The sequence below is a fragment of the Scomber scombrus genome, chromosome 3, assembly GCF_963691925.1.
Source record: "Scomber scombrus chromosome 3, fScoSco1.1, whole genome shotgun sequence".
In the NCBI taxonomy this organism is placed as follows: Eukaryota; Metazoa; Chordata; class Actinopteri; order Scombriformes; family Scombridae; genus Scomber; species Scomber scombrus.
This window is the reverse complement of record NC_084972.1, coordinates 20,450,710-20,555,862: the sequence shown is the minus strand read 5'-3', so window position 1 is coordinate 20,555,862 and position 105,153 is coordinate 20,450,710. Positions and strand designations below refer to the sequence as shown.

General features: G+C 39.3%; 2 protein-coding genes across 2 annotated transcripts; both read left to right on the top strand.

Moving 5' to 3' along the window:
• Positions 1–6,995: 6,995 nt before the first annotated feature.
• On the top strand, positions 6,996–94,917 carry kaznb (kazrin, periplakin interacting protein b). Its single transcript, XM_062416062.1, is given in 19 exon segments — positions 6,996–7,275; positions 7,369–7,526; positions 34,174–34,311; positions 72,343–72,371; positions 78,660–78,682; positions 79,932–79,982; positions 83,927–84,118; positions 85,968–86,104; positions 86,512–86,682; positions 88,171–88,351; positions 88,506–88,690; positions 89,006–89,129; positions 91,720–91,910; positions 92,025–92,143; positions 92,235–92,466; positions 92,732–92,833; positions 93,296–93,462; positions 93,601–93,697; positions 94,579–94,917. Coding segments are annotated over 19 exon segments (2,583 nt in total). The 5' UTR covers positions 6,996–7,151; the 3' UTR covers positions 94,741–94,917.
• A 7,624-nt stretch (positions 94,918–102,541) lies between these two features.
• On the top strand, positions 102,542–103,941 carry tmem51b (transmembrane protein 51b). The gene is made up of 2 exons (XM_062416518.1): positions 102,542–102,963; positions 103,479–103,941. The coding sequence occupies exons 1-2, from the start codon at positions 102,548–102,550 to the stop codon at positions 103,939–103,941; spliced, it is 879 nt and encodes a 292-aa protein (XP_062272502.1). The 5' UTR covers positions 102,542–102,547.
• Positions 103,942–105,153: the final 1,212 nt, after the last annotated feature.

Genomic DNA, 105,153 nt, shown 5'->3' with positions numbered 1-105,153 from the left:
CAAGTTCTCAGAAGTAAGGTTTTGTTTCTTTGTATGATTAAAAAAGTGGATTCTGTGTTTCTGAGTAAATTTGAGGTGCAGATAATCTGTAGGGAGAGCTGACAACTTTTCCTGCCCTACGGTCGTCTTCATTGTGAAGATATTTTCCTCCAGGCTGCCCCTCCAGTTCTTGATTGTCTTACCGTTTACAGCTTTCACTTGTTGAATAAACTGAAGAGCAGAAAAGAAAAGTAAGAAACTGTTGGAGGAGAAACTAGGTCATTTACCCCAAATACCCCAGTATTAACTCTGAAACTTGAAACCTCTAAAACAGGGGTATTCAATTAAAATTTACTGAGGTCCAATTGGTGAAAATGTCCTCAAGTGAAGGTCTGGAACATCATAATGTCTGTGTTATTTTTCAGTATACCTCAAAGTAGCATTGTAGTTACATCAGCATCTCTATCTAGTGGGTAGATTGTAAACTGTCAAATAAATACAGTAGAAATAATGTACTAGTATTTACACTGAACTTGTGGGATTCAAATAAATAATAAAATAAAATAAAAAAGAATAAGATAAATACATTTTCTTTTCTTATATCAAATAAAGATGGCATTTTAAAATAAAGTGCATTACATAAATAAACTTAAATTCACATGTAATAACTTTATAACAAAACATCTCAACATATACTAACTCTCTCCGTGTGCATCTTACTGACAGTTGAGTCTCTCCGCGTGTCCAAATGCACAGATTTGATTGGCTGATTAGTGTCATGTGAGACGATTCACTACTGACTAAGCACCGCTTCTTTGCTTTTCCACCGCCAAAGCTCCAGCCCCGAGCCTCAGAACGGGAGCCAGAGCGAGCACAAACTCTTTGCTGGTCTAAAGCAAGAACCGATTACGTCAGCGGGCTGGGGGCGTGGTTATGTGAGCAGGACTTTACCTGCGCAAACACATCGCGGCCGCAATTTCCTCCATCTTCGTCGTCTTCTCCTCCTTCTTTGTTGTCTTCTTCTCCTTCTTTGTTGTCTTTTTCTCCTTCTTTGTTGTTTTCTTCTCCTTCTTTGTTTTCTTCTCCTTCTTCTTCTTCGTTTCCGGCAGGCTAGATGCCTTGCGGCATGTTGCTGCCTCTCACTGGTGAATCATGGAAGTGCCTCAAAGGCGCGCCCTGGCTACGTTATACAGTGACGTAATCGCGTGGCTCCTTGCCGGCTCCTTGTCGGTGGAAAAACAACAAGTTCGTAAGAGGTGCTCGGGTTAGCACCAACTGAGCACTGGCTGTAGCACCAGCTCCGAGCCAGCTCCGGCTCCAGCTCGGTTGAAAAGGGGTATTTGTACAGTGGTCTGTGAGTTCCCGAGGGCCGCTCCACTTTTACCGTAATAGCTGGAGAAGTGGCGGAAAATGTTTAAGGTAATGAGTAATAATTTAAAATAAATAGTTCTTATTTTGGATTTAATTTGGATTACTATTTCAGGGTAACCAGAGACAAAGATTACACATAATGCTATGTATATACTATATGTGATATTGTAACATCATAATTTAGTTAGAGGTGCTTCCTAACATCTGAGCAGTGACCTATTAGACTAACTCTGGCTCATTAATAGTTTTTTTTCCAATCCATGCTCAATGTCCTAACTTTACGTGCCAGATGGTTTACACAGCCATCTGAGAAGTCCTCCATGGAAACTGTTTGGTAAAAGGGCAGGCACACTGTCAAAAAATACTTGGCAGGACACTGAACCATCTATCATCGTCGTACCTTGCAAGAAAGCTGGTTTTGCGACGGCGATTGGTCCAAACCACTGATAGTTTGGACACAAGCGCATAACTTGAAGCCTGACAAGATGGATTCTCACGTGTTCTCATCATGTTGTGATCTCACAAATCCAGCTGCCTCACAAGGTAATCAAAGTCTCGGACAATAATGAAATAAAGAATAAACGTGTCCAGAAAACTAAGTGAATACAATATGATATGAATATGTACATGCAGTGTAAAATGTGTTATAAAAATGCCATGTATTAGATAAATGGAATTTTTTGAAAGCATTCATTTTTGCATTTACAATAGAGTGTTTGCATGCAGATATTCCATTTACGTATTCGTTCATAGCTAAAGCATGGAAAGAGGTAACTTATATAGAGATAATAAATCATGTATCATGTCAACTCATGCAGAGAAATGTACAACTTGAAAGTTTTCTGAAAAAATGAGTTTAATGTTAAGTAAAACATCAACTGAGATTCCATGTTTATTATTTTATTATTATATTCCAGTTTTATGATTTACAAAAAAAATTAATTTAACAGTTGACTCTGCCAATGACGTGACTCTCTTGATATGGCTTACCTATTAGTTGCACAAAAGTTAAAATCCTACAGTAAGTAAATCAGTGTTTCACACATGCGTAACTGTTCATTGGCAGCGGTTTGAAGGTGCTTATTAACATGCAGTGAAGCAGCATTTCAAGTATGCACAATAAATATGTGCGGCGTTCATGTCTGGCACTGACCGAATCAACTTAAGTGTAAGGATGCTGATGTGATGTGATGCAGTTTAGTATCTCAACAAGACAGAACATGCTGTCATGGGAACTGAGTAAATGAGAGTGTGATGTGGACTCAAGGGATTCTCTTGCTCGCCGTGGACAGAGAAGAGACGAGAAGATGCCTGGCAGTCTGCCGCGGCTCCTGTCTGCCTGATTGTTTTGGGCAGATTTTTGGTGAACGTGACCACACGATAAAAAGCCATGCAAGGCCCATGCCGTTTGTTTTCCACAGAGGTCAATCTCCTGAATCCACTGTCACAATTATGCACTCCATGTTCACATATTCCCAGCTTTGCAGACAAAGCTCTGCGCACACAAAAGCCTCCATCTGCTCTGCATCAGAAATTAGTGGACACTAGCCAGAGGGAAAGGATCAAATGCTTTTTGAGGGTGTGTGTGTGGGAGCGTGACATTGGAGTGCAATATCAAGTATTTGCCATTTATAGAGTGTGTGTGTGGTAGCATTCTCCAGAAATAAAGATAAAAAGATTCACGGAACATGCTGTAACATGCTCGCAATGCAGAATGTGCTTCCTTTAAAAGCGTTGGAAACACTGTATCCTGATAACCGGAAATGTTTTGGGAGTATTCTTTTGGAGAACAAGTATCCAATTTCTCTCGGGAATTGCAATGCGCACACAATCAGCGGGAACTGAATTGGACCCTCCTGCAGATAGTGATGCAGAACAATGAGGCAAACAACAAAATTATAGGCTTGTGTTGATGCTGTCAGATTCAGAGAGGATTTGGTTATTTCTATGCAAAGCAAAGTTTGGTAAGCTATAATTGATCTGCCCAAATTCCTGTGTTAGAACAAACAGTTTGGAAACCATGCTACTGCAGTCAGCTTGACAGTGGCATGTTTTCTAAAGCCTCAAAATGAGCATTCACTAGCTTCTAACCTGAGAGTGGGAGAGTGGTGTTATACCCTTGGCTTGGGTTCAGTGCAAGCTTTTGTCCCTCAACAAGATTGTGTTGTGTATTTATCTGGCATTGTTGTAATTGAAATGTAGCTCTCTCTCTTTCTCATGGGATTGCCTCAGATTCTCCCATCCTTTTATCCAACTCAGGGCCTTCGGGCTCAGAGTGTGAAGTTCTTGGAGCTTCCTCACATTGCCTTGGCAGAGCTGACCGACCATTGCGATTCTATGACTGTAACCGGCGGTCCCCAAAGCCCCAAAGAGTCTTTTTTTATAATACTTTTCTCATCACACCTACTGTTGGGAAAACACATTTGAATATATTTGAGTGTATTGCAAACATCTGCATTAAAAAAAAACTCCTGTGATCATATTTTGCAAGATTTCACAAATTAACAACAATCATATAAAGAAACTGGAACGGATATTTTTCCCGGAGGAGAGATTGCATTTTATGAGTGAGCTCTTTTTTTTCCTTCTTTTTTCTTCTGCACATTATATTCTGCTTTCACAAGGACTGCACAGGCTTGACAAAACACCAACATGCCTCATTAGAGATCATTGTTGATGTTGTTTTGCTCCTGTGGGTGGCTACAACGATTCTAATGAGCTGTCCACATCTCACAGTCACCAGCAGCACTGGGCCACCTGCATGTGGGAGTGTTCGTCACAAAAAATACAATATCCCTCTGATTCCAATGATTGTACATATTATATTATATTTCAAAAATACAGATGTGAAGGAATATGAATCTGATAAGGGGAATCTTGTATGTGCACTTAGAAAATACTCCAGAATCGAGGATATAACCATACAAAGTTCTATTAAAAGACTCTGTGATAGAGACATTTTATGCAATTATTCATTAAGGAAATTGCTATTATTCAATAATCTTTATTTTTTTCTCATCAAAGCTCGTCTTCTGATATTTAATCTAATGTTGCTTGTATTATTAAAGCACAGTCAGCTTCACCAGGCCGTTTGGATGGCTTACACTCTTTATTGTATAAACAGTGATGCAAAAACAGGGTTTGGCATTTCTTCACATATATACTGTATTTGCAGCAGAGGATGCTAGTGTGCGATCATCCCAATGCTTCTGCTGCCTCATCTGGCTTGCTCCAAAAGCATATGAATATTAAACGTACAGACATACAGATGTACACCTCCAGACTGTGAACTGCTGTCAAATGTTAGAGTTTCAGAATTGACTGTTATTCCATGAATGAGAAGCAATCATTTATAACTGCTTCAACAAATTCAAATGTCAGCATCATGTGTTGTTTCTGTCATCTGATGCTTCATCCAGGAGCTGTGGCAAGTGGTATCTGATATGGTATGTTGACATATTCATGGTAGTCAAAGAAGAATTGCTTTTATAGAAAGCCACCTGTCCGCTCCATCATGCACCACAGTGTGTGACAGGATGCATTGAATAAAAAAGTGAAAGTGGGGCAGAGAGAGGAAGAGAGGGTGTGTCTCTTCTCAGAGTTTGACAGCATGTCATTTTCGACAGCAGCATTTCATTACCTGAGGTGTTTGCCCATCTTTGGGGCAGAGAAGTACACCTTGTAAATGTTGAATGTGAAATTAGAATCCAATCGTCAACCTCCGTTGTAAACATTTTATCCTCTCCACCTCCTCCCCTCCACCATGCGCTGATTTGATGTATGCTGCGCTGCCTGTGTGATCGTAAACATGCCTCTTTTTTCCCTGCTCCTGCAGTTCAACAGAGGGCTGCAAGGTGTGGCAATAAATCTTTAATCATTCTGCTGAAGAGCTGACCTTGGCTGTTGTCAGTGAGTCACACGTTGCCTTAGTCCCTCTGTCACTCTCGCCCAAATTGACCTCAGTCTGCTAGTTGATGTGTGAGTGTGAGAGGAAATAATGCCTGACCTCCTTCACATACACTATCTCCATGGTGACTAATGTTGACATGATGTGTCAATAAAATTGTGATGATTGTTAACTAATTATTTAAGTCAGTTGTCAGTTAAAATACAAACATCTACTGATTCATCCCTCTCAAAAAGTAAAAAAAAAAGTTAATTCATATTTTGGGGTTTGGGTAAGTTTTTCATAAAAACAAACATTTTAAGATTGTCACCTTTTGCTCTGGGAAATTGTGATGGCTACTTTTCAAGTTTTAGATTTACTTCAATAATTAAGCACTTAACATAGAGTTTTCCTCTTTTTACTTCTCTAGTTAAGATGGGAAAAAATAATGTTGTTTCATAGTGTCATGTTTATATTCTGTCCTCCGGTTGAAGCTAAATGATGGCTACACTGAGAGAAATATTTTAACCCAAGATTTGTGTATCATTTTATACACTTCTACAAATTTCAACCTGCAATTTTTGGTATCTTTAGAAACTTTGCACACTAATACGTTTCTCACAGTTTGCCTCAATCATAGAAATAGAAACTTATATCACCAGTTGAATGTGAAAGATTTTGTTCTAATTATTTATCTCCTATTACTACTATTGGTGGCAATGTTATATCTTATCATCTATTTACAGATTTATATATATATATAGGAAAAAGGGCACTTGTTGTTTCTCCTGCATGAATAAAAGTTTCAATCAATCCCTCACAAACTTTGGGATCTGGACATGAATTCAGAACTTCTGTCAGTTTGGACAGCATGAGTTGATTTGAGTAATTATTGGCTCACTGGCAGGCTGCCTCTAGTTTTAATTAACTAAATGAAAAACAGAAGACAAAGAATAATTGGTTATGAAAATAATGGTAAGCTGCAGCATGAGCTCTGACACTCATACTGTATCTTACTATATGGGTCAATGACGTATAAGGATTTAGAACAACTCAATTGTAGAATAATAAAAACAAGCATATCTAATGCAGTAGTTCAAACATTCAGAATGTTGTGTACCTGAAGCTCCATATTATACATTTGAAATTAAGTGATTTTAGTGGGTTTTTCAAGATTAATTGGCACTGGCCTTTAAAAAGAGTCATGTGGTGTGACCACGATTCATCTTGAAATAAATTAATTTACTTAACACGCTTCACATCTTTTTTTTACAAGTTTTCAGTAATATAAAGTGTTTGGAAACAAAGTATTTGCATTTTTAAAAAAATCTTTGTAAATGATGGTCTTTTATTTATATAAGACATTTCGAGATGAATCATGGTCGCACCAAATGACTTTTTTTTCAGGCCAGTGCCAATTAATCTTGAAAAACCCACTAAAATCACTTTCAAATTGTAATATGAATTGTCAGGTACACAACATTCTGAATGTTTGAACTACTGCATTAGATATGCTTGTTTTTATTATTTAAAATTGAGTTGTTGAAAATCCTTATACGTCATTGACCCATATATGTTTCACTATCTGGTGGGCTGCTTGGACAAAATTATCTTCTATCACTATGCTGACTTTGTGTGGAACTTAAGTGAAATTTGTCAGTATTGAGCAAACATTTCTACATTACCACCCACACGCTTTGACCAAAGACCATAATGGAGATCTGTGTGCAATGTCCGAGTCAGCTCTAAGAGACAAAAACGTGTATCTAAAGTATATTGTGTTGAAATAGCCACTAAGTAAAAAGAAAAAAGAAAAAAAACATAATAGCATTATTACTGAGACTGACTCCATGAAAAATGGATTATATGATGGAGTGAATGTGAGTTTCTGTGTCTTGGTAATGGATTTAGCCTAATGATGCCCCTTTTGTCCAAAAGAGGGATTATTTTGAAGAGGAAAGCAGTGGAAACAGGCCAGCTGTGGACGGCAGTAGAAGTCAGCTCTCTGAATGATTGTCTGAACCAGAAAATTCCCAGTAGTAAGAGTTGTTGTGCTTGTCTTTCTTTGAATGAGTGTGTTGTCACATGGTTTGAGGCCTCTCTGCTCTAAATCTATTTTGCCTGTTTTGCAGCGGTCCAGTCTCTCAACAGCCTGAATGATCAGATCGCTCAGTTTATGGTGACCAGACCATGTAATCTGCCTGTTGAGGATGAGACTTTCATGCCAGGTGAGAGGGACACCTTGAGGAAGTCCATGACGCTGATGAGACACCTGCTCATGGATGCTCAGGTACAGCCTCTCAACACTATGTACATGCCTGTCCTTCAGGACAAATTTGTTGATTTTAGAGAGAGAAATTACTGATAATGTTCATCCCCAAAGAAAGTTATCACTGTAATGCAAATGTAATGCAATTCTGGGATAGATAAAAACATAATAAAGTTGCTAATTACTGTTATACAATAGTGAGTTCCAGGTGCACACAGTAGGACAGGTCACTTAATATCAGAAAACAGGATTTTTCCCTAATTATCTCCACCTCAGACATACAGGATATTTCTGTTCTACTGATGTGTTTTTAAAGCACAGCTTAGATTTACAGAAGTAAAAACTGTCTCACACAGACAGTCAACAATTTTTGCTGTGCTCACTATCACCTGATCAGTCTCAATACCAGTTTGACCAGTTTAACGGTGTCATCAGATCTGCTTGTAACCAGCTGACAGACTGTATGCTGAAACATGACATGAACTCTTCCTGCACATGAGTAGAAAAATGTGCTCGAGGAAAAATGTTTTTTATGTTAGCTATACAAACTTAACAGTGAAACATCATATTTACATAAACTAATCACCTAAACTGGTTTTCAAATTAATCTGATTCAAGAAATAAGCCATACTGTTATCAAAAAATGCATTGGGTTCAAGCAGGTTGTTGGTTTCTATTGTTATTGTTTTTATTGATTCTTGCACATTAAACACACACATTTTGTGCAAAGGTAATTCCTGTGTGTTGAGTTCTCTGCAATGTCTGACCCTGTGTCTCGTTAATGACATGAATGTACAAGATTAGTGGTTTTTAGAAATTAGATCTTTACTGTACATTGACCACTTATTCCACTAACTACTCTTCTCTAAAACAGGCATGCTTCAGCAGAGATGCCAGTATAAGAGAAAAACAGTGATACAGAATGTGTCTGCTTTTCTCACAGAATGTCAGAGTGACTTGCTACACAGGGTTGAATCCAGTTAGTGTTGACTTAGAGCTGAAATGAAACCTTCACCCTTGCACACACAACTAGTCCAGCACTGTGAAAACTTTGGCAACCTCTGCGATGTTGTGAACAACTGACAGTTGAACTGTGAAATATTTTTTCTGTTAATCCTCAGGATCCACAGAGTTTGACAGCACTTGTTTCTGTCCAGTGAGCTTAGCTGCGTTTTCTTTGGAATTAATTCCAGAGTTTTATGAACTTTTTTTTCCATTGTAAAGACAAAAATGGGTGTTTTTAGTGTTTTTTTAAAATATTGCAAAGTAAATCTGTTCCTCTCTCTCCTCTGCTTCAGATACATGTTGTCCGCCAGTTGTCCTTTTTTACCTACCAGTTGTCCTCTTATTTATATTCCCTCTACGTTGTGATGGGTGTTGACACAGTGATGCATTTGGGGCATCCATTAGCACCCTCGCAGACTTGCATGATGGATTCTGAGTCCCCTGCTATTCTCCTCGAGATATTTTCTCTGATGCAGTGTCATTGATTAAAGAGAAGGTAATTCAGCAAAAGGCCAGTGCTTTCACCTCAGCTCAGTGGTATGCAAGCCACTGGAGTGAAACATTGTTAGCCCGCAGTCACTCTTTCTGTTACTCAGGAATATAGCATTGGGTGGTCAAAGATGAATGGGAACTTCAGCCACAGATAGAGATCCGATTATCACACCAAGAATTAGTTCTTGAAAAAAAGTTTGCCCGTAGTTACATGTTAAGTGAAGCTCTCAGACGCCAGTCAGCATGACATATTTCTTTGCCTGTTGGCCTTGTTTGTGTCAGACAGAACACGCACAACCTTTACATGTTCCTCAGTTTTTTTTTTCAGCATGTCAGTTGGAGACCTCTGTCAGCCTGGGGTTTGTTGCTCTGAACTGTCAGTGGACAACACATATCACAATGGGATACTGACATGTGAATGACAGTTGCTATGGTGATATGTTTATTTACTCCAAAGCTATAACAAATTCCAAAAGAGAGATTTCTCTGTCCCTGACTGGGTCCTTGTCCCAAATTCATACATATTCTAAGCAGGTTTTGAGTAAGTATTCTGTTCACATGGGAAATGTGACACTATTAAATATGGTAGATTTTTAAATGTGCTGTTGATGGACACTTTTATCCCACATTACAATGCACAAAGGAAATAGAGGAGCTGCTCACGGTTGATAAAAGTTAATTCTAGACAGCTCTAGAAGAATCCTTGAAACTAAAATAGTAGGAATCAAATCTTAAGAAAAAAAAATCTTATTTCATATCTTTTATATTTCATTCTGACCTTGCATGTATTGTGTCATCTTCTGTTACTATTAAATGGTCAAATTTCATATATTTGTATCTAACTGCTAAAATAGTATACTATGATAAGTATATTGTTTATACAGTAAAAAGATCAGTAGTAAAAAGATTTGATGTCACGTTTCTGATATTGTTTAGAGCAATCACAAACAGTGTGAACAATTTGAGTGCGATGCTACAGTTTCTAGTCTGATAATATCATTATGTACTAAATAATGTGATCGAACATGCTAGACTGTTGACTTATTTCCAAACACAGTGTTTTGATTGGTCAACTGTGCAAATCTGCTCAGTTAAAGCCGAACAATGTTGAACTCTGAACTGCGAGTTTGCTGGAGATCGCACCAAAACAGGAAATGCTCACTTGAAGTCATCCACTATGCGGGTGTCCACAGAGGTGAATGGGACATGAAGCGAATATTCATGGGATGGAAATGTAATGTGACTGCACATTAGGTTAAACGTTTGACTTTTGTCTGGTTTGGTAGTCATTCTAAAATAGTTTATGAGGGAAAAACACATTATTCTGTAATACTCTACAACCATAAGTGGACTGCTTGTTTTTGTAGTTCAACTAGACCAATACAGCAGCAACTCTCCTTCAGAGAAATTATCTTGAGAGTCTCACTGTATTCTAAGCCAATCAGTAGTTGCTTGTAATAAATAAATATAAAACCACATATGTTTAATCCAAATTTTGTATCTTATCTATTTGTCTTATTCATCTCATTTTCAGGCTATAGTTGTCGTAAGAATGATCTAGGCTGCCACCAAACACTTTTTCCTGCCTCTCACACGACAAAAGCTGAATGGAGGTCTTTGAGTCTTAGTTACTTATAACTTTTATCTGGATTCAGAATTGATAAAATGCCACAAATATTTTTGTCTTTGTACTTAATCACCATGTTTGTACCAGTCACTGGAGTGAGATTTCAGACTCTCTATCATCAGTCATGCTACAATAGACGGACAAAATAATTGTAGTCATATTATGCATCAGATTTTTTTCTCAGAGGTCAAAGTCAAGTGTGATTTCATCCCACACAGAGGAGCTGTTCTCATCCACAGGATTTTGCATTCATGGAGAGTAGCATTGCCGCTATCAGATGGAATATGAAATGAATCTAGTCTTCCTCCTTTTCCAGTCTTTTAGCTCAGGTCTGGGTGCCTGTTTTAAAGAATTTCCCGTTCAATGTGCAGTTTAGGTAGGTAGGTGAGGTAGCTAACCAAGATGCTCTGATGTCCAGTATTTGACGCTGCCAGTAATGTATCAAAACTTTTCTTGCTAGACTGGAAGAATGAATTATTATAATAATAATTAGTATATTATGCATATCTCTTGAAAACATTTTTTAACACCCGATAGTTTAGTTTGTCTGTGAAACTCAGGGTAAAAACATCATCTGATGAATTCAGCATTAACATTTCAAGTCCATGGCCACTAAAAGGTGGAAAATTAATTTAGAGGGGATTTGAATAGTTTCTCTTTGAATGCTGTCCCAGAATTGATTGCCTCATTTGTCATTTGCACAGATGAATTATTTATGTCCCTGTTGCTGTGGTGGGTTGACTAATCAAATGCATTTCAGTGGATGTGGAAGCTGTGAATTGATGTAGTGGAACGTTGCATTGCATTAGCTCATTTGGTTGAGAAGTCAGCAGGGCTACAATAGCGGCCTGATGATGGCATGACAGTGGAGACATTGCTCATCATAATTCTCTAAAAATGCACAATACTAACTGTCTATTAATTTAAAGTCAGAGTCTTCTTCTCACTCTGGGACAGCGGATCAGTTTTTTGCAGGTCAGTAGACTAACCTCAAACAGAACAGCGCCTCAGTAGAGTCAGTCTGTTTGAGTCTGTATCAACTGAAGTAGGCTACTTTACCTGAGGGCCCATCAGAGATTTCCAGGGCTTTAATAGCGAATAACTGATTGACCTATTATCGGCAACATGTTACTTTAGATCAGAGAACCAGAAGTGATTAATGTAAAAAGAAAAATATGTTTGATCCCTTGGTAGGATGTAGCATACAAATCTAATTCCAAGTACTCAAATAAATGGTTTCAGTGTGCTAACATATTCACAATGACAATGCTAACATGCTGATGCTAAGCAGGTATAATGTTTAACATGTTTAGTATAGCATATTAGCATGCTAACATCGCCACACTGGCACTGTGAATGTTGGTCAGACAGTCCACTGCTTTGGTACAGACTGAAATATGTCAACAACTATTGGATGAGTTGCCATTAAATTCATTCGTTACATTCATGGAGCCTTTTGACTTTGGTGAGTGCCTCACTTTTCCTGTAGCACTTTTATTTCTTAGTGAAATGTCTCTACAGTTGGATGGATGCTATGAAATTTGGTACAGATTTCCACAACATCCATCCAGAGTATAAATCATAATAACTTTGGTGATCTCCTGACTTTCCTCAGCTTTGACCTTTGTGTTTTGTAATAGTTGGCAAATGTGTGACTGTGGTAAACATTACCTGCTAAACAGTAGTTAGCCTTATTCTTTTTTCTACTTGATAACCCACACTTCATACTCACCATTCTAATGTGCATTTCTACTGACAGTCCCCCCCTCCCTTTTTTTAGCAGGCCCACAGTTTCAAAAATAATAATCTTTTTAAAATTCTAATCATAATTATAATTTTTTGTCAATGTGTTTTCGTTTATTGATTTTTTTGCGCATAGACAGTGTACAGTCACAGACGAGATGACACAAACGTAATGAAAGGAAAACAAACTAAATAAAATGATCAAACAAGCAACAACAACAAAACTAAACAGCAAAAAGAAAAAAAAAAGACATCATCAGTTCACAGAATAGTTTGCATGTACAAGGCAATACCCATTTTCAAGAGGTAAGAGGCTTTGTTAAACATTCCACATAGGAAATAAAAGACTGCCACACTACATCAAATCTCACAGTGAATCCCTGCAGTGTATGTCTTATCTTTTCTATTTTGAGAAAACGCAAGACCTCGCAAATCCACCTGCCAAAGATGGAGAGAGAGGCGGGGGTGGTCACTCTTCCAATTCAAAAGAATGAGACACCTTGCCAGAAGGGCTGAGTAGGCCATGCTGTTCAGCTGTCAGCATAAGATCCTTTAATGGTACACCAAAAATTACAAGTAAAGGGCACGATTCTTGAATGCTCTTAGGTTGGGACATGACCAAAATGTGTGATAAAAGCTGGCAAGAGCTTGCTTGCATGGGTCACAGGTAGGATGAACTCCAGGGAAAAGTTTTGAAAGTTTGACTTTTGACATACAAAGCTGGTGTACAATCTTAAATTAAACACACAAATAAAAGAGTATTATAGACCACTGGTTTTCTGATATGTTGGTTTACGAATCGTTTTTTCTGTTTTCATTTATCATTGATAGTGATGAGTCATCCATATCAAATATAGCTGTATAAAGCCTGGATATTATTCACTTAACTTCTGGTTTGGTTTCTAGGTATAGTCAGTCATTCTGGAGAAGGAGTGTTGATATTTGAACTAAACACCCAAATGAATTTACCCTTCCCATTGTGCTCCTTAAGAAGGTCTACATCCCCCAATTCAGTGTGGATTAATACATTTGATAAAATGGAAGCGAATCTGTACTGTGAGAAAAGACTTTCTATGTGAATTGCCCACGACCTCTCTCTCTCCAGTTCGCCTGCCCTCCCCCATCATTCAACAGGTGCTGGAGACACAGACAGCTAATCTGATCCTGTGCATGAGCATGAATGCCCCCTGCTGATTGACTGGAATAGTGTTTCTCACTGCAAGCCACTGTGTTAACATGACCATTTACAGAGCCAGTGCTGTGCATGAACACCAGATTTTTCAGTGCACACCCAGAATGAATAGCTAGTGGACCATAAGGAGATATTTGGAGAATTTAACAAAAAGTGTATTGGATTAGAATATCTGATTTAACCTTTAAATCAACAGGTGTTTGTGGTGGCAGGGAAGGAAACTGAGTAAAACTGACATCCTATAAAGTGTCTCATTTGTGAACAATGGAACAAATTATGTGCTAGTAGAGCAAGCTAATTTTCAATTTGATCAAATGACAAAATGTCTTCCTAGTCCAAGAACCTAATGTTTTTGAACCACTCATAAAAAGCATTGTCCATGAGGGAGACTGGTGGTTGGCCACATTTTGGGAATAAATAAACATAAAGACTAATCTGTAGTGTTTTCTAAATTGATACCAATTTTTTGAGTTGGGTTGTGCAGTCGTGCAGGGGGATTGATGAACACAAAAGAGCAGAAAGTTAAATACAAGTGCAAGAACTTGATTCAATTTGTAACCATGCATTTAAGGTAATAGGTATATCTAGGGATTCTGTAGTCTCCATTCATTGTGGGAATTTCTAGATTTTCAAAACAATGTATACATTAAAGGTGCTATGTGTAAGAATGGCCCCTCATCATGATACAAGTTGATGACCTGCTGGGCATTGCTGCCTGACCCACCTCCCCTGCTCCTAAGAACACCTCTGAGGGCCTAAGCGGGTCATCAGCTGGGAACCACCTGTCATGGATGTTTCGCTCCTTTAATCCCAGTACATCTTCTGGTGGCAGAGCAATGGCAGGGATCTCTCCCTGCCACCCCCTGCTGTTTGTCTCCTGTCTGCACGACTCTGCCACCTCTGCCAGTTTCCTCAGCACAAGATCATGTCGCCACCTGTATCGGCCTTGGGACAACGCTGTCTTGCAGCCCGACAGAATGTGCTGGAGGCTAGCATTGATCTTGTTGCACAGGGGACAGGTCTCTTTGGCACCGAACCATTGATGGAGGTTTCGGGGACAAGGTAGGGTGTTGTATGTGGATCTGATCAGGAAACTGAGCCTCGCTTGGGGGATCTTCCACAGGTCAGACCAAGACATGGGCCTGAATTTTCAATAAGAATAAATTGGATTTGACACAGTTTATCAGATATCAGACACATATTAGGGCATCGTCTTACTAGTTGGAGAGTTTAAATTAGGCTATTGCCTTGGCTTGAATTATCATTATTTGAACATTGTCACAGTGGTGGCATAATGTTCTCCTATATGTAGGACATGAACAGTTTAGGATCTTAAAAGGATTTTTCCTCCATCTGAAGCATCAGATGCAGTTTAGCCAGAAAGCGGACACCAAATTTAGACATCTAGAATATCTTTCAGAAGCAGCTTCACATCTTTACAGGCAGCTCGCTTCTTGGATACCTCTGGTGTGAAATCGGGGAAGAAATACAAATTTTCCTGTGTAGGATGGCAGCTTCTAACTCAAAATGCAAGGGATGTGATCTTTGACAACTCCATGATACACTTGGATTATGAGTGGTCTGGGCTTGATTCCTTGGGGATTTGGTGCCAGTGTGCGATGTCCACGGACTAAATGTGGAATGTCCTCAAGGTCCAGTATCTCCTTCAGCACAGTCACACAGAACTGTTGTGGGATACTCCCTTCTTTGCTTTCCTCAATTCCAACGAGGCAGAGGCCCTCCAAGTTCAAGCATTATTCCTTCAAACTATACACATCTGACTGTAGGCGTTCTTCATGGCCATGACTGATGAGCTCCATTCCCAAGCAGAATGGTCTAAGTCATCAATATGACTGGTATTTTGCAAGCTAGCAGACTGTAAAGAGCCAATGGTCGTGTGCAGCCCTTTGTGGGTAGGTGGGAGCAGATAGAATCTATCTTTATGCTCAATGTTTCAATTTTTGTCATAATCTTCTCCATAGAACTTGGGGAAAGTGCATCAACTTTGCAAGATGCCACTTTGCCAACAGTAGTCATAGTGCTAGCTTGGCCAAGTCTCTCAAGCATTTCAGGCTTTTTGGCTCATCATGATTAGCCTTTGTTAGATGATGGGTTACCATAGATAAACTTTCAGAATGCTATATGAGTACACAAATAAGTATAAGACATGCTAAAATAACTAAATATGAAAGTTCTCAGGATATTGTTAAAATGTATGTTAAAAGCTTTGCTCCGTCCCCACGAAGAATTAGATGAGGGATATGAGCCTGAGCTCAAAGTAAAATAGATTGGGAGGCTAAATTAATGATAGTGTGATTTGGGTTGTCCTGCAGCTGTTGGTGAAACAATAGATCAGTTCAGATCTGGTACATAATGAGCTAATAAACTACTGAGAGAGAGAAAGAGAGAGAGAAAGAGATGTCGTCAGGGAAAAGATGACAGAGATGGTCCAGGGATTGCTGAAATCAATCCATGATTTCTGTTATTTTTATTTAGCCATTTTGCGTCTTGTTGCCTGCACGATAGGTAGGTTATCATTTATGATATCCTCTTTATGTGAGGCTGTCTTTCTATAAGTTTCTTTGGGTGTTTGAACAAAAATAAACTGTTATTACCTGAATCTGTTGGAAGCTTTCATCTCATGCCTCATTTTGACATTTTTGCTTTTTTTGTTCTTCTGACTCTATTGTAAGCAAATCTTTTACATCCATTTCAATGTTGCATTCTTTATGTTACAGTGTGAGCTGGAGAGGACCGGACTACAAAGAGCTGTGGTTGCTCTTTTTTAAGAATTGCAGTTTCAGCTGGTAGCTGTCTCTCACCATTCTCCACATTTCTACCCACTCAGAAACGCTAGGGACACAAAAAAATAAATGAGTAAAATGATTGTATTGGAACTGACTGCGGGGAAGATTTTAAAACACGTCTGTCACAGCTGATGATTAGACAAACCTAAGTGCAGGCATAAAATGACGGTGTAGATTTATATATTCTGATATGACATGATGGATGAGGTAGTCTTTCCAAATGCCATGAGGCAGACACATTCATTTTTATGTTATTCCCAGACCTTCACACATTACACATCATCTCTCATCCAATCACACAAATGTTATTTTCATGCCTAAAGAAGGTATTGTTCAGTAAATCAAGCTTTCAATGTGGATATTTTGAGATGACAATATGGCCTCCATCACATGAAATGATGCATGCCAGAATGTGAGACTTCATCATCCTTCAGCCTTTCAAGAAGCCATCTGTTGATGCAGTTCAGGATGTTTAAGTCTGGCATGTTTGGGGCGCGCATGTTTCTATGGAAACCAACACACCAGATCACAAAGTTTGGGTGATATGAAAACTTCCCCCTCTCTGTCAGTCTCCCTTTTGAGTGACAGACAGTGTTTGTACTCTTTGAATCCCTTCTGTTGTGGGGTTGTTTGTGTCTGGCTGATGTGTATAAGTGTCTACAATTGGCTTGCTTACGCATAAGTCTGAGAGTCAGCACAGAGGTGGCTACACATCCTCCAGTGACTCTCTGCCAACCACAGACAACGTGCAGTTCCTGGAGAGATTTTTCATGTCAGATATGCGATCCCACCATCTAGTTTATTCTGTTTTTGACGCATTCAGAGAGAAGAAAGCACAAAGTTATCCACTAGTCCATTATTTATCAGTCAGCCTTAGGTAAGTTTCCTTGTGGTGCTGCTGCTGGAGTCCCCTCCACAGGACTGAATAATTCATGAGAAAACATCAGCCACTGTGTATACAACAGACACGAGTGTCGACATTAATGTGACCTGAAGGGACATTGGTATGCCTTTTGTTTCCCTTATCTCAACTTCTTCCAAATGACATCTCAGCCGCCAAAACACAGTTATTCGCCATCATCCAACTCGTCTTGTTTACTATAAACCCTCTTGCACAACCTCTCATCAAAGGCAGAATTTCTGCAGAGACGAGTGAGGAATCAAAGCTAGGATACTTGTTATCAAAGCCATTGAGTTCCCTGTTGACCTTAGACAAGATTTAAATGCTCCCTGCCTCCACAGCTTGTGGGGTGGTGCAGGAAATATAAATGGCTCTCCCTTCTATCTGATTCCCTGCCAGAAGCAATCGCTCTGAAGAGTTGGGCCAGGCGGGCATCTGGCCCAGAGCTGCTCCACACACACAAACACCTTTTTTTTCTTCTTTTTTTTTCAAGCAACACACACATTTCCAGGTTTTTGACCAATGTACCTTTTTGACCACAGATGACTTGGAGTGCTTTTAGCTCATATGTTTCTTTGAAAATCTACTCTGTTATCGGCGTGAAATTCAGCTTGATATGATGCACCTTGAGTGTTTAAAATTGTAATTAAGTTATTTCAGTGTTTAAGACTTTTTGGTAAAACTAACTCATATTTTTGAACAAACAAAACACAATAACGTACATAAGGGTTAGGGTTAAAGAGTTTATTTAATCTTTATTTTCTCACTCTGGGACTTTTATTGTATGTTGTAGCTACAGATTGTCACCAAGATCATAAAACAATACATTTACACCAATAATATACTAATTCAACACATAACACACCACAACACCCAGACCCAGAAACAATTTATCTCATGATATGAAATATAAAGCTTGTTCCCTCTGATGATAATTGTGCCAGCCAGACAGCATTCGTGGTTTGGTGGCACACAGTCTTGTAATCTGGTCATGTAATCTGGAGTAATGATATTAAACTGAGAGGCGATCTGGCTCTAATCCCACCATGTAAATCAGGCTCAGGAAGTGCAGGGTGTTATAGACCACCAGTACTGCGTACTGACGCTCAGGATTAGCCCTTTACCCGGCATTACACCTGCCTCATGGGTCTAGACACAGTGATTCACCATTCAGCTCTCCTGTGAAGAGTACGCCACCAGGTGATCATGATACAAACACACCAGATCAGATTAGGACAAATGGCTAAAATCCATCAGATTAGACCACACTTGATTGTGTTGTTTCTCTGATTATTTAATGTATTTCCCTGGTCAGGATTCCCTTATGGAGTCATTCAAAATTTCTTAATGACTTTTAAAGTGGCTATAATCATTTAAAAAAAATCATAACAACGTATCAAAATAACAGTGTGTAATGTCCGAAGTTCGTTCTTGACCCAACATAGAATTAATAAACCCTGCCTCCCTTTGGCTTTACAGAACTTTATAGCAAACTCGTTTAGTTTGTCTGGCCTGCAACTTTACTATTTTGGTTCACTCTCACCACTATCATGTCATTTTCAGCCACTGGAGGCAGCTGCTTTCAGAGAAAAAAAACTTAAAATCTGGACACTACCTGCTCAGCACCAAGCAGACAAAATTTGCGAGAGGCTGGCATTAACAGCCAAAGAGACAGACTTCCTACAGGAGTTGGTAGAGAGCAAAAACAAAGCTAAATAAAGGGGAATATTGGACTTACATTCGTGTGATGGACAGAAACAGGACTACAAACAAACAAACAAACAAACAAACAAACATCGTAATTAGATATTTAGAAGTTTTATGGTAATGAGAGTAGTGGAACAAGACAGAGTACTGTAAGGTAGGCGGCTGCTGTAGCAAGCTGCATTAAGTTTACAATTACAATTGATCCTTGAAAATTCTTTCAACTTTTAACTCTGATTTGTGTTGAAAATGTGCGGCTTGATGGCTGTTTTTCTCTTGATTCAAGTAAATGAGACCTCAGGGCACAATAACAGACTGAATGACTGGTTCAAATGTAGCTGGCCTTCCTACCACTAATCCAAGACAAGAAAATCTTACCTTTATCCACCAAACTGTATTCTCTCTGCAGCTCTTTTCTGATTGAGTTATTTTGGTGCAGAATGAATGTAGTACTACAGCAGGTAAAGTCTATATAATCTTCTTTCACCCCCTTCACTGAAGTAACCTACAGTTACACCTTGAAGTATAATACAGATTTAAATCCTTAAAACTGTGGAGACTCCTCTCATATTTAGCTCATTTAGATTTGTTTATTTAGTGATATGGATGCATTATACTGTAGTATATCGTGCCGAGAGCAATAAAAGGAAATATTAACTGAAGAAGCAAGGGCAACGTGTAAAATGCAGGAAATAGGATCAGAAATGTCAAACACAAACACTCATAATGAAAACCCAATTTCAGTATGTTATTATAAGCCTATTATTAAAGCGGAAGCAGTTGGATTTGACTGTCCCTCGTGTGGCTTCGTGTGTAATGAATCATGTTCTTAATATGCTGTTCTGTTATTTTTTGGCCTTGTTACTATTCATGAGTATGATTACGATTACTCTCCTTGACTCCTACTCTGAATCCTCTTACGTTCTCCAAGTTCTACATTTGTTGTTGAATTTGTTCATGTACTGTGCACTCTGCTCCGCCTGGATGCTCCACTTATTGCAGTTTGACTGCTTCAGTGAGAACGTGTTTTCAGCCGAAAGCCTATCAGCATGCATAATCATGCATCTTCTAATACCGCTGTTGCCAGATTACTGAATCTTGAACATTTTTTACAACTCCCTGGAGAGCTATTCTGCTCTGTCATGAAGCTTTGTGATTTTTTTGGGGGGAGCAGATGGTATTTTAATGAACTCCACTGTATTAATGTGATACTTGTCCTCTTGCAATCCAGACATAAACTGCCAGGCAGGTGCTTTTGAAATGCTATAATTGTTATTCTTTGGATGCAAGGTGGGCCTCTAAACATTGTAACTTACCCAGGTAGTCAAGAATGAGGTCTAAATTTGATAATTTAAAGATGAATGAAAATGTCACAAATAACGTAAGGATCAATATTGCAAGATAAATGTCCTTGTCTGTGTGCTAGTGAAAAATGACTTATGGATATAATTCCTTAATTTTGGATCATTTTGGATTGTGATGTTATTTTTCCCCATCAAAAGTTCAATCTTTGGTGTTTAATTCAGTCTTGTATCCTTTTTCAGTATACTAGTTTGCATCCTTTTTCAGTCCTCTAATTTGTTCATAACTTGAAACAAGTTCAATTCTGCTTGTTTACCATGCAAGATAGCATGCTAAAGCCATGTTTGATTTGGAGGCTAAATGTTTGGAAAATGATCCCCCAGTGGACCAGTTCCCTCTACCCCACTGCTCTCTTTGGTTTTCTTAAAGTCCTGGAATGATAATAGGGAAATAAGTTCATGTGAGAAGACTTATAAGTTTCAGTTGGAAATGGATGATTTACTGTAGCATGAGATTGGCTTTTGTTTAATTTGTCATGGAGTGTCATGTATTTACAATATATTCCAGATGTAGGTTGTATAAATAGATGCAGCCCCTTCTCCATAAACATGTTTATATAGTTGAATGAACAACGAGCAAAGTTTAATGTTTTGTCACCATAATGAGGAAATGTTTTTATTGAATGTATCTGCAAAATGAATTTTTGACAATTTTCATTTGTTTTCTCTACAATGTACAGTATGCTTGTGGCAACTTCAACATGTTTATTGGTTTTAGGTTATGTTTAGGCACTCAAAGCACTTTGTTAAGGTTGGTCCTGGTAAAATGCTGGAAAAAGTTGACACTGACTAATTGAACACATTCATTTTTCAATATTTAACTAAAAACATTTCCTAACATTAACCAGACCATTATATTTTGCTAACATAACCTCAAAGTGTTTTAATAGCCTAACTGCACAATGAACTCAAGACGTTCACTCCCGTCTCCAGTGATATTTGTACACAAGAATGTAACACTTTGAGTATTGCCTGTTTAGAACAGGCCAATTACTGATTATTTATCGAGAACAGCGTATGTATGTATCAACTGAGAAATGTATCATTTACAAAAATAAGGAATTAATCAAATACATGGTTTTAATCCAGACAGAAACTTCACCAATGAGACTAAACTGAGGTTGAACTGTAGAAACATCCACATACATTTATATCAGTGGGTTGCAGGGGGGTTTCATGTTTCCACACATTGACAGGCAGAAGAAGACGCAAAGGCAATGCTGTTTACAAGGTATTTTTTGTATATTTAATAAGAGTTTACATGTGTCAGCAGGGTCAGGGTGGAGGAATTTTTATATATGTATCCAGTTTGATGCAGTTGCTGACAAGGAGTGTACCAGCTGTGTATTTAATTGTAAGAGCTCTCGACTGTATTCCCCAGTGTATGTACCTCATCTGTGGTTTATGTTTAGTCATGTGATGCCTCTTCAGGGACCAGCAGAGTGACCATTAAGCTTTCAAAGGCTTGTGTAATGAAAGGTGTTTTTTAGGTTAATTTAGGAATTGCAGTCTGTCCTCTTCCAAAATGATTATCCTTGGTAAACAAACTGCCTCTGATTGTGGCTTTAAGCTATGGTGATAAACAAATACTTTTTTTGACCTCCTCCTTCCTGCTTCACTCCATCGTTACTTTAGCAGACACATACAAACAGCAAGACAACAGGCATATTTATTCAAATTCATGCGAACATACAAAGCACTCTAACAGTCTTGTGAGGTACACTAGCAAATTACGATTAAACACTCAAAGGGGACATATTATGCACAATTCCAGGTCTATACTTTGAATTGGGGCGCTACTTAAATATTTTTAGGATTTGCACTTCATAATGACCTTAATGCAGCCTCTCAGTTCACCGTTTGTCTGAAACAGACTGTTTTAGCCCCTGTCTCTTTAAGGAACCCCCTCCTGATGAGCCCACTCTGTTCTGATGGGCCAACTCTCAGAAGCTGTCCATTGGCAAACATCTGTCACCAAACCATGTAACAAACTATAATAGTAGGATTTCACTACTTTTTCTAATTTCTAATTCTAATTTCTAATTTTTTTTACTTAAAATGTCCTAGTCTCAAATAAATCCCTACATGTTTTACATATAATATAAAAGTGGAAAATCTTAACAACATACAGTACCTCATGTTTTGGAACTTTGACCATGTTTAACATAGCTGTCCAACATCACAACAGTATATAAATAACAGAAAAGCAGAAAAAGCACGATAGGTCCCCTTTAAATCGTCAAGGACATTAAATGCACAGGGACATGCCTGCAAGGAAACTGCTTGGGTAAATACTCTGGAGTATTTTCATTTTTTTCAGCATGACTGTAAAATGATACTATGATAATTAGTTTGCCCACATGCAACATTTCTAGAAAGAGAAAGGAACATTACATTATTTTGCTTTCCATGGATCTTAGTATTAATACCCAGTTATAATCCCTTACAAGAGCTCAACTCCCTGAGCCAGACAACTTTTGGATTCAGACAAACTAATTTAGCATGCAGATTAATGCAATTCCCAGCTCCTGCAGGAGCCAGCTTATTAAACACATTTAAATCACATACATTTACAATAAGAATAAGTTGGAGCTATTAAATAAAAACATAATACAAAAGTAGTTGATCAGCACAGTTTGTCTCTCCAAACACATTTGCATAACCACTTTGCCATTTGCACTAAAGCATAATGTAAAGTACCTTCTAGCTGCAGTTGTAGTCTGAAGCAGGTTTTCAGTAAGAACCTTGTTTCCTTCAGTTATACTCGTGGATGAGTCAGCCACATTGCTCTAATTAAAAAAATCAAAGTCCTGCTCTCAGGTTGGCACTTCTTCTCCACTGTTGTGGCTTGTGTTTAATTGCCTTTGCATTTTAATGTTTGAGCTATCTCTGTGTGTGCGTATGTATGTGTGTGCATATGTATGTGTGTGTGTGTGTGTGTGTGTGTGTGTGTGTGTGTGTGTGTGTGTGTGTGTGTGTGTGTGTGTGTGTGTGTGTGTGTGTGTGTGTGTGTGTGAGAGTGAGAGTGAGAGTGAGAGTGATGCATGTATGTGCATGAATAGGCTTTCCATGCAGAACAGTATGCTAAGCCAGGAATACTGAGAGACTTTCTGCCGGGTTAGGTCATCAGTGTTCCTTTTACTGACTCTCTACTGCACGCTTGAATGTCTTTCAATTTAGTCCCTCTGATAACTCGGCTCTCTCGCAGAGATAAATGTTGAAATATAATAAATGACTTTGCAACTTCACATGTTTTTGCTCCAACCTCCTCTCGCTCACACTGTCTCCGTGCCCCTCCATTTGTCTGCCTTATTTATTTTTCTCTCCGCTTCCCTTGTTGCTCATTTTTCAACATGTTCCAACAAGTTTCATATCTTGTAGTAGTAGCCTTAGCAAATAAAGATAGTAATTCCCAGTATATGGCAACCTGTGCTTCATGGGTATATTTTAGACTTCTCCTGGTACCACTGTTATTGTTGTAAAATTCAGTTCAGTATATTATCACTTTTAAAAGTATTCTTATTCTTATTGTTTTTTCCTACAGATATTTAGACATTACAGCGAGACACACAGTCATTGGACAACAGTACATTTCTTAAGCTTGCAGTATGCATTTTTCATAAGAAGTGGACCAAGAATGTCATTTAGACGTGAAGAAACTGGAGAAAGCATAGAACATATTGGCATGCATACAAAGTAGCTGCATGAGGACAGCGATAAAGCGGTGATGGAGTGATCATTGTCTCTAGTGTTGCTATTCATCGGAACTCTCCTCCAGAGTGGGAACACATGATAGTGAGATGAGTCTTCTAATCAATAGGCTCTGCAGATGTGCCTTTACACACACCGACAAGGGGATAAGCTCCTTATCAATAAACTGTGCGAAAACAGCTCTGCATCAGATATGGACTAATCTGTCCTCAGTACTGCACAGCACTGTTTTTTCCCTAAATGCGTCTCTCAGTTATTTGCCTACTTTGCTATCATAAACCTGGCTGTTGTCTTCTCCAGTCTCAGCCACAATGCAGTGTTTTCACTGCACACTGCAGTGTAGTTGGCTTGCATGGCATCTGTTACTGTATGCTGTTCACTAGCTTTGGTTACTTAAAGGAATAGTTCATTATTAAGTAAATATTAGGGCTACAACTAACAATTATTTTGATAGTCGACTAGTCATTGATTATCGAAGCGATTCGGATAATGAATTACTACAGCACCACAGTGTTAAATCAGGGTTTTCCCTGGAGCTTTTTGAGACAAAGGTGGCAAAGGTTGGGGAACGTGTGGTGTGCAGCGTACAGTTTGAGTGTACAGTCTTGTTTCTAGCAGTGGAGAGCAGCCTCTCTGCCTCACCATTAGCTCCATGAAAGTCATTACTGTCCACCCCTAGTAAATATGCTTATTTGCTTTCTGGCAGAGAATTATATGAGAAGAGTCATAACACTTATATATCTGTATGAAAAATATGACGCTACAGCCAGCTAGTATTTTTACCTTAGCACAAAGACTAGAAACAGGGGTAAACAGCAAGCCTGGTTCTAAAGGTCTAAAGGTAACAAAATCCACTTGCCAACACATCTAAAGCTCACAAATTAACACATTGTATCTCATTTGTTTAATCTGTACAGAACCCAAAGTGTAACAACAACAATTAGCTACTTCTATACCGGACTATTCATTACATTTATTACAGAGCAGTTACCAGGCACCTATTAACCTACCAGAGATAGTCCGGCATGTAGCCGGAGATGCACACTTTGATTTTTCACTCATATTCAGTGTAAATTAGTGAGCTTTAGAGGTACTCGTGGGTAGATTTTGTTATTTTTGGACAGAGCAAGCATAGTTGTTTACCCCAATTTCCATTCTTTATATTGAACAATATGGCTGGTGAGCTTCTATCTTTTTCTCATTGTCAGCAAATCTCATTTGCAGAGCAATACCAACAATGACCTCACCTACTTACAAGTATTGCATCTCCATCAACCACCTGAATATATATCATTCACCTGTTCTGTGGCCCTCCATTGTTGTCTTAAAACGCCTACTAATAAGCATAATAAGACTTATAACAACAATCACGATTTCAGTCTCTGGAGAATAGCTCTGTGTAAGGCAGATGCCACTGTGCATGTGTGTGAATGTGGTTCTGTTAACAGAGCTTCACAAGCTTGTTGTGTTACATATCACAACCTCTCAATTTTGTGCTGAAGTCTTCAGTTTCAGCTACTTCAGTAGAACTCAATACTTCATTACAAAGGAATAAGATATTTCAGCCTTTGGATACACACACAATACTTGAAAATAGCACTTGAGATTTGTTGACATAAAGAAAAATATGAAATTGACAGCCATATCCTTTAAGCTAAGTTAATCGATTGCTCACTGTAGGCTTGCATTTAACAAAAATATATAAAAATGGTATCAGTCCTCTCATCTAACTCTCCACGAGATAGCAAATACAGGTGAGCATACTTCCCAAAATGTCAAACTATTACTTTCAGTGAGTTTCCTTTATTTCATTAACGTGAGATCAAGTCTGTGGCTTTAACAATATTCACAGTAAAAGCCGGGTAGCAGCACTGCCCCTTCATCTCTCTATCCAAGGCTGGCCCTCTGGAGGTGTACTCTAACGTGCTCTCAGCAGCCTGCCATGATTAGCCAATAAATAACTAAACGTACGTCATAAATCAACAGGGAGAACTTTGTCAGGGTGATTTCCACTGCAGTTGCTGTCTGAAAATCACTCTGCTGCTGAGGAAAGAAAAGAAAGAGAGATGGATGTAGGAAGGGATGCTTTGAAGGAGTTTGTCTGCGTGTTGTAGAAAATGTTTTATGTTGAGAGATATCCTCTCATAGCATTACCCAGAGACAGCTCCTTTGCACAATTGAACAGCTGGTCAATTGTTATAACCTGTGTTTTTTTTCTTTCTTGGATTAAGACTGTGATAAAGCTGCCTCCAGCTACTCCCAATGATTCCATCTCACTTGGATTCATTTAAATGACACTTTAATTATGTTGATGATTATAACACTGTCAGCTATCTTTCCCATCTCCCCCGCGAGCTAAAGGCTCATTTCTTGGTCTCTCAACATCACTGTGTAATTGAACCTCCTGCAGAAGAGAGAGGAGAACAATGACAGGGGTGGGGAGCTCAATTAGACAGCGGCATAGTAGCTAAGCTTGTAACGCTACATGCAGAACATGCACCTTTTGTACTAACGCTGTGATCTTGCCATGATCTGCATGTTATTAGAGACAACTGCGATGTTCCTCTCTGCACGTCTACGTGTTTCAGTCTGAGGGCAAAAGTATGGCGGGTGGGGATGTGCAGACATAATGGACTGAGGCCTAGTAGTGGATTCTAGTGACCACTGGGAGAGGAAGCGATGACAAGAAGCAGCCAACAAGGGCAGAAGTGAGATCGAGGGGAAATGAGGCAAGAAGTAAAATGGGTCTCAGAGGAGGGGAGGAATGTAATTTTTTTTCGCAGTTTGATTCTACCTCAACATCTATTTCACATCCTGTAGCCTTAAAAGGTCATGAAAGCACACCCCCTCCTTCACCCCTGCATCCCTCTCTCCTTTCGAATGCTCCAGACAGACCTTTATCTTGATACTCATCAAGGCCTCTGGCACCGCATTTCATCTGCGACTCTGTCGACTGTTATCTCCAAGTGGAGAGGCTGTCGAACTGTTTATTATAACCAGAATATCAGAGATGGTAGAAGGACATGGCTGCAAGGCGTTGGAGTGGAACTTGGTGAGGACTTTGGGTGACAGATGTGCTGAAATTGACATCAGATAATAGGTGCTTCTCTCCAGGTCTGATCGTAGCCTCCAAACGCTAGCTTCAGGGATCCAAGTTTTCTCTCTGTCCAATTTTAAGTCACAGATGAGGACTATTCAGCAACCTGTTGATAGTAAACTGCTGAAGCTCTGAATGAGTATTTGATGATAAAAGATCACAGTGCTCATGATGACATCAGAAGCTGACTGGATAGTAGACAAATAGCTTGGTTTGAAGGGCTGCTATGGTGGGAAACAAGAAAAATGAGCTTTGGGATCGATCGGGGTCAAATCAAATATGATAGGAAGCTTTAGCATGAGCCCACCCCTGACATAACTTCTGTAGTCTGGGTTTGCATTTCAGCCGGATGACGAGCAAACCAGGACAAAGTGAGCTGCTGCTTGTTGTTTAGCAGCAAGAAGTCTTCACAGCCTTCCAGAGGATTGATATTTACGTCAGGAATGGCTGAAATTCATTTTTGGAGACAGTCTTTCCTCTGCTATCGGCAAGTGATTGTGTGTGTGTTCAGCAGAGACTCAGTACGCTGCAGAATTTGCAACTTTTTCAATCTTTTGATGGTTTAAAACATTGTTACTTAGCTAAAGGAAGATAATGTAGTAATATAATGTATTTGGCATCCTTGACTGCAGCAAGAATGAATATAATACAAAGAACAAAGCTTTTATAAGTAACAAACACTACACTGTAAAAACAAAAACTCGAAATTGCTGGCCTTACTATGATTTTTAAATAAACTGAACACAAATATTTAGTGGCATTGTAAACTATATCATATTATTTGCCTCAACTACCTGTATTAAGTTTCTTGTGTAAAGTTGGCCTCAATAGAAAATATGTTGGCAAAAGCCTGAATACTCTTTATGGCGGCTGTGGCTCAAGTGGTAGAGCGGTTGTTCAACAATCGGAAGATTGGAAGTTTGATTCCCAGCTCCTAAAGTCCACATGTTGATGTGTCTTTGGGCAAAATACTTAACCCCAAATTGCTCCTGATGGCTGTGCCAACGGTGAATGAATGTGTGTAAATGTTCGTCTCCATCTTATGAGCAGGTTGGCACCCTGCATAGTAACCCCTATCATCAGTGTATGAATGTGACATGTAGTGTACAAGAGCTTTGAGCGGTCACAATTTTTTTTGAAAAGTGTTATAGAAGTACAGTCCATTTATATTTACCATTTACAAAAGACAATTAGTTGTCATGGCTTTTATTGTTTGGAATTCTTTTTTTTTTTAAACATATGAAAGATAAATTATCTGAACAAAACATAATTAGTTGGCACAACTATAGGTGATTTTCTCCAGAACTTAGGAGATTGAGTTGGCCTTAAAAATTCAAACATTTAGTACAGTCAGTTGTCCTGAGAGTTTTAGTTTACAGTGTAGAGACTCACCAAACTGTCCAAGAAGTTGATCCGGTAAAATCTAATTAGAATACTCAATGCATAGCTTCCTTTGCCTCGTTTACCAACTTCATTTTGCACCCAGCCCCTCAATTATCATTAATGATTTATTTCAGTAACTGCATCTATGTCTTTTAATGTCATGTTTTTTGTTGGCGTTTTGCTTTTTATGCCTGTCCTTAATTGTCTTTTGTGTTGTATTTTATTCCATGTGGTCAAACCAAAGATGATTTCCACATCGTCAGATTTTTAACATCGTGGCCAGTAAAGTTCCCAGCTAACTAGAAAGTCAGTGAAGGGACAGAGAGGGAGGAGGAGAGAGAGAGTTGAGTTTCCGCTCCCTGCCATTCACTGTTTACTCCATCAATGCCCCTCTGTCCCTATGTGTCACCACTTGGGGCAAAAGGCCTTGTCTCAGACTGTCACAGACATAAATATCCATTTTTTCCTCCTCCAACTGTGACATTTGCATTTGTTAAATCTGTATTCTGTGTGTGCAAAACCAAAGCTGTATCGAGCAGAAACTCAGCTTTCAGAGTTCCTATCTTTCTTTCTTTATTCTTTTCAGTCACTGTTCAGTAATGCATGCTTGTAATGATGGTTTGATGATCAGATTCAAAATTAACTCACTTTACACCATGCACAAGTGGTATTTAGCTACACCTATTCTTTCCTTGCAAGAGTCAACCACCTTGTTAGCACATTTATCAATGCTACCTTTCTGCACTGGAAAACTGGTGTTAAATTTGATCCAACTAACAAAAGCAAATTTTGTCTCAAGTGTCTTGTTTGTCACAAGTGGTGGAAAAAAAAGCAAAAGGTAGCCGTGCAGAAAAGACTTGTTTGAATTTGTAACTTTGATAAGGACACTCACTCAGACTCTCCCTCATTATCCTTTTCATGCAACACTTTTCTGTTTCTCTTTGATTTTGCTTCACACAAACACATACTAAACTGACAATGAATGGGCGAAAGTTAAATCCAAATGTCAATTAACCTGCCTCAAAAATAAAGAATCAGAACTCGTGTACTCTTTGATGTTTGTAGACAGTGTACTCTGTAAAGAAACAACCTTTATTTCCAGGATAAAATATCCTGAAACCTGCTGTTTTCTTTCTGTTTACAGTATACTGAACACAGAAATTCAGAAATTCATAGCTGCTGTCTATGAAGGTTTAGACTGGAATATACTATATAAACAACCTTAATGTTTGCAGCCTGCTGTACAAAGAGCCTCTAGAGATGAGTCTTGTTTGTTGAAGGGGCCTCATTCCTGGAGGAGAAATGTTTGTCATTCGCTGTGCAAATTAAGGAAAGAGGCCTATAATTACTTGACCATGGAATAAACCTCAAATATTTCAGTTTCAGATCTGCTCTAATCATAAATGATGATGTTTAATTTTTAAAATCTATTAAAATGAATCAAATTAAAGTATTTACTTTACATGAGAAAATACCATTTAATTGTATCTATTTAATCTACTCTGATACAGTATACTACATGCAAAATCTTCTATCATGGTGTATCAAGTTTTACATTGTGCTTTTGAAAAATGTGATACAGTACATTGTTTTAAAAGTCAAAACAAGATGACAGTGTCTGTTGTGGCTAATTCTGTAACTATAAAACCTACAAAAATGTTAATCTAATGGTGCCATAGTGCAATCCTGCCCACATATTTGCAACATTGCTAGCAATGACCTAATGCAAAAAGAGATATGTAAAGTTGCCATAATCCATATTTTTATTTAAACATTTAATCAAATGACAATGTGTGTTGTAAACGAGGTCTCTCGCTGTTATGTCTCGTCAAATTTGTTAATGTCTTGTCTTGTGTCATGTGTTGGTCCTTTACGTTTTCATTTAGTCAAGTCACTCAGGTCCTGTCCTGTCATGCACTTCCTGTTTTATTTTGTACTCACCTTTTCCCTCTTGTTTCAGATCCTGACTTCCTCCCTTTGTGTGCCTTCCCTCCGCTGTGATTGTCAACCCCGCCCCTGATTGGTTCCACCTGTGTCCCCTTACCTCATGTTCAAATAGTCCTTGTCTCCCTTGTCTTGTGTCAGTTCGTTTTGTCCTGTCAGCGTCACCGTCATGCAGCCGGAGAAGCCTTGTTTCATTCTTTCCTCCAAGTGAGCGTTTTTTGTTCCCCTTTATCATCCTCCTTGAGAGCGTTTTTTGTTTAATAAATTCCCTTTGAGTTAAGCGTTTGAGTCCTCCTTCCTGTCTGAGGTCGTTACACTCGCCACAGAAAATGATCACTTGACTGCCGTTCTCTTCAGTTTTACTGAGCTTTTTAGTGACTTTCAACTCAAAGTTTTGGTTTTCCAGCCTACAACTTTATTGTTTCTCTTTTGTGTCATTTTCAGCCATAGCAGGCAGTTGTTTTCAGCAAATTAAGGTTTAAAAACAAACTGTTCACTACCTGCCCAGCACTAAATTGAGGTTATATTACGTTAGGAACTAGCAGGTGATCATAGTGGAACATTGAGCACTTAAAGAGGACATATTAGATGTACATTTATCTGTTGGGACACAGCTCAAAATTAATGTCTCGTGTTATCTTGTAACATTATGCTACATCATTGGACATTAAATGAAAAAAATGAAGCTGTGGAATCAGTATGAAAATGACATACAAATTGAAAATGCAATGGCACCATTTTCTGGCTCCTTGAAGCCATTGTTTTTCTTTCTCTTAGAGTAAAGTCATGATTTTGTAGCATCATTAGCACACTGCCAAGTCCAAAGTATTTCTGTAACTCACAAATCTCAGCTTTAGTCCTAAGAGACAGCCTTGAGATGAGATCTTCCTGCAGACCCCATGTGCACACTTGGTTGCACCACGTCTTGGATTTTACTGTAAAACCAGTCTACTCTCTTCTTGAAATGCAAAGAATCTCCTCTCCACGCTTTGTGCCACAAAGCAGCTATGTGGGAAGAGTCCTTGACCGACACATTTCTGAGGTCCCAGAGTCAAGTGTCTCCTCACACCCTGATGGATTTTCCTGTTCACACATCATCACCCAGTTGGAAATGACTCCATGAAACATGGTTGCTGATCTCTTATCGGCTCAGTGGTGCATACAACCCAGGATGGAGTAGTAAACATGTCATTTGGGTGACATAACACACCTTTTGAAAAACATTTTCCTTATAATCTTCAATTTTACACCTCACACACCCTGACAGGCATTACATATTCCTTTTTCTCATGGTATATGATGGACATTAGTAAGTCTAGTAGAGTTGAGGAGAGTGGATATTTTCCCGAGGCCCCTGATAAGACCTGTATAAATAGTCAAGCAGGGCGTTATATCACTTTGCTATTGGGAAAAAAATGGAAAACATTCCAGTGTGGAGGATTAGTCGATATTCAATTAACTCAGGCAGACAGTCATGGTGACTGTTTATCAATACTTGTTTTTAACTGCACAACCTCGGCACACTTAATTAAACTTCCCATTAATAACATCAAACAAGTAAGCAAACTAACAACACAAACACTCGGCCAAGTTTAAAAAGAGAGCCACAAAAGCAGTGGTGGGTGAACTGGTTATTCAAGAGAGTTAACCAAGTCCCTACGCTGGTCTATGGTCTCTGCCATGGCCATACATGCTTTCATTCCAATTGTAGAGACAATGGAGGACTTTGTGTTTGGGACATGCCACAATTATGTATCCTCAAACTATTTGTGTGGTTATTGATGTGTATCTAGGACACGTCCCGACCCCTCGACCCTTAAAATCATTGATTTCCTTGCATTCCACAGTTAAGCGTATGAATGCGCTGCCTCATATAGTTCAAAGCAGACTGCAGTTGTAGTCTATTAAGGAAGCCTCATCTGTCATGCTGAAGAAAACCAGTTGATTTGGAATAACAGGATTCTTCTGTGCAAAACAAAAACTGAAGACGACCCTCGTCTCTGTTGTGTGGTACAGGCGATGCTACATTTGTGCTTTGCTAATCATCTACAACTCAGGGCCAGTGCACTAATCAGGGACAGTGATGTGACCGTCTAGACAGTGATAATGATCTGCTAACATGTGATGTGATCAAACATGTTAGTGGTGGTGTACATCTTCCCTAACAACTGTAATAATTGTCCTGTTTGTACAGTATGTCATTGGTAGCAGCAGAAACAGGAGGAGCAGGAGAAAATAACAGTGATATGCGTTTGTCTCCCTCTGCCATTGTGTGAATACCAATGAGCATTGAGCCGTTATCACCCGAGCTTCGGATGACAGCGTCTAAGTGATGTATCACTCATCTGCCTCAGTTTCTTGCCAGAGTCAGGATGTGTTTTCTTACTTGGGAAATGAAATGCCAAATGCAGATTCAAAGTTGTGATGGCTCAGCAATATCTGAGTTCGTTTTGAGCTAAGATGAACAGTCTAACCCGGTCTCTAAGATTTTGTGTGTGTGATAGAATTTTACAGCTGTACAGATAGGAATTGATGGTGGTGGTGTTTGTTTTGTCAAGCCCACGGATGAGCTGAAATATAATCCTTCTAACTGTTTTTGATCAAAGAAATAAAGCTCCACTATGTTCGTGGTACAGCTCGATTGTAATTCTGCCGGCCTCTCCTCTTTGTGTTTAGCCCATTAAAGGGCTATGCCTCTGTCCTCTGCTAAGTTTGCTCTCAGAGTTGAAATGTTTTCCCCTTGGGCGCCTTGAGCCAGCCCCCTTCCCCTTCAACCGATGTGGGGGTGAGCTTTCCCAGGACAAAGAGATGAATATATAATGGAATGAAAACAGAGGGGGTGGGAGAGACAAAAAGACAGCGGGTGTTTGAGTGAGAGGGAGGAAGGGAGAGTGGGAGCTGGAGTGAAAAGATATAGAGGGCTTGACAAGTGCTTGTCAAAGGGTGCAATACTGCTTCCAAGTTCTGAGCGTGGAGAAACGGAGAGAGGAAGAAATAGAGAGAAACAATCTGTACTTTTCCCCTATTACAGACCCGATTGCTAACTCATTACAGACTCCATAGAGAGTGGGACACACAACACACTCTCGTTAAAGAGTTTCTGGAGAGCAGTTCAGTCCAACTGCATCCCCCCTCTTTCCCCTGGTCCTCCAGCACATGGTACAGTCCATTTAAAAGGCTGCATGTCATCTCAGTGTGTGCTGGGTCCTCTCTGAGAGCAGCTGCTCACAGCACATTCTCCTCGGCGGGAGCACTCACTTTCCCCTCTGCCTGCTGGGCTGCATCTCTTTTTCTCCTCTTCTCTTTTTTCACTCTCTGCCCTCTTTACGTTCTCTCTTCCTCTGTTTCTCCCGCGCTCACTCTCTCTTTCTCCTTTGCCCCCCACCCCCTCAGCACCCACCCCCCTCACTTGCTCTCTCTGACTGTGTAGTGCTTGGCCACACGGACGCTATTCTTTATGCAGTAACAGGTAGACATCATCTCTGTGCTGCTCAGTGGAGAGGAGAAGAGGGACCAGCGTTTTTTTTTAATTGTTTTTTTTATGTTCAAAGTAAACTGTGAGAGAAAAAGCACAGGTGGAGGAGAAGAAGAAGAAGGAGAGGGGGCTAAGAGGAGGAGAGGAGGAGGAAAGGGTCTCAGCTTCACCCCTACCTCAATGCACCACTTGACACCATGCTGCTCTGTGTGGATTTGGTCCTCAGGGGAAAATCCTTAAAATGATGGAAGACAACAAACAGCTGGCACAGAGGATTGATGGGGCCATCCAGTCTGCCAGTCAGGAAGTAACCAACCTCCGCTCCGAGCTCTCTGCCACCAGCCGCAGACTGGCAGAGCTGGGCGCCAGCAGCCCCCCTGCCTTGGAGAACCACCACCAGCACAACCACCATGATGACAGCCTCCACTACCGGGGTGAGTGTCACAGCATGTGAATGTACATGTGTGTGTGTGTGTGTGTGTGTGTGTTTGTGCCTTGCCTCTCTATATGTGAGGGTGAGAACATGAACATGTGTGACTGTTTTGAAAAGAGCAGTGGGAAGAATCCCAGGAATGTGACTAATATCATTCCACTGACTTATTTTTCCCCAAACTCAGCACCAGAATGACAGCCGAAAAGGGAACAAGAGACAGACATGAAGTGTTGTTATTACGAGGGAGGGGTTGAGGTTAGAGAGCGTGGGCCAGAGTCGGTCCAGTTTTTGGTTTCCCAGGCTGCAGCTGGGCTCCTTCCAGCTCTGGCTCCTTCTCTCTGCGCTCTCCCCGAGTCTGGCAAGGAGTCTCAAACTACGCTTAAGGTCCAGGAAGTTTATGCCAACATGTCTGACGGGGGCTGGCGACACCATGGCACCATCATTTAACTGCGAAAGAGATGTTATGAATGAGGAATAAGCTTTAAACTTAAGTTTTCATGGGACTTCTCATTGTGGCTTCATTTGGTCAAAAATAATTAGCTTAAATCTCAAGTTCTGGCTTACTGTCATATCATGTGCTTTTTAAAACCGCTGGTGCGCTGCAAGACCATGAGTTATATTTTTATTTGTTGCATGTTTATATCCTATTCTGCTTGTACAAAACTATGGCCTGGGTCTAATTAAACTGTATTAAAATAGATTCTGGTAAGCTACTTCTATGTTGCTTACATCTTGGATTGATTAATGATGAGCTTTATTTTATAATGACTGGAACAACATTGCTGGGGGAAGTCCCTGTGATCTTGTTTGCCTGTTGCCCTGTTTTGTGAACTGAACAGTAATCAAATCAATTTATTGAGACACTAATTAGTCATGACTAACTTCAAGCTGTCAATAGTCTGTAGGATGACAAAACAGATTCATCTCTTCATCACCTGTTTATACAGAAGGTTTGGTATGCTGAAATAGTGAAGAAAGTTATGTTTCAGGTTTTTTGGCCTCGGGGCGTCTGTGTTCTGCATTTGACTTGGATAGTTTAAAATCCTGGGGGTTATTGAGGTGATACCAAGCAGCTTGCATTCAGTGTCCATTAAATGGCTCCCTGTGTTGGGCATGTGGAGTTATTGCAGCAGGTGAATCCTCCTATTCTCCGATCTGTGTGAAATGTGGCCTTAGAGCACTGACATACTTGTTTTAAATGTTCACATATGCTGCATAAGTTCCTGACCATGACCAGATATATATCTTATGAGAAAACAAGCCTGATGATGTCACAATGATGTCAGCAGGATTATCTCTGTTCGGGCTTGGAGACTACAGATTTGTAACAGAAAGCTTGCATTACATTGTCGGAATGTGAAGTTTGACAAATGTGTGCGTATACTAGGCAGAGGGAGTTTAACGTAAAGATGCCATCAAGTTGCATCATGTTTCAATGAGATACAATGAATTCATACTCTGGACTAAAACTAAGGATATCTCTGTTTCTGTTGCTTCAGTTTTGACAATTAAAAAAAATGTTTGCAAGTTCCTCAACTTTATAGAAGTAGAATACCAAATTTCTCGAGTTCCCCATTGAGCACATGAATGGGAGCAGTATATCAATACGTGAGGTGATCAGCAGCTGACACTGAGCAAGCTACAAAACAAATATGGTGGAAAGTAAGAGAAATGAATAGGGCTCAGTGATACTGACACTTGTTTTTGGTCATGAGCTCATTGACATTATGTCCTCGAGTGCTGCCCTGTTAAGTTAAGCTCACATTGTGCAAAATGGTGATACTTTTTAACCCTCAAGGTACACACAATATGTGAACAATGCGTCTCACATCTTTTCCATGTGTATGTGCTGTTACAAGCAAGTACAGTATGTCACGTGCCTTAAAGGATATGGTGGGCAACTTTATATATTGTTCTAATTGTTAACAAATCTCATATTCAGAGCCAAACCAACTATGAATTTACCTACTTTACGAGTATTGTGCGTGTATCCAAAGTCTGATATATCGTATTCCTCTGTGTCATAGAGTTCTATTGTTGTCCAAAATCTATTAAAAACATGTTATCGAGCCTCACCATTGCAGTGTGCCACATGTTCCTTTGGCATGAAGACTATGGGCACATTAATCTGTTTAGAAACGTGTTACATATCAGTTGGTTAGTGTTTCCTTGTCTGTGTGACTGGTGTACTAACCCTAGTATCTGAACAGGTACAGCATCTCAAATCTGTCAGATTCTCCACTATGAGAGAGCGTTCAGAACAAAAACAGCCCTGTTTTTAAAAAAATGTAGTGGTTGATGGGGGCGTGATGTTTTAGGTACCCGTGAGACATGATATAATTCAGTGGTTTATAGTGTTATGAGGAGGTTATTACAATGGCAATCATGTTATCTTTTATCACAAGACTCGTGAGGTAAACAGTACAAATACGGCATTTTCTTTATGAGCAATTTACAAGGACTGTGTGGTTGTATGTATTTGATTGGACTCATTTGTTTGATGGAGGTCTAAAGTCAGTCTCAGTGCTGGCTTGGTGTTTGGTTTTTGGGATGGAAGAACTCAGCTGCAGTGAGTTATCTGTTGTATACGTCCTTCTCGCTCTCTGCCTCTTTTTCACTGCAGCAGTGTTAACAGGCATCCTGACATTCCCACATTCCTGAATGTCAGGGCAGTGATGTCATACTTCCTGTTCCCAGAGGCCAGGCCAGCAGTCAGGTGACTGAGAGGCTGATCAAACCACACAGAGCCACAGAAAGTCCTCCACCCTCCCTCATTTCCTTCAGAGCCTAAACTGACAAACTAACACAGAGAGAGATGAGCCTGTGAACCGCTTAGCTTTTTAAAAAAGATTTTAAGTTCGAGATGATTCTGAGAGATCTCTCAGGTTAGACAGTTTAGAGTGTGATGAGCCAGCGTCAGCGACCAGTGGCTTAGGGAGATTAAATGTTCTTTAGGTGTGTATCCCTCTCCAGGCCAGGCTGTTTGTTAGTCCATTTGTTGGCGCTGCTGTGTGCTGGATCAAAGCAGCTGCACAGACAAGGTTATTTAATATGCATGACCTGACTTCCTGTAAATATATTATTCTGTGCCAAAATGTCCGAATTTTTTGCTGTGTTTCACCTCCCTGTGGAGCTTCAATAACATCTCTGACAGATGTCCAATAAGGCTATAAACACAACACTTCAGCCTGCTGTTCGTGTTGGCCTTGGAGTGTGTCCTTACTGAACCAATCGTGAGGAACAAGAGATGAAATCACTTCCCAAAACTTTAAGTCTCTACATCCTGCATCAGAATTAATTTCAGTACAATTTTTCTTTTTTCTTTTGCACGTTATGTTTACAAGAAATTGTTTTTGTGTGTCTAGTCTTCACATGTAGAATACAGTGGAGTCAATGGAAAAGTATTTGGCTGATTGCTGTAAGCAACCTGCATCCTTATATTTAAGTCACTGACAGTAATGTATTCATTGTTGGGGTGATGACACCCTTTTATTATTGGCCCTTATTCTTAATCCATCACATTGATGTCAAGGCCTTGTTAAACATTCCTAAACAACACTGATGCTTCGGCACCAATCGACTGCATTGCTGCCACATCTAATGTCCATCTGACTGAAAAAAATACGTTTTACTCAATTTGTCTCATGCAACAGAAGCTGAATGAAAATACTACTAAATCAATGTGAGGTAATTCTATACGATACTACATTATTTATACTGACCAGGAACCTGCAGTCGGTTGGTGAAAAAGTGCTCATCACGGACTCATGGGAATCTGCCAATACCAATCCACAAACCTCTCTAAAACATAACCATCACTCAGCTGTTAGTGACTCATGAGGAGTATGGGTGACCACTGAATGCTGTTGACAGAACAATGTACTCAACATAAAGAGAGAAAGGAGTGATGTATGTATACATTTTCACTTGTCTCAGAGCACTGTTTCTTCAGGCATTACTTTCTTTATAGATGATGTTAGATCTTGCAGTTCGGAGGATTAGATGGACAAGAAACTCACCCAATTGCGTCATCAAAAAAATATAAAAGATGAGAAACTGTGGTTGAAAATATCTGGTTCACTGAAAGTTAAAAGTACCAGACATGAAACCCACTAGTAAGAGGAGAATTCTTGTGAGAAACATCTATTTCTAGAGCTTACAATTCTGTTGCATGCATTGCCCACAGCAAGTTGAAGCTAAAGATTCCACTTTGTTGTAAACCTGATGAAACATTCAGCAGTTTAAATCAGTTCACTTTCAGATTCAGGGTCAGTTTTGGATGAATTCGGAGTGTTTGGTTCCCTGTTTGCTACAGTTGTAATTCTTGCCTGTAAGCAACTTCCTCTTCATAGTGACAGTGGCAGAGGCTCATTGTTATCTTAGTATTTACAACCATCCACCACAGAGAAAAAAATGGTTTCTGAGAAACAAGTTTAGATAATTAAAACTGATGGCCATACTCTGGTATTTTTAAATTATCAAGGAAAGTCAAGTGTTTCTACGGGTTTTTAAGCGTTGGTGACACCCTTGAAATATTAAAGGCATTTTATTACACTCACGACTCAAATTCACTTAATTTTTTTTGGTTGCTACAGTATGTTGAGAAACATTGAAAAATGTCATTAAAAATGAACGTTCAAATGGGAATTTAGACCAGAAATATTTCCATAACCAGCAGCTCCTTGAACTTTGCGACCCTATCATAGCCGATGTTGAGACGTGACAGTATTCAGGGATAGAGGAAGATTACAAAGTTGAAACCTTAAAAAAAAAAGCTTTCTGTAAAACAGTGTTAAGTATTCTCTTAAAAGACCATGGTAATCTTTTCACCATAGTGGAGACGCTGAACTGGCTCTAATGCTCTCTGCTGCTCTCTGAGTAATTTTGGATAAGAATCCTCTTCCCATCTGGCCTGAGTTTGTCAGAGGCCCCGGGTCTCTCATTACTTCATTGTGCACATGAGCAGGGCTGGGAACGAAGCGCCAAACTACAGGGGCAAAATCCCACTCACTCCAACTCTTTCTTTCGTTAACGTTCTCCGGGGACCACCCGCCTTCCTGTTCACTGTCCACATGCAGAGAAAGTATGCAATGCACTCGAACCTTCCCTCTGTATCCACCACCACCACCACCCAAATACCTCACTCCCCTGCGCCCCCCTCCTCATATTCCCTGCCTGGCCTCCCACAGCCACGCCCTGTCTGTGGTCAATGCAGCGTGAGAGGAACTGTGTCCAAACAATAGACAGGGAGAGGCAGCCCCTCACTCCCCTAACATTTCTCCCACTCTCTTCCTCACTAGACTTCCTCCTGTAAAATAACTAATCACAGCAAAGCGGGAACTCCTGGGGTTCCAATACCAAATGAAAATGCCGACGCCGGTGGGTGGGAGCATTATCTTGTATGTTTGGAGAAGATGCAGCATACAGTGATGTCTCCAAAGAGAGAGAGACTGATATAAGTTTGATTTATAGAACTCATTATCCTCTTAAATGATGGCAAACTAATGGTTACAGTGCCCACTTCCAAAATAGGAGTTGATGACATTTTTATTGCATTACTTTCTTTGGACATAGCTGACTAACTCATTGTGTTGAATGTATAATATCATTGATTTGTTCAGAATAACTGAAGAAAATATGACAGCACATGCCAATCAAAATAAACAAAAAGCAAGTTGAAACCAATAAACAGAGGTGTGGCAGATAGAGTAAAAGGAGGGAACTGCTGATTTTTGTGCAGCCTAAACTAATATGGCCCACCTTTATTGCAGTCTTTGTAATTTAGTTACTTTACAGGACTTTTAAGGACTGTTTTCATTAAGTGTTTAATGTATTTTGTCTTCTGTATTTTTTTCAATTTTAGCTGAGTGTATCTGGACTATTAGCTGAACAGGGTTTCAAAGTACTCACTGGCACATTGGCAGCCTTTGTTCTACAGTACTAGGTAATGGCCTTAAATAAATAATGATTCTGTGGTTATTTGTTTTGCTTTGTAATGGAATGCAAGCCCAGTAATGAACTGACAGAGCCACGCAGGCTGTCAGTGGGAGCAGAATCTTTGTGGACTTGGACTCATAAAAGAGTTTCCACTCCATAAATTGGCTGTCTACAGTGCCGGGAGGACAGCTGGATGGCACATATCCACTTTCATGTTCATACAGGGGCATAGGAAGCTGACCTGTATTGTTTCAAATCACTCTGAAATCTTTCCAAGTTTGTGGTTCACCAGGAATCATTTTGGCATGTGCTGATTTCATGTTGCAGTATTCACAAAGGTTCAAACGTGACTGATGACAGCTGACCCTGCATGTCTTGGGCATAGACTGTAAAAAAAAAAATGGATGTAGCCGCCATGACGTCACCCTTTGGTTTGTAGACTCCTGTTTTGAAGCCTTGAGTTTGCCATTTTGACCATTGCCACCTTGAAAAACTGAATTTTTAGAGGATCTTTCAACCAAACACTAAACAAGACTTTTTTAGGCAACCAAAATGTTACAATTAACTGTCAAGAACTGAAAACACACTGAAATAACATAACCTGGGGTTATGCCATTGGTTATGTTACCTAATCAATGTCGTCTCCATGGTAGTGACTTGTCAATCACGACATAGCCATGCCCTAAAGCATACCCTGCTTTATCGTCAAATTGAAATTAAATGGGATCCATAATTTATAAAATGAACATTATGCTGTTTGTAGAAGACTTGAAACTAGTGATTAAGGGAAAAGTGTTTACTGAGGTAATAAATCATGTGAGAAGTAGGGCCATTTTCTCCTAGACTTCTATTCAATCTGACTTCTTCTTGGAGCCAGTGGAGTTGCCCCCTGATGGCCATTAGAGAGGATGCTGGTTTAAGGCACTGCCACATTAGCTTTATTTTTCAGATCCGGAACTACCCTTTTGGTTTTGGGTCTGTTAGCAGAGGATGATAGAACAGAATCAAATAGACTAGATACTTTATTGTCATTTCGTGATAAATACAACAAAACTTAGTTCAGCAGCATTCCATATAGCAGCTTAAAATAAATAATTGCCTTAAAATAGTCATAATAAATAATCATTGTCATATAAAATAGTCAATCTTTCAAAAATTCAGTAATAGAGAAATAAAGAATATTGCACTGGTTTGCATTCTGCATATTGTATTTGTAAGAGCTTAGAACTTCAGAAGGCAGTCCACCGCCCGAGGGAAAACACAGTTTCTCAGATCGGGTCAGGTCTTCACACTGTTAAGATAAATATTTGTATTTATTTATTTACTTTATTTTTAATTTTGAGGTAACGTTTTGATCTGTAAGATCTGCCTCAGCTCAAAATGATGCTTCAGAAAAGAGAATACAATTATTTAGTGGGTGCTTAACAGTTTTCAGACCTCACTCCTTTTGACCCAGCAATGAAAAACTTCTTGTGGTGCACCTGAATAATTTGTCTGGATGTGCACACACTTGGTTCCTCTTCCATTAGCAGAATAGACAGAAGTGCTGTCTTGGACGCCAGCTGGTGATGGTTCTTCAGTTTAGGTGGCAGATGGTTGTGGTGCCATCACCATGCAGTCCATGATTTAAACTGCCACCTAGGAGAGAATGAGCGGGCAGAAAGTCAGGCAGGTATACAGGCAGACAGGCAGTGGAGCAGAACTAGAAAAGGGAGCTGCAAGAAAAATGCCAACTCTAAGACATAGTACAACTCTAACACACATTCCTCTACACTTAAATTTTCCAGGCGGGCTTTATCTAAATGAAACTTCACAGAGCAAGTCAGTGAAAGCCAATTCAAGGAGAACTGAGGAGTACTTAAACCGTGACGCTAAGCATCGAATTGCTTTCCGGTGTGACACTCTGCCTCTGAGATGATATTATTTCTATCAGTGAGACTGATATGTCTCCATATGCTAATTAGATTCATGAAAGCCAAATAGCTCGTTTAACTATTTTCTTCCCAGTGCCTCAGAACAGTCCTTGTTTCCCAGATGATTTTTGATGAAGAAGATAGTGTTTAATATGGAGTTCCTGTGTCTAGGTCATGGCTCGGGTTAAGAGCACATTATGAAAGTGTTTTTTATTAGCTGGGGAGTCGAGAGAGGGATTGACTAATGAGGATATTCCTCACAGTTATCATTCCCTCTTAAGGTACTTTTCTCCCCCATTTCCTTCACATGTCCCCCTCATCATAACTTTGCATGCAGGAAAGTACTCTATAGTTTTTTTCATCAGGAAAGGAAATGGGCCGTAGGAAATGAGAGCATAAGGACTCTGCATATCTTCCTTGGGTATCTTGTAGTTATCACCACCATATGCCAGAGTAGAGAATTCATCTTATGTATTGGTTGTAGTAGCACTTCCTGGTGGTGATTTATGGACCTACTGCATGTTTCATCTGCATTGTGTACATCTGGAGAGGATCCATGATGGTGAAACTTGCAATAAGTAGCCCACTTTAGAGGATTTCCTTAATTCTGCTATGCTACTGAGGTAGTAAAAGATTCTGAGACGGAGCTACAGTTGAGGTCCGATGATAATACAAGTGTCTGAGTGAAGACTGACACAGGAAACTCTCATGTGAAGGAGGATGTATGTCTCCATTAATGATACACACTGGGCCAATGAATGAAAAAGATTTACTGCATGTCTGCATTGAGACAAAAAAATGAGTTCTGACAGTGTTTAGTATAATTCTCCCAAGTGGGGTGATTCAAGGCCCCTGCCTGGGTGTTGTGGTGCCCGCTTCGCAACAGGAGGCATAGATAATGATCAGACTTTAAGAACCCAGCTTCCTTGTCTCCCCCATGCCTCCACTCTACACATCTAAACCTTCGTTTTCACCTTAAATCATCCAAATCCCCATTGAGTCCAAACTTCAAACGGTGTAACTCTCAGAAAGAGAGGATGAGACAGACAGCGAGGGAGAGAAGCCTGGTTGCCTTCACAACAGTCTCAGCTCATCCTATTAAAATGGCTCATTGCTTTAGCAGTGGAGACTTTTTATTGTGGCTGGTACATATTGTTGCCTTGGCTGTAGTTTAAATCCATTCCCAGAAGAGAATGGACTAGGCATGGAGGAAAATGAGTTTTGAAGAAGAGCAGAACACCCCCCTGTATCCAAAGGATGCAAAGCGTGACATTCCAGCAGAGGAGAGGATAAGCAGAACACTTTGCTGCCTCTCCGAATCATCTGGTTCACGCAGGCTCCATACAAGATTGATGGGCTAAAGACATCCTGAACATCGGGACACTGTTGTGCACTTTTAAAAACACACCCACATATTTGGCACATTCCTTTCATTGCCCTCTGATAGCTCCACCCTTCAAACCTTATATTATAACAATTTTTTAAATTTAATTTAATTTAAATCAAGTCATCAAGTATGTGTATATGTTTGCTAATTTACACTGCAGTCTGTGAGTCATCGCATAGAGTTCTGTCAGAATTAGTGTTCAAACAATTAACAGATTTGACTGATTGTTAATTGATAAACATCATGATACTCAAGTCATTACTTACATCAAATGCAAAAAATTAATTGGATCCAGTTTTTCCAATTTAAGATTTTTTCCTCTTCAATAACGCTTTTGAATAGGTGATGTCCTTTGTAATTGTTAAACTGGAAAGCCTCTTTAGATGTGTAATAAAGAGCTCTTTAAAATCTAATCTTTGTTTGATTTTATGCCACTGTAAATTGATTTGCGAAAAAAAAAAGGAATTTGAATGTTAGTTTGGGCCTTGGAAATCACTATTGTAATTTTGCACTCTAGATTAAACAATTATATATTGAATATTGAATCAAAAAGATAATGAATACAAAATTGCAAAATTGAAAGTTGTAGCCCTATTCAGAATACAAGTCTACCAAAAGCATTCTGGTGTATATTTGTGAATGAATTTCCATACTGCTTTGTATGTTCAGTGTGTTCGTACTTTATATATTCACAGTGCTTCTTCCAGACAACAGATGGCTCACACTGCAACACTCCTCACTGTTTACTTTCTAGTGGCTTTCCACTGAGCGCCCCTGCTCAGGTTGTTTCCAATTACTTTAAAATGAATCAATTTAGTGTTTGAATTCATCATTAGGGAAAACATGGCTCTCACAAATGAGATTACTTACCCCTGGCAAAGCATGACATTGAAGTTAAAAAGGATCTGACTAAACTTTATCTGTTTTTGCCGGTAACTTTATCAGTATCACACTTTTCTGATCCTAACTCCTCTTTAATTGTTTTAATTTAAGCTGTTTTTATACAAAATTCTCCTTTAATTGTGTGATTTATTTTTTTAATGGTCCCTTTTAAGTAAAACCCTCAGCGAGTTATTACAAAACAGCACAACATTGCATTATAATGTTTGTGTTGACGCATCATCACCAACTCCCCAGGCCCCCTGAAACGTTGACATCAAGCATGTAAGTGGGCTCCATCCCTGAATTATTTTTGGTCTGCAGCCTGAAGGCATTAGTGTTGAAAGCATGTCTCTGTTTTCTCCTGCTGAGGAGGTTCTACACAAATATTTATCAGGTCGCCAATTACTGTACCCGGTGTTCTCAGGCATATACACACACACACACTGTGCCTCTGTTGAGAAGGTAGTGTATATGCATTCCAGTAAATGTGTTTATTGTTTGTGATACGTATCTGGCAAAATTTTTACCTCAAACCAGATGTACTGCACCAGTATCTCCCAGGAGACAGGGCTTCTATGTGTGGTGTTGGAAGCATGTTTGTGTGTCCCTAATTCTTCACCACAGCACTAATTTGCCTATTCAATTTAAAATCACTGTCCATCTTAAAACCCAAGTTTGAGACTGTTGGCTTCAAATAATCTGCCAAAATGCCCAGATCAACAGGGGGGGGGGGGTTCACAAGAGCCACTGGGACCAAATACCATCACTTCTGTTTTTTTCTCGTTGAAATTTAAAAAGTTCAAGGCCATCCAGGGATTGATGTCTTCCAGACATGCCAGCAGTGGTGTGAGGGAGAAAGCATTTTTCTTTTTCAGCGGCACATATATCTGACTGTCATCAGCATAAAAGTGGAAAGAGATGCCATGCTTTCTCAGGATGGAACCCAGTGGCAGTAAATACAGAGAGAAGAGCAGGGGCCCTAAAATCGACCCCTGGGGAACCCCATACGGCAGTGGAGCAGAGCTCTTCAGCATTTTTCCCCTATCTTTACAGTATCTTGGTTCCATTATGACTAATAGCAATTATATAAAAATCTGTGTTACTATTCCCAGCAGGCTACTGCTGAGTTAGACTCATCATTTGTATCAATATCATCTCAGCTGTCTTGCATAGCAATAAGACAGTTTCATCTCTATAGCTTCACACTCCACTGAGATTCACAGTTTCACTTTATTGATTCAATAGCATGCTATGTTCTGATCTGATGGATCATTCTCAAATGTGATATTTTGATTAAAATGTTCTTTAGATCCTATTTTAGACCCCAAAATATGCTTGCCATGGTCTTTGTCATCAGAGTAATAGCAGTATGCCTTGGGTGGACTTTACAGTTAGGTCACCTTTGTCGGTGTGCCTTGTACATGAATTAATATCCTTTCACCTCACTAGCACAGTTTTATATCTCAAGCTGATTTGTTATTTTTCACTGCTCACAATATCTTATCTTCAGATGTGTGGTATAAACTGTACAATCGATTTTTAGATGCTCTCAATTATTTTTGGACCCACCTAATATTCAAAACTTCATAGGATGGTTTAGTATTGCATTATGCAGTAGAGGCTGAGATACCCTGACTCTGAGTTGCTAGTATGGGTCAAGCACCAAAAACAATGGATCCTACACCACCCATAATGCAGTTGCATTTTTTTCATTAGACCCTCCCTGCCTCAACTAGACAAAGTGGGCAACCGCCCCAAGGCCTCAGACCTCACAAACCCCGGCTTTGCTGTGTGGCAGTAAGTGTTTGGAAATGTTTTTAATCAAATCACTACAAACCAACACACAGCAAATGTAAGGCAGGATAATAGCATCCAAAGATAACACAGAAAGACAAATAAATACCTTTTCTGGTCTACACTGGGAAGAGTGTTATCGGTAACTGTAAGTTACACATGCAGGCTTGCAGAGGAGCCTTTTTCCAGGGCCTGCACCTATGCCTTTCAAACTAGCCCTCAGTTTGTATTGCAGGCTTTCCTCTTATAACTTTGTTGATGCCAAGCCAAGATAACCTTAATGATGGCATAAGGGTTGTTTTTTAGACATGACAAAGCTCTTTCAGAGCCCGACTACTCCTTGTAAATATAACTTACTTTGATCTTTAAAATCTGAGGATTGCCACTGATGCTTTAACTGCTATCGTCGTTCTACTAGTCCCTCCTCTGTGGCTTGTTATTATTACTGTGGCATTGGCCCTCTCATACTGCAGTTAGGTTGACAGTTCCGACGACTGGACGTAAGCGATGGAATCTTCCATCCTGGCGTCTGAACAATGAGTTCCATTCAACATGGCCACCATTACTTGATGTGGTGTGGTTTTTTTCAGGGGGGTCAGATTCAGGGGTTTCCCACAGACTCCCCTAATTAACCACTGCAAGAGACTCGGCTACTTTCTCTGTCCAGGAATGTGCTCCCAAACCCCCAAGTATGCCTCAGTTCCATCCCTGCTGCAATCGTTCCTTATTTCCAAATCTGCAACGGAGACTCTAACGACAACAGCATTATTTGTCTGTTGTGGAAGGATATAAGTCACCTGCCATACCTGCGTGTTTTACTGACTCAATTTTACCTGTGGGCCTAGTCGAAAGGATGTACTGACGCCAAGATACATTTTTCGTGGCTATTGTGTGTCAGCTGAGGCAGGCTCTATTACTTTCCCTATATGAGGGTAATGTGTGCCACAGGGCTGCAGTACGTCTGCTGCTTAGTCAAAGGACCGGTCTGAGTGAGAAGAGTTGGGTGTGTAATTTACTGTCCACAGTGAAATCCTGAAGCAAAACCAGAAAGGGAGAGGTGAGGCAAGGAGATAAATATTAGAGGTTATGAGAAAAGGGGAGAGCAGAGAAGACATGAGGAGAGGAGAGGAGTGGAGTTTCAAACCAAGCTCCATTAATAGACCCTGTGTGCTGCTGAATTGATTTTGAGATCAGTCCATAAAGCACACTGCCTCAGCACTGTACTAACAGTGGCATCATTATGGTGTTATTAGAGCGGGAGGGGGGGGGCTGACAGAAAGGGGAGGCTGGCAGGGTTGTGGGAGTAATTTACAGGTGTGTTAAACACGACTGTTGTTGTAGAAAGAGAGAAATAGCTGAAGTGGTGGTCATACCACTTTTGTCCTGCTGCTTTTAGCTAATTACCTTCAGAGATTACGTGAACAGTGTGAGTTGCTCTTTTATCATTTTCATATTCTTATTTTCTGCATGCATGCTGTCACATGAGCTCCGATGCATTAAACTACATATGTAATTGACTGGTGTGAAAGATTTACACCTTCACAGTGTAAATCCATCCAAAGAGAAGGAAGCAAACAAACAAGGTGTTATCTTTCTCTGGCTCACACCACATGGCTACAGTATCATGTTCTTAGCTGAACAAGATAAATACAATTAAAAGGGCCCAATTTGTCCCTATAAGCAGGACCAATAAGTCCCTCTACAGGCCCTGCTTTGCTGTATATGGACTCTTTGGCTTCTCCATCTGGGCTCAATTAGAGGTCCTGATATTCACTGTTGAGCTCAAGTGACCATTAATTCCTGTTAATCGATGCAACTTTTCCTTATTAGTCATGTTTTGACCTTTTAACAAGTTAACACAGGCCCAGTGGGGATTTCAATGGGCTCTAGCCACACTGTGCTGGCTTTATAAATAAATGAAAAGGCATATGCAAGTACCTGGAGCAGAAAGCGGTACAGTATTATTTTGAGGCTGGTTTCACTTCATAGACCTACAGCAATATGTGATGCTGATTATGTGTCTTCTGCTTAAAGAGAACTAATCATAAGGAGCTCTTGTGAAACTCTTTTTTTTGCTCACTCTTGTTCCCTTATAATGTCATACTGGCTTTCTCTGGTTAAAACGTATTCTTTCCAGTGCCACTTAAGTATGGAGAGGAATTCCAACCATCTGGGTGCTGAGTCAAGATGTGCTCTGATATTACAGCTCATTTCTGGGAGGTTTATGGTTACTTGGATTGCAGTGTGTTTTGCAAGAGGAAATTTGGGAATTTGGATCGTTCCAGATATGTCATCCATCTCACACAGATAAACTGTTTAGACAGTTTAAGCAAGGCCATACACACACGCTGCCTGTGACATGAGTCCAGCCCTTGTACTATATCATCTGAGTGTTTTATTTTATTGTTCTGTGCTGCTATAGAGAAGAGTAAATGTTTAGAAGCAAGCCTTTTGACATAGATAGATAGATAGATAGATAGATAGATAGATAGATAGATAGATAGATAGATAGATAGATAGATAGATAGATAGATAGATAGATAGATAGATAGATAGATAGATAGATAGATAGATAGATAGATAGATGGATAGATGAAAATAAGAAAAGCATCTGGATTTCCATTTGTTTTAATTCACATGAAAAACAGCAAAACAAAATAATGTATTGTATATTTATCCTGTTATCAAACAGTTTGAACACAGCTTTGGATGGAGGGTACACAGACCCCTCTTCTCAGTGTTTGTGCATTTATGTATTTTTTGAAGTCCCTGCTTTGTTTTTATTTGGCACTGTGGGGAATTTCCTTATTTCTAATTATCACAAGTTGATGAACAGTCTTTAATTCTTCTTTTCTTTGTGCTGATGATAAGTTAAACTGTAACATATTTCCAAACTGATTCATAATCATTCACAGGCACAGATGCTATTCTCTGTAGGTCTGCTGTTGGGAGAATATTTTTGGCTGCAGTCTGTATTTCCTTCTACTACTGAGAGAGAGAAAAAGAAAGAGACAAATAAATAGTGGAACGGAAACAGAGCACCACTAAGAAAACCAAAAAGACAGATGATATGAAACAGATAGGATGATATAAAAGGTTAAAACTCTGAGACTTTCAACGGACCAATGAGCTGTGATGCTGAGAGGAGCAGAGCACTGTGAGAGACAGGTAATGAGTGTGCGGTAATACACCTCCAGACCTTAATTGGTTTGAATGAGCAGGCTGGAGAGGCTCCTCCATCAGGCTGTGGATGAGCTGACTGTCAGGTGACAAGGCATTGAAAGAGAACTAATTGGTTCTCTCCTCCAGACATGGCTCCTGTCTATCCTAATATACAGTATCTGACAGAAACCTTATATGTGGTTGGCTGAGTGGGTTGCTACAAACCTAAATCTGTGTCGATCAGATATCTGATTGTTTCAAAAATGTGCTCACATTCAGAAACAGACCGAGCTCTATGTATACTCAAATGTCACCGACATATTATCCTCTGTCCATTCACATGAACGCGGTATTTCATCAACGCCTTGAGGGAATTTCTTCAAATTTTGCACAAATGTTCACCTGGACTCAAGCATTAACTGATATGATTTTGATAGTCAAAGGTCAAAGGTCAAGATGATCACTGTGACCTCACAAAACACATTTTTGGCCATAACTCACAAATTCATTCACTAGTTATGACAAAGTTTTACACAAATGCCTAATAGGATCAAATGATGGAGTGAGGACATTTTATATCCAAAAGGTCAAACGTCAACTTCACTCTGACATTATAATGTTCTGCAAAAGCACTTTTCTGGCCATTACTCAAAGCCGTAACCAGGAACAGAATGGCAGATTGTGACCATATTTCACATTTGGTCAGATATTGAATTGGTGTCACGAATCTTGGTTGCCCACCTCGAAACTGTAGTGATTTTATTCAGTTCCTTCAAACTCTTCACTACAAATGTTATATTAGTCTGGACAGACATAGAGGTAAGCTTCAACTTGATTGGTTAGTGGTGGCACACAACCACGAGGCAGTATTTCTAGTTCTTATTTGAGCTTATGCTCGCTGCTGAAATTTTACAGTTGAAACTTTTGAAATAGTTGGAATACTGACCTGACTGGAAGACAGTTTCTGTAAGAAGTCAAAATGGCAATAACTACGGTGTGACTGAAAGCTTAAGCATTAAATTGAAGTGTTGAGAAAAGTCGTAGTGTCATGTAGATGATAAATTGAGCTGAAAGTTTCAGATGAAGTGGGAATCCTGAAAGAAATGAATTCCAGTTTATAAAGTAAAAAGAGATGTCATCTGAACTGTTGTCTTAAGTGTGACCGGAAGTGTAAGCACGTGAACAGTGAGAACTGTGGGCTGAACCAAATGTCTAAATAAAAGTTCAAAAGAAGGAGATTGTTAACACGTAAGTGGTGAAAGCAGTTGAACTGTCCAGAAAAAGTGATTGAATTTTAATGACATAAATACAAGAACGTGTGTGCATCATGGAAAGTGAGCACACTACCAATCATTATTATTACTATTGTACCGCTCAGTGTGCTTGTACTGTAAATACACAAACAAACAATATCTCTCACAGTGTTTCAGCACACATTATGTTGATTTATGTGATTTCTGCAGTTGTACAGTGCAGGCTTAAGTACTCTTAGGGGACACAATGTATTGACATCATTTGATTTCTTGGGTCTGAGATACTGAAGTGGCTGTTAAAATGCAGACTGTGTTTCCTTTTAATGTTCAAATGTACTCTTGGTATTAGAGTAAAGGTGAGGACATTGTTGCTGCCGAACTGTGTGCTCCAAGTGGAGTGGATGCGATCCTGTAATACTGCTAATATCAGAGGATTACACCAAGATTGTCTTGGGCCTTACATATGTCTCTGTGTCACTATCAAGGTATTAGCTTTCTAATAATGTGTATTTCAGTTGTCTGATTACACAGCTGGAGGGTGAAGGTCCCAGCTTAAGAACTGTAAGCCAGCAGTGTATGTGTTTCTTTGGCCTGTACTGGAATGTCCCATCTGCTGTGCTGGGATTGCTGGTGGAGCAGAATTGTGAGAGATATTGGGGTGGGGTGGGGTGGGGTTGGTGAGACCAGCAAGGGGTGGGGAAGACCATTGCAGGGTGGTACAGGGTAAGCTTTACTATAGTCAATAAGTACAGTTGATGAGAGATGGAAAAAATGGGAGGGCGTGGACTGATTCCCATGATAATCCGTGTCCCGTCCCTCATCTGGGCTCCTTGGTGCAGTAAGCGGATGCTGCAACAGTGAGAAGGTTAAGAGTGAAAGAGAAAACGCAAAGGACGAAGGACAGATATGGATTTTTTCTTGTTTTGAAGGCTGTGAAGATGTTGCGGCCCAGCTGTATACCATGGGAACTCCATGAACCTCTAATGAATGGAGAAGGTAAATTAGTTATGCATTACTTTTTATAGCAGGGTTAGAAATGCAGCTATGCTCAACATGCAGGCAGCACCGGCTGCTTATCACGTCTCCTCCACCTCTGACCTCTATGAGTGTCATGCAGCTGCAGTGCAGTAACTTCTGATTTATGATGTTGTGTTTCTACAGCCTTGAAAGAAGATATGCATGGATGTGCACATACCATGCTATCATTTAACTTTGTGATCTGCAATGCATTGACATCTAATACTGAAGGCCTCTTTTCCATTCTAAGGGACAAAGCCTGTGTATATCTGTGTGTTTGCGCATCAGTGAATGCACATGCGCGGATGATACATTTCAATTTAATTAAGCCTGTGTCACCGGGGGGCACCGACATATCATGAAACAGGAAGTGGATGAATGTGAATCATTATGCAGAGCTGGTCAATGCTACTGAATGTGGAGTCATCTAAGGCTTTAGTTCCTTCTTTGTACCTCTTATTTCTGTGGATCCGATGGCTTCTTGACTAAGCAACCCAGCAATTAGCTAATCTCACACTATCAACTATTTTGATCTTGTTATTTCTGTTGCACTGTTATAATGAGCTAGCTAGATGTGTTGAAATTGAAATTGTACTTTTGCCATAGAGCCTTGCCATTTTATGACATTCTTAAGCACCAAATTAGCCTGTTTAGCTCCAGTCCTGCTGATCCAACAGCAGCCAGCTGCTTTGACATTTCTAGACCAGGATCAGGTAGGGAGATGAAAGGTGGTTAATTTAAGAAAGGCCAACCACCCACTGACTTCGTTATTTCAGTGCACTTAGGTGCTGGAAAGACTCGCCTGAGGAGCTTAAGCAAAATCCGTTTTATCTCTTTATAATTACTTTTGAAAATTAACTATAGATGTGGCTATATGATGTCGTCTGCCTTTTTTTATTTTGCTACTCTATTGTAAAACAAGAGCTGATGGTCTTGCTATACAACGGGGGTCAGTAATTAGGTTCAACTACAGGCTACTTTTTTCATTTTAGGGCCACTATCTGGCGCATATTTCTTATATCTTTAAATTATCTCATTTATCATATTTGTATTGTTTAGTTTATCTCAGAATATAATATAATGATAACAGATGTCAAAAATGGCATCAAACATTTCTACCATCTACTGTTTCTGGTAGACCGTTACCTACTGTACATGTGATTGTGCAGAACAAATCTGTTATTGTGTGTTAAAACAGCTGGAATTCCCACTTGTCTGGCAAGTTAATTAGACTTTATTTCTGCACAATGCACTGTTCAAATAGCATTGGCACCACTACAGTTTTAATGTCTCTTATCGTCTGTGGGTAGTATTAGAATTTATCAGTTTATATTCATTGGGATGTTCATACGCCTTGTTTTTAAATCTACCATAGATTTGTGAAAAGTTATGTAAAAGTTGAATGTAAATATATTTAAGTGTATCTGCTGTGGGGCTGGATTTGGCCCACTGGCAGCTATTTTCCCACCGCCACATCTGCCAATGCAGTTTATATTTCATAATTATCCTTAATTATAAATATGACCTTTGATTTTAGTTTTGAAAGCGGTGGGTTAGTACTATCTACTCTACAAAAATAATGTTTTTACGTCTTATGGTAGATATCTTAATCAATAACTTTATCAGGGTTGATCACTTATTGACATTTTTTAGATTCACTGCTTTCTGTCATACAATTAGGTTTAATGTAACATATTCTGTAAATAAAAATGTTTGTTATAAAACCATTCCTTGTAAAAGCTCAGAAAATCTCAAACAATACATGCAGAGTATAACTACATTTGTACCATATGAAAAGTTTTTTTTTATATAATCTAAAGTGTGATTTTGCAAAGCTAGTTTTGAGAGCTTCAGTGTCAAAATGAGGGCAGCAGCGGAGAGCTCAGACTGTTTGTTTAGGATAATGAGAGTTGGGAGTTGATTGGGGTGACTGTGAGGTTTCGAAACAGGACTCATGAAGAGTTTTGACTTTTAATACTTTACATCAATCGTTTGGTGACTTCCCCTTCCACCCTTTCCTCATCAGTCATGCTGTATTATAAGGAAGGCTCTACTTTCTCTGACGTTCCTTAACATTTTCTTTAGAGAGAGAATTAAAGTTTAAGCCAAAGGTTTCCTGAACAACTGTTACTTAGCAACCCCGGTAGGACGGCATGCCAAAGAGAAACAATGGATGTGAAGTTCTGTTCGGTTGCTCAGTTGCTTTCAATCATTCTGAGGCAAAAAACTGTCCTTTTAGACTCTGTGATACAGTTAACATTACTGTGTCAGTATCAGTATGATGTACAGGATGAAATTAACTGTAAACTAAATTTGACATGAAGGAGCTGAAATTTTCCATAGTTTAGTGCTATACATACGGAAGGTGAAATGATTAATTGACAAATATTAACATTTTTTATAATTGAATAATCACTTAAATTACGTTATCGTTACCTTGACAGGTTAGGAGTTGTCTTGTTTGCTATCTTACCGATAGTGTGATGGATGGTTGATATCACTTTGGTCTATGTGTTGTTGTAGTCTGAGCTATACTACTTGCTAAATCTTTCTCTATGTGTGAGCTCAGTCCACGTGTTCGTTTTGATGAAAAAATAGGATAAGAATATTCGGTCTCAACACGCTATTTATTTAACAGTAAATGTATAAAGCATATACAGAGCTCCGGGTCAATTTACTCTCCCTAACATTCAACAGCGTTTCTGTCAGCGTTCGTAAATTTCTGACTTCTCTGTCTCTCCCTGACCCTCTTAAATACAAAAACAGAATGCAAATTGAATGTGCTAGGCGTCGTCTCTTGTCTGTCTGGCTCCATCCTTCATCTTGGCTTCCAGGATGTGTCCTCTCCCTGTGCAATCCCCCCACAGGTGTGATGTACTTACAGACTCACCAGACGTCCCGTGGGGGGTCTTTAAGGGTTCGTTCTGCATTGTCTTAACAAAAGGTTCAAAGTCAGCTGATCCTGGACAAATACTTAGGGCTATGCTAATACAGTCACCCCCTTTAATCACACCCATCTCCTGCTGTGCATTCCTCTGAGATGATACACACATAATGTTTTTCAAACTATCATACATTGTACCACATTATGAAATGAAACAAACAATAAACTAATAATTCTCATTATCTGAAATATGTTAGCTTTGCAATTCATAGCATATATCTACAGTGTGTTCAATGCTAGACAGACTGGTGTGGTACATGCTTAATTGGGGTGTGTGGTTAGCTGCCACCAAAAGAGAAGAAACAATAATAGGTGACATGAAAACACTGAAGAACAGTGGATTGCTCATTCAAAATGGCATAAACGTTAGCAAGCCAGTTAGAAAAAACATAACATTGGAGGGTGTGAAAACAATGTAGCTACACTTAGAAATTAGGACTTCATGCAGTCACTGGGAGCTAATGTTAAGCTAGCTGCTGATGGTCAGTAAACACTGAAGGTTTGACTGCTTGTTCTACACATGTTAAATGCAAATGATGTAAAATGTGGGTGAGGAGGCTTTGAGGTTTGACGCAGTACTGAGTAACAAAAGTAAAGTAATGAGTAACTAATTACTTTGCTGTTGAGTAATTTAATTATTGAGTAACTTGCCCGACACTGCTCCAATGGGAGGACTGGCTGCTTTTCTTTAATTTCTGTCGCTTTAAATTGAATATTTTTGGGTTTTGAACTGTTGGTCAGATATTTGTCACTCCCGGCCTCACAACTTGTAAGATGCATATTGCACAACTTTTCGTCATTTAATAGACTAATTGATCATTCAACAAATGAATGAATACTGAAAATAATTGTTAGTTGCTGATCTAATACATACTGCTTCTCTCTTTATCAAAATGTGCACTGGCCTCCTATTGATAAAACATCACTGTCTCTTGTTTATTCAGATCTTCTAAATACATTTTTATTTTTTGTTATCTACCTCTAAGGAGGTCTGGAGCTTATTTAACTCGTTCTGCAGACTGGCTTCAGCTACAGCTTCCAACAGTGAATATGCTGCAGTTTGCTTTCAGATATGCTGTTCCAGCCTCCTGAGATAATTTGCAACCAGCACCGTAGCTACAGGACATGTTGTTGGTATTGTCTCTAGCAATATGGTGGCTTTAAAAACCCAGAGAGAAGTTTACATTACACAAACAAAACATAAATGAGTGTTTTGCAAGGCAGATTCTGGCATATCTAGAGTCAGTATTGTTAAATGTGACCATCTTTAAGCCAAGATTTTGTATTTTTTCCACCTTTTTCATGCCGGAAGGCATTGTGGAGTGGGCATTTATAAAAACATTTAGTGATGGAGTTGCAGTGGGGAAATTGAGACGCATTATCTCATGATTTCGTAGCTCTTGGTAAAGACAGATTTTGAAGCTTGATGATACTTCAGGTGTCAAGATTCAAAATCTTCAGGATAGGCCTTCATGTAGCTTCAGAAAACTTGTTGAGTATATGATTCATTTTAGTTATAAATGTTTTAGTGATTATGCTTTTGACGGACTCTTTTCTCATATCTCTCGTACGCATGTTTATTCAATCAGGAGAGGCAAGTGAATGAAGCAAAAAGATTTTATTATACAGATTATATTAATGATTAAGTCTTGTCAAAAGTCTTTGGTGCTTAGACTCAACGGGCAGATATTGATTCGAGACACATCAGTCCTGAGCAGCAAAATAAATCCCTCCATGGAGTCCTGACACTGGTGGTGGTGGCTATAGTTTTCCCGACTGAACTTTCACTAAAGTTCCATTTTCCATCTTTTATAGAGATTTTATTCTTTGTGTGTTTGAGCATTTGTTTCTGTGTGTTTTTTTGTATTTAATTCTAAGCTTAGGACATTGATAGAAGAGGGCCCTTGTTTCTCAGTGTTTTGTTCCGAGAGTAAATAAAAGCTGAATTGAATCTTGAATCGGTGGGTAAAATGTTTTCATAAGCAAAAGGAGTGATGGCTTAAAAAACAAAATACAACCCGCATTGTAACACAAACTGAATTATCCTTTTATAGAGATACTTTTAAGTTGTGATGAGACAGAGGCAGCACTGACCCGTAAAATTACATTTCAGATAATTCAGTGAGATATGTTACGCTATTTCCTTGGGGCAGTTAAGACACATTTTCCTGTCTGTGAATTCTAAAGTAATCTTCCGCTCCGCACAAGAGTAAGCATACTCCTCCCCAGACAAATCTCACACTGTAACTTTCATGGTAAATTGATCTCTGGTGTTGAAATAGCAGTTTTCTTTGGCTCTTCAAAGAGAGGGAAAAAAAGGTTATAGTACGAGGTTGGCCAGAGGCTCAGCAGTGTCTTGAGAGGTCTGCCTACAGAAATTTAGTGAAATAGGAAACAAAATGGTGCCTCAAAAATCTGAGCTGACTGCTTATTAATTAACCAGAAAACACGGTTGAGGAAGAGGGAACCGCCGAAGGTCTCCAGTCGATCCAGTCCTGTCCCTAAAGAATGCACGGCCTCGGGGAGCAACAGAAGCACAAAACTCTTGTGTCAATGTGTCTAATTCTGACGACAACCACAATGACTTACAATGCCATACTGATACTCTGCAGTGGTGTGACAGAGCGAACGCTGGTGTCATCATAATATGTGGAAAACAGAAATGGATGTTTGAGGTTGTAGTATTGAGAATTTGCCTTCTTCTCTCGTAGACTTTCTCATGTTCATTCTGCTCTCCCTGTTTGACTATGTTTAAGTGTCTCTGACTTCATAGCTCTCTGTTACTGACTTCCCTGCAGGGTGCCGACAGTATGCATCTCAGAGCCTCTCTGCTCTTATTACTGCAGTTACTCTCCTGGGAAGAAGCCTCAGCGGATCGAACGAATGGTGATCAGTGACGCAGAACCAACCGTGGGGAGGTAGTGGAGGGGGAGTAAAGACAGAGAGAGAAACAGTGACAGCAAGAGAGAGAGAGAATATCTATCCCTGCAGGGGTTACAGTACAGGGACAAGAGAGGAATCTTAATAATCATGAGGAAAAAATCCTAAGAGAGAAAGAACTAGATGAGTTGAGGGATTTGGGGGTTTTAAACCTCTGAGAAGAGGTTGATTGATGGAGGAGGATGCAGGAAGAGAGGGCAGTGAGGGAAAGGAGAGGCTGCACAATTGCAGTGTTGGCGGCGACACACGAAAAGACAGGATGGATAAAGAGTGTACACACTGACATATGGAGAAAGAGTGCCTACCTCGCCTCTCAGCAGTTTCAACTCCTATAGCTAATGAGATGACATCAATCATTCAGTGGACCACTAAGCTTGTGGGCTATTGGCTGCACTTTCGATATACAGTATCACACCAAAGGTCAGCTTCCTGGACAGGTAGAGGAGCTTTTTGGATTGTTGCCCACTTATCCTGCTTCCTATCAGTAATTATCATTACAGCCTTTAGCAGAAGTGCAAGTACATAGAGTGAGGATGTAAAGGACAATGTTTATAATGTGGTAAATCAAATGAATGGCAACAAGGTGATGATAAAACAGCACAATGATCCTTACAGACCATATTTTCCATATATTATAAATGTTGAATAAGGAAGTTCTATGTGGGGTTTTTGAACAGAAATCCTCAATTCCAGCTTGCATCTTCCCCAGGACATAGTTTCATCAGACAAGAGTCCTTTCAACTTTGACATAACAGTTTCACATTAGATGACCTATACTGGGTTTGTAAATTGCTTCCCCACTCACATTCCACTGCTGTTGGTGAACATTAGCTTCATTTTCTAGTTTGGCTTTTCTCCCTAATGAGATTTCTGTTTCCACACTGTAATTGGCTAAATTATATTATCCAACATGAAACTGGTGCCCCCCTGCTTGTGCTTGGGATGCTATTAAATCCCATTATGTTAACACTTTATTACAATAAAACACATATGGTTGAAATTCCTAACTTTTTTTCCTAAATTTTAAGATAAGTGAGAGCAGACTGCCTGATACTTCAATATGTTAATGAGCAAGTATTAAATGATTAGTTATCTGTGAATCTGTATACTAACCAGTGGCATAGTGTGGGAAGAATGTGTGAGAAAGCCAACTGACACGGGACCTCTAGAAAAGTAAGGCATAAAGTGGGACATGTATCCCTGTGGGTTTGTTCCAAAGTTAAATGTATTTGGATTTGAAGCACAGTTACATCATGCTGGAGTAGAACAAACCATGTAATAGCCAGTAAATAACAGTTTGTTGTTGAAACAGCAGCACCGCAACACCAGCAAAATGGCAGATGATTCAGGATTGGCAAGTGACACTTACACTTGAGTCGTGTACCATCAGCCACTTTTTGATTATTCTGTTTTCTATGAGTGATATCTCTGTGATGTTGTTTTCACCCAAACTCCAAATATCCTTCCTCCATCTCCACTAGCAATACAGTTTTCCAAAAGTACAGTAGCTGATAACATAAGTTAGCAACACTTGAAAACTGCCTTACTTAAGTGAGATGACAATCTCACTGCAAACAGGACCTTGTACCCTGAGGTATTCAGCACAAATAAATGATAAATGGACTGCATTTATATAGTGCCTTACTAGTCTTACAACCACTCCAAACACATTCACCCATCCAGACACACATTCACACAGTGATGGCTGAGGCTGTCATGTAAGATGCCAACCTGCTCATCAAGATTTAATCTAATGCACAATCACACACTCACACACTGCTGGCTCAGCCATCAGGACCAATTTGGGGTTCAGTAACTTGCCCAAGGACACTTGCGAACATGTGGTCTGGAGGAGCCGGGGATAGAACTACCAACCTTCCGATTAGTGGACAGCCTCCCTAGCTTATTGGAGGAAACATGTGAACGAGTGAAGGTGAACTTGGAACTAGCAACAGTTTGTGAGAATTTTCGGTTGAGAGAGGGGCTAAACTAACAAAAAAACATGATGAAGTTCTATAAAGGTGTATCATTTCATTTCTCCCTCACTGACTGGTTGCAGTGTTGCTCTCCTGCACTAAGCTTGCCATTGCAAAACCACAGTAATAATGGGGATAACTTGTCTAATCCTTTCCTTGATTAAAAGCTATTTAGAAACTACTTGTCAGGTATTCATTAAAAAACACTAAAAATCACTGATATACAAGCATATAGTATATAACGTTGTATGGTAATTGATTCATGAGAATCAGGTTCAAGTTCAACAGTGGATTCAATATAAAGTCTCCTATATTAATCACTAAAGTCTGACATGGTTGCTTCAGACTTAAAAAAAGTAAAAGTGTGTTTATATTTTTCGAGAGTAATTGTTTTTCAGTAATCAGGCATTACCATTCTGAAAATGATTTGTTCCACAAATTGGTTGCAGGCACCATTATGACCAAGCTGCTCCAGTCTGTGTTTTTTAAAGTTAGGATAATTGCATAAATGCTGGACATCTGCCATATTAATTACATATAAAAATGAAGAGAGAAAATGCTCAATAACAAAAAGAACATTATTTCTTTCAACAACCCCAAATAGAGGTCATCATTGTAAATAATAATTAAGTGTTAATAGCTGCATGGGCATCTTCAGTAATAAGTGCAGTAGATGTATAAAGTGCATTATGCCAAGAAGAGAGACCCAGTTGGTGTTGTGGTGTGTGTATGAATGTGAGTTAGAAAAACCTAGCTGAGATGCTAATTTGCACTTCCACTGACATCCCACTAATTACACTCTCATGTTTTCTGCAGCACTGACACAGGGAGGATGTTTAGATTTTAAGTGTGGACGCTGGGCTACACTGGAGCTCATCTCTTCACTGCTCTGTGATGCGATAGGAGAGGAGTAAGTGGTCAACTCCCTTCTCGAGATTGGGCTTTCACACTGGGACATTAGTCATTCTGAGCGGTGCATACTGCTGAGCGAAAAGCTGATTCAGGTTCTTATAGAACTGTAAGGTATTGCAATGCAGAAGAAGGCAATGACCTTAAAGACTTTAGCATCTATTGTAACACTAGCTCTGAGCAGAAGTCATGGTGTGGATGGCTCAGTGGGTCATTTTTCATTTGCTGAATGTTTCACCATTATTGTAAAACTCCACTACCACAATGGGTAATTCATCACCTCACTGGTGGAATGAAATTCAGGTTGATGTACTGTATTTCTTCCTCCAAGGATAACAGAGTGACTTTTTGTATTTCATACACTCAGACAGTACGTCCCTTCTCTATTAAAGCTTATTGTGAATTTGAGTTTTATTACTATGAGTAATGACCAGATTCCTGCATTAATCTCATTGACTTTGAAGGCTTGTTTGACCAGTTCCAACGTCACTACATTGCTATAGTAAGCTCAATCTTAACAACAGAGTATGATTAACAAGGCTATGACACCCACTGATGTAAATATGCAAGTTGTTGAGTTTAATACCAAATAAGATAAGATTAATTTTACTTACTCATTTTAAATATTTTGCTTAAGTAGTCACTAGCAAATATATAATTTTACATAGAGGAAAATAGCCTAGTAAATTTGTGCATCATATTTTTATCACATCTCATAGACCCCTAAGATCATTGTGTGCCTGCCAGTTTGAGGATTATTACAGCAAGAGAACAAATTTTGACTAATAGCTCCAGACTGTGTTGGCTCCAAGATATCAGAAGAGCACATTTTTTGTATTATGCTCTATGCCAGCAGCACAGTATGGCTTTTGTTTTCCCCTCTGCTTTTCTCCTGCAATTAGCAACTGTAACAGACAGAAGTGGCAACTCTAGCAGGCAAACACAGTTTATAACAAGAGCATGATATGTCAAACTACAATAGCTACTTTTAAAATCATATATCATGTTGCCATCTGATTTGACTGATCTTTTTCGCTCCAACAGAGATATACTTGTGAGATTTGAGTTGAGTTTTGCTGTATTGAATTGTTGTACACAGCAGATGATATTCATTTCTGTTTGAAGTCAGTGTGCTGGCTTCTAGAGCTGGCAGTGTGGGTTCCTGCGTAGGTGATTCCCATCTTTTTTTGTCAATAGCTGACTTGTCTACGCCCAGCGAATATCTAGTCTGAGATCCTGCCTGTACTATAAGAAAATTCAACCGGCAAAAATCGACCTATAGTTATGTTTGAGTGACAGTATAAGGTAACATATTTCCATAATTTGAGGTGGTTTGCTTAATTTTTCCAACAGCTAGTCAGGACAGCTTTTTAAAAACTCTCTGACTGACTGTCATAGTGTTTACTGTTTCCAAGACAATAAAGGTTACCTCACTTTAAGGAATCAATAACTTTAACCCACACCATGTTTGAAGTGATCATTTAACCCAAACCATGATCTTTCCTAACCCTAACTAAGTGTTTTTTGTGCCTAAACCTAACCAGACCATAACCACAGCATTGTCACATTATAAAAGTCATTATTTTTTTTAACAATGACTTGCTTAGTTCTATTATTCACAACTTTACCCAGGTTGCTTCTTGGTCAGCACTTCAAACTATGCCTCACATGCTACTACAACTATTATACTGTAGCTACCCCAACAGAAAATCTCTGCGCTCTGTGTGTTATGTTCACCACTGACACCAAGGGCTATGTTACTGTGTTGTATTATTCAGCTTGATGAGTAGTGATGGTTTTCCTGGGAGACAGGGCTCTGCTCTCCCACAGGAACCCCTTCAATCTTTCATTATGATGATATTTTGGAACCCTTTTACTCCATGCAGACACCTTTTATCTCAGTAACAAACTATTAATTCACCTTTTGGTTGTGAAGACTGATGTAGAAGTAGAAAGGGCAGTTTCAAAAAGCTTCGTCAAGTCAACCCCCCTCTTCTTCCATCTCAGGGTAGGGTGGATCATGCCCAGTCCGTCCTCAGTCCAGAGAGAAGGGGTCTCTTTTGGAACCTGCAGTGGCAGCTGGGATGGGCGTGGAGGGATTGGCATGTGTGAAAAGAACGCTAATCAATTCCAAGTACTTTTAAGGGGATAGAGGTCAGCTAAAACATCTCACATTTTCTAAATGTTCCTGCACACTCTGACATTTTTTTTTGCTTTTAAAGCCGAGCCTGGACAGCTGCTGCCATCATCATAGCTTTTACCAAAGGCAGGAGAAGCTTTGGCACAAGGAGCTGGAGGATTTTTTTTTTAATGTTTTGCCGGTGCTGGATTTCTTCCAAGCAGATTTTCCTGCTTAATCTTCACTTTAAATCCGCTCTCATGTAGCCTTCCTAGTCCGGCAAAGCCTTTGGGTTACGGCAGGCCAGATGATGCCCTACCATGACCAGCTGTGACCCACACTATCAACCACATGAGTCATAAAGTCTGTGGGTGTGTGTGTGTGTGTGTGTGTGTGTGTGTGTGTGTGTGTGTGTGTGTGTGTGTGTGTGTGTGTGTGTGTGTGTGTGTGTGTGTGTGTGTGTGTACAAACTAAAATGTATGTATTTGAGTGTGTGTGTGTGTGTTTTGAGTAAGAGAGTGACTGTGTGTATATTTCTTAGTTTTTGTACATATTTGCAAGTTTGTGTCCATTGAGTGATCACTGTAATTACATGACATACTGTAATTATATGATGCTGTTGGCGTGGTATCGAAATAACTTAATCTTTCTCCTTTAATTTGTTCCCCTTATTTTATTTTTAAATGTCAGTCTCACTTTCCCAAAGCAACACTATAGTACATTGCGCTTGGCTTATGCATTTGGAAATATGATTCATATAAGTGCTTTAATATAAAAATGTATGGTATTTGCTGCAACAGCCTCTCAGTCTAGTGTCTCTGAGGACAAAACCATAGCTGCTAGTGAAAAGGAGAACAAAAATCAAAGTTATGCAGTTGTTATCCACCACTGTGGCAGAGGACAGGTTCATGTTAGACGCTGCCTGGTCCAACCAAACCTTGAGCTCACTATGGTGCTTTTTGAGGAGGCTGTGTTGGATTAACTAGTGTATGACCAACAGTAGATAATCCTCCAGGGTCATAGAAACATTTATTATCTAGGCCATAATGGATTCCAATTTTTCACTGGTTGAGCCACAATGATAATGATTACAAATGCTCGATGAAGTGTCCTATATCTATCCTATGTTTACATCTGTTAGATATAGCCAGCATTAAGGATACATTTTTTGAATCAGTGTATACAGATCACTTATTGTCAAGCTCTAGTGTCATACTATTCCTGTTTGGCAGGTCAGCCCCACTCTGATTATTCATAAACAAACGCACATCATGATACCAGTCAGTGTGAGTCAGTCAGATGATACATAACTATAACATCCCATAGTGGTGCCAAGGTTAGACATCAGTAATGGAACTTTGTCTTCCTGATGTTATTGTTATGAATAATCAACTTAGGTAGTTTGTGCTCTCTTTAGCCCTCCAGATGTTTTGGTTTTATCATAATGACAGAGTGTCTTTAACGCTAAGAGTTGAGCCATGCTTGTTTTGAACAGGTGTGGCAGTGTCAGGAATGTGATACTGAATTAGTGATTCCAAGGATACTCTTTTCTAAAATCCCTTTGTCTACTCATGTTGAATACTGACCCAAATGATGTGTACATAAAGCTCACAATCCTTCAGTTGATATGATCCACATGAATCTTACATACATACATGTATTTAAGACATTAAAATGCTGCTATATTGAACATTTTTGCAGCTACAGCTAAACAAATACTGAATTGCTTTTTCAAATCCTCCATTCATTCAGACATCATTAGACTTCAATAAAACCACCTACTGCTGAGCTGAGCAACACCATCCATAACACCGGTAACCCCGGACACTCATCTTCCTCCAACAATTTCTCCTCATTGATGTAATGGATGTGTCCCTGAAGGGGCTTTTCTTTTTTTTCTTTTTTTGGCACATGTTTCTTCAGGGTAGGCTGCTGTTGTGCTCTTAATGGAGACAGCATCCAGAGGCTATGGATCAGAGCAGCCTTTCAGGCCTAATGTTCTGTGAGCGCAGGGAGTATTGATTCACTGTGTCACGTATGATTATAAACACAGATTAATAGACAGTAAGTTTTTAGCTCCAGGCAAAATAAAATGTTAGAGGAATGACATTTTGCTGCAGTGTTTTGGCTGCATGTTTGGTTTGCATAATAGAGATGGGACAGGGCGACTTTGGATATATAGTATATGGTTTCACTTTCAATCTGTCCCCAAGGAGAAATTTATCTGTTGCCTCTCTTATGGGCTAACGAGTGTGTTGAATACTAACTCAACTTTCCCCCAAATTATTTCATTGCTGATGTTAAATAATTATTTGACATGTTTACAGCCAGTGTTTATGGAGGCTTCAATGTGTCAATTTATGGCTTTACAAAGTATTTTTGGAACAATTTCCTGATTTCATATCTTTCTCCAAATATGGAAAGATTTATTTTCAATTTATAACTGTCAATTATAACAAAAGCTGTTAATGAAACCCACCAGTACAGAAGCATAGTGCTGTGGGAGTGCCATGTCAGCGCTCTTTTCACTGGGATTTGGATGAGCTCCGTGTGTCTGTGCCTGATAATACCAGAAAGGACCTGTGAGTGTCGGGGTCAGGGATGAGCAGTCTCCCTTGTGAAATATTCAAACACTAAATATTTCAACCGAACTCAATCCCATTGTCTTATGTAATCAGCCGAGGCTTTCTGGCTCTGTCTTGCGCCACAGGTTAGAAACCAGAGGCTTCACATCAATTGCTAATTTATTCACTGCCGGCACTGCTGTGAAATTCCATTTAGATAGTGTTTCAAATTCTTGTCACATTATATTGTATCAATTTAAATGCATGAGAGGAAATAATAGAAATTTGAACACTATGGTTATTGTCATGCCAATGGGGAATAATTACTGTGCATCACAAAAATGGTTAATTTCTTCAGGGCTTTACATTTAAGGATTGTGACAGAATCATTTTACCCATAAAACCTCTCAAGTTTTTTTTTTTGTTCCACTGTAATTATCATTTAAAGATGATTTTGTTGTGATACTTTCTTTAATCATCTAATCTCTCTGTAAAATTCATGAAATATATGATTGTGTAACAAAAAAGACTAAGCTGCAATATTTTGCAAATATAAAACATTTTAGTGTTTGAGAATATGTGGAAGACAATGAACATTACGGCAACTGTTTCAGAGGGACTATTGCTAATCAACACTAACTCAAACCTAGCCTGCTCTTTTACACACAGTGGATGGCCTGGCAGTTACAGTGTATTTCCAGTCACTGAAAATTATCGCAATTGGTTCCTGTATAGGCTTGCCTCAGTCCCTCAGAGTGATACATGCAGCTATGTCATTGCAGTCAGCAGGACTGCATTTCAGCGTGTTGTGACTACACAGCAGCGTGGTGATGTTTTCCTGGTGCAGTGACTGATACAGAAATTAATGTGTCTGCTGACAGTTTGAATGCCAGACTAATTAAAGGTTGGCTGAGGGTGGGCAAGGATGAGCTGTCTGCACACCAATGATAGTTGCCTCCTATTTCTGCTTGAATACCCACTCTGACTCCCACCGAGTTTTTGTCTCCTCTCTATCATGTCCCGTGTTGTCTGCATCCCTCATCTAACTGTTGTATAGGAGGGGAATTTGTGTCAGATGAAGCCTTTTTTTGACTTCCTACCCCACCTGGGGGTGTTTCTGCAGTCACGGATTCCAAACATTCTCATTAATAACTAGTGGCTGTTTTCCCTTTTGAAGCTACCAGGGTAATGTTTTTCCCTTGTTGTTTGCAATGAAGTCTCGTCACTTTTTAGAGATCTCCTGTTTGTCTGTTGTGCACCTACTTTATCTGTCTTATGTTATCTAGCACTAAATACAAAGAAAATAGATTTGTAAAAGAAAACCTGAAGTCCAAGTGAAACAAAACTGCTTATTGTTTTGTTTGGTAAAATATATCTTCCTTCTAAAGGACATATCTTGACCAAAAAAGAGGAAAAACATACCTTCAATATTGCTGGTCTTCTTAAGGTGCCCTCTGTCTGTTCTGCAGTAGGCGTGCCATTGTGAATCCATCTCTGTAAATGGAGACCTTATTTGCATATAACCAATCAAAATGTTTGTACAAAGTGGTCCTGTCATTGTCCTTCCATCAGCATGACTGTGACACTGACTGATAGCCAGACTCACAAGCAACAGTCACCAAGAACAAGTTTGTTAACTCTGCGTCTCTATACGCTATTGCACAATTTCAGCTTCTATCTCAGGATGGACCACTGGTGCAATACAAGTATTTTAAAGTGAGGTATCTCATTCTGTTAGATAAGAGTCATTTATTAAATTGAACTGCAAAATGTTTAAAAATTGCAGATTATTCAGTCTGGTGGGAGACAACACAATTGGGAAATTGGACTATGAGTACTGCAGCATGAACTTGCTTCAGAGCTGATAAAATCAATAAGAACAGTCAATACAGAACAAAATGGACTACCTGTATTAGGTCCTTCAATGATTGCACACCCACACAGATGTTTCACTTATTATACCTGGTTAGGCCTCCTCTCAGGACTGTGTAGGTAAGAACGGTTTTTGCTTGATTGACATCTGAACTTTCTATCAGATTTGATGCATCTGTTTGGGTGGAAGACATTACGCCTTTATTATTCTTTCTAGTTTGTTAAGGTTTGGTGATTTCATGTAAGTGAAAACACCTGTGTGAGTATGCAGGGTTCTCGGTCTGATGGAGTTCATTATGTCATATAAACATACTGTACTAGATCATAAATTCACATTGATATACCTTATTTTTAAGTAGTTTTGGTAGTTGATTGTCATCTATATTCCCCATTAGAATGAGATGCTTTAATTTAAAGCCCTTTTATTCCAGTGCATCCTGAGAGAGCAGCTCAAAATATCAGACCACATGCAACTGTCAGTCAAACACACAAAACAACATGACCCTGCAGAGGCTTGGGGGCTAAAGGGACATTTTAGGAAATACAGCATCAGCCAAAATATTTGTATCTTTCTTTCAAACATTAAAAATGTAAACAATAAATTGGTCACCAGTTTTCTCATTTCAGCTGACTTTAATAGGGAATGTCATTTGATATCAGCATATCAGTCAACGGGCTTAATTGTCCAAACAGATAATTTTGTTGAGAGATGAAGCATAATAAGAGACATAAAGTTGTTTTAGCATTAGCTGAAATCGGTCTATAGCCTGGTGCAGCCTGAACTGGTTAGTTGGGTTACAGACAGCTCAGCACAGCTAGGCCTCATCATTTCTTTAACCTTTAACCTCTCACAGCAAAGGTTCAATCAGGTATAAATGAGGTGCTTGATATACAGCTCACCCCTCGGGATATACCCATTCTGTCCCGTGCACATTCGCATACTTACAGCACCAACACAGACACAATGACAGGGTGTTTTCCTCTTGAAAAATACAATGGAACCCAGCTAATCAAAACCCTTTGGGAGTGGGAGGTCATTTAAGCTGGTGAAAAGCTCAAGTGAGTACCAAGGTGAAGCATATGAAACACATGTATGGAGAAGGCTCACATATCCAAAATACATTGTTCATTATGGTTAAAAGTGGCTGCCGTTGTTGTTACAATCGTAAATGTATGTATTGACATTTTTATTTCTAAATGTACAAAGAGTTGACACCCTCAACTAAGCGCTAAGATGGATTGACTGTGAATTTGTCCCACTGCCAGCAGCCTCCACCTCTCCATCTCCCTCTAATTATTGTTTGAGTTAAGTAAAGCAGCCTTAAAGCGGCCAAGCGTGAGCCTTACTGCTCTCCAATCTCCATATTAAAGATAGAAGAAAAGGTCAGCATAACGACACCTGAGTAGTTATCGACAGGTCAGGAGGACAGAGGAGGTGAAAAGGAGTGGAAAGTCAGTGATCTCGATAAATAACATACGGCCATGGAATTGAAACTGTCAAAATATGCAGATTAGTAGAGAAGAATGAGATCATTGTTGAGGAAGAGTGGTTGTGCAGATGGTACAGCTCCGAATACCCCTGAGGGTATAGACGCCTGTCGCTGTACTCATGAACGAGATTTGTGATTAAACGGGAAAACGTGTTTAATTTACACAATGCATTTGCACTTATTCCAGAGGTGTGGTCATGCCTTTTAACTGGCACAAAATCCAACATTTATAGCCTCATAAGGATGTATAAGGTCAGCAGAATTACTTGAAGTTTGGAGATTTCAGATCAATATAGCAGGATCTTAAGCCCACTTCAGGAGGAAATCATTTCCATTGTAATGCTACGGTGTGTCTACTCAACAAAAATCAGTCCCTGGCACAACGAGGATATTGCAGCCTTCAATAACCACTGTCATCTTTTATAGCATTTCATGCTTTACACACGGGGGTGAACCATTTAGAAAATGAGGTGGTGGAATAGCGGTGGACAGGGAGACCTTGATGATTTTCGAAAGCGATGTGAGTACATTTTCTTCTTGAACTCTGTGAAGGAAAAACTAAATGAAAGGAGGGAAAATGATGAGTAGATGAGCCCAAGGAGTCCTTCAGTGTCATTAGTATAGAGCACAAAAATAGGTCAGCGGGGTATAATGGAATCACATAAATGGATGGATTTTATTAGAGGATAGAAAAGACAAAGAAAAAAAATGACTAAACTGAAAGAAAATGGAAACGTTAGCTGTGCATTGTGCCATAATGGAACAAGCGTGCATCAGTACTAATACAGTTTGTGTCTTGTTGCTTTGAAATGATGATCAGAACTCCAGGGATATGTCGGAGAGATTCATATTTGCAGTGTCTGAAAGCTCAGAAGTGTGTGCTGAATTGACATTGTGTCAGAATGAATCATCTGATTCCACGGCTGTACACACATACGCTACACAAACACACACACACACACACACACACACACACACACACACACACACACACACACACACACACACACAGTGTTATTAAGATATTAGAACAACTTGGCTGCAGGACTACGAATAAGAAGTTTGGATGAGTGTATAAAAAATGTATTCAACTGACTGTGAAATCTCATTTACTCTTAATTTCTTTCCCCTGCAGATCCATCGGTGCATCACAGACAGAAGACAGTAGTGACAGACATGTGCTACTCGACGGAGATATCCAGCTTGATGGACTTTGGCACTCCAGACTGCTCGCTAGGCAAAGGTATGGCGTTGCTCGAAAATACAAGGTGTTGCCTTGGTGACAGTAGGAAGTGTGCACAGTGATTTATCCTGGCAGTTAAAAGACACCAAGCTGTCAGCTTGACTGAGAGGTTAACTCTGGAGCAAAGGCCTGCCCAGGCTAAGAATGTGAGAACAATCAGATAACAGCTCTTGATGCCCAGCCACGAGGGCCTTACCGTTCACTGCAGGCTTTTGATTTATAGTGGCTAAAGAACATGTTCTGTCACCCGATACAGAGTGTAGAGGTGCTGGCATAAGACTGTGAAACTTGATTGACTTCTTGCCAGAGAGAAGTATTTTTACTTTACAAACTGCTTTAATCTGAATGGAGGTTTATTGAAGTTTATTGCACTACAGTTGTATTGTAATGTGCAATTATTGCATCGCAGCAAGGCCACTTATTTTCTCCAATCATTGTCATCAGTTTGAGGAATAAAATGTTTTATAGGGAAGCCTGTGTGGCTCAAGATAATAGTATCTCTCAATCTCTTGTGTGTGGTAATCAAACTGACCAGTCTGTAATAATACACTCCACAAAAGGTATTGATCATAAAGGCTATTGATCACATATGTCTTGTTGCTTAATCTATAAGCCTTTGTCCACCTCTTTTTCTCATCATAATGTATGCTATTATTCTCTGTTGTTCTCGCACTGATACCAAACCAGGAAGTCTGCGCCGTAATTGTAATTCCAATCTTTTCATCCAATCTAGTCCCTTAAAGCTGGCAGAGCACGCTCAGCAGTTATTAGACAAGCCTCAAGTCATTTCCATCAACAATGGGCAGTGAAAGTGGTGACCTCAGTCTCTCATTCTCCTCCTCTCAGTGCCCATCAATGCTGTCACTCTCCCACCTCCCCTTTCTTTTTTTCCCCACCTCCTCTTCTCTCTCAAGGCTAGCTAATATTTTAATGCCTCTCTGTCCCGACTCTCTATCAACACTCCCCAGCTCTGATAATGCAGACTGACAGGTCAACCGTGTGCAGCTGAGAGAAGAGAAGAGCAATACAGTGGAGGAGAGCAGAGGGTAGAAAAAGAAGGCTTTTAGGATTTCTTCTGGCTTTAATGTGAGCAAAGCAAATGAATGACATAGTGATACAGGGAGTTAAGCTGAAGAATAAGGACACTGAGGAGTGGAACATTTCAGACTGAAGAACTGTCAGGATAAAAGCAATGCTGTGAATAAGATTCAGTGTAGTTGAGAAGCGGGCTACAGCATGACCTTGGTATTATGAAGTGTTACATTTGGTCAAAAATGTCTTATTCATATAAAAGACAAGTAAAAAGCATCAGTGAGTATAATTAGCATGTGTAAAAGCTCTATTAATTATCCTCTATGAGCTCTTACAGCTGTAATAATAGTGATGGAACATTATAAGCTGCTGTGTATTTGCGATATATGCATGGTTTTCTATTGAGGAGCTAATTATATCCACTATAGAAGAGTTATTTATGCAATCGTATGTCTCAGCTCTGATCAGTCAGAGAGAATGAGCCCAACAGTAATCCTTGAGGTGTCAGAGTGTGATTGACAGTATCTGGTTAGAGCACATCTGATCTTTGGACAGAGCTAAAACGCTGAATGTCAACCTCTGACAGGCAGGACAAATGGCACGCTTGCTGTGTATGTGAACTGCTGTCACGTCCTTAAATGCAAGAGTTTAACTGAGCTTCTTCTTGTAGGCAAACACACACACACACACACACACACACACACACACACACACACACATACACACACACAATGCTTACTCACTCATGCTTTAGTATGCTGCTTATGTTACTCAAGTGCTCATAAACCAAAAATTCCATTATAAGTTTATATCCGACTAAGCTCTGCAGGCAGAATTAATTCAGGTGCAGCCCTATCTGTTTTTTCCTCATGCCACCTGTTCCTGCCTTAGGCTGTCAGGCCTAAAGAGTCCTGTGAGGCAAGCTGGACTAGACTTAACCTTATTTACTCTGTAATCGTGTCCACACACATCCAGGTTCCCATCTTCCCAGTGTGACACACAATGTCCTTACTCAGCAACAAGCAAAAGAGCAGTGCACCGTAACTCCCTGGAGAGTTAAAGATACCATGGGAGAGCTCATGTCAATAATCCGATCTTGGTGTGTAGAGTAAACCACTAAAACTCAAATTTTTTTTGAAAGGAAATTTGGTTAGAAGCGTGAACTTCATATCACTTCAGCGCTGTCATGACCCATTTTATTTTTAGCCGTTTGTATTGGAGTTTACACACACAGCATTTTTATTCAGAGTTTACATTCCTACCAAAACACACATTCACATTCAGGAAGTGAGTAATGTAAACTCATGTAGGCTACAAAAGCATTGTGGGCTCAGAGGGAGTGCATGGCTTTCATACAGAGGGGTGTATTGTTCTCTGTTTAGTCGGTGGGTGTAATTGCACGCTCTGTCCTCTGCTAGCTTTCGGCCATCAGGTGGAGTGAGAGCTCCACTGACTCACCTGGTTCATTACCTGAGGCCTAAGGTACAGTTTGTCTTCCCCTCCCCCTTCTCCTTGTGTGTACAAGGAGGGTGGTGGTGGGAAGGGGGGCAGAGGGGGGTGAAAAGTGGGAGTGGACGGTGTGAAAGTTGTCCAAGCTCCTTCTAGGTGTGTCCCAAATCATGTACATGGAAAAGTATAAGAGAAAAAAGGAGGCATACAGAGTAAAGAATGGAGTAAAGAATGAAAGAAATGGAACAGGAAATGTAACTGAGTGACTCTCAGGGGACGGACGACTTCCTAGTAACCTGTCTGGGTGGAGCCTCAGCGAGCAGGGCTGGGAGCGGTTGGCTTTGGTGGTGCATTGTGTGTGTTGGTTTGAATGGTGTGTGCACTGGTCTGTACATATATGTGTGCGTGTTTTCCTTTTTTTTTTTTTTTACCTGCTATGAGAGCTCACACCACAGATGACAGTGGAGCCAAGCGGAGCCTGTGCTGGGGAGGACATGAGGTCCGAGAAGGAAGAGGGGAAGGCCGGTGAGTGACAGAGTGGAGACAGATACAAAAAGAGAAAGAGGGGCGAGGACATCTGTGTGTGTTGGAGGGATAGCGTAGGCCATGAAACTGGCTTGAGTCGGTGGTATGTGAGTGGGCTCAAGTTCATGTGTGTGTGAAACATTTATTGTATGAGAGGAATTTGAGTATCACAACAAAACTGCTTCATTTGTAAAAACTTTACACTTCTAATCTACTAAATTTCAGGTAGAAATAATCCACTTATTATTCTACATTTATCTGTCAGGTTATTTTATTGGTTCGTTATTAGTTATTTTGCAGATTAAAAATTTTCATTCAAAACACATCCTCACTTCATGAAATACCATACATTGTTAATTACTAAACTACCCAAACATTGTTTGTAAATTAGTCCAAATTAACCCAATTAACTTCTAGCAGCTGCAATATTAAAATGTTGCTTAATGCCTCAATAATTTAAAAAAAACAATAATTTAAAGTAATACAGCATATAACAATATTATATTTTTTACAATTTTTAGTTTTGATACTTCAAATAAACAGTATGTTGCTAAAAGTATTACTTTATTATTGTACTGTAGCAAAATCCTGAATACAGTATTTTAATGTAGTATTATTTGACAATGTGTTACTCTACTGAATGAATCTGAGCACTCCTTCCACCATGTTAAATATGTTCTCACTCAGAGTTATTTTGTATGTTATGTTTTTCTCTGTGAACTCTCTGATGCTGCCCTTTAAGTGCAAATGTGTTCACATCTATTCCATATCCCAGTTTTAATTATTGTTTCACTTAAGATCTAAATGCTGACCTAGATATGATGTGTTCCTATGGATAACATGGTAATCTGTTAATCTTCTACTGTATAAGCATTGTACATAAATAGAGTGGTATTTGGTCAGATATGGTGCAGTATTATAGACTTTAGTAGCTCAGCAGACATACTAAAGCTCACATAATTTACATTGACTCTTATGTTTGGATTAATATATGAACCAGGCAGAATATGAAGAGGCATTATGGATTATTGAATATGTTCATAGAATCTATAGATATTAGATTATATTGAAGAGCATTTGAGAAATTATTTTTATACCTAAATGTCACGGTTTTTGATATTTGTGTGTATCTGTGTGTGTCCATACATTTATTTGCGCTCTTGGCTGTGCTGATGGCAGTATATGAATGGATATAGATGAGTTTGATCCCACTGTGTTTTGCGTGACAGTGACTGCTGCGACTGATCTACTTTGCACCCTGAGGTCACCATTCAAAATTGCAGAAGATAATGAGTTTGACCGATTGTACTGCACAAGACAGATGGTACCATCACTCTCAGCGTCACACTCACAGTTTTGTTGTAAAGGCCTACTCTTTCACCAAAACCACCAGAGACAACATATGGTACATCTCCATATACCAAGTTGTTTTCTTTTGTTTTGGTTTCTTTTTTTAAGCATCATTTCTTTTCAGTCTCTGTATGAGCTAATCAGAGACCATTATTACTCTCATCACCTCCACAAGAGTAACACTGAATAATAATGGGCACAGAACAGGTTTTATGGCCTTGTTTTACAACTCCTTACTAAGGCTTTTAAAGTTTCATACACAAGCTTCTGTAGCAGCTCCAGCTACAGAGAAGGCGCCTTATGCAGCTTGTGGGATTATTCTTGGTTGCCCCAGGACATGAGGGAGGTTGTGGATCTAATCATCAAGATTTCTAGTTCTCTGCAGACCAGATCCTGCTGTTTCTGACAGATGTTTAGTCCCAACTACAGACTCGAAACAGGGACACTAGGCCCTGTGGCATTTTGTTCCTCAGTGGATTTTACAAGTTGGTCGACCCCACCCCTGGTTGCTCTGGTCATGCAGGTCTACCAGACGTAGACACAGAACATAGACAGACTTTGAGACTGGTTTCTGTTAAGTTCAAGAGAGCTCCAAACTGGGAAATGGGAAAGTGTTTGAGTCATTTATTCACACTTTCCACAAGCTGGAATCTCTGCTATGTCTCAAATTCATTCTACATATGAAATCTAAGCAGGTTGAGAGTATGTAGTGCGTTCATACTTAAAACAGACTAAATCAAGTATAGTCAAATTAATACAATGTGCTGGGTGTGGAATTGGGATGCAGCTTTTAAGGGAGTAATACACCATGCATAACATTTCGATGATGGTGAATTCAGCATTGTATAAAAAAGAAAAAACAAAACTCAGAAGATGTTGGCAGGAAACTTTCTTTTTACTGTAAATGTAAACACACGTCATTAACCAGCTTTATGCACATTTGTGTACATTTGTATCTTATGATGATGTGGGCATCACTCCAGGTCACTTTACCTGTTATAATGGGTAATGTGACAAAAGTTGTATAATGTCTTATCTTGTCTTTTCTTTGGTTGGAGCTTTCAGAACTCTGAGAAAATAAACCTATTGATGTCATTGGGGGAATCTCAGTAAGCCTGAGTTACAAACTGGGGGCATAGAGTTTAAAATAGATTTGCCAGGCAGAGGAAGATCAAACAAATGTTTGTTGTTGGATGTGGAGCCAGTGTGTTTGGAGCTTGACCCATACAAAGTCATAATATCTCAGAGTCTTTTGTGAGTCTCCCAACTTAACATGAAACACAATATTACATTTACTGTCCCCAGACATATCTGACTAAGTAATCACTAAATGCCTCATACATAAATGACTCATACCATGTTTGGAGCTCTAACACCCTCCTGCACTTGCCACAGGGGACATCAATTGAAGTCTGTCTCCACTTTGTAAATAGTGTCCATGTAAACATTCAAATCGTCACTACAACTGGGAAACTGTTTTTTGAAACCTCTAAGACTTGCCACAAGGTCTGACTGTAATTTAATTGATAAAGTGTTAAATTGTCAATTGTGTTGGCTTTTGGGCTTAGTCGGGGCACTGAAACAGACTAAATGTTTAAATCAAAACAACATGAACACATTGATTGGCTGCTCACCTATGAGAACTGGAGGAAATATGAGGGTGGAGTTTGAGAGGGACAACGATTATTGTGCATCACTACCTCTATGTCGCATGTTTGCCAGCATAAATCAAAGAACTCTGGTTTCCTCTCCAGAGCCGCCATAAGACGGCCTGGTTAATCGCTGGCTAATTCACTTGTCAAGTGACAGTGAGGGCGTTTCTTACAAAATGCAGCTCTTGACTTGACAGTGGTATTAGAAATCTAAATAGCCTTTTCCAAGTTCTCAGTGCTCTTCCGGTGGCACGTCCTTGGCGGCATGCCTAATCTGCGCATAATAGATGTGTAAATCAATTACATCTATCCTCACATGACATCCTTGCACTGACCCCAGTTGTAATGTAAACCCACAAGCAATTAATTCATGTAAGCTGTTCTCATAGATACTGTATACTCCCACAGATGTACTGTTGATGGGTCACACTCACAAATATGCACACACATCAACAGAGATGCACATATATGCAAAAAAAAAATGAGGGGTCAATTTTTTCTGATCTACTTCAGAGACCAAATTAGCATGTTATTTGTTTTCAAGTATAGTATGTACATTTTTGTAGATGTTCTGAACCAGATTATCATATTTCCGTCTGCAGGCCACGATGAATTACCATTAAGTGTTGAATACTCTGGTCAGGTGGGTTTGAGAGCCAGCTGCATGCATTATTTATGCCCATATGTATTATAGAGAGGCGGTGTAAAACCCAGTGTGGGAAATGGAGCTGACCCTTACATGCAAGGCCTATTCAGGATGCAGGAAGTACAGCGCTGGGAGTCTTGGTGTGGTGAGGCATCGGGAATAAAGTGTTTTCTCCAGGTTCTTTCCGATCTCCTTTCGTATGAGACGGAGGTTCGTCACTGCTTTTGTAGTTTATGCATGTCATATCTGACTATACATCCCAGACTGGTGTATGTAACCTGTGTTCCACTACTGCAAACATTCTTCCCTCGGCTATGGGACAAATTAGCAATAAAAATGCTAAATATAGTCCTGTTGATGATTTTGAAAAGGCCCCTAATTGTTCCAGCCTACCTCTGCCACCCACCCATCCAACTACCAAGTAAATTGAGACTCAGCAGGGAGCTGCTGACAGAGTGAATGTGCTTTGTTTGTGAAGCCACTGTCTCTTTTTTTCCCTCTCTCTTCCCCTTCTTTCTGTCTTCCTGTCAGGTTTGGGTTTTGTGCAGATTTGATGCTAGTCTTTCAAAAATCCTTAAAAAAGTATTTGGGCTGTCCTTTTTGTCTCGAGTTGTAAATATAGACCCTTACAGATCACAGAATATTTCATCTAAGGCCAACCCTGAACAGACATTTTTTGAGGTTTTGTAAGGAGTTTCGCAAAGTTTTGAGGAGTTGAACTAGAGGGGATTCTATTTTTGTTTTTGTTTGTTAGCTGCCAGATTTTGAAGAAGAAATAATGGATGAGGAGTGAATCATAAGGATGTACCTTGAAAAAGACAGTGGTGACTAGTGTTATCCATACAATATTAAACATATTGTCTCCTGCACAGCATAAATCCTATTGAGACAGGCAGAGTGTCATATGAGGAAGCACTCTAAAGCAACTGAGATAATAAATACGACGAGGCTTATCGTACACTCATCAACACATAACTTGTATGGGTTATTTCAGTCCACCGAGACTGTCTCTCCTGCCTGTCAAGGCTACTGTGTTACCTGGATGATGGGTTTAATCAAGAGCTGGAGCAGACTGCTGTCTTCTCTCATGGCAATCTCATCTGATCTTTATACTGTAATTAGTGGAGGCCAGAGCTCAGCAGACACATGTTCCTTTCATAATACAGTGCAGAAATCGCCAGCTGTGAGCACACATGCAGGTTCACACAAACACAAATCAAATAATCCAGCAGCAATAGTGGAAGACACTTGACTACATAGATTAATATAATGATGAGTATGTCCTAATAACTGCTTAGATAATATTTTATACAGTCAGTGATGCCAAAGCTGCTGTTTTGCCTTCTGGTGTTCATTTTCTAAACTGCACTATGACTTTGGAGTGAAATTAATTGAGTTTTCATGCCTGCATCATCCACTCCATTTCATGAATGCTTGATGAATTTTAATATGTTTAACCTTAACCTTGATTAGGTTTAAGCCGTAATAGACATTTAACTAATCCGGCAATAGTGTGATCATCTTGCAGATTAAACATTGCAGAGGGATTGTATGTCTTATTCAATGTAGATGAACCATGCAGGTAGAAGAAGCACATATTCTTTATCTATGGGTCCCCTTCAGTTATTCAGATACTTTTTAATTGACAATAAGTGCAACATGCTTGTATAGCTTATACATAATTAAGAGTCTTTCTCTCAGTTCTTGGTATTTAAAAAAAAAAAATCACCAGCTACCTTCTTTATTTCTGGTTTCATGGTTTCATTGTGCAGGGCTTACATCAATGTAATGTTTGTAGTGTTTTTATTGAAATACTCTGGTTATGACTTAATAACTTGTGTTTGCAAGAATCTCAAAGGCAACCATGTTCTAGAGAGTTAGTCACTGAGTATGTGATTTATTGTGTCATGGAGCTCATTTAGTCCAGTGGTCATCAAATTGACTCATAGTTGTTACAGAGACGTGGTGCTACAGCTCTCACTCCCTCGGGGAGGCTGACAGTTTGAGTCAACACAATCACCTGCAATGCAGGTACACACTTACGTAATGTTTCCCGTTTCAAAGAAAGCCTCTGAGTAGGACGCTGTCCTGGGAAAATAGTTTTTGATGTTTTTATTGGTTCGTTCTAGGTGAAGTTTATCAAGAAGAGGAGCTTATGAAAGAATAGCTTATGAGAAGGCTTTGATGCAGCCTTTTAAAGACTTTTCAGGTTGTTTGAAACAGCTCTGCTCCTACTGTATCAGCAAGTTACAGAAAAGCTTTTGTTGTTTTGCTGTTTGTTTAGCCTCCTCTGTATCCCCAGTGTATATTTGTCATCTTGCTTATAATTTAGTTTAAAGGAAACTTTGATATAGGTGCCCTTGTGTTTACTGATTAATTTATATTTTGCTGCATAGTAATTTGTATGAGAAATGTGCTATTAAATGATGTTGCTTTGATCCTTTGGTCCTGCTGTAATAGCTGTTACCCTCCCCCCTGCAATGCTATAGTAGAAAATATCTCAGCACTTTCTGTAGAAACTCATTACTGTTTTCATCCTTTGGCTCCAATTCCCTTGAACACAACCCTCTCTTTCACATACACACAAACACACACAACCATCATCCACCTTATAGATAGCATATTATAGCTGTGCACCAACACAACAGGAGCCAACAGGGAACAAGAAAAATGTGAAAATTCTACCAAAACTCTGGGCTCTGTTTACCACATTATTGTGACAACTGACAATGAAAGACTAATCCTAGTGATTATAATTGCATTCAATTCTAATGCTCCAGAATAAAATCTCTCTGCTGTTTGTCTACTGTCCAACAGTTGTAATACGGTTTAATGAAAGCTTATGGAGATGGCAATGCTTTGAACATGTATTCTTCTGTGAGTCCCAGGAGATTGAAGCAGTTATCACTGTCATAACTTGAGCAGCGGCTTGCTAATATGATTGTTTCAATGAGGCTAAAGTTGTTAAACCAGACTGAGGAGACAAACAGATCGGATCTGCTTGTCACACAGTTGCTGAGGCCCTGCAGTGTGTGTAAGTGGGAATGTTATGCTGTATAGTCATCTACAAGGTCGATACAGCTGCAAAATAACATTAGACCAAGGTTAGGAAAGCACCTGCGATTTGTGAAAGCCTTTTCTATTCATATTTGTATGAACGTTCATCAGATGTTTCAAGGTAAATGAAACAGGTGAAGATAAATATATTGAAAGCAGGTTAGACATTTTTATACCCTTGAGTCCTTGAATATCAGGAGTCTTCTGCTGAAAACCTAGCCTTAAGATGACAGTTATGACATCACTGTATATACAGTACGTACAAAAGATGTACAATTGTGTCTGACCTTGTTATCCAACTGACGTTTACTGTACCTGAGAGATTTGGGGAGAAGGGAAAGCACCACCATCGCCCCTGGCTTTGTCGTGGACAGAAATAGCCGAGCATAACCACTGTACTAACTAAAATTACACAGATTTGACTTGTCAGGGACCAAGGTGGAGAAGCGACAGCCACACACAGCAAAACTCCCCAGGGCAGAGCAGTTGGCTGCTGTATGGTCCTATTATTATTATCATGATTTTGCTTTTATGGTCCATGAAACCTAAAACGTGTTTTATCACATAGCTTTAGTGGAATATAGCTGTGCAGATAGTTTTATTTATCCAGATTTTTGTGATTATCTGTCTATGAGCTTACTGATACTTTTCTTAATTCAAAATAAAAAGAAAACTTTTTACAGTGAGGTCTGTGGATTATCTCGAGTTCCTTGCAAGAGATGGTGCCAGTTGGTGTCAGAAATCTCAAAATTAGATATCTCAGCATTGGGCAAATAAAAAGGCTGTCTTGCTGGATACATGTTATTTACTCTATATACTCTAAATTGCTAGATCAGATTGCCAGAATCTAAATTGCTGGTTAAGATCCTGCAAACCTGCTTAATGAATCTTTCCGAGAATTTGTCAGTTCACTTGCTGTAAAATCGCCTGATAGGAAAGTAATTGTTTAATGAGGGGAGCCAATCCAGACTGAGTCCAATTTTAAGGCACTGAGATTAGTTGGTCTGAAACTGCTTTTAAATAGAATAGGGCTTTGCATTAAACCTCTTTAAACTCAAAATTCCGTATGGCTCACATTAAACATCTTTGATCATTCATGTATATAAATAGAGCCTCTTTAATCCTGCATACGGTTCACAGGAGACTAGTTCAGGTCTTTGGCCACCAATCCACACATTTCAAGTTCCCACTTCAACTTTCCAATCAGAAAGCTGCCTCTGCTTTCTCTCAAGCCTAATCATGAGCCGCTATGCCCGCTCTCTCCTCAGCTCTGTGTGTGTGTGTGTGTGTGTGTGTGTGTGTGTGTGTGTGTGTGTGTGTGTGTGTGTGTGTGTGTGTGTGTGTGTGTGTGTGTGTGTGTGTGTGTGTGTGTGTGTGTGTGTGTGTGTGTGTGTATTTGTCAGTTGGCTTGTGACAGTTCTGTTATGGAAGAGAAAGGGACGGGGAGTGATGGCCTGGTCCTGGCTGGCTTTGATGGACACTCTAATGGGAGGCTTGGATGAGAAGTTAATTGAATGGGCCACTGCTTAGTAGGAAGAAGAGTGGGCTGCTCCTCTTCTGTCGGAGGGCTCTAATAACTTGGCCAGGCTCTCCGCACAACCACTCAAGGATCAGACATGAGAGAGCCCCCGTGATAACACTATATAGGCTGCTGTGTTTATGTTACTCCTGCCATTTTAAATTGCTTTTAAGATGGCATGAAACAGTGTATACAGAGGAAAGTTATCTGTAGGTAGATGGCTCGTCAGTGCCCTTGATGCACATGTTGGTGTGCACACATCTCTTAAATGAGAAATGGCTACATATCTGGAGAAGTTTAGAAGATTCTGGGAAATTTTGTTTGCCTTGATTTCACCCCCAATTTGAGACAGGAAACTTGAAAGAGGAAAAGGTTTGTTGGCTTAATCATTAGCCCTCTCCTCAGCTGTATGTGGATCTGTGTTTATTATCAGGTTCACACTAAATCTACTATAAATATTCCTGGTAATACATTCTAAACACATTTACATGACATATATATGTGTGATGTAACATAATATTAGGCTGCATAAATATTCAGACATGCTGAGTACAAAAAGCGAGATTCAGATTCAGATTGCCTAAGTTGAGAACTGATATGAGAAATAAAGCTAAACACAACTGCGTGTGCTAAGTTACAGCTAACAACAAAAGCAGACTAACCTTCACATCACAGCGAGTACACATGATAATTTATTCAGCCTGTTTGGAGATAAAGATTAAGCTGAGCACAACAGAGCACCTCAAAAATGCACACTTCTGTCCAGCGGCATGAAAAGCAGCAGCTGGGCTCCCGGCGACAAATATAGGAGAGAGCCTGTAGGTAAACAGATGAATAAGCGGATTTAGGCTGCAAGAAGGCCGTGAAAGATTGCTCTCTCAGGGAAACAAACTCTTTTTGTCACATGCAGCACAGAGCTGCCCCATGTTTCCATAGAACTGAGTCGACAGAGACTGATGGACTGTCCCTTCCTCTCTTATCGGAGCTGCTGCAGCCCCGCAACGTCTGGCTGCAGGCCTGCAGAGACCTTCTACCTTTTTGTTTTCTCCATGTCACACACACGTGGACATAAACACACACTTATATACATCCTTGCATGCACATTTGCACTTGAACATTACATAGTTTAACTTATAGTCATTTGCATAGAATTAAGGCCACACGCTGCTTTTTTACTAGCAGCATGTCTTCTGGGGTGGCAATGTCTGTCGGTCTGTCGGTCCACCACTTCAGTCCAGACTGAAATATCTCAGCTACTAGTGGATGTATTGTAGAGCAATACATGATCCCCAGAGGATGAATCCTAAACACTTCGGTGATCCCCTGATTTTCATCTAGCCCCATCATCAGGCCAAAATGTTACCTGCAAAGTCAATGATATCCTCAGCTGTACTTTACATGTTAGTGAATGTTTATGTGTGACTAAAAAAGACTTCTGACACTTTCCTCTGGACAGTAACACTTAAGCTTTTAAACGTTTACCTAACAGTTTGGTTTACAATGTGAGTTTAAACCTTTACATTGCTTCTAGTGTGGCTGTAGACTTGTTACTTGTTTTTTATCACACACACAGGCATATGTACTCTCATGCATTTCACTTTATTTGTATTATTCCAATAGGAAATCTGTTTGCAGTATGGGCACCACATTAACATACACAATAAAACATATACAATTTTACAAGTATAAGTCATCAAGTTTAGGAATGCAACTTGATAGATGATTACTTTCATTAGTGATTTATCTGATGATTTTGTTTTGTGAATAAATTGGTTTGTCAATCAATTTTGTCTGAAAACAATTCAAAACCCAAAGATATGTTGCATTTATAATCATGAATCACACATTTAAGAAGTTAATAAATGCCTTAAATTGTATATCAAAATAGTTACTGTACTAGTTACTTTTTCACTGATACTATGTTATTTTTAATCAGCTAATCATTTCAGCATTATCCAAGTTGCTTCTTCTTTCACTATGCACTCTCATGGTTTATGCTGTTGAAGTATCTTTAAGGTTTTTACTCTTGAATTACAAATTTATCATGAGGGGTTCCAGATTTTACAGTATACATAGTTGAATGTTTTGGCCAGTTGACATTTGTCTTTGTTCTTATGCTTAAAAAAAGTGTGCATTGTTCTGTAACAGACCTTTTACCCATTTGTGTGCAATATAAATGATACATTATATCAAATTATTATGAAAGATCGCTCCTCTGTTGCTTGTATGGATTTCCCTAACTGGACTAAAATTCAGTTATTCACCATGTGATGAAAGAACTCCTCTTTTTCATCTTTTCAGTCATCTTGCTCTACAAATGTGTCCGCCAGCGTCTGTCTGTTAGTTCATTCTTCATTGTTGTTTGCTTGCTTGTTTTCCCTGAGGGTTGGGAGGGTGTTTCACAGCAGATGAGCGTATGGAAAACACAGCACTCAGGAGCACGTCTCAAGCGTGTGTTGCTGATATTGTATTAAGTCTTATCAGTCTGCTGTCTCTCATTTACCCGCCACCCTTGCCAGGTTCAGTCCAAAGTCTGTCACTCAGCATTTAACTGAATTTCTAAAACACCTGTGGCCTCAGCTCAGGGGGGAGCTGTGAGACTTGATGCGTATCGATTTGAGCCTATATTCTATCATGAGCCTCATAATCACACACCCCCTCTATAATTTCAGCCGCTTACCACTTCCTCAGTTTCCTGCTATTTGTAAATGTTCTCTTTTTACCTCCCTCTGATTTTTCTTGTATCCTTTTGTTTTTCTTTTGACCATTTTGACCTTTACATTACTCTTCCTCAGTCTCTCTCCTGATTCTTATTCGCTACTTATTTACTTTCTCCCTCAGTCCCCCACTCTTACCTTCCTCATTCCTCTTCTGCATTCTCTAGATTCCCAAAACCTTGTGTTTTTCTCCCCAGTGTTGTTGCGTGAGGAAGTGGCCCAGCTTCAAGAAGAGGTCCACCTGCTGAGGCAAATGAAAGACATGTTAAGTAAGGACCTGGAAGAAACCCAGGGAGGCTGCACAGCCAATCTACTCTCCGCCACGGAGCTCCGTGTTCAGCTGGGTGACAAGGAGCAGGAGCTGGACCGTGCCAAGGAGGCCTTACAAGGTCAGGAGCCAACAAAGCCGTCTTGTCGGCTCAACTAACCCAGAGTCACTTTTCTCCAACAGCTAACTTGCAAATACAGCTATATGACCTGGAAATTGGAAGTTGTTAGAAGTAACTGGAAGCTACATCTCAAGCAAAAAATAACTAGACATCTGCCATTAATCCATATACAAATCAAAAGAAAAATATCAGATGTTATCAATATGTACTTCCATATCACATTAATGTGCACAATTTTACTCTAAATAGTGGAGAATTTTTTTTTTTAAAAAGCCACAAGTCCAAAGTTTATTCCAATAAAAGGCTTTTATTATTTTATCTGCTATATTTTCTCCAGGTAACTGGCTAACTTGAATGTTTTATATGTGATACGCCAACTTATTCTTTGTTGTTACTGTGGCACATTGAACAAATTTGCTTTTCTCCTTACAGATGGGAATAATGTCCAGAGTAATAAAGTACTAGTGGCTGATGCGCATCCATATAGATCTTTGCTTCTTAGATAAATTAAATACAATGTAATTCTTGCATTTTTTAATGCATGTAGTTTTGGTTTATTTTATATGCCATTTGATGACAGCAACTGTTCTTTATCCTTAGGAAACAAAAAGAAAAGTTGGGCCAATAAATGGATGTTATTGTGGAAAAATGTCTTCAAAATCTGTTTAGGTTTCATCTCTCATCGTCAGATATTATCTCAATTTCATCTTGATTGTGCCAAGCATATGAAATATGTGCACACAAATGACACCAGGTCACCATTTTCAGAGATAAACACGTTATTTTTATGTTTAAATTTTATTTTTGGGAGGGTCTGCACAGCTGACAGCGTTATAAGCATACGTGTTTCAACATAATTCAGATGTGGGTGTCGCCCCAGAAAAGCAGCCAAGTATACTCCAGGTTCACTTCATTTTAATTAAGATCCATCAATCATGACAAAGAAGCTTAACTTTTTAAATGTTAATGTGGTATTGATTAAGACTGGAATGCAATACTGATTATGTAGCATGAGATTGCTTTTATTTCTTGTATGAAAACAAATCAAACTATTATGCAGTCCAACATTTCCCATCTTCAGGAGATGAGTAAAAATATGTCAGTTCTGCATCAAGGATGATTGCTTGCAATGAAAATAAAATGTTGTTGATGTAGTTGAATTGAGCACTACTGCTTTGCATTGCTCTCACCTCTGCGCGGAGAATCAAAAGGAGCGAGCTTCATGTTTGTACGCTGTGTTGTGTAACTGCTGTAAAACAGGTTTGGATGTCAAGTGTTAAATATGAAGACGCTGAACGTTGACAGGAGGAATGCTTCCTGAGTGACAAATGTGTTCAGTTATGAAAAGTACTGGTTTCAGTCCTGCCTTTCTGTTGAGCACAGACTCTCAGGAGAGCATCATTATTATGTTTGTATGCAAAGAGCCCCACCAGTTGCATCATCGCTGTTGAGTTGTTTTGGTAAGAGAATTTTAAAGAAATGGGGTCCAGTTGGTGTTCTCTCCAACAGGGTCTCCACATGCAAGCTGAAACAGTTTAATTTATGAATGTGTAAGTGCTACTGTACTCTTATCTTTTGAGAAGATTACATCATTTTCTCTGGGCCATTTCTCTCTGAACAAAAACAAAAAACATGAGCTGCAACCCCCCATTAACAGAAGACACAGTGTCACCTAGTGGCTCCCTGCTGCAGTTGCAAGCTTTGTCTTTGGCTTAAAGGAAGCCAAATTTCTCTGAAATATTGAAAGTATTTTTTTAGGTTTTACAGTAAAATTGGCTTTTAAATTACTCATTGATATCCACATGTATGTGCTGCTAGGTGTGTGAATGTATTTATTTGTGTGTTGTAGCTATGAAAGCTGACCGTAAGCGTCTAAAAGCGGAAAAGGGAGACTTGGTGAGCCAGATGCAGCAGCTGTACACAACACTGGAGAGCAGAGAAGACCAGCTGCGAGAATTCATACGCAACTACGACCAGCACCGAAAGGTAACACATGTATTAGCTTATTTATTGCCTCAAAAATCCAGTACCAGTTCTGCTCTAATCTTAATTTTAGAACAATAGAGCTGAAATTATCTGTTATTGCATTGACATCAGTAAAATAGTCCATCATGGATCCACCGTTATTTACTCCTCAGTCAAGTTTGGAGAAAAAAGTTTTGAAAGAGATTATGACATAAACTATAACTGTGATGTGCTTCTTGACTCAAATTCAGAGCTCTGTTGATCATTCAGAGTGAGATTGGTTGGGATTAACCATGTCTGTGTGTGTGTGTGTGTGTGTGTGTGTGTGTGTGTGTGTGTGTGTGTGTGTGTGTGTGTGTGTGTGTGTGTGTGTGTGTGCGTGCGTGCGTGCGTGCGTGCGTGCGTGTGTGTGTGTGTGTGTTGTTCAGGAGAGTGAGGATGCAGTGAAGATCCTGGCTAAAGAGAAGGATATGCTTGAGAGGGAGAAGTGGGACCTGAGGAGGCAGACCAAAGAAGCCACAGAGCAGGCCAACATCCTTTGTACTCAGATGGACATGAAAGAGAACAGGGTCAAAGAACTGGAGGCCGAGCTAACCATGGTGAGTCACCCTGCACACAGACATAACTTTTCTGAATTAACTGGAGCATGTATGCTGCCTAAGTGTCATTGTCTGGTGTGTATGACATAAATGCAAACAAGTTGTGGGCTTGCAATCCTGTCAGTGCATTCCTATCAGTTCAAACACATGCAGTGAGCTCCTCTGCAATATATCCTCATCCCTTCCTTCTCTCAAAGCATTACTGAGGAAGAAATTCATGCCTCCTTTCTGTGTTGCTGTGTGTCGGTGTCTCAGAGGTACAGTTGTCAGTCTGTGTGTCATTAATCTCTCTCTCCTCCTTCGGCAAGTCACAACCACCCACGGATCCTCACATCAAGCTGCATCACAGATCAGATTTGTTGGCACATCAGTGCCAGAGCTACATCACTGTCAAGCAACCCAGCTCCGAAATATCATTCAACCGTCTTTTTCCTTTCTTATTTCTCTTCTTTTCTCTATTTAAAATCTTACTGTTTTTAATGTTTGTGTAGAAACACGTGAACAGTGTTTATGTTAGTTTATGTAAGACAACCCAAGTTCATTTACAACTCACAAAAAAAGTCATTTGGACAATCCTTTTTGTCTGGAATGCATGGGGAAAAAATAAAGGCAGCATTAGACATTTAAAAACAAAATAAAAGCAAAGAAACATACTTTGCATTAACTTAAAGAAGATTAAAATCATTTGTGTACCGATGTGAGTTGTGTATTTGTTGTGATTTATTTGTTGAGCTGATGTATTTTTCCAGCAGCTTAAAATCATTCTGGCAGGTATACTGATGCCCACAATTAATTTATTCCATTTATTCATTGTAATGTTTATTTTTTATTTTTACAAGGAAGTGTTTAGTTTCATTTTTAAAACTGTGATTTTTAAAGTTATTGGCAAGTTCCTCAACAAACAAAACAATAAAACTATATAATTCATGACCCATTTTGTTATTATCAGTCGACTCACAGTTTTAGTTCAGTTTATATATGTATTTGATGCCAGACTACAGAATATTTTTGTCTTTCCTCTGTGATTTCTATGATTACTGTAATATTCAGTTTTGGCATTTCTCAGTGTTTTTAGTAACACGATTTCTTTTTGTTATACAAGCCCGTATCAGTGTTAGAGCGGCTTCTCTGTGCAGTTGGAAGTGTTTGTTTCATAAGTTCTCAAATTGACTCTTTTACCCAGAGTGGTAACATTTTCCTCAATTATTTTGCTTTTTGAGAAAAACATCAACAATCTGAAGCAAATAATACATCACAACTTTCCAGAATTAGCTAATCGTGTTTCAGGATAGTTGGTTCTTAAGATTTGAAATTACTGAAAGACATATGTCTTTGCTTTATTAAACTAATAAAGCAAAGACATATGAGTTATGAATTCTGTTCTATATCCCCAAGCAGACAAAGTTTAGGTGGTAACAGATTAGTGAATTGTACATTGTGTTTAACTTTCAGCTCATGTCTGTTTTCTGTTTCTCTTGTGTATCTCAGGCCAAGCAGTCTCTGGCCACCCTGACAAAAGATGTACCGAAGCGCCACTCATTGGCCATGCCTACAGAGCCTGTGGTGAATGGCAGTCAGGAGTGGGTGATGCAGGCTGATCTGCCACTGACGGCCGCCATCCGACAGAGTCAACAGACCCTCTATCATGGACACACAACAGACAGACAGGGTAGGCTCTCTTATCTGCTCTGCCTCTCCATGCTGCGTGGTGTTGCTTTTACAGGCTAAATATACTAATAGAGGGTTTCCTGGAAGTTTCTAATACTAACTGCGGGTGTGAATATGTGTGTGTATGTACATATGTGTGTATGTGGCACCTTCAGCTGTGGTCAGGATCAGCCCCTGCCACTCTCGCCAGCCCTCCGTCATCTCTGATGCTTCTGCGGCCGATGGGGACCGCTCCTCCACGCCAAGTGACATCAACTCACCTCGTCATCGGACCCACTCCCTCTGCAATGTAAGAGCTGCCTGGCCCCCTTGACCAAGTAATCACACCTCCCTCCTCTTTGTCTTCTCCTGTTTGTGTCTGTCACTCTGTCCTGTCGTCCTGCTGGGTGTCAGCCTGCCTGCTTGGTGGTGGTGGTGTTATTTTGCATTTAACTCACTTTAAAACAAGTTTGACATTTTGGGAGATAAGCTCATTAGCTTTCTTTTCCAGAGTTTGATATGAAGATTGATACTGCTCTTGTATTAAAGAGGGATATCGATCTTTTCAGCAAGAAAGTGAATAACTGTATTTCCCAAAATGCTTTAACTCAGCCGTATGAGAGGATTATCTCTTACCTTACTAACCTTAGTTTTCTGTCCCCTCTGCCCGGTTCAGTCCATGGAGGACCTGGAGGACCAGAAGCGTAAGAAGAAGAAGGAGAAGATGACTCTGGGATCTCTGTCACGGGTGTTCGCTCGGGGCAAGCAGCGCAAATCACTGGACCCCGGCCTGTTTGATGGTACAGCCACACCTGATTATTACATAGAGGAGGATGCCGACTGGTGATACTGAGTGTGTGTGTGTGTGTGTGTGTGTGTGTGTGTGTGTGTGTGTGTGTGTGTGTGTGTGTGTGTGTGTGTGTGTGTGTGTGTGTGTGTGTGTGTGTGTGTGTGTGCTTCTTTTGAAGTATGAATATGTGTGGATATCCACCTAGCTTTAACTATGTGTACAGAGCGTTTTGTGCGTGGGGTTGATTGGAGGGGGGAGGGGGTATATTTTAAAAGAAAAGCCTAAAAGAGACTGCTATCATAAATGTACAGTATATTACCCTCAAATTGTATGTTTGTAAATTAGATATATATTTATAGATGTACATGTATGCATCTGTATATATGTTTACATGCATATAAATATATACATGGGGTTATTATAATGTGTAGACATGTTTATGCTGTATTATCTTCCAAATGTCTTAATGTTTTATGTTTGTTTTTGTTTTTTTATAACTGGAGACTTGAAGGACTGCTGTTCATATGTAAATAGGAGTTATTGTGAAACTAGTGTTTTTACTGTCAATGTCATTTGGCTTTTGTTACGTTACAGTTGCTTTTATCATGCTTTTCATTGATTTCTAAGTTTCTTCTTATTCCCAAACTTAACTGGCCTATTTCCTATTATGACAGAGGAGGCATTGCCAGATTGGCTTGGAAAGAAATGGATATTTCACAGTTTAATTCACCAAATTCGGTTGTTTTAAACATGCATACTTTATATTTAGACCTGACTGTGGTACAGAGTTAGACTTTGAGGTTTCTTTCATTTGCAACATATCACAATGTGGACGGCAAGGATCAATTTTATGATGGAAATAATTGCCAACAAGTGTTTTAGAGTCAGTCTTTCTTAAAAAATGACTTACACTGACTTGAATACACTAACACAAAAATGAACAGTAATGCATTTCCCAGCACACCTCTCGTCTGCTGTAAAACCATGTGCAAGTGCCATAGGTTAAACATTTATCTTTGAAAATTCTGCGCATCACTCTGTCACTGTTAGCGCTAGCCTCGTAACATTGTTTGTGTCTGACTCATCTCTTACAGAGAGCTATCTAACATGTGCCAATATGAGACAAAGGAATGTGCATTAAACACCTGCATGATCCCTACGTGTTGCTTTGGTTAGATGTCCATTCATTGCCAATAGAATTAATAATCTCCACAATCCTCTGTTGCTCCCGTGTTGCCCTGTCTCTTTACCAAGTTATTTTTCCTTGCATTATGAATGCACGGTCCCCCTTTTTTCCTTTTGCTGTTTTTGTTTTGCATTGTGTAGAAGCCCTCCTCATTTCTTGCAAATGTGGCTCTAATAATTCTCTGTTAAATGCTTTGTAATTTAGGAGATGTTGCGTAAAAGATTAAATCTATTGAAGTATTTTATTTAAAAAACGACAAACCAGAGGTAACTTCAAATATTTATCTGCTGCAGTTGTTGCAGCCAGATGTCAAGGAGGTTTTAGCATTTTCAAAATGAATATAATTGAAATGAAATCTTATTTTAAAAATAAAACTAGTAACTGAATACATACTATGTGGCCGTTTCTGTTCCATGAGTAATCTTGTTCTTGTGTCCCAGTCTAATGTGTCTCTCCCTCTCCTGCCATTTCTAATGGCATTTCTCCTGCCAGTGAGTAACTCCTCATCTGTGATTACCAGCTGTCTGTTTCTGCACTTTGGGGATTATTCATATCACTCAGGTCCATTGGAAAACTTATATTATGTGGAAACTGTTTTGAAAGATAGTGGACTTTGCATGAAGCATTTTTGTCAGCATGCGGGGACGAATCAGGTAAACACACGGAGTTCATCCTGGATTTGTTGGTTCAGTATGAATCAGTGTTTTCCTGTGTGTTGAGACGGGCCATTAATGGGCAGGAGCATGATGTTTTATGAATAATCCCTGTGTCTCTAAACATTATCCTAATGGTCTTAAGTCCCCTCATGATCATCAGATAGTTACTGAGGCATTTTAACACCTTCACTAAACATAGTACTGTAGTTTAGAACTGACGAAACATCTGCATTTTAATATCACAAAATTGGAAATATATCTGTTATAAGATCAACGTAACCATGTTTTGTTTAATTTTTTATGAAAACCTTATTAGCCATTGCTATGAAAAAACAGGAAGTGTAGCGCCAGTCGATTACTCTGGCGCTATCTAGTGGTCATGTGGTGCAATGTCAATACAATTTATATCAAGGTTGGATACATGAAAGGTGTCTTGGAACTCTCTTTATCCACTCGGCTGAACTGTAGGAATATTAGTAAATGAAAATAAGACAGAAAGAAAGAAAGAAAGAAAGAAAGAAAGAAAGAAAGAAAGAAAGAAAGAAAGAAAGAAAGAAAGAAAGAAAGAAAGAAAGAAAAAGGCACATTTCTTAGGTTGCTGCAAACTGACATATTGAGGTGAAGGTGTACTTTTTATGCTACTACCCTCTGACTTGACGTCAAATTGTCTCCAGATAAGTCATTTTTTTGATTTCCATATCCCTCTGACCCCTGAACCCTCCTGTATGCCACACCGTAACTTCTCCTGACCAATCCAGACTCTGACAGCCTCACACAGCAGAGCCTGTCTGATGGAGAGGAGCAGCTGGACCGCCTCCAGCAGGCAGAGCTCACTCGAAATGCATGCATGTCACTGTGGAGGGCAGGTGCAGTCCAGGCCTGGCTGGAGGTTGTCATGGGAATGCCCATGTACATCCGTGCCTGCTCTGAAAACGTCAAAAGTGGCAAGGTACACTTTTTTTTGTACAAGTGGTTCTTTTGCTGTTTGTTTTGCCCTAGAGTAGATGGGTTTATTCAGGTGTTACTCCTGTTTGATAAAGACACTGGATATTCGGCTGTTTAGGTGCTGCTTGTCCTCACAGATGAGGATTTAGAGCTGGGTCTGGGTATCACTAACCCAATTCATCGCAGGAAACTAAGACTGGCAATTGAGGATTACAGGAGAGCTGAAGGGGACCAAGGGTGAGCAGCAGCAAACAAAACACTAAAGAATCTGTAAATCATTTGATAAAAAGGTAATATTACTGATCAGATGTATGTATTTATCCCATAGACTATCAAAAGCATCTGAGATGGAGCATCACTGGGTTGCAACAACATGGCTGAGTGATGTGGGACTGCCTCAATACTCCCAAACTTTCCAAACTCACTTAGTGGATGGACGGGTACTGAACTCTCTCAGCCGCAGAGATCTGGAGAGATTCCTCAACATCAGTGACCAGTTTCACCAGACCAGTCTACTTCTGGCAATCCAACTTCTGCAAATGCTCAGCTTTGATAAAGAGGTCAGATTATAGATCAGCTGAAAAAAGGTTCTGAGTAGTTTTTCTTTTTCAGCAGTCAATTACGATGTGAACTTTTCTACTTTAGCTACACTGACAGGACCGCATGTGATTTCCATTTTTTCCACCATAGCTTGAGGCACACAAAAGCTCATGGTGCTGCATTATCTCAGAAGGCCCTCATCCTTCTCTGACCTCTCTATGTGTTTTTCTTGGCCCCTGCCACATTAGTGCTTCCGTGGTTATCTGTGTGTTTTTGTTTTCGCAGGCCCTGCAGGCACGACGGGCAAAATGCGAGCACCAAGACCGAGACCCCATTGTTTGGACATGTCACAGAGTAATGAAGTGGATCAGAGACATAGATCTCAAGGTGGGTGGGAGGTCAGTGATGGTATTCCCTTTGCTCTGGAGTTTTCTAGGGCAGACTGGAAACAGATACCATATATGATTGATCTGGGGCTTCCTTAAAAAATACTCAAAGCTTTGTTGCTTTGGTGCCACACCACTGCTGAAAACAATAAAGAAGAAAAACACAGCTTTACACAAATAGAGGTTAAAAAAACATAGAGCAAATCAGCCTAATGAGTGCATATATGAGCAATACTTTGCCAGAGTTTAATCTGTACAAAAACACAACTTTTGCTCCAGAATTGAACAGCAGTTTGTTTTAGTTGTTTACCTGAGTATACCTTTATTTCATGTTTAATATATTTAATATGACCTCTGTACCTTAAATACTCGTGGCAGGACTAATTAAGATAAAATCTCACGTTATTTTTCTCAGCTGTACTGTTTACAGAGGCACACATCCAATCTGTGTTGTGCTGTGCAGGAGTTTGCAGACAATCTTCAGGGTAAAGGTATTCACGGAGCTGTGATGGCTCTGGACCCGTCCTTTGACACAGATGCCATGGCCAAAGCCTTGGGGATCCCCAGCAACAAACACATGCTTCATCGGCACCTTTATGAAGAAATGAAATCACTCATTGTGCCTCACAAGTAGGTTAAATCTCCTCTATCCTACAGTAGTTACTCACCAACATTGTGGCTCTTAATTGTTATTTTGTTATCTGTCTTTAAAAATGCATATTCTCAAGATAATAACTAAATACATCTTTTAATATCTTTTATTCACAGCAATGTGGAGCAGAGCTTTGATGTTGTCGGTTCATCTTCACCTGTGGCTGTTAAACGCCTTACTGAAGAGAGGGTGTCTATGAGAAGATCAGGCAAGGTATCGTGTCATTTCGCAATCATAAGATTGGAAAACATCATATTAAGTGATATATTTAATAAGAAGAAAAAGAAAACCACAGAACATGTTGCAAAATATATTTACATAAAGTCAACTGTTAAAACCACTATTTGATGCTATGCCATGTTTTTTAATCAACATCATTAGATTTACTGTAGTTCATTAATGAAACATTGTTGACATATAATAAGACATACTATATTACTAAGATTTGTAATGGTGCAATGTTTTCATAAGTCAGTGACAATTTAAAAAACATATTTCACATAAGTAAACAGACACAATGGACACCCAGTAATACTGCAAAATGACAGCAAACAAAATGCAGCTGTGAAGCTCTAACATACATTGTGTTTTCAGCATATAACCATAAATTAAGGCAGTGAAATTAATTAATTAGTAATTTTGAGAGCATGTTGCCTTCTTAATATGATGTGTTTCTTGTTGAAATGGGAGGTTTGGGCAGGACATGACACATGGGGGGAGCCAGGATGTCAGTCAGGGACAGGAAGTTTGATTGGTGAAGAGTTTAGAGGGGTGACATGTTTTAAAACATATATTATACAGCATGATGTAATACATACAACGTTTTGTGATAGGTGTATACTAAAAAAACGTCTCAGCCATACAATTCATTGTGACTTCAAGATTCAAAAGTTTTTTTTTTAATTTTTGGAAGAAAACCCAACTGGAAGTCTGTTCAACTAGTAAGTTGTACTGTGGTCAGTAGCTTTTATTGGTCAGTTTTACTTTAATGTCAGCAGATAATATTTGATGTAAGATGTCACGTTCTTAAAAAAAAGTCCATTTGGGTTCAGAGTCCTGCATGAAACTTTTGTTATGCGTTTGCATTTTTTCAGAGTCCACTGAGGTTACGTGCCAACAGCCACTCTGTGGAACGAAGTCTGGACTTCCACGGCAGCTGCGGCTCTCTGCCCAGAGAGGCCAGAGTTCAGGCTATATCCCGGGCCAAAGGCAGCCCGATGCACACCTACAAGAGTGTGGAAATCACTAATGTCTGAACTACTCTCAGCCATCAAAACCACACACATTGTTACTATTGTTTACATTGAAATTGTATTATAGCTGTTTACTACTGAGAAAGACTTACACTACTCATCATTGCTGGAATATAAGAACGTTGATAGATAAGTTGTTCTAAAGGAGTATACTAGCCTACTTAATTTAAGAAGAAAATAGTTAAAATACAGTATGTGTTGTAACAGAACAACACATGCTCTGAACAGAATAATTTTTAACCTGTTATAACTGTTGTAAATATAATGATGATGATTTTGGGAATGCAAAGGTTTTTGTTTGTTTGTTTGTTTGTTTTCACTAAATTTCCAAATTTGTTTTATATTATGAGTTTTATATATTATTAAAAAAAACTGATATCAAAGATGAGAAGGGTGAAACATAACCTACCAGAATAACTGAATAGAGTTCTCCTTTGATGCCTTATATGAAATAGGTCTCACAGCAAAGTCACATCTTTTTTTGTATATATAAGAATTGTGCTTGAGGTATAGAAAAAGAAAAATGATACATATCCACTGTTACTCTTCTGAGGAGACCCGAACTGTGTCACAGCAAGAGGCTGTTTAGAGTTTCTGGCTCAAATCAGTCCCACAACCTCCTCTAACTCTCTCTAGGGTCCATAAAATTTACATTTTAATTGTTATCATTACTTCGATAAATAGTGGACCTTAGTTTGAAAGAACAATAAAAAAACACAATATATTCAAGAGGCACAGTTTTTATGAAACTGCACATTCAAGCATGCAGGACAATCTTTAATATACATACAGTACTTTAAAAAACTTGGAAGTGAAGCCCATCTTCTCATCAGTGTTACATATATTCATTTATTCCAAGAATTCATGTTTTGCTTTTCATTTGAATGTAAGTATTGATCAAAAAAGAGTTACTAAAAGAACGATATGGTTGAATGTTGTTTTTTTTAGAGTGATAATGTGTAAGATTCAATTCAACAGACAGAATGTAACAGTATATTTTGTACAGTTTGATCATGTTTTATATCACACAGTTGTACAAAGTTTGCTGTTCATGAGCATGAAAACACACACATGAAATGTCACCACTGGGACTTAAACAGAGCCTGGCTGTATGCAGCTAAAACCCTGAGGTTAATTCAAGAAGAGAGAAAAACAGGTTTGTCTGCTGCTTTATAGGCGTCTCCAGTCACCAGAGCAAAGCTGTTGAAGCGGGAAGGTTCGACCAGTTCAAACCTGTATAGAGACTGAAAGAGGGAAGGACTGTTTGCTTTTAACATCTGTGTTAATATTAACTGTCCCTCTGCGGTAAGCTGTCATAGCTTTTCATGTACCAACATTAAAGGTGAAATTATTGTCAACTGCCACACACATGAAAGTCTGTTATTGTCATTTTTCAGGACACGTGCTGTGTTAATAAACTAATTATAAACGAAAAAACTCATAGGTTAATGTTTTCCTGCATTGATTTTTGATAAATATGTGTGTTTCTCCTGCAGAGTGGTGTACTGAAGTTTTGTGATAGTTTAGAAATAGACTACTACTTCGGTATGATGAATGTCTGAATTCAATAATCATAATTCCTGTTTGCATTTTATGACCCTCTGATCAATTTTTTAAAAACCTTTTCTCACCAGAGAATTTTGAAACTCTCTGTTCGCACTCACTCACTTAAAGGTACCCAGTACAACCGCGGTGAGCTCCACTGGCCACTGAGCAGCTCCACTGGAGGAGATGGGGCGAGAGAGAGGGTCAAGCCTTGTTCTCTAACTTTCCCCCATAGACTGTATAAAAATAATGAACTAGCAACCGTGACACAGGTTTCGGAGCCTCTGGTTTGGCAGTTAACCATTGCCATCTTGGAATTTCGGAACCAAAAGTGATGAGAAGTGACCATATTTGGACGGTGGAGCTGACCCTAACGATAGATACAGGCTTGCTTGGCACAGCGCATTTACAGTCTATAGTTAATGCAAATGCCAATGCTAATTTTCACTAGCATATAACAGGCTTAAAACCATTAGAAAGAAAGAAAATGTTCCTATCAGACAAGCTGAACATCTGACTTCTTAGAGGTTCTTTTAATACAACCAAACGTTGAACAAGACTTGTAAACAAACAAAGTGTTACATTTAATTTTCATGAACTGAAAACACACTGAAAGAGAAAAATAAGAGAGCAGGCTATGCTTATACTCTGTGAATCTGGGGTTATGCTATGGTTATGCTACTTAACCAACCTTGTCAACCTTGTTTTATCTCAAATGTAGGTTAAATGGGACTACAATTTAAAAGAGTTAGACTTTAACTCATTAAAAAAAAATCTACTGAGGTAATAAAGTGAGTAGTAGGATAATTTTCTCTTTGACCTACATACAGTCAGACTTATTCTTGGAGCCAGTGAAGTCGCCCCGTTACAGTATGGAAGCCCATTTCCGCCACTGTGATGAAAAAAAAAATCCTGTAAGTCATCATAATGAGAAACTATCTCATAATAATGAGAAACTATCTCATAATAATGAGAAACTATCTCATAATAATGACTTAGTATCTCAAAATAATGAGAAACTATCTCATATTAATGACTTAGTATCTCAAAATAATGAGAAACTAAGTCATTATTATGAGATAGTTTTATTCATCAGATATTTGGCCGGATGTGCCTGTTGTCCTCAGAGGAAGCTAACACGAGGTGCACTAGGACCAAGCGGAAAACGCGCCGCAGACGCACTTTACAACCAGGGGGAAGGTTTTCACTCTGGCTGGAATTTACACAAAGTTGTTGTTAATTATACTGTTATCTGTACCAGCGGTTACTATAGGAAGAAAAACACTTTGTGACTTTAAAACATCTCAGATAAACGGGGCGTCAGGTGCCACGTCTATGTTTTCTTCCTCTTCCTCCACGTCTGTGATCTTCCTGAAAACACCTGCGTGATTCAGGTAACTCACCCATGAAGAGGGAAGTCCTTGCGCACTGAGCGGTAAAAAGGTAAGGCCTCTTCAAATAGATCACCTTGACCATTCCGGATTATGATTATAAATTAATACAGAGCTCATAAATGTGTCTTTGTGTTGTTTCTGAGGTGTTAGTTACATGAGTTAAGTTGAGTTTAGTTACCTGTGAAGGAACAGATCCTCCCTCTGAGGTCCCTTCCTACTTTACAAACAATGAATGCGCTGGCAGCAAACTGGCTGAAGGACGGAGACACTATTTCCCCTCTTTACCTCACTAGTAATGTATCACTGGTTGTGCTGTTAATGTTGTCCATACTGTAACCTAAAGAAACAGAGAGTAGGCTTATGTGCATTACAGGGTAAACTACTTTTTACTGCTGTGTATGCTGATGGTGAACATGACACACCCATGCACACTGTCCAGCAGGCCTGCAGAATAAATCATAGTTTAGGGTTTCTGTCCAAAAGATGAAACGGTGAAACAGAAGGCCTCATGTTACTCTTTAGCCTGGAAGAATCAGAGGTTAGTTCACTGTGATACTGCTGTACCTTCACCATATTGATAATATACAGTACACATAGTTTTGCAATACTGTCAGTCAGCTGCATTACATATGTGTATATTGTATCTAAAAAATAGAGGAGGAAAATAGTCTCTAAGATGACAGAGTAATTCCACAAAAAGCTGAAAGCAGTCCTACTTTATTTATTCAATTAAATTACATTGTTTCAGTTTTACAGAGTTTTGCAAACTGAAGGGATCAAATTGTGTTTATCAAAATTGGGATCTTATTTATTATTTCTCTTCATGCATTGTCTCCAATACCTCAACTAAGGGAATCGGTCAGTAGGCTTGTTGGTCCAATACCACAACTCTTCTATTCTCTTATTTATAATCTGTATACTTAACAGTTTGGAAATGATTGGGATCATTTTTCATGTAAGGTAACACAAGTCCAGGGAAAGCTAATTCTTCAGCTGTTGGTGTGACTGAATGATATAACTGATAGCAGAAACATTGTTTTTTTATAATGACATTGACAAAATGTAATAATGTGTCATGTTAAAAAGGTATGTCATAACTTAACATTCACTCCGCTTAATAAGACCAGTATTGGTGTCAATGGTGATCAGGGGGTCAAATCAATGTGTCCCTATTTGGGCAACAATTAATGAATATTTTCATTATTGATTTAATCTGCTGCTTCTCAATTAGTCAATTAATATTGTGAAAAATTCCTATTATGATTTCCCACGACTCAAAATGATGTATTTAAATGCCTTGTTTTGTCTGAGTAACAGTCCAAAACCGAAAGGAAAAAGATATTCGGTTTAGAACACTAAATTGTCATATTTAAAGAGCAACTTACTCTTTTAGTTTCCCAATCTACTTGAAATCATTAATTTAATCAACTTCATTGTGTAAAACAATGATATGATACTTTAAGATCATATCGGCACAATATAATTCCACTGAATGTCCTCTCAAGAGTTTAACAGACATCACATCCTTTATTAAACAGACATAGTGTGCTTTTTGTTTGTTTGTTTTTGAAGGCTTTTTGTTTGTACGTGTGATCAGAAAATAAACTTGAGGGGAACTTCAAAGTTCCAGTTGTGTAGTGGAGACTCTTTTTTGCAAGGTAGCCTCTCACATCATGATGATGTTGAACTCACTGGACTGAGGACATTTATACATGTGTCCAATAAGTATCTATATCACTGACAACCTTTTTTTTTGTTGATTCTTGGATTAAATGTGACCATCCAGACCAGTGATCTGTCATTGTGAATGAGACCACACTGTCCCCAATACTTAGTACTTGTTTGCGCTGATGATCCTGAGACCTGAAGTTGGTTTGAGATTGGCTCAAATGACATTCCTGACTCTGCAATTTTATTATGCAGATCTGTACTGAGCTCTTATGGACATTCCCATTGTTCTGTTTCTGTCTCTGTAATGCATGAAGTCAAACACACTCTGCTTATACAGACACAGGTCATATTTAAAATATAGTCAATAGTCAAGTTATTAAAAGAACACACTTAAAAGCAACAAATGTTGACAAACTTCGCAGAGATAATCATGTTATGTAACACAGAAGTACATTTTTCAATCATTCTGTCACTCACAAGAGGCCTGACAAGTTTGTGTAAAGGTTTGACTGCAACTGTATTGAGGATATTTAAATTCTATAATATGATAACCGTGATAAAGAATAAATGATACTGTAATACTGACATACTGCTCAGTCTTAATGTGAACTACTAATTCTGGATTCAGATTCAACTGTCAAACAGTTTTTCTTGACATTTGCTGTAGTGTTACAATATCTTCCACTGTAGTGTTACAATATCTTCCACACACTATATCCATGTTTGATAAATAGCATTGGTTTTTCCCATCTCGCTTTGTATTGATGGAGGATGTTTGCATTCATCCTGTGGGTTTATTCTTTACAGGATCATGGATTTTGAGATTGTTGTCTCTCATTGCCATTTACTCCATTTTCTGACATTTTAAAAACCAAAGAATCAGTTAATCAAGAAAGCAATTGGCAAATTAATCTATAATGAAAGTAAGCGTTAGTTGCAGCCCTGCTGTATGTTTGCGCACTGTTACAAATACTGCTTCAAAACATATCGCAAAAACAACTATTTTTAATGTTTTAATTTAAGCAAGCTTCAGCATCTCATAAATAGTGCCCTACACCATATAATGTTTACATAACTCATTACCACAGTGATACTGTATGCTGGAGGGCATCTTGGGGCACACAACTCATCAAACTTTAAAGCCCATGCTGTAGATCAAGGAGGCAGATGATTGCTTTATCTGTCTTATTCGTTCTAATCAGTATGAACAAGTTTCCATTCAGCCTTATGCAAAAGGTGAAGTTAGTGCTACATACCACAGTGTGGTGGTATGAAGAACATTTTTCCAGCACCTTCAGTCCAAATGGAGCATTTAATAAACACCACAGTACAACTTCAGCATTGTTGCTGACCAGGTGTTAACCAGATGTGGAGCTTGTATGGCCACCATGTACTGTTCTTCAACTGGATAATCCTTGCAGGATGTTATTATGTGAATATGTTTCCAAACTCTCACCACAGTGAGTATATTTCAGATGAGGCATATGTATGTTTTATAGCAACACTGTTATTAAAATGTAGTTTGGGACTCAGTTACTCATAATTATGTTTATATTTTGTCCAACTATTCTCTCATTTACCCTTTTTTAAGGGAGAAATACTGGATCATTTATTCATCAAGCCTAAACAAATAGGTGAAAAATGTTGATCACGGTTTCTCAAAGTCCAAGATGACATCCTCCAAAGTTGTTTTGTCTTCAACCAACAGTCCACAACCCAAAGGTATTTAGTTTACTGTCAGGGCTAAAGAAACCAGAAAATATTCACATTTAACAGGCTGGAGCTAGAGAATTTCATTTGTTCTTAAATATGATTCAAAATGTTTAATTGATTATCAGAATGTTTGACTTTTTTTTGTTGAACTACTCACACCTTATAATATGTATTGTGTGTCAATGTCTCATAAGTAACTTTGCTTTGTTTTAAATGGTGGAAGTGTTTTATTGCAGGAATTTCCCTGCAGTAGTTTGGTTTATGCAATAAAATGGATGTATACATTAAATACACATGAATACAATAACATAACTCTTACAAGTCAAGTTAAAAAATTATGGCAACACAAATGATGAGAGCTGATTCTTCACTTCTTGGATACAGTCTCAAGAAAAAAAAGAAAATTATCAGCTTCACAAAGTAGGAATTTTTACAGGACTGTTGGATTGGGTTATATTGCACATATGTTAATGTTATTGTGTCCTTACCCTGTAGAGTACTACATATTTCAGAACTTATGTTGAGTAACATGTTTGCATCAATTGCAATTTTTCTTCCCTAATACCATTGCACTTACCACTTTTGTATCACTTCATTCTTTAAGTGTGAGTCATTCCTCTCAATGATACCATCACTCAGGTTCATGTTTTTCATGTTAAGACTTGTAAGGTCCCACCACTGTTTTTCTCATAACCTGTTTTCCCACTCTCTCAATTCTGTTTGTTCAGAAAATTAGCCATCTTAGCACTTGAATGCAAAAAGAAATATACAGGAACATTAAAAACATGAACATTATATTAACAGAACATTCAACTTTCACATTATCAACTATAAATTTCAGACTTTGGGCCATATAAATAAACATAGATGCAGATGGCCGTCATGGTCACATGACTGTTCTTACATGTGAAATATGAGGCTATTAATCCACTTCAATCTCTGCCTAACCTTCCACAAGGTTCTATTGAAGCATTAGCTGGTGTTTTCTGTATTTATTTATTGGGCGTATTAAACTAAAAGGATTCATGTAACTTCCTCAGAAATCCCTTAACCTTGGAGGTGCCTTTATTATTTTCCCAGAAGGTTTTCATTATCATCTTATGTATGTGTGGTAATATAATAGGAAAAACAGTTTATTTCTTTGGACGTTTTTCTTTACATGTACCTGCAGTTTGACACAAGAATTACTCTACCTGTTGTGACAGTAAATAACTTCCTCAGCTATAGTATGCTTTAGTTATCATACGTATTAAACAAAAACATTTTTTTCAAAGAGGAGGAAACATGCTCCCTGTTCACCAAATGAGTTGCCATAGCAACCAGTAAAGTGTAGCAGTTGTGTGTAATAGCAGCACAGCATGACTGCAATACATCTTCATCCAAGCACATTACTCGAATAATTTTAGATTATACAATGACAGCTTTCCAGTTAGAATTTGTTTTTGTCTACTTAGCCCTTTTCTCTTCTTGCAGTTTGTCCTGCAGGGATGTGTTCCAGTCAAGGTATATGCGGCAGCAATAGCCGCTCTCCCAACAGATCCTCCAGGTCAGAGGGCAGCAGTTCAGGAGCCCACTATGCCCTGTGTGCCCTGGGGGTTGGACTCATTGCCTTGGGTATTGTCATGATCGTGTGGACTGTGATACCTGTGGAAGGAGAGGACTCAGGCAGCCCACCTGCTCCATCAGGCAACACTACCACAGACAGCAATGATAGTAATGGGAATGCAGAAGACCAAAGCAAGTCCTCGTCAGTGGCTATGGTGCTGGTTGGAGCTGGGGCAGTCATGTTGCTTTTGTCCATCTGCCTCGGGGTGAGAAGCAAGAAGAGAGCTCGTGAGATGAGAAACCAGCCAGTACCAACAGGAGGCCTCATGGATCATGTGGCAGGAGAGCCGGCCGAGCAGTGAGTGATGACTTGCTTCTGTTTTCATACGCTGATTTCTCTTTCTCATTGATCAAGCTAAACTAGTAAGTCTGCCTCATCAGACCATATTCAATTAGTTTTTTCTGGAAAACATCATCTAAGATTCAAACACTGGTAGTTGTACTTCACAGATTTTTAAAAAAAAAAGGAGATGCATCATACATTTCATTTTATGTTACAGTATGTACCATTATCACTAAAGTATCAAACACATTCATGTTAGGGGAGCCCTTATCTGACTTGTCAATTATTGATCTTATTAAATAAACCTGGTATCAGCCAGACTGATCCACATTCAACACAGTTTCTTCATTATATGTATTTTTATTTAAGTTACATTCATTCAGTCAAGATGTTCACTGACTCAAGATTTGATGCAACAGCAATTCCTCTTCTTCTCTGTCTCAATTAGTTTCCTGTAGTTAGGAGGTAGAGATCCTGAGATAATATGTAGTGCTTTCTCACTGAGGGTCACCTCATGCATCTTTTTCCAGAGCTTCAGATCCACATGCATACAACGTGCCGAGTTACGAGGAGGTCGTTGGCAGTGGCGAATACCCGGTCCGTCAGAGCAATCTACGCCAAAGCACCTCCCAGCTGCCATCGTACGAGGACATCATAGCTGCTGTGGAAAATGAGGGAACAGAGCCCACTAACAACCCCACTGAGGACACCCCTCTTAATGATTCCACACAGGCTCCCACCTCGCCTGCTGCTACTACTGCTGAGCCTCAAGCCGACCATGCTGCCCTCGCATCAAACCCCAGCCTGCCCACCCGTAGCAGCAGCCGGGCCAGCCGTTTACTGCGGCCCCTGCGGGTGAGGAGGATCAAGTCAGACAAACTGCACCTAAAGGACTTCCGCCTCCAAATCCGTAGCCCCACACACAATCCGGTGAACATTGAGCCCATCACTCCGCCACCGCAGTATGACAATAAGATGCCTGAATTAGGGTAGAACCTCTCCCTTATGTCATTTTGCCTGTTCCTGATGATTAAAAATATCGCTGGATTAAACGAACTAATGATAGCATTTCTGAAAACCCGTTTTCAAGAATGGTGTTAGGTAGGTTAAATGTTGCTGGGAGCAGCCTGATGGAGGCCGTGCAGACACACCCCTGAAATTAGAAAATTTCAAGTGAATTTCACGCCCTTTTTTATCAGCGAAGATTGTGATTGGCATATTTATTCTGTTAGAATGAAAAGGATCGGCTGTTCTTGACAATCATTTCGCAAGTCAAGTCAAACAAAGGACATGGTTTCAGTTTTATTTAATAACTGGTTGTAACGTGTGCAGTTATGGACACCCACCTTCACCTTACCAAAACTTATCATTATTGCTCTGTGTTTTCATTCAGATTAGTTATGAATTGTAGCTATTTTGAAGTTGTGTGTGGTGATTCAAGGGGGAAAAGGGAAACCAATTGCGTTTTTATTTTTTAAGTGGTATTAATTATCCTAAGCATCAGATGTACAACTTTTTGTGATTTGTATGACTTTGAAAAAATGGCGAAAGAGTTTTGAATTATTTTCTGTTAGTTTGTGAATGAGTTTGTAAGTTCCTTTTAAATCCCTTTGTCTTAAACAAACTGGTTCAAATTATCTTTTTGACCCAGATATTTACAGAAGAAAAATGCCATCTATAATCTCAATAGGTGAGGTTGAAAAAACAAAACACTAAGGACCTGTTGGATATTATGCTAAAGAGATGTGATATTGAATGAAATATGAACTTCCTCTTACTACCTTTACGTGTTTAAATCCTTTAAGATACGTTGTAATATTTGTGGTGAATAAATGTTTTTGTTTCATTTAGGATCATGACAAGATTCCATATTTTCTGTTTTGTTGATTTCAACTTTTACTCCTCCAACATCATCTTGCCAGGATTGGTAATAACAAGTAGATCTACAGTGCTTAATAGAAACTAAACCAAAAGAAAATGTGTTTTATTGACACATTTTCTGATATTTTCTCTTAATTCCATACTGTAAGTTTGATAGAGCTGTATTTATTTTGAGAAAGATTTTTATGTTTCGTTAATAAAATATGACTAGTGTATATGTTTGTTTCTGCATTGAGTCACCAGGACAAATTCTCTCTGGTGAGTTTCCACTTTTGCATCAATCTACATGCATCGCAGCACTTGTTGGTAAATATTTAGCGCCCT

Coding starts and splice junctions, on each gene's coding strand:
- tmem51b (XM_062416518.1), top strand. CDS start 102,548: ATGTGTTCCAGTCAAGGTATATGCGGCAGCAATAGCCGCTCTCCCAAC. Junction 102,964..103,478: donor GCAGGAGAGCCGGCCGAGCA/GTGAGTGATGAC, acceptor ATCTTTTTCCAG/AGCTTCAGATCCACATGCAT.